We start from the raw sequence: 108,649 nt of genomic DNA, 5'->3' as shown, positions 1-108,649 counted from the left end.
AATAAATAAAGGCGTTTGACGTATTTGTAGGTAAAAATTATTTCCTATTTAGTGTAAATGGGTATTAAAATGACTAAAATGCAGCATTCTCTCCGAAGCAGTAACGTCTTATGTAAACAATGCACGCGCCATTCAGCCAATGATTGACGCCGCGTGCTGTGACAGCACGTGTTAAGGCAGTCATCTTTGACAGAGATATATCACTAGACTCGTAATTCTCTGTGAAACAGATTGTCACTGATGCAGTACCGTTGTGAAAATCGTACATCCTATTCTTTCGATCGTCCCACAGCACAGAAGTTCGTTAATCCGACGTTCTTTATTTCTAGTTTAAGAATGGCAGTTAATCATCAAGATAACTTGAAATTAAGATAGATTTAAAAATGCATTAAAGTAAAATCAGTTTAAAAAATCATTTGGGCATAATATGTCAGGAAAGCATACAAATTTTTCTTTATATCTGTCTTTTAATGACTTTGTCTTTTAAATGATTCCGGTTCCAAACTAGGCGCCTTTGAAAAATCTCCTCTTGTCAAAATGTCACAAATTCTTCGAATATTGTCAATATTGAACAAATTCTAATTATTCTCCGGTATATACCCACAGGTGACGTTGTCGCGGCGATTTAATTACCATCTAAATGAATACACACAGTCACCAGTTTCCTCCCTCTGTCAAAGACCTCTATATGCGCAATTAGCGAATTGTTGAAATATAGACCCGAAATGACCTAGTTTGTGTCGAGTGGATGTTAAACCCCATTTTTATTTCTCTCTCTCTGCCTCTCCCCCCTCTCTCTCTCACTCTTCTCCCTCTCTCTCTCTCTCACTCTTCTCCGTATCTCTCTCTCTCTCTCTCTCTCTTTCTCCCTCTCTCACTCACTCTCTCTCTCTCACTCTTCTCCCTCTCTCTCTCTCTCTCACTCTTCTCCCTCTCTCTCTCACTCTTCTCCCCCCCTCTCTCTCTCTTTCTCCCTCTCTCACTCACTCTCTCTCTCTCACTCTCTCTCTCTCACTCTTCCCTCTCTCTCTCTCTCTCTCCCTCTCTCACTCACTTCCTCTCTCTCTCTCTCTCACTCTTCTCCCTCTCTCTCTCTCCCTCTCTCACTCTTCCCTCTCTCTCTCTCTCTCTCCCATGTTAAGTATTAAGTTATTGCATATTTACTTAAAGATACATTATTGGAGATTCGATAACGAGCTGACAGTTATCACTATAATAGTTAAAAACTAGATAATGTAAAGGCAATTTGCTGAAAATTTCAGTCAAATTGATCCACTATGAACCGAAAGTTCCGCATAGCCTCGGTCATCATTACTAAAGTCGGTACGACAAAAATCATAGTCTCCATTATCCATTTAATCGTTAAATCGAGAAGGAAAGTTAAGCAGCAAATCGGATCATAATCCAACAATTATCGCAGGCTCGCGTTGACATCGAGAGTTGATTATGGTCTGGATACGTTAATTAATGTCTAATTAATACTTTAGATAACATTTCAGGCTTAAAGAAAGACCTGCAATAGGCAGATTTAGCTCTTGCATAATGTATGTTTAATGGAGGATGTTTTATGTTTATTACAATGCAAATGTGTAATGCTCTACTCGTATATACATTCCACCTGACTTAACACTTAATCAACGGGGTTAAGATTGTTGATTGGGTAATCAAGTTCTGGTTTATTTATATTATCAAAGAAACGGGTCCGACTAATCACCGAAAATCCCCGGAATTCATTTACAATCACCGAAATTCACATCGAAAATCCCCGATTCCTCCCACAAAACTAATTTATTTTAAATGCATAATACACTATAATATAACGAATAACTATTTTGATCTCTCCACGGGCCTGATGAAGGCGCTGTGGGTCTATTTATTTGAAAGACTACCGGAATTCATTTCAAATATACGCATCATGATTATGATAGCGTAGGGCGCGTCGAATTATCCAATAACTCCAAAACAACACCCAGTAACTCCAAAAATGTTGACTGTGGAAACACAAAATAACAATTCAGTTGAGTTAAAAAGCCTCAGTGCCCAAATCGGAGGTTCATGGGAGATAACTCGTGTATGTGATTTTTGTTGACAAGAAAATTATGTATACTTTCGTTGCAATTCGTTGTAATTTGTTGTAACGTATTGTAATGAGTGATTGATTAATTGTTTATTAAATCAGTAATTATATGCATGAAACATTATGGTATAGATAGCGCAATAAACCGACAGTGCTGTAACAGGCCGCAAATGATAGTTTTGATGAACTAAGAAGTGTCGTATGTTAATTTAAAATAAAATATCGTGCAGTAAGTAAATACGCAATAACTTAATAGTTGACATGAAAAAAAATGAATATAAACATAATGCAGTTTGTTTTGTTAAAGCATTAATTTTAAAATACATACAAACATTCGACACTAGGTAATTTCGGGACTAACATATAGTTCAATATTATTTCATTAACTCGCTTGTTTGACAGACGAACCCACGCCTTGTCACTTACAAGCGTTAAGAGAGAGGTGGGTCATTTTGGGAATAAAATATGGTATATGGTTAATTGTTTTTCTTATTTTAAGTTTGTCGCCTTCGAAACCAACTGCAAAGCCAAAGAAGGTGATTAATCGGAGTAGCAATCTAAAATCTATTTACCGGTTGTAAAGGGAGATAACTGTATAAACATTTCAATTTTCTGCAAAATATCGAATATTCGTTGCAGTAATTATACTAATGTGCTGTTATTTGAAATATTAGGTTGTTATTAGATCATACTGGGTAGTATTTGATGAATATTTTGTTATTATTGCCTTGTTTTGGGTGGCATATAGCAAATGGAACAACCAGACATCGGTATCGCATTTGAAGCACATATCCCGCATTATAACTCTCTATTTTTGAAAAAAAAATCAAATGATGTCTCTATTTTGCATCATTATGTTGTAGTATTGGGTAGTATGTGGTGATATTGAGGTGGTATTGGGTAAATCGTCCCACCCCATTCAAACTACTGTCATGGTTTGCTTCAGGCCACCGGTTTGTCACCACAGAGAGAACCCGCACTAAGCCAAAACCGCGAAATGAACTCAAGAGCCTCCTGGCTGTTGAGCTGCTGCCTTATCCACAGTAACTCTTGATTTATTAAAGAGAGGAATGGGGTCAAACATCCACTGACACAAACTAGGTTATTTCGGGACTAACATATGGTTCAATTTCATTTCAATTCGCTTGCACGAGGGGTCTTTAGCAGTGGGAGGAAACCGGAGAAAACCCATGAGGTTGGACAGGTGACCCTACTCCCTTGTCATGAACAAGCGGGGAATCGAAACATGCCAGTTGATTCCATGACAAACCTTATCATACAGCACACATGCGTGCTAACCATTCGACCATCCAACCGATTCATTCAAGAAATGAAATGGGGTTTAACGTCCTACTGTTCTGCTCCTATACTGGGGGAACCACGCCAGAAAATCCGGATGAACTTCGTCCAATGCATAAACAATAATACTTGTCAAACCGTTTCGCTATATGTGTATAAACCACAATCTGATTCAAACACAGATCCCATTTCGTTTCGTTTTTATAGTTCAAAATTTCGTTTTACTTGTCTTTACTACACTTGGATCTGGAAGAGTTGTTATTTAACTTGTGTTCTGAATGGTGTCGGGGATAAACCAATGAAACGGTCTGTTACGGCGAGCTTTAGGCGTGTTTTGCACGGAACTGTGGGTAATCCACTAGTAACATCAATGCTGATTGGTTAATCAAATGTCTGACATCATAGGGTCAAGAGTCGGTATTTTGACCCCCCTGACGTGACCTATCGCTATAACTTGTCAGATCTTCATGTAGTGTAGGCCATCGAAAGTATAAAAAAACGAAACGAAATATAGATCTGTATTATAATCAGATTGTATAAACCAGTGATTGTTTTCCACAGAACCTGTGTTGGTTTTTGTTTCTTTTGTGCTCAATCACTAAATGGCACTCAAAGATTATAAACATAATATAACAATTCATAACAAAATTTTATAATTTTTTATTATTATTTCTTGATCCCAAGAAGGCAAGTTTAAAAATTACCTCTTTTTTATACAATATGAAAACAATGATTTAATGATATCGCCATGAATCTCGTTTACAAATGAGCATCATGTTAAGAAATTTGTACAATTCATAATTTTTTTTTTTACAATATTTTAAAATTTCTTTACAGAATTTATCATTTGCACACATTTTTCTTTTTATTATTTTAAATGTTCAATGAGAGGAATATTTTCTCACGATTGATTGATCGATAATTTATGAGAGACAGACACACACTCACTCTTTCACACAAATAATTAGCTTATCTCCCTTGTATCATTTTTTGCGTAAATTTTTTAATCTGATGTACAACTTCATTGTTATTTAAATAAATCAACGGACAGAGAATATAGTAAATACCCTATCAATTGAGTTCTAACACACCTTTAGTCTTCAAAATCCGACTAAAAAAATATTTGTATTGTAATATACAAGACACAAAATCGTGACCAACGAGAACACGCATACGTGTAAAAAAAAAAAAAGAAAAAAAATGTTAACCATGGTCGCAGTCGATTCATGGCGAAGGTAACCCGAGAGGTTTAGAGAGAGTGCTCTTTTCCTTGAAATTTCTATAAACCCAAGACAAAGGTGCATGTGTTTTTACATGCACATGCAGATTTGCAGTAGCACCAAGATCAGACCAAGGTAGACAACTCCGAATAAACAATTAAATCAAATGGGCGAATCACTGTCAGTCAATGTGATCAATCTCAGAGCACCAGGTTCATCACATGACTAACACAATCAACGATAACATGGATTTATACGATTCTATCTATATATATATATATATTGGGGACAAATCAGAAGTTTATCAAACACTGCGCTACGATAATAACACTAACGAAAGTCCTGTCATCAGAAAAATTCCTTACAAAGTACGCATAAAGGAACGATAATTAACATATCATCCCTCATACAAAATATCCGCAATTCAGAAAAATTTACATGAAAGAGAGATAATCCATACCATCTCTCCCCCAATACAAAGTTACGAATATCCTCAATGTAGAACATTTTCTGACAACAGGAGGTCAGAATGCTATCATTTAATAACGCACAAATTTGAAAAACAATAAATTAATCGAGTAATTTTTTTTTTTTTTTGAAAAATTTTTGGTTAATGTCTACGTCAACCTATCCTTGTTTCTACTGTGGCACCTTTAAATACCATGAATCGACCGCAAGCGATCTATACACAATACGAGTAATAACAATATTAATATATAATTAAAAAATTTATAATAAACAAAGTTAATTAATTATAGGGGGTATATAACAACTAATATTTCAATTTCTTGGGCGTTTCCCATGAGAAACCTGGTCGTCCAAAATGTCCGTAGCAAGCCGTCTGTTGGTAGATTGGTGAGCGTAAATTTAATTCCCTGGAGAAAAAGAAAATAATAATGAAGTCTTAAAATTTTTTTTAAAAGCAGTGGCATTTAGAAAATAATAAATTTCTGTGATAGTTTTAAACTAGCTGATCACCATTTGCATTCTTCAGACATTCGTTTTTATTTAACGGCTTAATCCATTCCCAAATGTTCTCGTATGAATTAAACAAATGCATTCCATGGACAAACAAGAGCATCGCTAACGCAGCAATATACGTCCACATTCCTGTTTTGTTTGATATGGTCCAGTTTGCATTGAGGGTCTGTGAAATAAAACTGGGTTGTAGGACTGCTATCAGTTTAACACTTCGTTCACATTAACAGAACACAATTTTTATTTTAAAACAATCGATGTCTTTATTCTAAAAGCATGACGTTTCGAATAGGTATGCAAAGTTTCAAAAGGATCTGTTAAGAATTGCGGTCTGTAGGCAAAACACAGGACACACAAACGTTAGGCGTGGCTCTGTCCCAAGGGGTCGAGCATGCACCAAAAATAATAATAGAGGTCGGCCTTAGGATTAAGGAATAAGTATAAAAAGTAGCCTTAGGCTATAAGGAATAAGTATAAAAAAGTTTTCAAGATGATCGATTAAGAAATGCGGTCTGCAAGTGACACACAGACATAAAAAAAGAAAATGGGCGTAGCTCTGCCCCTGGGTGTTGGGTATTCACCACTAATAATAGGGATGTTCCTTAGGATAGAAGGAATATGTATGCTAGGTTTCAAGGTGATACGATAAGAAATGCGATCTGTAGATGACAAACAAATAAATAAATATAAGGGATGGGCGTGGCTCTGCCCCTGGCGGTCGGGCATGCACCAAAAACAATAGGGATCATCGTTAGGGTATAAGCAATTCATATGAAATTTTTTCAAGACGATTGATTAAGAATTGTGGCCTGTAGGTGACACACAGACATAAAAAGAAAAGAAAATGGGCGTGGCTCTGCCCCTGGGGGTAAAAAAACAATAGGGATGATCGTTAGGGTATAAGCAATTCATATGAAAAAATTTCAAGACGATTGATTAAGAATTGTGGCCTGTAGGCGACACACAGACATAAAAAAGAAAATGGGCGTGGCTTTGCCCCTGGGGGTTGGGCATGCACCCAAAACGATAGGGATGTTCCTTAGGGTACAAAGAATAAGTATGCAAAGTTTCAAGATGATACGTTAAGAAATGTGGCCTGTAGACGACAAACAAACAAATACAAAAAATGGGCGTGGCTCTGCCCCGGGGAGGCTTGCATGCACCAAAAACAATAGGGATCATCCTTAGGGTATAAGGAATAAGTATGTAAAGTTGATACGTTAAGAAATGCGGTCTGTAGATGACAAACAAATAAATAAATATAAGGAATGGGCGTGGTTCTGCCTCTGGGGGTCGGGCATGCACCAAAAACAATAGGGATCATACTTAGGGTATAAGCAATTCATATGAAAATTTTTCAAGACGATTGATTAAGAATTGTGGCCTATAGGCGACACACAGACATAAAAAGAAAAGAAAATGGACGTGGGTCTGCCCCTGGGGTCGGGCATGCACCCCAAACGATAGGGATGTTCCTTGGGGTACAAAGAATAAGTATACATAGTTTCAAGATGATACGTTAAGAAATGCGGTCTGTAGATGACAAACAAATAAATAAATATAAGGAATTGGCGTGGCTCTGCCCCTGGGGGTCGGGCATGCACCAAAAACAATAGGGATCATACTTAGGGTATAAGCAATTCATATGAAAAATTTTCAAGACGATTGATTAAGAATTGTGGCCTATAGGCGACACACAGACATACAAAGAAAAGAAAGTGGGCGTGGCTCTGCCCCTTGGGGTCGGGCATGCACCCCAAACGATAGGGATGTTCCTTAGGGTACAAAGAATGTGTATGCAAAGTTTCAAGATTATTAGTTAAGAAATGTGGCCTGTAGACGACAAACAAACAAATACTAGAAATGGGCGTGGCTCTGCCCCGGGGGGTCGGGCATGCACCAAAAACAATAGGGATCTTCCTTGGGGTATAAGGAATAAGTATACCAAGTTTGAAGAAAATCCATGAAGAATTGCGCCCTGTAGGCGACACAAAGACACACGAAAAGAAAATGGGCGTGGCTCTGCCCCTGGGGGTTGGGCATGCACCCCAAACGATAGGGATGTTCCTTAGGGTACAAAGAATGTGTATGCAAAGTTTCAAGATTATTAGTTAAGAAATGTGGCCTGTAGACGACAAACAAACAAATACTAGAAATGGGCGTGGCTCTGCCCCGGGGGGTCGGGCATGCACCAAAAACAATAGGGATCTTCCTTGGGGTATAAGGAATAAGTATACCAAGTTTGAAGAAAATCCATGAAGAATTGCGCCCTGTAGGCGAACCACAGACACACACACATACATACATACACACACACACACACACACACACACACACAGACAGGGGCGACGGCATAATACGTTCACATTATGAATGTGGACGTATAAAAATGAAATAAAGTTGGGTTTAACATCCTTCTCCTATACTGGGCTAATGAAGACGGGCATTCGCCATACAGTGTGCAAGGAGGGAAATTTTGCCAGGGCAGCAGCACTATGGCCTACTCTTCTATCAAATACCAACCTGCATGCCAATGTATAGACAGGACCTTGAATTTTCATCCCATCCCAATGACTAGACAGCTGTCTTTTTCAGGCCCTCCGACAGAAAATCACGAACTTTCTCGGGCAATGCAGGGATCGAACACGCAACCTCCAACCTAGCTATCCAGCGTCTTCATGGACAATACCGAACATGGATAATAATCCAAGGCCGAAATGTACACGCTTTGATAATTTAACATTTAGTTAAAAAAATAATATACTCACTGGACGATTTTTCCTGGTCTGAGATCAAAATTGTTCTTGACTATTTCCAGTAATTCTTTCTCGGATTTGTGCGATGTTCCGTAGCTGAAGACGGTGATGGATAATGGTTCGGCGATACCAATAGCATAGGATAACTAGAAAATATCATTGATTACAAATATATAATAAGTGATCAAATGAATCTCATGGAAACAAATTCTACGTAATATTTGATAAAGAGGGGTTCGGACCGTGTATGACCCAGTCTTGTTTATCTTGCTAACGATCCGATGTGTATATAAATGGTATTTGGATCAGATCTGCCGATATGATTGCTAGTAGAGAACCTCTTATTGGATCATAAGGAGGCGGTTTTATTTCTGCTGATCAAGCTTGTTATCCTATCCTAATTTGTGACTCAATTTTTTTGTCTGTTCAGGCTGATATTTGGTGCATCAGGGTAGCTAGACTTGGGGAGTAACATAGGCCTAGTGTCGGTGGCCTACCACTTCCAGAGTTATGCTATTTCCTGTTTATGGCTACCCGAGCTACGCCAGGCTTAACTGCTAGTTTATTATATTCATTCTGTAAAACATGTGGCCTTATATTATTTTAGGAAACTGATAAATTAAAGAATATGGGTTTTAAGGCCCACTGAAGTCCCTTTCAGACTAAGATACAATATAAATATACTGATGTCCAAAACAAAGTATACACACTAAAAGTATGACTAAGTTTTGTTTAGATTAAAAACATTTGATAAATCATTACTGAGTTTTTCTCTTGCGTCCAAACTGGACATTTCTAAGCAAAATAAAAATGTGAAACAAATTGTCATTCTAACCAAATACCATGGAAAAACGACTTTGGTTGATGCAGCACAAAATGCACAGTGTATACTTTCTTTTGGACATTAGTATATTATAATCTACACAACTTACCTGTACAAGAACCCGTTTACACAGTCCAGATTTAACAAGAGATTTAGCCACCCATCTTGATGCATAGGCTGCAGATCTATCTACCTTCGAGAAGTCTTTTCCGGAGAAAGCTCCTCCACCGTGAGCCCCCCAACCACCGTATGTATCAACAATAATCTTCCTGCCTGTTAACCCACTGTCACCCTAAAATAAACAAATTATCATTTAACTCTTAGTCTACACCTGTAAGATTACCGTTAAGTATCCACGGCGACTTTTGTGGACTAGCATAATGAGAGTTACTTCCCTTATAAACAGACACCTTTTACTCATTTGTTTACTTCAAGTTTGACATTTTGACAGATAAAATTTGTACTGTTTCTTCTTGAAAAATTATAATAAAACAGTGATATTGTCTAGACCGCTACAAAAATGTTCTCCTAATCACAGATTACCATTATGGCGTGGTTTTTACGATGTTATGACATCAAAACCTCTGGGTCACTTAAGAGTTAATAAATAATTATAGACTACTGTTAAACCATGTTCCCCAAAATAAACAATCGAAATCTAGTGTAATAAATGATCATAGATAAACGTCACCCTAAAATAAACAATCAGATTTATAATAATTACCTGAGGACCTCCGATAATAAATCGACCAGAAGGCTGAATGTGATAGACTGTTTTATTGTCTAAATATTTGGCAGGAATTACAGATTTTACAACTTTATCCATTAATTCTTGTCGTAGTGTTTCTGTCGATACAGTTTCGTCGTGTTGAAGGGAGATAACTACGGTGTGGACGCGAAGAGGTATGGCAGCACCCTTTACATATTTATATTCAACTGTAACCTGGAAGAGAAAAATAATATATTTAAAAATATTTCCCCACAAGTCTTATGAATGTTAACAAGTAGCTATTCCTATGATATAAATAATTCTCAATTTGTTTTTGAATCATTTAAGATTACATCTTGCTTCATACTCAAAAATCAAAGGGGTTTTACATTTTACATCAACTGGGCTAATGAAGACACTAAAATATAGCCATTTATAAATCTTTTGTTGTTTTAATGTATCAAATACATCAATAAGAAACTATGTGCAACGTTTTGTATTTCTTGATCAAAGATATTTTTCATCAACAGCGATTGAAAGTTGAGTAAATTCTTTACTTCAGTCTGAGAATGTTTTGTGAACTTTGTTGGTGTCAGGGGAGGTGGAGATCCTAATAAGCTTCCAATGGCTACTGTATTGGAGCATGGCAGTCAAGATGTTTCTTTGATATAGAAAATTTAGATTTATAACATTAAATTCAACCGGTAATAATATTTCAAATTTAACGTGTGAAAGCCTACCTGTGTTTTTGAGTCTGGTCTTGCCCATGGTAAACCCCCATCACGACGTAATTGAGCTATTTTAGCATTAAGTTGATGTGATAGTACAACTGTTAAGGGCATACATTCTTCTGTTTCATCTGTAGCATAACCAAACATTAAACCCTGAAATAATTTAAAATTTATTGTCAACATTACCAGAATTACATTAAACCCTGAAATATTATTGTAAACATAAAACTCTGAAATATTATAAAAATTACCGTCAACATTAAATTTTGAAATATACCAATTAGATGGAACTTCTGTTTTAATGGCAGCATAACCAAACAATAGTTAAAAATAGATTATAACGTAAATAGAATATGCTGAAAATTTCAGTCAAATTGCTCCACTCTGAACTGAGATATTAGACAAGATTAGATCAAGAGTTGACAGTTCTCGCTATAATAGTTAAAGAATAGATAATGAAAACAAAATATGCTGAAAATTTCAGTCAAATTGCTTCACTCTGAACCGATATATTAGCATATCTGTTTAGTTTTTGATTGTTTAATTTTTGTTAATGAAGTTGATTCTTTTAAACTTCGTTTTTATTTTTGAACTCTACTTGGTGTAGGTGTTCATCAGGTAATACCTCGACTGAGTTCAATATTGAGATTAGCCGGTTGATTTGTTGGATATAAACCTTTGAATAATAGCGCCTAACAGGCAGCTGTGTTTAATTATGTTCTCCTGATTTTGATTGTTTCTGTGTGTTTGAAGTATATGTTTGTGATATGCGCTTAGAAACACTTCACGTGTAATGAAGCGCTATATAAATCAAACAATAATAATAATAATAATAATATATCCCGTTTTATAAAATTAATAGACAAGTATCTATACCTGATCACCAGCACCAATATCTTCTTCATTTCTGTCAACATGGACACCAGCAGCAATATCTACACTTTGTTCTTCAAGGGCTATTAATACATTACATGTCTTGTAGTCAAATCCTGAAAATAAAAAAAAATAAAATACATTAATTACTAAAAGTCAGAGGCATTGGGAACTTTTCTTGTTTAATTATTCCTCTATTTTTGTTGTATTTTGGAGAGTACAGGAGGACCTGTAGAAAACCCACAAAGTAGGGTAGATGGATGACCCTACTCTTCAACACACGTTAGCATGGGATCGAAATGAAGCCATTTGACTAAATGACTGTTCCCAACTCATGATGTTAGGCAAGCGTCCCGACTCATGATCATGTACAACCAAGGGATCGAAACCAAGCTACTTGACTCAATGGCAGATCTTATGACATAAGCACCCTCGATAGACCACTCTTTAATATTATCATATAATGATATACTACTCATTTGCATAATCAGTGACCTAGTACTGACCCAAGGATGCTTGAACTAGTAAACTAGTACCAGTTATTTAAGACAACTGAGTGTTCATGTGCTTGACATATCCTACAGAGTTTATCTCCATATCTTTAACCTTATACTTATTATCTCATAATGTTTGTACACAAAGACCAACCCAAATTTAATCATGTCAGACCAACCGAGTTTTAATCGGGATTCATATCGAAAACCATATCTACTACGAATATGTGATAGATATGCAAACTTATTTGTTTTAGATAATATTTATATTGTAATATGAATCAAATAAACAAAAGATAACCAACCAAGGTATTTTACTTTAAGAGATAGGCCTACAAATTATTGCACACCTCTGTCAAACCTTCAAAGGCTAATATCTTCACTTGCAATAGATTAATTTGAATGAAATTTTCAAATTATTCATTTTACATCATCTTCTTTCGAACAATTATAGCAAGAATGGCTAGTTCTTTATCTAAATTTTACATAATGTATCTTTAAGTTAAACTGATTTACACTGAAAATGCCCTTTTTTGTGGACAGTAGGGGTCGGTTTATTTACTAACCAACGGATAGGAAATGTGGTTTAAAGCCCAGACAGCAGCACTACGGCCTACTCTTACATCGAATTCAAACTGTCAAGGGTTCTTTTACGTGCATGCCAACCTGTATACAGGATCTCGGTTTCCAGTCCTATCTTAACGACCAGACAGGTGTCCGTGTCGGGCCCTCAGCCAATGCAGGCATCGAACACAAGACTTCCAGGTTAGCAAGCCAATGTCCTACCCACTGAGCCACCGTAGCTCCCAAACAGGCATACACCATGCCGATGGCAACGAGGGCAATTTTGATCGGGCCACGGTACGATGTCGTCTCTTATTTTGAATACCGAATTTTAAGCATTCTTTTACGTACTCTCCAACTTGTACCCAGGACCTTGGTTTCTCGTTCGATCCGAAGGACTATTAAGATAATTTGTAGGATAAAGCTTCTATTTACCTTTAGAGGAATCATCATACCCGATCTGTTTAATTGTATTACGAATAACTTTCTGGTAATCTACCATAGCTCTTGATGTAATCTCTCCACATACTAAGATCATGCCGGTCTTGGCAACCGTCTCGCAGGCAACCTTGGCATTTGGATCCTGTTTTAAATGAGCATCTAGAATGGCGTCGCTGACCTGATCGCAGATTTTATCTGAAAATTAATAAAATACATTAATATAAAACAAAAATTACCCAAATAGTTTCCTAGGCTACTGGTTCTAAATTGATCATAAAGTTCCTTTGGTAGTACTTATATTATCCATACTTTTCGTGAATATAAAATCGTAGCTCACACCAAGTACTAAAATTTTAGTAGCGTTAGTTTTATTTTTTTTTTACCATCAAGATCTGATTTGTACAATTGCCAGGCCAACCTACCTTAACAGCAATCGGTTGCTATGGAAAAAAATGTCTCTTTTCACTTTAAGACAAGTGATTTAGGCATAATGGGAGGAGTTTCACTTAACTGACAAGCTGTTCACGCGGAAAATTCAATTTCTACTGCTTTGAACAAGTCCAAGACAAAGAACCAAGAACTGATCAACCAATTAACTGAAAGACAGTCAAAGTTCTAATAAACATAATCTTGACTATTTCAGTCGACCCCTTGAAGAATAAAACTTTGGTCCATCCAAATATCTGACAGTGTCAAGGCATGTCAATCAAAACATTGCATCACTCTTGCATTTTGAACGCAGCCAGTAAACATCAAGTATTGCATCAGCACTCGACATTCACGCGTCAATAATAAAAACAAATCTCAGCTATTCTAGTGGAAGAGGGCTTTTAATATCAGTTTGCACTGCTGACAAAATTTTTAAAGAATTCATTTGAAAAATGTGCAGAGCATAAATGTTGGATAGTTGGCAATCATAAGTAACAATCAAGCAAAATTCAAATGGAATTCCTATTCAGTCAGTGGGAATTAATTAAAATATTTACAAATTATTCCGAGCGTTGTCAAAATCTATAATGTCAACAAAAGAAAATATAATAAAGAGAGGAACATCCTTCAAAAACGAACAGGCATAAAACAATGATTGAAAAATACCCTGAAATGGCTGAGATGTGAAAGTATCAAAAAGAAAGCCTTTTCTTTACATAAAATCGACGAAATTTTAAAACAATTAGCCATGACAGTCATGTTGGCATAATATACGAAAGATGACATCTCGATTGAATAACACGTCTTATGAATGAAAAGCGCTGTGTCACAAAATTTACTATTACTATTATGTAAACAAAGCCCACGTGCTCTGCAGAATGACAACAACAGACGAACTTAGCTACGCTTCCCGCCATTCTAATGACAGTAAAGCGATGCTCGGCACTGTCCATTTCTACGATTAATTTCGATGAATTACCTGGGTGGCCTTCGCCTACTGATTCTGATGTGAAAAGGAATGTTCCAATGTCATCTTGACTGCATTCTTCAGCATAATGCCGATTTATTTCGCTGTAATGGTCTCCATTACCCCCGCCGTTAATAACAGACATTTTTCCTGTATTTGCTTGTGCTAATCTTAATGGAAAAGAGGCAGAATGTATCGCAGAAGCCAAATATATAGAAATTATTCTGTCACGTGACTTTTATTATCAAGATTTATTGGCCAATCGCCGTCGAATGGCTGATTGTGGACTGATCCGGTTAGAGGCAAGATAGTAGGAAATATTAAAATAAGTCGTAAAAATTTCCATTCAGGACATAGCCTTATGGGCTTGTGTTGTGGTCAAAACGTGATCACACAATCGTTAAAGACATTACGCAACGGCACAATTAAAATCGAGTTAATTTACTAATTAAATTAATCACTACGTAGCCATGCGTGTCGAAAATCTCACTGCTCTGGGATTAGTTCATTGACAAGAAAATAAGCTGCAAGCAAAAGTAGAGAAATTAAGGATGTTTACGTGTAAGTGGATTATCGCTTGTCTTAATGGGTTAATTCGTTATTGTTGTCGGTTAGATTTAAATATATAATTTTCAATACATCTTAAGACACGTCTAGGATAAGGAAAATAGATTAGTAAATATTGTTGTAGATACGTGTTTTGCAGATAGTATGTGGTTTGTGTACATACTACATACATACATGGCGACGTACGGCGAGTCGGGACTAACACAGCTCTTTCGAACACTTAAATTAGCAATTCCCATAGAGACTTGAAATTAACCAAATATGTTAAAGATAACTTATGAACATCCCACCTTTTATTTTTCTCCAATTATTAGCCCCAACAGGAGACCTGCTAATTATAAGTGCAACAAATGAAGTGGGGTTATTAACGTCCTAGAGTAGGGTTTGGCTTGCATCATCAAGGGGCCTAATATGGGTAGGAGTTCAGGACTAAATATTAAGGCCAACTGCAGATTTTGTCAAGGTCACGAGATGTATAAAGGGTTAGGGCATGTAGATTGTTGATGAGATTGTGGGTTAGGGTTAGTGCTAGCCCTGTTTACCTCCTTGTGACATTTGACGAAATCTGCAGTTGGCCTTGTCAAATAGACCTTACCATGGGGAGGCTATGAGGGAAATTTTGCTGGGACAGGGGCCTTTCAACCTAGTATTCATCAAATTTGAACTGTCATGAGTTCTTTACTTGCATGTACACAGGACCTTAGTTTTTTGTCCAATTTGAAGGACTAGATGTCATTCACCACTGACAAGCAGGGCCGGTTTTTGGCACATTTGACCAATTTTCCGAAATTGGGCCACACACTAGAAAGGGCCCACGCAGCACACCAACTTAAAAAATGTTCCAGACAGTAGTAAAACTCCCATTAATACTTTTAACTGTATACATGTATTAATCAATTACTAATTGTGATGTAAAGAATATTTGGCCTTAAACATTAATAAGGGCCTAGTTAGCTTCGGGCCTGCCAAATTGGGCCCCACATTTTCTACAGCCGGCCCTGCTCACAAGGGGGGTTGGATGGCTGAATGGTTAGCACATGCGCGCTGTATCATAAAGTCTGCCATTGAGTCAACTCGCGTGGTTTCGATTCCCCGGTTGTACGTGACAAGGAGTAGGGTCGCCTGTCCAACCTCATGGGTTTTCTCCAGGTCCTCCGGTTTCCTCCCACTGCTAAAGACCCCTACGCACAAGCGAATTATGGAAATAAAATTGAACCATATGTTAGTCCCGAAATGACCTGGTTTGTGTCGATTGGACGTTAAACCCCATTTCTCTCTCTCTCTCTCCCTGCTGACAAGGGAGACCACACTGAAAAATCGTGGGGAAGTTTCTTGGGAAAACAATAGGATCAAACCTGGGAATGCCTGTCATTGAACCAAGATTTAATAATCTTATTATTATTTCATTCAAAAGGTTTTAAAATATAGAAGGAGCCACAGTGGCTAAGTGGGTAAGATGCTGGCTCGCTAGCCTGCAGGTTGCTTGCATTAGCCGAGAAAGTTCATCGTGATTTTCCAACATGACTTCCACTTGTTAGTGGTACAGGAAGAAGGGCCTGACAAGGACAGGTGTTAGACATTGGGATGGGGCAAACAAAAAAGGTCCTGTGTATACATTGGAGTAAGCGTAAAAGATCCCTTGACAGTTGGAATTCAATATAAGAGTAGGCCATAATGCTCCTGCCCGGGCAAAATTTTCCTTATAGCATACTGTATGGCGTATATGCCTGTCTTCATTAGCCCAGTTCGGAGCAGAACAGTAGGACGTTAAACCCCATTTCATTTCATTTAAAATATAGAAGACTTAAGATTTTAATATTGAGACATTTAGCTGGTTTATAAAATATTTTTTCAACTGCAGAAGTCTTGAAAGCTTATAAGAACAAAAATATAGAAGGCTTAAGATTTTAATATTGAGACATTTAGCTGGTTTATAAAATATCTTTTCGACTGCAGAAGTCTTGAGAGCTTATAAGAACAAAATGTAGAAGGCTTAAGATTTTATTATTAAGATATTCACTTCAGCAGGTTTATAAAATATCTTTTTGACTGCAGAAGTCTTGACACCGTCAGAAGAAAATAGTGTATGACCTATAGCTTATCTAGACGTCATATTTTACTAATCAGATATCGTGGATGTCAGGGGGTCAGAGGTCAGAGGTCAACACACTATCCATTGATAGACGTACTTTGTTATCATATGACTTGTTGCTGTCCTCCTAGCTACTGTACTATTATCAGGGTTATTGCCCTCTTCCATCCATCGTGATATCGCTGACAAATGTATTCTGTCCTGCTAGCTATTGTACTATCATCGGAGTTATTGCCCTCTCCGATCCATCGTGATATTGCTGACAAATGTATTCTGTCCAGAATTGTTTTGTTTTATGTACACGTTCTCAGGAGCCGCGGCTGCTAAGTGGGTAAGACGCTGGCTCGCTAGCCTGGAGGTCGCAGGTTCCCTCTCGATGTTGGCCAAGAAAGTTTATCAGAATTTTCCAGCGTGGTTTTCCCAGTGTCGTGCAGAGATCGGGACAGGGGAGACGATGGCCCCAGGTGAACATCCTGTCAAATAATAAGTGCACTGGGATCGCACTACACAGACGGAGCAAGAAATAAACAACGAATATCCAATCAAGTGAATGGATTCAGGGGCCAATGTCGAATATATCGTGTGGTTGAGGTTTCAGACTATATAGCACAAGGGGGAGGGTTGGATGGCCGAATGGTTAGTGTGTGCTTGTTGTATCATAAGGTCTGTCATTGAGTCAACTCACATGGTTTTGATTCCCCGGTTGTATGTGACAAGGAGTAGAGTCGCCTGTCCAAACTCGTGGGTTCTCTCCGGGTCCTCCGGTTTCCTCCCACTGCTAAAGACCCCTACACGCAAGCGAATTATTGAAATAAAATTAAACCATATGTTTGTCCAGAAATGACCTGGTTTGTGTCGAGTGGACTTTAAACTCTCTCTCTCTCTCTCTCTCTCTCTCTCTCTCCATATAGTACAAAGAACACAACAATCTTACAATTTATTTTATGATCAGTAGTGGAATACCGCGTTTTATCAGTGAAATAAAAGTGTTATTCCACTGGCTAGCAGTAGTCCATGTTGTTTTTCCCTAAAATGATTGTAAAATCATAAAATAAATAGAACATTTGTCGGTTTGTCGTGAATAACAAATTTTATTTCATCTCTAAGCAAGAAAACGTTTATATTTTCACTCATGATACGCATTCGTGAAAATGTAAGTTTTCTTGCTTCTCGATGAAATAAGATATGTTATTCACGACAAAACGACAAATATCCTCTATTTATTGTGGATTTTTATAATAATATTTTAAATATCCTATTCATTCTCCAATAAAGAAAGAAATAGCTGAGTCATGGTGTATTTGAAATGTTTACATAATATTTCAGTCCATTCAGAAAGTTCTGGATCAAGCTCACCAAATGTGTAGGTGGGATGGTCCTAAGAGGGAGAAATGGGATTTAATCTTCACTTGATACAAACTAGTTCAAAATAGCAATTATAATAAAAATGAGAATTATTGAAATAAGATTAAACCATATGTTAGTCCCGTGTCGAGTGGACGTTAAACACCATTTCTCTCTCTCTCTATTTCAATAATTCGCTTACACGTAGGGGTCTTAGCAGTGGAAGGAAACCAGAGGTCCCAGAGAAAAACCCACGAGGTTGGACAGGCGCCAGTTGACTCAATTACAGACCTTATGAATCATATAACACTACGTGCTAACCATTCGGCCATCCTACCCCCCAATAAAAATGTAAAGATAATTACTGTTTGATATAGCTCCGCCTGTGAATAGAAATTATTAATTTAGTAGTGAAATCGTTAGTATGAAATGTTGGTTGCTAAGGAAATTTTATTTTTCAATAATTCATTTTTAACATTGATTTTCTCAAAATCTGGTTTTGAAATTCTCTCCAATTGACCAGGACATACTTGACGATATCTCGGCCATCGAACATGATATGGAGCCGTGAATGAAGCATGGAGCCCAAGGAATGTGATTATGAGCACGAGTCAATATGACCAAATTGCTACTTACCACTGTACCCATTTCAAGGTAATGGGTCACATATGATACAATTTCATTTCAATAATTTGCTTGCGCGTAGTGGTCTTTAGTCGTGGAAAATTGAACCATATTCAAATGTTAGGCGTGAAATGATCTAGTTTGTGTTGAGGGGATGTCCAATCCCATTTATTTCTTTCTTTCTCTCTCTCTCTCTATCCTTAGTCTAGTTTCGTTCTCTCTCTCTATTAACCAAGTTGTTACCTCAAGGGGGATCACGGTGGCTAAGTGGGTAAGACGTTGGCTCGCTAGCCTTGAGGTCAGGTGTTCGATCCCTGCATTGGCCGAGATAATTTATCCAGATTTTCTGGTGTGGTTCCCCCTTGTCAGTGATGCAGGACGGTGGCCCTGTCAAGGACATCTGTCTAGTCGTGTACACATTGGCGTGCACGTAAAAGATCCCTTGACAGTTGGAATTCGATATAAGAGTAGACCGTAGTGCTGCTGTCCAGGCAAAATTTCCTTCATAGCACACTGTAATGGCGTATGCTTGTCTTCATTAGCCCATTTCATTTTGTTACCTCAAAACTAGGATGTGCCTTTTCGTTTTAAATACAGGATTTCCCCATGATGTGTTTGTTTACATGTACACACTGATATATATATGTATATATCATATTTGGGAGTGTAGAATATGTTTATATTTATTTAATGTTCTTGGGGAATTGGGTGGCCAAATGGTTATAACGTGTGCACTTGGATCAGAAGGCCTGTCATTGAGTCAAGTGGCGTGGTTTTGACTCCCCACTTGTACGCGACAAGGAGTAGGGTCGTCTGTCCAACTGTGTGGGTTTTCTCATGGTCCTCGGGTTTCCTCCCACTTCTATGTAAAGACCCCTACGCGCAAGCAATTATTGAAATAAAATTGAACCATGTGTTAGTCCCGAAATGACTTAGTTTGTATGGAGTTGATCTTGAAACCCATTTCTCTCTCTCTCTCTCTCTCTTTCTTTCTCTTCTAAAATTTATTAGTTCAAATGGCGAACCCACAAGCAAACTGTTTTATAAAATTTATCTGAGGGTAAACTGGTAAAGCCACTTTAAATAAAGAAATATAATAAAGTAACAGTGGTTGTTTGATGTGGCACAGTTAGAAGTTAAGTTTATTGTCAAGGTAACAGGTGCATGTATATTGTACGTTTATAATGGGGAGATCTATTGAATGTTGTTAGTATTAAAAAATAGATAATGTGCATAATATATATCTGTAGTCTCTATCATGAAGGGGGTTGGATGGCTGAATGGTTAGCGTGCGCGCGCTGTATCATAAAGTCTGTCATTGAGTCGACTGGCGTGGTTTCGAATCCCTGGTTGTACGTGGCAAGGAGTAGGGTCGCCTGTCCAACTTCGTGGGTTTTCTCCGGGGCCTCCGGTTTCCTCCCACTGCTAAAGACCCCTACGCGCAAGCGAATTATGTAAATAAAATTAAACCATATGTTAGTCCCGAAATGACCTAGTTTGTGTCGAGTGGACGTTAAACCCCATTTCTCTCTCTCTCTCTCTATCATGAAGACCTCTGTTCTGTACGTAAATTAAAATTTGGCATGACAATCAAGTCTATTAAATTTAAGGTTATAATACCGGTACACATTAAAGTCTTTTGCTTGTAATGTTTAAAGATGCCTTCCCATGTATAAACTGTGTGATTTGATGATATATTTAAAGATACCTTCCCGCGTGCTAACTGTGTAATTTGATGATATATTTAAAGATACCTTCCCGCATACAAACTGGGTGATTTGATGATATAATTAAAGATGCCTTCCCATGTGATTTGGTGATATATTTAAAGATACCTTCCCACATGTGCTGTGTAATTTGATGATATATTTAAAGATACCTTCCCCATGTACAAACTGTGTCCTTTGATGATATATTTGGACTAAAAACATATTTGACTAATTTGTTTATGAAAAGTTTGCTTTAAATCCCTCTATAAACATTTTGATTGCAAGAATCCAATATTTTTCTGGTAAGATTGAGTGTGTCTTAGCTACTCTCCATATACATGTATATATCAAATATGCAATACTTTTATTGGAAATAACTACCGGATAAATACTTTCATGGAAATATTTCTTTAACATAACATCGTTAAAAAAAACCTATTGTTCATGTTCAAGAGTTGCACTTTTGCACTTTTCATTCAAATTTAGAATTTGTGGGATTGTTGCAATAATCCCTTGCAAACTACAATATTGTGAAGGTTGAATTGCTAAAAGGAATACAAGTTAAAAATGATTTCATTCTGTTTAGTATTTACAAAGATATTATGCATATAATATGCACTAATACCATGTGTATATAAGTGTTGGTCAGTGTTGAGTAAAATATTTTGATGAGTAAAATATTTCCATTCAATTGAAGCCAATTAAGTCGAGAGATTATCTATCTTTGACATTTTTAGTTTGTTTTATTAAAGATACATTATGGGAGATTAGATAACGAGCTGACAGTTCTCACTATAATAGTTAAAAACTAGATAATGTATAGGCAATTTGCTGAAAATTTCAGTCAAATTGATCCACTATGAACAAAGAATTGAGCAATTGAAATTTCGGCCTAGCCTCGATCATCATTACTAAAGTCTGTACGATAAAAAACATAGTCTCGATCATCCATTTCATGATTAAATTATGAATGGAAGTCAAGCAGCAAATGAGATCATAATCCAGTAAATATCACAGGCTAGCGATGCTGTCGAGAGTTGATTATGGTCTGGATAAGTTAATTAATGTCTAATTAATAATTTAGATAACATTTCAGACCTAAAGAAAGACCTGCAATTGGCAGATTTAGCTCTTGCATAATGTATGTTTAAAGATACATTATGTAAGATTTAGGTTAAGAGCAGGTTGTTCTTGCTATAATAGTTCAAAAATAGATAATGGAAAATGAATATCTTGAAAATTTCATTGAAATTACTTTATTTTGAGCGAAGTTATCACTGTTTGTAGTTTTGACAAGATGTGTGCATTGATCATAACCACAGTACTGGTCAGCCGAGTCTTGGCCTTGCTTCTCCATTTATAAATTGATGTTGTCATAAAACGGTAAATGACAGAGACTCTAAGGCCTCGATAACAGAGGGAATTTTATGTTAGTCCCAAAATGAACCAGTTTGTTTCAAACTTGGTCTTTAAACCTGCTTTTTCTCCCTGTGTAAATATTTTCCCCGGTAAATAATGATGAAACTTTGAATCAAGTGGACGTTAAACCCAATTTTTTCTCTCTCTGTAAATATTTTGCCAGTAAATGATGATGAAACTTTGTATTTATATGATGCAGCTGTTAGTGGGTCAATCAATGACCATTGTTTACAGTTTTACTGTGACATTTCTCTCACATATGGCACCATTATCGAAATATTTCATATACAAAACATCATTACGCGTATGATGAAATATTTCATAATTCTTACAGTGACTTGCAACTTTTAACATTTTTTGTTCAGGTGCATTAAGTAGGCCTATATTTTGTTTAGATACATAAGGTATTCCTATATTTTGTTTTCAGTGGGATATTCAGACGTGGATTCCCTTTGTCAGTGGTGCAGGACGGAGGGCCTGACAAGGACAGCTGTCTAGTTGTTTTGATGGGACAAAAAACCGAGGTCCCCTGTACACATTGGCATGCACGTAAAAGATCCCCTGACAGTTGGAATTCGATATAAGAGTATGCAGTAGCGCCGCTGTCTTGGCAAAATCTGGATGAACTTTCTCAGCCAATGCAGGGATCGAACACCCAACCTCCAGGCTAGCGAGCCAGCGTCTTACCCACTTATAGCTACCGTGATCCCCCAGTTGACCTTGGTGCCACTGTCCAGGCAAAATGTCCCTCATAGGACTGGACTGTATATACATGTCTTCAATATCCTGCTTTAAACCTTGTTGTTTCAATTCAAGGCATGTCTTTTTTTTATTATATTTCAGCATTGGATACTCCGTCATTGTTACGATTGGTTGGACAAACATTTTTATTGCTCGGACTACTTTCTTTCATCATTCAATGGCTTAAACCACGTATAGAGAAACTACTGTGTAGGAATACCAAATCGTCAGAATCACAAGATATTCAAGGTAACTCAATCAGTTTCACAGAGGTATTGCAAAAGTCTTCTAATAACTCTGTATAAGATGACTGCTTTCAACATGTGACATCACATCACAAGGCTTTAAAGGAACAATAACACTCTTGCTGGCTTGACAGCTTCAGAAAATAAAAAATAGCCTTATTCTAAGTACTAGATGTGTTAGTGTCCTACCTGTTGTGTAAATTATCCATTAAATCCTATTTTACTTGTCCAGTGGGTTCAAAACTATTTTTAAATCCAAGTCACATTTGAAAAGCTTGACGTCAGGCTTTTCAAATCATTTAGTTGAATTTTTCCAATTTTTTAAATTAGGTGTGTTAAGATGAAATTTGTATCATCAATTAATTGGAATATTGTAAAATAGTACAATTTGTTGACCAGAATAAGAGAGAGAGAGAAAGAGAAATGGGGTTTAACGTCCACGTGACACAAACTAGGTCATTTCGGGACTAACATATTTTTTTAGCAGTGGGAGGAAACCGGAGGCCCCGGAGAAAACCCACGAGGTTGGACAGGCAACCCTACTCCTTGCCACGTACAACCGGGGATTCGAAACCACGCCAGTCGACTCAATGACAGACTTTATGATACAGCGCGCGCACGCTAACCATTCAGCCATCCAACCCCCCTGACCAGAATAAAGATTGGGACATATTATTCAGTTACAACAAGAGTGGTATTGAGCCTTTAAGTTGCACAGGTGATGTCACATCACACAGCGGCGATCATTGGCTAAATGGTGTGTGCATTTATATTGTTTAAATAAAACATTACTGGTTTGGGCAGAATGGAGTCTTTTACTCAATTTAATACCCATTTACACTAAATAGGAAATAATTTTTACCTACAAATACTTCAAACGTCTTTATTTATTTTTCTAATTCTTAAAAAAAAAATGAATTAAATTTGGTCTTGGAAGGAATTATTAGTGAGCAGAAATTCAACCGTGTATTTGTTATCACTTGTCACATCAGTCAGTTATATAGATGTATGACTCATGTTTTCCTTTGACGTTCGTCACTTCCGATTCAGGAAACCTGTATTACTCAGCTATCGTAGCAATGATCTCTGTGTTAAAATTATATTTGGAATGTGTTTAACCAGCTGTATCACATATGTGATAATGACTGGCACCAATATTGTCCTTTAATATTGTGGGTTCATTAAGCCCAACCGATGTCATCCCTATCAGTGATTGTAGAGGCCTAGCGAATATTCAATGCTGATCAGTATGGGTCAAACTGTTTCAGGTGTTCCATTGCATTATGCATCTGCCTCGTCCTTGGTATGGATACTATCCCATGATTGCAAGCCATGAATACTTTCTGAGCAAATATTTTCCTCATTTTATTTTGTTTCATTTTCTTCCAGACAGTAATTAGCATACCTGACTGATTATCAGTTACTAATTGGTTTTTAATTAATGGCAATATCAGTTAATGGATTTAGAATCTTTTGACGGTTAATTAGGCCAAAGTAATTCAATATTTAGTTAGTCCAAGTCTTGAAAAATAAATAAGTCTACTGTTTGGTGGTTGGATGGCCGAATAGTTAGCGCGTGCGCGTTGTATAATAAGGTCTGTCATTGAGTAGACTGGCGGGGTTTCGATTCCCCGGTTGTACGTGACAAGGAGTAGGGTCACCTGTCCAACTTCGTGGGATTTCTCCAGGTCCTCCGATTTTCTCCCACTGCTAAAGACCCCTATGCAAGCGAATTATTGAAATAAAAATTGAACCATGTGTTAGTCCGGAAATGACCTAGTTTGTGTCGAGCGGATGTTAAACCCCATTTCTCTCTCTCTCACTTTAAATAAAAGGGCCATCAAAAGATTTTAGTGGAAATTATAGGCATTTAAATTTTGCTTGTTTGGACCACTTCCTATTATATCGTCTCTGCAGTTGATCCTCTGAATTTTGAATTTGTCGTATCTTTGTAAGTACAAATGGCACTGAAAAATATTGAACAGACCATTTTTGAATTGGTATTCAATTTAGGGATTTATTTATTTTTTTGGATATAGAATTACAAGCCTCAGAAAAGCATAAATTAAACCAGGACAAAATCCGATCCACTCAACAAGAAGAACATTTAGAAAAGGTTGGTACTTTTACTGTCAAGATATGTTGGTTAATGGAGGCTGTGTCCCTGTTTAGGATCCAGAGATGCTATTAAATTCCAGGGCCAGGGTGGCTAAGTGGGTAAGACGCTGGCTCGCTCGTCTGGAGGTCGCGTGTACCATTCCTGCATTGGGACTTTCCGGTGTGGTTTCCACTCATCAGTGGTGCAGAACAGAGGGCCTGGCAAGGACAGCTGTCTAGTCGTTCGGATGGAACAGAAAAACCGAGGACCCGTGTATACATTGGTGTGCATGTAAAAAATCCCTTGGCAGTGGAAATCCGATATAAGAGTAGGCCGTAGTGCCACTGTCTGGGCAAAATTTCCCTCATAGCACACTGTATGGCGTATGCCCATCTTAATTATCCCAGTAGGGGCAGAACAGTAGGATGTTAAATCCCATTTCATTTCTATTAAATTCCAACTGTAAGTAGTTCTTTTATGCACACGCTATTGACATTATGGTAAGTGAGCCAGCGGCTTAAATTCACAGAGCCATATTAAACTGGGCACAATGTTGCCATTTTTATTGAGGGGTTGGATGGCCGAAGGATTAGCGTGTGCATTTTGTATCATAAGGTCTATAATTGAGTCAACTGGTGTGGTTTCGATTCTCCGGTTTTACATGACTAGGAGTAGGGTTGCCTGTCCAACCTTGTCGGTTTTCTCTGTGTCCTCCGGTTTCCTCCCACTGCTAAAGACCTCTCTCTCTCTCTCTCTCTCCCTCTCTCTCTCCCTCCCTCTCTCTCTCTCTCCCCATCTCTCTCTCTCTCTCTCTCTCTCTCTCCACTTTTTTTTATTATCCCACATGTTGTCAAGTCTGTTGAATCAATAAATCCAGTGTTTGATCTTGTTTTTTATATATATATTTAACGTTATAATGATATAATTCATGTCTGATGTACTACAGTTTATTACTTTATTTCAATATAGAGAGTTTTTATGTACATCACGAGGCACAGAAATTATAATTTTAATTTCACCATTCTGCACACAGAGAGCTATATACTTCAAGAATAAATCTCTGCCCTGAATGGCCGCCATATCTAAAAATTAATATATTGTTTTGTAAAGACTATGGAGGGTTGGATGGCTTAGTGGTTAGCATGTGCGCGCTGTATCATTAAGTCTGTCATTGAGTCAACTGGCGTGGTTTTGAATCCCCAGTTGTACGTGACAAGGACAAGGGTCGCCTGTCCAGCCTCGTGGGTTTTCTCAGGGTCCTCCGGTTTCCTCCCACTGCTAAAGACCCCTACGCGCAAGCTAATTATGGAAATAAAATTGAACCATATATATATATGTTAGATTCGAAATGACCTAGTTTGTGTCAAGTGAATGCTTCTATTACCCAAGAAAGAATAAATATACAACATCCATTGTGGACTGCTTGGACAACTTGCTGTGGACGTATGTTTCATTGCCGGGCAACCTATCTTTGTTTTTTTTAAAAATTGCTTTTTTCCTTGAAGAACATAAACCAAATTTTAACAAGCATTCCAATTGTTCAATATATATATATTTATATAGGCTACCTTCCATGATACATTTATAGATTTTAATTTTAGATCAGTGCACATAATAATTATGTGTACAATAAAGTCATTTGTATAATGTTGTGTTATTTGAGATAGTGATTGCACTAAAGACTGTAGTTTACGTAGACTCACGTTTTTTACCTATTATTTTATTTTCTATGGTGTAAAGTTATTCAAAATATATTAGACACATAGTTTGTTATCAGTTGTATATATTTTCTTGAAGGGGGTCTGTTGTATACTTAATGTAAAGTTGGGGGTCGGATGGTCGCGTTGTATAATAAGGTCTATCATTGAGTCAACTGGCGTGGTTTCGATTCCCCGGTTTTACTTGACAAGAAAAAGGGTTGCCTGTCCAACCTCATGGGTTTTCTCCGGGTCCTCTGATTTCCTTCCACCGCTAAAAGACCTCTACGTGCAAGCGAATTATTGAAATAAAATAAAACCATATGTTAGTCCAGAAATTACCTAATTTGTGTTGAGTGGACGTTAAACTAACTCTCTCTTTCTCTCTCTCTCTCTTTCTCTCTCTCTCTAAAGTAGATAAAGTACAAGTACTTGTATGTTTACAGGTAGATAAATAAAAGATACGTCCAGGTAAAATATCTTCATTATGATTTGGTGTATATTATAATAGAAACATATTTCACACTACAGTGCACTTATAATATCTGTGATATAAAACCACAGAATTCGTTCAAGGATATATGTCCTGTTATAAACTAGTAACCTGTATTATAATATATGTAAACATTATTGTGGTTAGTAGTTTTAATGCTGACACATGTAACTGACTATATACTATCTTCTGTTTACTGATCTCACTAATAATCTACCCAGTGAATCATAGGCTATGATCTAACATCATCTTAAACTATACAGTGTAAATTGTTTCAATGGCATTTAGTAATTGAACTAGAGTATACAGGTAACAATTCTATGGTATACAATTACTGCTTTTTACTGAGCAACGTATCGACTAGGCTTCTCTAGTCATTATCAAGCTATCGAAACGTCGCTCAGTAAAAAGCAGTAACTGTATTCCATAGAATTGTGACCTGTATATTAAAGTATACAGGTGACAATTCTATGGAATACAGTTACTGCTTATCTTCTGTTTCCACTAGGCTTCTCTAGTCGTTATCATGCAATGATAAAATATGAAACTTTAACAAGACAATATATACATGAAAACAAGAATGCTGTTGATTGGTTAATGCGGATCAACCAGAGAAGCCTAGTTGAAACGTCACTCAGTAATAAGCAGTAATTGTATTCCATAGAAATGTCACCTGTATATTCCAGTTCAATTACTAAATGCCATTGAAAAGTAACAATGTTTTTATTATTTTATAAAAACCCAAGTCCAGTAGCAATATTGTTAATCATTCATTTATAAAAAACGGTCCAGTCTTAAAAAGATGAAATGAAATAGGGTTTAACATCCTACTACTCCGAACTGGGCTAATGAAGATGGGCATACATGTGTGCTGTAAGGGAAGTTTTGCCCAGACAGCGGTGCTACAACCTACTCTTATAGATTGAATTGTAACTGCCAAGGGATCTTTTACATGGATGCCAATGAGTACACTGGACATTGGTTTTTCATCCCATCCGCAGAACAAGACAGCTGTCCTTGCCAGGCCCTCTTTTCTGCACCACTGATGAGGGGAAACCACACCGGAAAGTCCCAATGCAGGGATGGTACACGCGACCTCCAGACGAGCGAGCCAGCGTCTTACACAGGACCTTGGTTTTTCATCCCATCCGAAGGACAAGACAGCTGTGCTTGTCAGTCCCTCTGTCCTGCATGTCTTTGTAAAAGTAACAAATAACAATATTTCTATAAAAACAAAAAAACTTAATTTATAAAACTGTTATTTAGGAGATAAACACCTCCTGTTCCGCATTTAGAGGGGTGTTATTGTCCAATAGACATGTCCTGAGATCATTAGGACCCAAGACACGTTAGTAATTTAAAAGAAAATTACTAAAACAGAGGGGTGTTATTGTCCAATCGACAGTGTCTAATTAACCAATCAAAACGCAAGATTTACCCTTGAGCATGTTACAATAATGTATAAAACTGTTATAAGAAGCCTCCGGTTTTTGATGAAATAGTAATATATACTATTCAAAAAAAGTAGGGGATATTTGATTTTGGGGGCATAATACTAAAATATGCAAATGACTACGAAAAAAGTCACTATAGAACCTAACAGAAGAAACATTTCCAGTTACATGTGACGCCCAAACACACCAATAGCTACCGCATGGAATGCAGGTGATGCTTGGGATCATCATGGGGGTCCAACCCAAGATTTGCACGACTCTGACTTTGAATGTTACAGTCATTGTGGCATTGAATTCCAGGGTGGAAACATCAGTTTAATTGTTTTAGTGACCAGAAAACAAATTTTGATATGCGTCGGCTTACCCAAAATGAAAGGTTACGTGCCCTTGGCATGCTACAGATCGGCACAACACAGGCGGTTGTGGCGCGGACGATGAATGTTTCTCAGTCTGTCATAAGCAGGCTATGGTCCAGATACCGTGATACACAATCTGTACAGGACAGACCACGCTCAGGTCGACCAAGGGCGACAACTCAAGCCCAGGATCGATTTATCCGTACCTTGGCCTTGAGAAATCGTGTCATCACAGCAAATCAGATCAGCGCTCGTCTTCAAACAGACACTGGTGTGAGAGTGAGTGGCCAGACGATTCGGAATCAACTGCATAGGGGTCACCTTCGCGCCCGATGTCCTCGCGTGATCCCTTGTTTGAGAGATCATCACATTCAGGCAAGACGTCTTTGGTGTAGGGATCTTCAACACTGGGATAATCGACGCTGGAGCAATGTGATGTTTTCAGATGAGTCAAGGTTCACTGTTGATTTTTTGGACAGACCTAGGAGGGTGTGGCGTCGTCGAAACGAGCGCTTCCAAGACGTTAACGTCATCAGACATGATCGATTTGGGGGTGGTTCTGTTATGGTGCGGGGAGGCATCACTGTTGCTGGAAGAACGGCTTTACATGTTGTTGCAGGGCGTGTTACAGGCAAGTACTACCGGGACAACATCTTGGCAGTCCATGTTGTGCCGTTCGCACGACGTCATGGCCGCCGTTTCATCTTCCAGGATGACAACGCAAGATGTCACAGGGCCAGGATCGTTACAGGTTACCTCCAACAACAGAACCTCACCACATTACCTTGGCCAGCACTGAGTCCCGACCTCTCCCCCATCGAGCATGTCTGGGACATGCTTGGACAGAGGTTATGTCAACGTCAACAATGTCCTGCCAATGTCCAAGAACTTGCTGCTGCGTTGCAACAGGAATGGGACAATCTGGACCAAAATGACCTTAGACGTCTCATTAGGAGTAAGCCACGTCGGATCAATGCTTGTTTGGCAAACAGAGGAGGATTTACCCGTTACTGACTTGGTTGTGATGCTGTGGTAACTTTGCTGTTTGACCCCGGCTATCATTTTACCCTTATAATGGTCAGTCTGTGCCTTACTTAGTCTAACGATCATTTGGAATAAATCGATGAACGTGAACTTCATTTCATTTTGTCATTTGTTTCTTCGTCAGTTTCATTAGGTGACTTTAATAACACTTAAAAATCAAATATCCCCTACTTTTTTTGAATAGTATAGTTATTATTTCATAGAACATTATTACATCCAGTCTTTCTATGGTGTTCCTGATAGAACATACTGTATTATGGTTATCTACAAACTTAAAAATATTAGTTTAAACAATATTTTATTATATCCTTAAATGACATTTAGAAATAGAGGTATAATATTCATAATAACACAACTTTATGGATTTACTACTACTTGGTTTATTACATGCAATGTTTCAATACTCTTACAGGTATCTTTATCAAGCAAGATAAAGATACCTGTAAGAGTATTGAAACGTTGCATGTAATAAACCAAGAAGTAGTAAATCCATAAAGTTGTGTTATTATGAATATTTTATTAATTTGAAAAGGATTGAACAACAGGCAAAGCCTATATAAGTTCTTTCCCAGGGATACAGAAAATAATAAACGATAAATATAAACATATACATTAAAATAAGATTAAATATAATAAATTGTAAAACCGAACATATATACAGTTTCATGTGGAAATGATATATACGATGCAATTATTTAATATTATACAACAATATGTAATAGCGAATCAAAACCTTTTGGTATATTTTATAAAATTATGGACTGCTTCAAAAATCAAAATATTAGAGGTGTTCGAAAGATCTGTATAGCCATTTAAAATTAGATCTAGATTAATACAGAGTTCCCGAGGTCCTTGAAAATCCTTGAATATCCTTAAATTTAAAATTTCATTTTCAAGGTCTTGAATATCCTTGAATTTCGCAGAAATAGGAAAATATCCTTGAATTTCAGCTGAAATCCTTAATTTTGTTTCAAATGTCTTCAATTCCTTTTAAATATGAGATTATAACGATAGTTGGTAATGTTTTGTTTATTTTTAAGATGAAAAATTGTAACTTTAGGCTAAAAAATGTCCTTGAAAATCCTTGAATTTGACGTATATTTATCCTTGAATATCCTTGAAATAATGATTGACGAAGCCACGGGAACCCTGTAACAGTTTCTGTGAATACCTTTAATGAATTTAATAGTTTGATTCTGATAGCTGAATAAGATGGGCAAGAAAAGAAGAAGTGGATAACAATATTGAACCTTATAAACCTCCAAATATCTCAAATACAAAGTTTTAACGGAAGCAGCCATTTAAATATAATATTTAAAACAATTTCCCCCAGTTCCCAACGTATTTAATCAATTTGAGTACCATTCAGTATGGATTAAATATGTGAAATATGTTTCTATTATGATAAACACAAAATTATAATGAAGATATTTTACCTGGATGTATCTTTTATTTATCTACTGTAAACATAGAAGTACTTGTACTTTATCTAATGGATATGTGTGTGAGTGAGAGAGAGAGAGAAAGTGAGCAAGAGAGAGAGAGAGAGAGAGAAAGAGTTTATAACGTCCACGCGACACAAATTAGGTAATTTTGGGACTAACATATGGTTCAATTTTTATTTTTTTCAATAATTTGCTTGCGCGTAGGGGTCTTTTTCAATAATTCCCCAGAGGTTTTCTCCAATATTCAAGCAAAATATTGGAATGAAGTTAAGCATAAAATGCATCGAAAACACTTCAAATTTTCGAGCAGCTTTCGATTAAATATGGAATATGGAAACTAGAGTCGGACTTAGTGCCACTGTCCGGGCAAATTTTCCCCATAGCGAGAGAGACAGAGAAATGGAGTTTAACGTCCACTCGACACAAACTAGGTCATTTCGGACTAACATATGGTTTTAATTTTATTTCAATAATTTGCTTGCACGTAGGGTTTTTTAGCAGTGGGAGGAAACCGGAGGACCTGGAGAAAACCCATAAGGTTGGATTTTGCCCATAGCACATCATTTCATTTGTGTATTACAGGCAGCAAGTTACAGTGAAAGAATACTCATACCCCGAGAGAAAGAAAAATTAAGACGTAAAGAGGAGGAATATCAAAAATTCTTGTCACCTTCATGGAAAGGTGAAGGAACAATATTAGGGGTAAGCGTGAATTGTAATTAACTTTTATCAAGTCTGGTACAAATGAAAAGAAGAAGTAACTTCGAGTCTGGCCTAAATGGAAAGGAGAATTAACCTTGTCAGTGATGCAGGACGGAGGGGCTGACAAGGAAAGCTGTCTAGTCGTTCGGATGGGATGAAAAACTGAGGTCCGGTGTACGCAGAAAAGATCCCTTGACAGTTGGAATTCGATATAAGAGTAGGCCGTAGTGCCGCTGTCGGGGCAAAATTTCCCTCATAGCACACTGTATTGTGCCCGTCTTCATTAGCCCAGTTCGGAGCAAAACAGTAGGACGTTAAACCCCATTTCATTTCATTTCATTTCATTTCATTTACCCACTTAGCCATCGTGACCCCCGTAGAAATTATGGCATTTAGAGATCCTTCAATACAAAACCGAACGACAAGATAGCTATCATTGTCAGACTCTCCGTCCTACATCACTGACAAAGGAAAACAACACTGGAAAATATTAATAAACTCTCTTGGCCAATGCAGGGATCGAACACACAGCCCCCAGGCTAGCGAGGCAGCGTCTTACCCACTTAGCCACCGTGGCTCCCATGCAGACAAGGACGAAGTTAAACATATTTACTTCTATTTCATCCAAATTCACTCAGAATGGTCACAGATGGACTAAAAATACAATTATTCAGTTCATTAACCATGAAAACTCAAAATATTGATTTATAATATTTCTTGTTTACATAGAAACACAAAATATACATAAAACTGTCAGTCAAAAAGAAATATATGGGGTTTAACATCCTACTGTTCTGATCTGAACTGGGCTAATCAAGACAGGCCTTTTGCTATGAGGGAAATTTTGCCAGGGCAGTGGCACTTTGGCCTACTCTTGTATCGAATTCCAACTGCGAAGGGATCTTTTACGTGCATGCCAATGTGTACACAGAACCTCATTTTTTTTTTGTCCCATCCAAAGGACTACGAAAAATCCTGATTAACTTTCTCGGCCAATGCAGGGATCGAACACGGGACCTCCAGGCTAGCGAGCCTGCGTCTTACTAACTTTGCCACCATGGCTCCCCATCAAAATTAACTAGTGAGTTAAATTGCAAGATTACATAAGTCTCAATACAGGACAAGAGCAGCAATCTTTCTTGTCAGCAGGGCCAGTTGTAGAAAATGTGGGGCCCAATTTGGGAGGCCAGAAGTTAAAATATATGAATATATTACAGCAGCAGGATGTGAAAATTGCCTTGAAAATTTTTAAGTGAGCTGAGTTATATAACAACTCTTCCAGATCCTAGTGTAGTAAAGACAAATAAAACAAAATTTTGAACTATAAAAACGAAACATGTGAATTTGATATTATTATAAATAGACACAGTGATAATATGATAGATTACTAATTCCAATATTTGATATTTTAGGGTGTGAAACCTAGTGATAATGAAACAGATGAAGATCCGTCACCATCGTTAACGGCGGCACAAAACCGTCAGGCAGCACAACCGATACAACAAGATGCTGTAAAATCACCACCAACTCAAACAAAGCAAAAACGAGTTAGTTTACCCAAAATATTTATTGATTGTTTTTATTTTGTTTGTTCATTGAATGTCGATATGAAATTATTATTTAATTAAATCGGCGCTTATAATTTAATCACCACATGACTGTTTAGTTGTAATGACCAGAGTAGAGACCCTCTATTTTGGTCCGTGAAGAGACACCTCTGGGCTATTCCACATATAAGGTACTGTAACCTAGTGGGTTACTTCCATAAACAAGGAACAACTGTATAATCTGGATATGATTTTATTCAAGCAGCAACAACATTAAAATCGAATAACAACTAAAAAGGAATGAACAATATGATGTGCATTCTTTAAATAATTAAAATATGTCTTTATAATGAACTTGAGTGTAATTTATATGACTTTGTTGTCAAGATACTAATCCAGTGGTTCTCAACCTTTTTTTGCCAACGGCACACTTTGGAACACATGAAAAAATAGCGTCACACCTGGCTAAATTTATATGAAAAATGTTTGAATTTTGCAACATAAAAACATGGTAAGTCAGATGGCATACAACCGTAGACAGAGACTAGTCATAGACACATAGAATGACTCAAACTAAATACAGAAAAACACAGCTATGAACTTATCAGTAGACACAAATGAAGACTCAATTGGGACCACATGTTTTTCCAATTTTTTTAGTGTTCCGTTCAAAATTTTGCGGCACACTGGTTGAGAATCACCGTACTAATCTCTAATAGTTTTAAGTTCAATTTGTTGTACAATAAACATTTATAAAATGTTGCCACTAGTGACAATGAGCCTACTACTTAATGCTATTCAACAACAATACAATAATACTTATGTTGATAAAAGATCAAGATTAAAACAATGAATACATTTAATTATATTGTAGGAGATTATAGTGTCCCAGTCTTGACTATAGCTGTTACAAACTATAATATTGGGTTCTTAGAATTATTTCTGAATGAACGCTATAATAAAAATATGTCTGCTAAGCATCATATTGAAATGCTTGGTTAAAGCCCACCCCAATGCCCTCACCCCCCTCCCTCCCATAGTCGGACTAGAGGAACATGAAAGTGTGTTTAAACACAGTTAAACAACTCCAAGGAATATGTTGGATGTTTAAGACTACAGTACATGTAAGAAAGGCTGATAACAGTGTCAAAAATATTATAGACCTTAGCCGAAAGCATCCTAGATCTCGAGGCCCTTGATTGCTGATTTGAATGGATGTTACTAGTCGGCAATTCCTCCGCCAATTTTACCAGAAGCTTGTTCGAATTATTCCCATGCCTTGTGACTTGAACTTATTAGTTTTCGACCAAGGCAGCACATGTTGAATTAGCTGCCTTGAGTGGAAATTTTGTTAAATAATAATTTTGACATTCTAACCGTTCAAGCTATGATTCCTACGATGATCTTGAATAACGTCCAATGTTTATATCTCAATAAAGCCACTTACAGTACAGAAATTTTATTTTTGCTGCCATCTAATTTAAAAGTTCTATTTTTCAATTAAGATAAATAGCTTCTTTAATAAGAATAAAAACCGAGGTCCCGTGTACACATTGGCTTGCACATTCGATATAAGAGTAGGCTGTAGTGTCGTTGTCAGGGTAAAACTTCCTTCATGGCACACCGCATGGCATATGCGCATCTTCATTAGCCCAGTAGGAGCAAAATGGTAGAATGTTAAACCCAATTTCGCTACATTTCAATTCAATTCATTTCATTCATTAGCCTAGTCAGTACAGAACAGTGTGGCGCTAAACCCCTATTTCCCCCTATTTCAATTCAATCCAGTAGGATCTTCTTTTTTTCAAGGTTATTGTTTTACCCCCTGAACCCGAAGACAAGGGAGATAATATTGTTTTAGTCAAGTTACGCACACCAATTAGATCTGTTTGTCAACGTAGATTTCTAACCACCAATACTGTACAGGTAAGGAACTAACATCAAATTTTTAGGTATTAAGATAAGTATACATCTTAAAGAATGAGCCACGGTGGCTAAGTGAGTAAGATGCTGGCTCGCGAGCCTGGAGGTCACAGGTTTGATACCTACATTGGCCGAGATAGTTTATCGTGATTTTCGAACGTGGTTTCCCCTTGTCAGTGGTGCAGGAGAGAGAGTAGAAACCACGCCAGTTGACTCAATGACAGACCTTATGATACAACAAACACACGCTAACCATTCGGCCATCCAACCCCCAGGGGAACATCAGCCTCACTGCTGGCTTGTTGTATTCTTTTAAACGTAATAACTTATAGAACACGAGTGATATTAAATGGGGGGAAACTTAAGTAGGACTTGTTATATAAATGAATACGCTGGCATAGTTAATTATCAACATATTTGGAGATTTTATCAGTGGGCACTAATGATAAAACTGATTATTAACAACTTTTGAACTAATGATAAAACTCCTTATTTGAACTAATGATCAGCTGATTATTTGAACTAATGATAAGCTGATAAATTAAAACTAAATTAGTCCCAACCCAAGATATCAAATTAAAGTGCTATCAACTTTGCACCTAATCTTGATTTGGTTGGATAAGTACAATTGGGAATTCGAAATAAGAGTAGACCGTAAACCACTGCCCAGGCAAAATTGGCAGCATATTAAAGTAGCTAAGTCTCTAACTCAATATCATCCAAAGTCTTGGACATTGAAAACTTGAATTATTTGTCAATTTGAATCAACAATTGATGTTGTGATCTTACCGGGAAAAGATGGCCTTCTGATATCCAATATTTAAACCAAAATAAACATTTTACAATTGGTACACGAATCGTGTAACATGGGACTCGCAGAACTAGGCTAGACATATTCCACAAGTCATGTCAAACAGTGACATCATATTCTTACCTGGAGAGCATGCACAATAAATACTATCAGTGTAGACTGGAATAACCAGATGCTAGAACAGCTATGAACTTACTTTATTGCAGTGTTGCGAATTTCACCAGTCAAATAGCTGGCTTCTTTAGTGAGAAATTTTCTTAGTGTGCTGTTCAAAATTTCGCGGCACACTTAGGAAGATCTCGCTGCACACCTGGGCAAACTGGCTGAGAACCACTGCACTAGAGGTTGCCATTCGATTGAGACTTCTGTCGTATTTCATTGAACATAACTGAATAGAAATTATAGTAAAGATAGAAATGATTGAATGTAAATCAGTTTATATAAATTCATATTACATTATTGTATGCGTTGCGAGTCGGGGATCTTAATCGGATGTTTTTTGTTTGGCTTTAGCCGATTGATCTTTAATCTAGCCGATTGGTAAAACAATGAACCGGCCACTAAATTATCACAAATCAATCTACCTTCGGCCGATTTACAAAGAATTAATTATCAGGCCGATTGGTAAAACAAAGGTCTTGTTTATTCAGAGTTTCAGCTATTATTATCCCGAATACGTTATGCAATTAGTGAATTATGCAATTACTGTCGTGAATAGAGTATGCATAAACCAACATGTTTGTTGTTGAAAAGACGACTATTCGTTAGGCCTACCCCTGGCCGATTCATTTCCATTTCTGGGTCTAGTCATTCAGATGGGAAGAAAAATTTCCCTCATAGCACACTGTATGGCGTATGCCCGTCTTCATTATCCCAGTCGGAGCAGAACAGTAGGACATTAAACCACATTTCATTTCATTTCATTCTGCACTCAGAGATTCATCTACTTCATACTTCAACAAAAGATCTCTGTCCTGAAAGGCCGCCATATCCACCAATTTGTAATGCAGTTTAAATGAAAGTGAGGGGGGGTTGGATGGCTGAATGGTTAGCGTGCGCGCACTGTATCATAAAGTGTGTCATTGAGTCGACTGGCGGGGTTTCGAATCCCCGGTTGTACGTGGCAAAGAGTAAGGTTGCCTGACCAACCTCGTGGGTTTTTTCCGGGTCCTCGATTTCCTCTCACTGCTAAAGACCCCTACGCGCAAGCGAATTATGTAAATAAAATTAAACCATATGTTAGTCCTGAAATGACCTAGTTTGTGTCGAGTGGACGTTAAACCCCATTTCTCTCTCTCTCTCTCTTAATGAAAGTGAAATAAATACTTCTCAAATTCATTGATATATGACTTAAAATGTCTTTCAACTAACTTAGTGTCTGTTCTCTAGCGGAGCTGACTGTAGACAGACAGCCTAAGTTTAGTATGATACTGGTACCTGATATTTTGAACTTGGTTCCAGACATGTTCATAATGGGGGGTTGGTTGGCCACATTGTATGATAAGGTCTGTCATTGAGTCAACTGGCGTGGTTTCAATTCCAGGCTTGTACGGGACAAGGAGTATAGGGTCGCATGTCCAACCTGGTGGGTTTTCTCAGGGTATTCCGGTTTCCTCCCACTGCTAAAGACCCCTACGCACAAGTGAATTATTGAAATAAAATTGAACCATAAGTTAGTCCTGAAATGTTTCCAGTGGACGTTTAACTCTCTTTAATTTTGAGCACTGTAACGTGAGGTGCTTTTCTTCTTTACACCCCAGCTTGCATTCAGAGTGGAAATCTACTTAAAACACATCAGGGTTAGGTTTTACTGCCTTTATTAATACATTGGCACATGTAGTACTTGTACGTAAAAACTCAATGCTCCGTCAGTGAGGTAGGGTACATTAACATGGCCACAGTAATAAACATAGTGCTTTTACAGAAGGGAAGTAACTCTAAAAATGGATTCAGACAACTAATTAATTACCCTGCATATAGTGTATGTAAATGAGAGGTTTTTTTTCATTCATCAACACTATAATAGTGATATAATAGTGATGACTTTCAATATTTTATTTGTTCTTTCATTCAATTAGACATTTATATCAGTCTTGATTAGCCCAGTTGGTGTAGAACAGTAGGACATTAATACTTATAATTAATCTAATGACAGATGGCTGACAGATTAATGATTTTAATTACTATTGTTTAATGCCTTGTATATATTAAATATATTAATCCTTTGTTTGTTTGTTACACTGGTATATTGTTAATTCCTATGTTTACATCTTATAATAAATACCGATTTATAATACAGTCACTGTGTTATACGGACATGATGTTACTTGTATATTTAAGGCGCTAGACCACTAACTCCATATTGGTCCATTCCAATCAATATTGATGTTGTTAACCTACCATGAAACTATGGGATTCTAATATATTCGATATTTAAGCAACAATGCACATTTTAAAATTAGTACAGAATGTCATGAACTCTGTGGACGTAATGGATTTGAGCACCATTTGTAATGAACAAAGAAAGACGTCCCAGAAGACAATGCGGAAGTAATTAAGAATAGCTGATTCATAAACGACAAAATAACAATAAAAAAACCTGTGTAGAATGGACTAAGCACGTGCAAACAAGTGCCGTTCAATTTGGGCAATTCGCATATTTCACTGAACATAATTAATTAGAAATTACAATAAAGATTTTTTTAAATGTAATGTAAATCAGTTTATATACACATACATCATTAATATGTGACCCTCTGATGATGTCACGGGGGATCACGATGGCTAAGTGGGTAAGACGCTGGCTCGCTAGCCTGTAGGTGGGGTGTTCGTTCCCTGCATTGGCCGAGAAAGTTCATCCATATTTTCCGGCGTGGTTCCCCCTTGTCAGTGATGCAGGACGGAGGGCCTGACAAGGGCAGCTGTCTAGTCGTTCGGATGGGACGGAAAACTGAGGTCCCGTGTACACATTGGTGTGCACGTAAAAGATCCCTTGGCAGTTGGAATTCGATATAAGAGTAGGCCATAGTGCCGCTGTCTGGGCAAAATTTCCCTCATAGCACACTGTATGGCATATGCCCATCTTCATTATCCCAGTTTAGGAGCAGAACAGTAGGATGTTAAACCCCATTTCATTTCATTTCATTTATTCTGATGACGTCACAACAGGTTGATAGGAGATCAAAGGAAATAACGTCCCAAGGTGTGTAAATTCACATACAACATTTATATGTGCGTTTAGTTAGACCCATTTCCGTCTATTTTAGGAAGCTACTGTGGTTCAGTGAGTAAGACACTGGCTCGCTAGCCAAGCCTGGAAATAAGGCACCTGTCAATGACAATGTCAGACACAGATTCAGACTTTTTCAAGCACAAAACCTCTGGTGCCTGTCATTTTGTCCGGCACTGATTTGTCTTTTTTATTGATATTATTAATACATGTCCGACACTAAGTTGAAAATGTCCGGTACTATTTCAGATACATCTAAAACCGTTATTTCCAGGCCTGTTGCTAGCCTAAAGGTTCTAGTTTTTTCTCTCGGTGTTGGCCGAGAAAATTTCGTGGGGTTTTCACCTGTGGTTCAGTGGTGCAGGATGGAGGGCCTGACATGGACAGCTGTCTAGTCATTCAGATGGGACCAAAAAAAACGAGGTCCTGTGTACACATTGTTGACAGTTAGAATAGAGTAGACCATAGTGACGCTGTCCGGGCAAAATTTCCCTCATAGCACACTGTATGGCGTATGCCCATCTTCATTAGTCCGGTCGGAGCAGAACAATAGGACATTAAAATCCATTTCATTTCTTTTCTGTTTTTATTTTAAGGTACCAAGGAATAAAGTTATACAAACTTTAAATTCATGTTTTCCAGAATTGAATAGTTTGAAGAATATTTCTAATCTGTACTTATTATTGAGTCTAAATGTGGTTCCGCTTCATTTAGTATCTACGAAGAAATAATCAATTATAAATCAGTCAACATTGACATTCACTGCGGATGATATTTAGAAGATAGTCAAATCTTTTGATATTCACTGCGGATGATATTTAGAAGATAGTCAAATCTTTTGATAGGCCGTTTTCCCCCCACACACACACACACACACCCACCCCACCCACACACCCCACTGCTAAAGACCCCTACGCACACACAAATTATTGAAATAAAATTGAACCATATGTTAGTCCCGAAATGACCTAGATTGTGTCGAGTGGAAGTTAAACCCCCTCTCCCTCTCTCTCTCTCTCTCTCTCTCTCTCTCCACTGCTTTAGAACCCCAAACCATATGTTAGTCCCGAAATAACCTAGTTTGTGTCGAGTGAACTTTAAACACTCTCTCTCTCTTTCTCTCTCTCTCTCTCTTGATAGCCCTCTTTTTAATCCTGTTGAATGCAAGCTAGGGGATTATCTGCCATCAGTATTTTTGTGTTGATTAAGCAGCCATGAAAGATTTAAGGAAGTGTTTTGTAAGATTAGATAAATAGCTGACAGTTCTCACTATAATAGTTAAAAAAATAGATAGTGAAAAGCAATCTCATTAAAACACAGATCCTATTTCGTTCGATTTTTATAGTTCAAAATTACGTTTTACTTGTCTTTATAACCTGGATGGCGTGAGGGATTAGCGAATGAAACCATCTGTTACAGCAACTTCTTGCCATGCGATGCACGGAACTGTGGGTAAACCACTAGAAACGTCTATGCTGATTGATTAAGCAATATCTGCACGACCTTTTACTACAACTGGTCAGATCTTCATGTAGTAGAGACCATCAAAAGTATAAAAAAATAAAATGAAATATTGATCTGTATTTTAAACAGATTGGATGAAAAGGGAATATTTTGAAAATTTCAGTCAAATTGCACCACTCTGAACCGAGATATTAGCTTTTGAATTTTAGGCTAGCGTTGATCATTACTAAAGTCGTTATGATAAAAAAAACATAGTCTCCATTTTATCCATCTTTACGTTTAATTAATTTTCACAAAATGTATTCAAAATATCAAATGTATTCAAAATCCTCTAAATATCGCAGGCTAGCGATGGCATCGAGAGTTTATTATGGGCTTGGTAAGTTAATTAATGTCTAATTAATAATTTAGATAACATTTTAGGACTAAAGAAAGACCTGCAATAGGCAGATTTAGCTATAGAATAATGTATGTTTAAATATTGTCCAAAATGTGCATTGGCGTCATTAAACCCGGTAGGAGCGGCGGACATGCCATAAAACTCCACTCCATTCAATTTCATTTGTTTTTTCTAAAAAGTGGAAAGGACGACCATTAAAGTCCACCTAAGCCTATACCTGAATTGAAATATTTTTGTCATGTGTCCAGTGCCGCATCGGTTGACTGCCAAGATCCCCAGCTTCCATAGAAATGAAAAGCATCCAGTCGCTACATATTTTTTCCTTGTTGCATATTAAAAACTTGTAACAAACCCATCCCTTTAATGATAGAAAGGGTTCCAGTGCCGCATCGGTCGACTGTCGAGATCCCATGCTCCTATAGAAATGAAAAGCTTCCAGCCGCTACATATTTTTCCTTGTTGCATATTTAAAACTTTTAACAAACCCCTCCCTTTAATGACAGAAAGAAAGAGGACATTTTTCACCCACCACAGCCGTGTTAAGACTGGTATAAACTGAATTTTTCTGGTTCAAACTTCATTCTACAAGATTGGTATCATTATTTAAAAAAACAAAACAAACCGATTTATAAATAATTAGGTGAATAAATCAGTTCATATTGATATCACGGGATCACAAGACTTTGTTTACTTGGTAAAAATGGGGTTTTGGGCTGTTTTTACTCCAAAATTTTTAAAGGTCGTAAAGTTGTATTCTTTGGAACCTTAAAATAAACGAAAATGGATCTAAAAGCCCATATTAGTGTAATATTAATGTATATAAAGTGATTTATAATCAATTCTTGAAAAACTTACGCCCATGAAATTTATTAAAGATTGGCCATTTCAGAAAGTCCAATTGCATTGCCAGTTGAATATCCACCACTCTTAATTTTTTTTTTGTAAAATTTCTCTCGTCATGGACCGTATCTATGGGGTTTTTTTATTAATCTTAGTTGGCATCAACCACATAAAAAAACACAAATTCACGGTTACGCATGGCCAATGGAACTTTTTAGCTAATGTTGACAACTGACCCAGCCACTCCGTTAGTCGAAGATTAGGAGGTTCTGGGTGACTAAGACTAACTTATCATTAGTTGAAAGCAATTGCGCACGACTTTAAATCATGTTAACTCTTTTGAGGGTAAGTTTCCAATGTGTAGTCATTCGGATGGGATGAAAAGAAACGATGTCCCGTGTACACTTGGCGTGTATGGAAAAGAACCGTTGGCAGTTGGACTTTGATGCAAGAGTTAGACATAGCGCTGCTGTCCTGGAAAAATTTTCCTCGTAGAACACAGTATTGTGTATTCCCATCTTCATTAACCCTGTCAGAGCAGAACAGTAGGACCTTAAACCACATTTCATTTATTTCATTGTCCAAGCTAAATTTACCCCACAGCAAACTACATAGTGTATGCCTGCATTCATTAACCTGATAGAGGGGTTGGATGGCCGAATGGTTAGTGCATATCGTAAGGTCTGTCATTGAGTCAACTGGCGTGGTTTCAATTCCCTGGTTGTATAGCACAAGCGATAGGGTCGCATGTCTAAACTCGTTGGTTTTTCTCCAGCCCCTCTGTATCCGGTTTCCATTAATAGAAATTGTTTATGTTATTATTAAAATAAAAAGTGGAAATAAAGATATTATTTTTTTTTAGTATTATCATCTAGTCATTTGATTTATTACGTTTTCTATAGTTACCATTGCTTGTGTGTATTTTGTATCTGTTACCCATTTAAACTTATTATTTATAAGTTTGATACAATTTTTCTATTGTGGGGCTTGTAGTTCAATATATCATTTCTAAATTAATTACCCTTGGTAGTGCAAATGTATGCACTTTTGGAAATCTACTGCCAAATCATTGTTTCTACTGCATTTTTTGCATTGCAGCTCTAAGGTGTTGACAGGTCTGGCTGTACCTGACAAAATGTCATACGCTCGTCGTCAACCTGGTATTTTTTAAAGATGCATTATGTAAGATTTAGATACACAGTTGCTTTAATATTTCAAAAAAAGATCATGTAAAATGAATATATTAAAAACTTCATTCAAATTACTTCAATCTGAGCCAAGTTATCAGTGTTTGTAGTTTTGACAAGATGTGTGCATTGTGGTAACCAGGACACTGGTATATTCGAGACTTAGCCCCACTTTTACATTTTTAGATTAAATTTTTAAATGGTGAACCATTCTACATCTGACAAGGGGAAACCACTCCGGAAAATCCTGATGAACTTTCTCGGGTTAACGCAGGGAACGAACACGGGACCTCCAAGTTAGCAAGCAAACGTCCTACTCACTGAGGCAAAGAGGCTTCCATATATTCACAATCTGATTAAAACATAGATCCTATTTCGTTTCGATTGTTTATAGTTTAAAATTTCCTTTTACTTGTCTTTACTACACTAGGATCTGGAAGAGTTGTTATCATTGATGTGTTCTAGTTGATGTGAGGAATTAGCCAATGAAACGATCTGTCACAGCGAGCTTTTGGCATGAGGTGCACGGAACTGTGGGTAATCCACTAGAAATATCAATGCTGGTTGGTTAATCAAATGTCTGACGTCATAGAGTCAAAAGCCACTCGTATGACTCCTGACGTGACCTTCCAGCACAACTGTTCAGTTCTTCATGTGGTGTAGGCCATCGAAAGTATAAAAAATGAAACGAAATATAGATCTGTATTATAATCACACTGATATATTGACAGAAGTATTATCACGGTATTATAAGCCTCGTATGAAATTTGTATAAGGCATGTTTCAGATTTTGAGACGATTTACGAGAGTTATTGCCCTTTTTTATTTTGAAAATGTTTGTCGTCGCTAAATTTATCATCTTATTAAGTTAAAATTTATATGTTAGCAATAAACAGATCAAATTGTAACAATTTACGATAATTATTTACGAGAGTTATGTCCTTGTTTACTTTGAAATTTTTTAACGTGGATAAATCTATCATCTATTAAAAAGACCTGTTACTGCTCTAGTTCCCGAGATATAAAAATTATTTCCTATTTGGTGTAAATGGGTATTAAAATGACTAAAAGGCAGCATTCTGCCCGAAGCAGTACGTCTTACGTAAACAATGCACGCACCATTCAGCCAATGATTGGCGCCGCGTGCTGTGACGGCACGTGTTAAAAGGTAGTCATCTTTTACATAGATATTACTAGACTCGTAATTCTCTGTGAAACGATTTCCGATAATTACTGGTACTTCATGACTGGTTGCCCTGTAACACTATTTTAGTGATAACAGAGATCAGTTTCGTAAATATATGGTTTATTTACATTGAAACAGAATATAACACATCTACATAATTACAACGGCAATACAGGTACTTAAACTATATACAGGAACTCATCAGGATGGTACATAACTATATTAACTCTACCATTCCTCCCCTCTGCCAAGGCAGCGTCTGAACACGGGCAAGTGCTCTATCTAGTCCTCTGTAAACTCCTGATTATATAGCGCCGGAGAATATATAGATAAGCTCATGGTCATACATGCAATTTTATCTCGTCATGGCATGCTTACTGACGAGTGCATATTACTTTGAAGTAAAGCGGAACGTGTGCACAGATCATATGTAGTTTGTAAATGACATATGGGATTAATTACATGTTTAATTAGATCATAGCCAGTCCGTGCTTTAACAGAAGTTTATACAGAGTTGAAAAGTCAATATCATATATTATCAAAAACCAGCTGAGTTCATACAGTTCTTAGTACCTAAATGACCGTTCAATTTGATGAAAGTTATAGAGTACTTTGTTACAGCCCTTGATATGTTGTTTATGTAAGCAATCAACAGAAGAAATTAATCAAATTGTAACGATTACTGGTACTTCATGGCTGGTTGCCCTTGATTAATTATTAAAGTCCTGTTACTGCTCTAGCTACGAGACTGCTCTAGTTACCGAGATATGAAAGTGTCAAAGTGTAACAATATAATTAGGTGCCCGTTTCGTTGCCTAGTAACTTAATTTTTCAGTAAGTTATATCTTTTTGATGAACCAAGGAAATATATACTCTTCAAAAAAAGTAGGGGATATTGAAATGCACATGCCTATGCAGGTTGTGACATGATAAATAGTCATGCACACTTGACATGCTTTGAGAGTATGTTCACAGATGAAGAACTTATCACCCCAACAGAACCACTGAGCTGCTCAAGCGACATGCAATTGCGACATACATGTGGGAGGGGTTCATTGCCAAATTTGACACTTCAAGGAAGGGTTGATGAAAACTGCCGCGTGCTGGTTTATCTATCCATGTTTGCTTTCTTATTGATTCTTGCATACGATTTACTGTTTAGCGTATCTTTGCTTTAGTGTGTTACATTTAATTTGATTGGGAGACGTGTTTGTCGATGTCAGCGTCAACCGACAACACTGCAAGAATTGGCAGTGTCACTGCAAGAGGAGTGGGTCAGATTGCCCCAAATTGTGATTGGACGGTTGATTAGAAGCATGCCGCGACGAATTGCTGAATGTCTGAGGATTAGTGGAGCAATTACTCATTATTAAGACAATAATCAAAAACGTCCATTTTCACTTTTGATGGTGTATCTCTACGAGTGAAATCGGGCTGTCAGATAAGCCGCCAATATGAACTGTTTATGTTCATGTGTAAACAATTAGCCTGTTATTAACATACACTGGATACCTCTAATAAAAACAACAGTGCATTTCCACAGTTTTGTATTGTTTCTGAATATATATCCCCTACTTTTTTTGAAGAGTAAAATGAACAAGGATGCTTATCAAATTTTCCACATAAAAAAATGTACTCAGATTTGAAAATTTAACATTTAATTAAGAGAGAGAGAGAAATGCGGTTTTACATCCACTCGACACAGACTAGGTCATTTCGGGATTAACATATGGTTTAATTTTATTTCAATAATTCGCTTGTGCGTAGGGGTCTTTAGCAGTGGGAGGAAACCAGAGGACCAGAGAAAACCCTCTGTTTACATCTCGTGACCGTGACAAAATCTGCAGTTGGCCTTAATATTTAGATCTGACCAGAGACCAATATCTATCAATATTGTAGTATGCCATAACAGTTCCTCAAATGACTACATGTACATTAGAATAATACAGACTGCATACACAGACCAAGTTCTTCGTTCGTTCGTTGCTTAAGGCTTAACGTTTGCTTCCACCTAGGCATGGTTTCGATTCCCCGATTGTACGTGACAAGAAGTAGGGTCGCCTGTCCAAACTCATTGGTTTTCTCCAGGTGCTCCAGTTTCCTCCCACTGCTAAAGACCCCTGAAATAAAATTGAACCATAAGTTAGTCCTGAAATGACCTAGTTTGTGTCTCACTCTGCCTAGGGTGATATCCCATGCAAGCGAGACCAAGCTATACAGTATAGACCTATATATCTATACAGAGACCAAGTTATCTATAAATTCATTCATCTATAAATAGGTATAGAAACCGAGATAACATTTTTAAGATATGATGTGAAGCATAGAGATAAGAAAATCCGATAAGATATTTATACTTTAAAGATACATTCCCATGAAAGTATTTAAAGGCAATTTAGATACAGAAAATAGAGACAACCAGTCCTGCTAGAAAAATCCAGGATTCCCTTAAAATGTAAGGGAATCACTAACTAGCCGCCTGTCTTTTTGAATGAGGTAGGGAGAGCTTTGGTTTGTTGAGAACTGTGAAAGACTTAAATGTACTGCTTAAACATCAGAAAAATCAATCTGTTTCACAGAGTATTACGAAAGTCTTCTAATATCTCTGTAAAAGATGACTGCCTTCAACACATGAAGTCATATCACGCGGCGTCAATCATTGGCTCAATGGCGCGTGCATTGTTTACATAAGACATTACTGATTCGAGCAGAATGGCCCCTTTTACTCATTTTTATACGCCCACATGGAAATGTGGTCGTATATTGCCGTCGGCCCCGTCCGTCTGTCGGTCGGTCCGTCCGTCCGTTGTCCACAATTTCTTGTGAACACTCTACAGACTACATTTATCATCTGATTGTTTTGAAATTGATATATGTTGTTTGCATTAGTGAGATGAAGAAGCCTATTTAATTTCAATAACTTCCGTTAATTTCTCCTGGATTATGGCCCTTGTTTCACTTTGTTGCACTTTGTGAACGCTCTAACAACAAAAGTTATTATCCGATCTGTGTGAACTTTATATGCATCATTCAAATTAGTAAAACAAAGAAGCCTATTGAATTTCAGCAATTTCCGTTAATTACACCTAGAGTGATGGCCTTTGTTTCACTTTGTTGAATCTTGTGAACGCTCTAATGACAACAGTTATCATCGGATCTGTTTGAAATTGATATGCATCATTTAAATTAGTGAAACGAAGAATCCTATTGAATTTCAGCAATTTCCCTTAATTACGCCGCGAGTTATGGCTCTTGTTTCACTTTGTTGTTCCTTGTGAACGTTCGAACAACAAAAGTTATCATCCGATCTGTATGAAATTTATATGCATTATTTGAATTAGTAAAACAAAAAAGCCTGTTGAATTTCAACAATTTCAATAGATTACTCCCACAGTTACAGTCCTTGTTTTAGTTTTTAGAACCTTGTGAACCCTCAAAAGACAAAAATTATAATGTCATCCGTATGAAATTGTCTTTTAAATGCCCCTAATTACCTACAAAAGAATAAATATGCGACAACCCTTGTTGACTGCTCGGACGATTTAGCTGCTGTGGGCGGATGTATCAACCTATCTTAATACACATTTACACTAAAATAGGAAATAATTTTTACCTACAAATACTTCAAACGTCTTTATTTATTTTTCTAATACATAAAAAAAAAATGTTTTAGAATTTAATTTGACGGAAGAAAAAAGTTAATATTTGTAGCTCATTAAGTCTCTTCGATGTCATCCTTATCAGTGATTGTAGCGACCTAGCGAATATTTACTGCTGATCAGTGTGAAGAAAAATAAGTTGGCAGAGGACAATCAAAGTATTTACTTGAATTTCAATATTGATGGTAAATTGACAGCGATAGATACAAACTGAAAATGGACTCTCCTAGGGGCGGATGCAGGAATTTTTGTAGGAGGGGGTTCGCCGGGCTCCAGTTGACAATGCATGATGCCATAACTGTCTCTAAAATTACGTAAGCATACAGACACATTGAGCTTTTTAAAGAGAGAAATCCAACACCCTGTTTAATGTCAATTTTTATAATGAATTATTACGATCATATTGTGATTTAATTTCATTGATACAAAGCATTAATTGTGATATCACATATGTCTATATCATTATCTCGCACTTTGAGAGAGAGAGAGAGAGAGAGAGAGAGAGAGAAATGGGGTTTAACATCCACTCAGCACAAACTAGGTCATTTCGGGACTAACATATGGTTTAATTTTATTTCAATAATTCGCTTGCGCATAGGGGTCTTTAGCAGTGGGAGGAAACCGGAGGACCCGGAGAAAACCCACGAGGTTGGACAGGTGACCCTAATCCTTGTCACGTACAACAGGGGATTCGAAACCACGCCAGTCAACTCAATGACAGACTTTATGATACAGCGCCCGCACGTTAACTAATCAGCCATCCAACCCCCCTTCTCACTTTGAATACCCACTCCATCCCATCATATCATCGGATAATAAAGGATAAAGCACACAACCATTACACTTTTCTCATAAAGTGTTATGTAGCTGAGCAGGGTGGGGTTTGAACACCCCAATCCCCCGCACCCCCTGGATCTGCCCCTGCCTCCTGTCAATAGTCATGTGACAAACAAGGATGTCTATTTTTACAGCTTGAGGTGGTTTTCTTGAGATTTAAAGTTTTTGAGAGGGATTTGAAACAAAATTTTAATAGATAAATTTGTTTAAATATGTTTTTAGTCCAACCAAATATATGATCATATCACACAGTTTTTACGCGGGAAGGCATCTTTAAAGTTATGGTTTGTTGGTTAATGAGAATAATAAAAATTATTTATGATTTAAAGTTCTGGTTGGTTAGTGAAGTGATGTATGAATACACCTAGGATGGCCAGCCTTTTTACGTCTCGTATACCTTGAATAAAGGAAATTAAATGGTGTTTAACGACCTACATTTCTTCACTTATCAGGCAAATGAAGGCAGGCCTACACTATGCAGTTTGTTGTGGGGTAAATTTAGCTAAGACAGCATGAAATAAAATGAAAGGGGGTTTAACGTCTTACTGTTGCCGCTGTCCGGGCAAAATTTCCCTCATAGCACATTGTATGGGTGTATGCCCGTCTTCATTAGCCCAGTTTGGAGCAGAACAGTAGGACGTTAAAAACCCAATTTCATTTCTTTCATTTCATTTCCATTTGGATTGCTGCAATGTGCCATCTCTGCAATTGTCAAATTAAGTGTCGCACCCCATATACAGCATGACCACATCCTTAACCAATAAATCTATTAATGTGTAAATATTTTTGTCTTTTCTAGGATGTTTTGGATTACATGACAACTGTTGGTTACAGTCAGACATTTTACACCTTAGCGATGACGTATCCGCGCGCCATTCTCACCGACCAATCAAATCAAACACTGGGTGACATGGATTTCTCTCCACAGATAACCCTGAATATAGAGGAAAAAGACTGACATTGAGCCGGAGCGGGGAGGAAGCTTCAATTTCTACCAAGAAAATAACGAGAATTCAATTTAATATGCCTGTATTAACCTTTTAGAACTTCGTGCATGTAAATATTGACCCTGAGAAATGTGCCTTTTTTACATTCAGTTTTGTACCTGATTATCGAAACCTCTCAAAACCACTGTTAGTTAATCAAATGTCTGGCGTTATAGGGTCAAAAGCAGCTTGTATGACCCCTGACGCGACCTCCCACTACAACTGGTCAGATCTTCATGTAGTCGAGGTAATCAAAAGTTTAAAAAAACGAAACAAAATGTAGATCTGTATTTTAATCAGATTGGTTTAGTTAAGGCCCTTATTGGGCTTCTTTTGTAATTGTGATGGGTTTTTTTATATATCTGTATATAAATCCTTCATAGAAAAGATATGTTTGATATTTTTCATGTTTTTTTTATTATTAAATATATAGAACACAATATATACTAAACATACATTATGCAAGAGCTAAATCTGTCTACTGCAGGTCTTTCTTTAGGCCTAAAATGTTATCTAAATTATTAATTAGACATTAATTAACTTGCCAAGACCATAATCAACTCTCGATGGCATCAGATACTTGAGATTTTAACTAGATTAGAACGGTTCACCATTTAAATTTTTTTATAAAAATGGGAAAGCGAGGCTAAGTCAATATACCAGTGCCCTGGTTACCACAATGCACACATCAATATGTTCATTTTACATTATCTGTTTTCGAACTATTATAGTAAGAATGGTCAGCTCTTTATCTAAATCTTACATAATGTATCTTTAATTGACAATGTTTTTCTAAGGTTCTATTCAGGGTTATTAATCCATTTTGAAATGGGGGGGTTGGGGCAGAATGGTTAACGTGTGCGCGTTGTATCATAAGGTCTGTTATTGAGTCAACTGGCTTGGTTTCGATTCCCCAGTTGTATGTGACAAAGAGTAGGGTCCAAAGAGTAGGGTCGCCTTCAAACCTCGTTGATTTTCACCAGGTCCTCCGGTTTCCTCCCACTGCTAAAGATCCCTACGCGCAAGCAAATTATTGAAATAAAATTGAACCATGTGTTAGTCCTGAAATGACCTAGTTTCTCTCTCTCTCTCTCTCTCTCTCTCTCTCTCTCTCTCCCCCATTTTGAAATGAACTGGGTCAAACAGGATGTTTGTTTTTGTAAGGTGCTAATGATATACAACAACATCTTGAAATAGATTTCTTTGTGATAATTTTGTTAAAATAATAAAAGGTTTTTTTTGTTATTGATATTTTTATTTTTTATCTTTTTATATATAGGCTATGTATGTTAGTCCCATATTTAAAGGTTCTCAATCACTAATAGATCTATATTTGGTACCTGGAGAGAGAGAGAGAAATGGGGTTTAACGTCCACTTGACACAAACTAGGTCATTTCGGGACTAACATATGGTTTTTAATTTTATTTACATAATTCGCTTGCGCGTAGGGGTCTTTTAGCAGTGGGAGGAAACCAGAGGACCCGGAGAAAACCCACGAGGTTGCACAGGCGACCCTACTACTTGTCACGTACAACCGGGGATTCGAAACCACGCCAGTTGACTTGGTACCTAGAAATTGACAAAAATGGGTCACAGCACAGATAATAATGTAGGGGGGTTGGATGGCCGAATGGTTAGCACGTGCGTGCGCTGTATCATAAGTTCTGTTATTGAGTCAACTGGCGTGGTTTCGAATCCCAGCTTGTACATGACAAGGAGTAGCGTGGCCTGTCAATGTGGCATCCTACTTTTGCAATCAAAAAGTAATATATCTCATGGGACAATCAACCACATATATCGGCATGGCTAAATCTATTTGTAAAGGTCAGCTTAATTTTAGCTGAGATGTAAATTAGTTAGGGCACGTGATTGTTAGTGAGATTGTAGGTTAGGGCAAGCATTAGGGCTTGGTCCAGGGATAGGGTTAGGGTTGGGATTAGCGCTAGCCCTGTTTTCATCTCATGATCTATGACGAAAACTGAGCTGGCCTTATTATTTAGTTGGCCTTATCATTTAGCTGGTCTTATCATTTAGCACTAACCAATATGTACTTGGCAGGGCTTCGACTTCAAAATTTTCACTGTCGATCATTTTTGATAACGCACAAAACTTTTGCAAAATAAATTCCTATTTCATGTTTTTTTTACTTTTGGTAGGGTATCGTGATTTCACATGTCTGTATACCACTTTGTGTCCGTACGCAAGAATTATATATTGGACTTACATAGTGTAGGGTTAACAATAATTATTAATGAAATTTTCCCATATGACGACATGCATTTAAATAGCTTTCATTATCGAAATTTCTTACTTGGTTAAAGAGCTGAATTGGCCGTAGAAAAATCATTCCCGTAGCTAGCACGTATTACCACGTGCTCTATAGAAATCACGCAGGCTTTGATAATTTTCAGTTGTAACGTAGTTACGTACGAGAATTAATTAAATGATAACTAGCTTTTTCACCGCAGGTAGCGTTTCTCTATAATATTCAGTGGGGATACACTTCATATAATGGGGAATGCTCACTAGTCCGCGGGTTCACTATTTAATCCATCGCTATCTATTATTAGGTTAGGGTTAGGACTAGGGTTCATTAGTCCATCGCTATATATTATTAGGGTTAGGTTAGGGTTCATTAGTCCATCGCTATATATTATTAGGGTTGGGTTAGGGTTCATTAGTCCATCGATACCTATTATTAGGTTTTAGGGTTCAATAGTCCACCGATATCTATGATTAGGGTTAGGGTCGGGTTAGAGCTAGGGTTCATTAGTTCACCGATATCTATTATTAGGGTTAAGGTTGGGTTAGGACTAGGGTTCATTAGTTCACCGATATCTATGATTAGGGTTAGGGTTGGGCTAGGGTTCATTAGTTCACCAATATCTATTATTAGGGTTAGGGTTTGGTTAGGACTAGGGTTCATTAGTTCACCGATATCTATTATTAGGGCAAGGTTTATTGATACCCATATTTATAGTATTTCTTATAGCGGCGGACTAAGTGCACCGGCTGACTAGTGAACCCCTCTCACTCTATATAATAACCTTATTTATGAGAGCGTCACGTGTAACGTTGTTTACTATTAGTATATTTATGTTATCCTCGTCAGTTTGTCAATCCATGATGCGTCTTGCAATATATCCGCCTTTTATATTTTCCCCATAATTCCGGTATTGCAGCTTTCAAAAACTTAGTCTTATAAACAGTGGATTTGTTAATTAATTTGGGGGCGGGGCGGCATTGTAAAAAAAATTCTTTATCTGGGGCCTGTTTCACGAAATTTTTAACTTAGATAAAATCCAAATTTTAGTAATTTGATTGGATAGTATTAGATTTTTAGCGCTTAGCCAATCAAAATTGAAGTATCTACTAAAATTTGGAATTAAGATTTCGAGAAACAGGGCACTACTCATTTATTATAATGAATCATAGAAGACTCTTAGAAACAAAATGATGGGGGGGTTGGATGGCTGAATGGTTAGCGTGCGCGCGCGCGCTGTATCATAAAGTCTGTCATTGAGTCGACTGGCGTGGTTTCGAATCCCCGGTTGTACGTGGCAAGGAGTAGGGTCGCCTGTCCAACCTCGTGGGTTTTCTCCGGGTCCTCCGGTTTCCTCCCACTGCTAAAGACCCCTACGCGCAAGCGAATTATGTAAATAAAATTAAAAACCATATGTTAGTCCCGAAATGACCTAGTTTGTGTCGAGTGGACGTTAAACCCCATTTCTCTCTCTCTCTCTCTCATCTGCACTGACTGCGCTAATGAAGACGGGGATTCGCCGTAAATTGTGCTATGAGGGAAATTTTGCCGGGACAGCGGCACTACGGCCTACTCTTATATCGAATTCCAACTGTCAAGGGATCTTTTACGTGCACGCCAATGTGTACATGGGGCCTCGTTTTTTTGTCCCATCCGAACGACTAGACAGCTGTCCTTGTCAGGCCCTCCGTCCTGCATCAATGACAAGGGGGAACCACGCCGGAAAATCTGGATGAACTTTCTCGGCCAATGCATTGATCGAACAACCGACCTCCAGGCTAGCGAGCCAGCGTCTTACCCACTTAGCCACGTCATCCCTGTAGATCGATAGATAGATGTTTTTGGCACAAACATAATAAATGACATGGAACAAATTGTTGTTTTTTTAGAACTAATTGGGACCCCTTGACCCTTTATTGGGGTCCCAAGGTGCAGCCAAGTCAGCCCCACCCCTTTAATCCGGCCTGCATTTAGGCCCATGCTAACCTGATCATATACATCTGTCCCCGTGGTAAAACAGAAACTGTTCTGTTGATTTATATGTTGACGATGTGTGCGCGGGGAAAATAGGTTTAGTTCACTTTGTGCGTGAACCCTATTTTGTAAGGGTGTAGTCTAAAGCTGGGTGGGAAAACTACATGTATATTATTCCTGTTCTATTTTGTATTCGACCTAGTTTTACAAAAAGCGGTCTATATATTTATAGATTTATACGGGCTGTTGTTATCTTTATGCGTTGTTCCGTGTTTTTATTTGTTTCTACGACACGGAACGTTTTTATACTGCGAAGTTACATAAATAAAATAAAGATAGCTGCGCAAAGCGTGGAATAAACCCACACAACACCTTTGTCTCACTGCAGCTTATCCGAAAGGAAACTTGGGTAAATTCTTCAGTTGGCTGAACAGTACTGGTAGAGGAGCGCCTGAAACAAAGATTTTGAACATTTGAAATGCATCCAAATGATAAACATAATTATGGACTTATACCGTGTACTAATTAACCCAGTAAACCTTCCCCCGATAAATATTTTTTTTCTTGAACTTTTACAATGTAAAGACCCAGCAATTATTCTGGTAGATGTTGGGTCTATCTATCAATCTACATTGCATTTGGTTCGAATGCTCTACAAAGGTCTCGCTCTTGTTGTGTTCGTTTGTGCATGGGCCTTTAGCTCTACTCAAACGAAACACTGCGAGGAGTATGTATAAGTGTAGAAATATAGACAACGTGTCAGACAGTCTATCATGCTGTCAATATACATATATGTATAGATATAATACAATATTGATTTATATCGATAATCGATCTGTATATGCTTGTGTATACATGTATGGCAATTGATTTTTGAAATTACACATATTATTTTTTTCTCTCCGAAATGTAACGGTTGGTAAAATAGGACAATTATTCATAGCAACACTAGAACTCAGGGGCGCAGATCGCCAAAAATTAGTGGTGGTGACAGTCCATGCGCGAACGATTATTGGTAAAGAGGGGGGTTCGGGGGTCCTCCTCCAAAATTTTTTGAAAACTAGACGCTCTAAAACGCACTCTGTGGGTATTTTCAGCATCATTTTCTGGCAAACAATTCTAATCCCCGAGGCAGCAAATCTAATCTAGAGACAAGTCTTCAAGCCACCGTTCACGATTTATTCTCTCATGTACACTACAAGAACTGGAAATATTTACACTACTGAGATTCCAGCTCCGCCTCCATTCCCAGTAGTGTTCGAAGACTACGTAAAGTCTTTGAGCAAAATGTGTATTCAATTGGATACACAAATGTACAGGCCTACAAATCTTTTAATTTATATAAAGCCACACACACACAGCTAAACATATCAATATTCAATCCCAATTGAAATAAATGTAACATTTAACTGTATTATTCATTGGTGATTAAAAATCCGATGGCAAAGGCGAATTTTCCCACGTTAAAATTCACAAATGGCGACCACATTGAAATAATAACTTTTCTCTTATTTTTAAAAGTTAAATCTAGCTGTTTATATTGTTCCCATAGCTATTTTAATGATTCACATAGTGCCAGTTGTGTTATATTATCTATTTTAAATGTGACAGTGCCTGGGACCAACTCTACACTTTCTGGAATGTCAATAAAAGCTCTGGAATGATTTCAATTTCAAAAAATAAACAGTAAGCAAAACATCGGAAATAAGTGGTGGGGACACGGTATATCATGTCCCCACCACTAAAAATATTGGTGGGGACGCGTCCCGGTGTCCCCACCGGAATCTGCGCCCATGCTAGAACTAGTGTTGACTGTATGACGTTTGTATAAAGTATGTTTATTCCTGAAGCAATGACCCGAGAATGACACTGCGAGGAGTATGGTTTAAAGTATGTGTAACCCTAACCCTAACCTTGACTCGCCCCAGGAAACTTTCATAGCTTGTATGACTTATTGGCATACAGAGCCCTACAGCTTGTAATGACTTATTGACATCTAGAGCCTTATAACTTGTAATGACTAATTGGCATCCAGAGCCCTACAGCTTGTAACGACTTATTGGCATCCAGAGCCCTACAGCCTGTGATGACTTATTGGCATCCAGAGCCCTACAGCTTGTAATGACTTATTGGCATCCAGAGCCCTACAGCTTGTAATGACTTATTGGCATCCAGAGCCTTACAGCTTGTAATGACTTATTGGCATCCAGAGCCTTATAACTTGTAATGACTTATTGGCATTCAGACAGAGCCTTATAACGTGTAATGACTTATTGGCATCCAGAGCCTTATAACTTGTAATGACTTATTGACATCCAGCTACTTATAACTTGTAATGACTTATTGGCATCCAGGGCCTTATAGCTTGATAGCTTGTAATGACTTATTGGCATCCAGAGCCTTATAACTTGTAATGAGTTATCTGGCATCCAGTTCTCTCTATCAAGTTGATAATGTACAGGGAATATGCTGAGAATTTCAGTCAAATTACTGCACTCTATAATAGTTAAAAAGTAGATAATGTACAGGGAATATGCTGAGAATTTCAGTCAAATTACTGCACTCTATAATAGTTAAAAAGTAGATAATGTACAGGGAATATGCTGAGAATTTCAGTCAAATTACTGCCCTCTATAATAGTTAAAAAGTAGATAATGTACAGGGAATACGTTGAGAATTTCAGTCAAATGACTGCACTTTATAAGCCGGGAAATCTTCATTTTAATAACACTGTAGCCTCGATTGACATTGTTACAGTTGTTAAGATAATAAACAAAGCCTCGATTATCCATTTGTACGGTTAATTATTAACAGCCGTTGAACCGCAGATCGGATTCAAATCTGTGGAAAATCATACCCATGTCATGTCCAATTATATAACATTTTAGGCCTAAAAAAATACCTACAATAGGCAGATAGCTCTTCAATAATGTATGCTTAATGCACTCTAGACCTCCGAATGCATCGATCGCATATATCATGAGTATGTATCGATCGTGCTCACCAAATCGAGGTAGTTAGCATGTTACCCATTTACTGAACAGTCCAATTTTTGTCTGCAAATGGTTACTGTCGAGTGGGCGTTAAACCCATCTCTCTCTCTCGTCTCTCTCTCTCTCTCTCTTCAAATGGTAACAAACAGGTTAAACAAATCTAGCGATCACTAGCTGAATATTTAAGCCGGAACTTGAGACAATCCATTTCTTCACATTTTGGAATTTGATTTCCAATTCAAACTAACTCAACATTGTTCCGCTTGGCTGGCCATTTATACATAATACAGACATAAATATGCACGTCAAGCTTCAAAGAACTAATCCGTCTTTAAAATTCCGGACAAAAGATGCACCGAGCTGTTAATCTATTTAATAAACTGATATTATTAACTGTTATTCAAGTTTTAAACAAGTGCAGTATATACTTTATAGGCGCATTTACCATCTTCCAGACACTAAGAAAATAAATATATTTAGCTGTCTCGACTGAAAAAATTAACACGCGTCCGTTTGGGCCTCACACCACTCTAAGTATGTATGTGTTGAGCGCAGATTACCCTCCTCGGACAGATTACTCCCGCGCATGCGCGAATCTCCGTCTAATATCCGATGAGTAATCTGCGCGCGCGAAGTGAACTTTGTCCGGACTAAAATGGATTACCGCGATGATAATCCGCCTAATCTTACTCGGTATTCACTATCATTGCGTTAGTATTAATCATTTTAATGAATTTTGTGACCGTCAGTTTACTGGTAGAGCAAATCGGAGCAAATCGATACGGAAAGAAAAGTATCACCGCATTTGACTACCAGAAAAGAGGAAGGAGTAGAAGGGCTTTTGAGTTATAAAGCAGTTTCCGTCGAGAGGTCTACATGACATACTTTGTGAACCTACATACGGGTCTCTATAAGACTTTGTTACTAAAGTAACTACGATCGGTCAAACTATTATTACACTACACATAGGCGTAGGAGCCAGGGGGCAATGAAAAATTCGACGACCTTTTTTTTCTATTAACGTTTAGAGAAAAAATATAACTAACTCATTTCTACGAGATCCACACTGCCCGAAAAGTATTTTCTCGTCTTTTTCTTGTCCACTGCATGCCCGAAAATATGCCCGAAGCTCTCTTATGATATGTATGCCCGAAAAAACGGTATTGATTTCGGGCAATTTTCTCTTATGCCCCCCTGAATTACTTTGAGCTCCTACGCCTAGACACTACAGCAAATATTTTTGACATTCAGTCACGTGGTCAGCACCGATTATGAGATACTGCTGACTAGAATTAAAAATCTTATTTTCTAAGCACACACGCTAATTATGCATTTATTTTGAAAATTATTTCACTACAAAGACCACAGGAGGCAGGTCATATATAATATAATATATAGTTGCGTCTGACACACTACAGTATCTCTAAAAACATCGTGGGGTAATCAGCGCAAAGTTGGCAATCTGCGCGCCAGCTAGAAAAGCGCAGATTGCAATCTGCGCGCGCGGGGTCCAATCTGCGCGCGCGGAGTGCAATCTGCGCGAGGGGTGAAGATTGCGCCTAACATATGCACCTATAAATGAGCAGAAATATTGTCTCCACACCTTGTCATACATACCCTCCCCCTCCCAGGACACGGCCATGTGTCCTACTTTTCTGCACCTCCCCGTGGACTGCTAAAGACCCTTACGCGCAAGCGAATTATTGAAATAAAATTGAACCATGTGTTAGTCCTGAAATGACCTAGTTTGTGTCGAGTGGACGTTAAACCCCATTTTTCTCTCTATCTCTTTCTGCACCAACCGGGTAGATGAAGATCACAGTGTGCTACGTACGATGAAAATTTTGAACGGATTCCAACTCATCCAGAAATGATTTATAAACTTATTATTATCATAATTATTTAGATATGTTTGTACTCCATTTAAGTTGTCTCCCGTCTTCTTTCTATATCGGTGCAGAACAGTAGGACGTTTATAAACCCCCATTATATTAATTCCGTTTCGGTCGTTTTCGGTAGATGTCGGTTATTCTTTTGCAGAGAAGTTACCGGTTATTTTATCCGTCTGGTTAATACCGTCTACCTTTAATGGCAGCGTCCATGCACTGTTTGTAAAATTTGCCCGGCGGAAGAAAATCCTCAAAGATAATGGAAAACAATCACCCGGATACCTTCCTTTTCACTTCAGAATCCGTTGGTGAAGGCCATCCAGGTAATTTTACTGTATTTGAAATGAATCGTACGGTAATGATTTATTTTAAAACCGGATGATTTCTCGAATTCGTAATTGTTTCGCATTCCTGTTCTCGATCATCTTTTCTGCATGTAGGCCTAGTGTGTATTTATTTTGTATTGTAGGCGAATCGGAATATAAACTAATCGCTATATTTAAAATTTTAAACTTGGTTTATCGATATTGACTCTCTTGAAAGAAAAACGGCATTTTTATTAGCTTTAAATTTTTAAGATTGTCAGTGAGGAAAATATATTCAGTGACACTCACAGCTGAACCTAGTTACTTTTTTAGTAACGAAGTCTTGGAGCTCTGGATCTGAACCATTACTGGCAATATAATTCTTAAGTCATTTCTGACTCTCTCCCAAGCCTGATAGCTATGTGGTGAAATTATTATGTTGTTACCATTCATCGATGTACTGCCAAATGATGTAATTAACAGCCAATGTGACATAGGCCATCCATCAATGGCATCTCCACCGTGAATTTAATGAATTCAAAATTAAGGCCAATGTAACATTAAGAATTCAAAATTAAGGCCAATATAACATTAAGAATTCAAAATTAACAGTGATGTGATATTAAGAATTCAAAATCAAGGTCAATGTGATATTAAGAATTCAAAATTAAGGTCATTGTGATATTAAGAATTCAAAATAAGGCCAATGTGATATATGAATGGTCTATAATGTGACATTAAGAATTCAAAATTAAGGCCAATGTCCACCATGTTTTTAAAACAAGCCTAAGGCCGAAATGTGGCATGTTGTTTATTTATTTCAGATAAATTATGTGATCAAGTGAGTGATGCAGTGTTAGATGCCTGTTTACAACAAGATCCTTACACTCAACTCAACTGTGAATGTTTAACGAAGACTGGTATGGTGTTTGTGATGGGAGAATTATTGTCGAATGCTAACATTGATTATCAGAGAGTTGTTAGGTCGACGGTAGAACATATTGGTTATAGTAGTTCTGATAGTGGTAAGTAGGTTTATACTTTATCCACCATTATAAACCTATAACGGTAAATCTCTTTGATCTTTGGGGTATATACTATGCCCGGAATAACTTGCGGTCTGAAAGTCCGGGGCGGCTTTGGATATATACAGGAAAACTTGGGGTTATTTTTCTGAAAGATTTTCTTTAAACCTGTACCGAATTATTCTTCCAGGGTAGGTTTTTTTTCCATAAGAAAACATGAAATAAGGTTTTTCTTACGGGAATTCTGGGATATTCTCATCTTGCGTACATGTGAACATACACGGTTTATAAGCAAGATAAAGTCCTCGACTTCGGTTATGCTGGGGAAGAAAGACTTCAGAATAAACCCTCAGTTTTTCTTTTTCTCTGGTTATTTTCTTCAGTCTTTCTTTCCCCAGCATAACCTCAGTCTCGTGCTTTATCCTACACATAAATTTCAGTTGGGACCACACTGAAAACTCCGGATAAACTTTCCCAACACCCCCGGGATCAAACCCAGGACCTCCCAATTTATAATTTGTATTGAAAAGTTACAAGACCTGAGATTTTTGTACCATCCAAACAACTAGACATATTACCTCCTGCACCTCTTACAAGGGAAAACAGGCTGAACAAAAAAATCCTGGCCAACCCTAGGATCGAACCCAGAACCTCTTAACTGATCGGAGGGTTGGATGGCCGAATGGTTAGCACGTGCGCATGCTGTATCATAAAGTCTGTCATTGAGTCGACTGGCATGGTTTCGATTCCCTGGTTGTATGTGACAAGAAGCAGGGTCGCCTGTCCAACCTTGTGGGTTTTCTCCGGGTCCTCCGGTTTCCTCCCACTGCTAAAGACCCCTACGTGCAAGCGAATTACTGAAATAAAATTAAACCATATGTTAGTCTCGAAATGACCTGGTTTGTGTCAAGTGGACGTTAAACCCCATTTCTCTCTCTCTCTCTTAACTGATCATTTGATTTTGAAAAGTTACACACAGAATTTGTCCTTGTTTGTGGCAAGACCTCAGATTTTCATATCCACGCAACTAGACACATTAACTTGGCACCGCTTACAGGCTTGATAATTCTGAAGAACTTGTTTCGCCCAACACCGAGATCGTACATGGGACATCTTAGTTATTTGTTGTCCCCGCCTCTCCCAAAAAAACAGGAAACTGTTTCACTCTGTCTGTCAATCTGTTCATCACACTTGTTGAGTTGCACCTTTATATTTTTATATTTTTCAGGTTTTGATCATAAAACGTGTAACGTTCTTCTGTCAATGAATGAAAATAAACGTGGAGAATCTTGTAAAAGTCTAGATGAAAATACTCCTGCCAGTGATCAGGTAAAATTTAACCACATATTTATATGAAATGATTTATAACCTGTGAACCATGGCAACACCTCAAATATAATTTATAACAACTACGAGAGTATTCATGACTACACCTCAAATATCTTGGAATTATGTTAATCGATAGTGAATTGTCTAAAGCCGAACACGCTTGATGAGTAAATGGGACATTTTAGCCGAACATTCATGAAAACATTGTTCTGATCAATTTGTTCCCCGTCTGCATGTTCAAACATCACCAACAAAAATGTTCTGAAAATTTTTTTCATAAAATCGAATGTGTTAGGTATTTGGAACTCTGGGCCCTTATTCACGAAAACTTAAACTAAGATACAATCGAAATTTTAAGAAATACTGCAATTCGATTGGCTGACCAGTAAAATCAATTTGCATATATCCAATTTGCATATTGGTCAGCCAATCGAATTGCAGTATTCTTAAAATTTCGATTGTATCTTAGTTTAAGTTTTCGTGAATAAGGGCCCGGTTTGTTGTCTGTGTTTTATGTAATTTTTACAATTTTTCCAAATTAATGTTTACAGTAATTGTTGTAATATTTCAGAGTTTAATGTAATTGTTGTAATATTTCAGAGTTTACAGTAATTGTTGTAATATTTCAGAGTGTTTACAATAAATATTGTAATATTTCAGGGTTTAATGTTTGGTTATGCTACAGATGAAACAGAAGAATGTATGCCATTAACAGTTGTACTATCACATCAACTTAATGCTAAAATAGCTCAATTACGTCGTGATGGGGGTTTACCATGGGCAAGACCAGACTCAAAAACACAGGTAGGCCAGACAGAATTGTTCCAGTACAAATAATTAAATTGCTAAGCATATTTCTTCAATCTGGTTAAAACACAGATCCTATTTCGTTTCGTTTTTATAGTTCAAAATTTCGTTTTACTTGTCTTTACTACACTTGGATCTGGAAGAGTTGTTATTTAACTCGTGTTCTGAACGGTGTCCGAGATAAGCCAATGAAACGGTCTGTTACGGCGAGCTTTAGGCATATTTTTCACGGAACTGTGGGTAATCCACTAGTAACATCAATGCTGATTGGTTAATCAAATATCTGACATCATAGTGTGATAAGTCGATCTTTTGACCCATGACGTGACCTATCGCTATAACTTGTCAGATCTTCATGTAGTGTAGGTCATCGAAAGTATAAAAAAACAAAACGAAATATAGATCTGTATTCTAATCCGATTGCATATTTCTTACGACTGTAAACTGGTTATATGTTTAAAAGCGGGGTTGTTGAATGGTCGAATGTTTAGCGTGTGCACCAGGGCTGTCGGTAATTTTTCACAGTTGATTAGCAGCACTGCTAATCAAAAAGTCCAATTTCGCCAAATTTGATTAGCAAATTTAAAAATTGATTAGCAGTTTTTCAGTTTCAATGTAAAACACCTAAATAACAAGATATTACTTTAGCTCATAACAAATATGATTAGATTCCATTCTGACTATTCTTAGATTTTTTAGCACTGCCACAAGTACTTGTGACAGTTTGTGAATGTGATGTAGAAATTTAGTTAGGTCTTATGTCTGAAGCCAATTCTTGACAGTGACTTCCGAAGCCCCACTCATTTTAATTGTTATTTTTTTGTTACGTTAGAAATCTTCGTTAGAAAACAATTTCGTCTGCTTTTTATTGTGTATTACTATTTTTCTTCAATCGGACACACCTCGATTAACTAGACACACACGATATAAACAATAATGTTTTACGGGAATTTTTACTTTGATTTATCATTTTACAATACGTTAACATGTATTTATTTTTTTATATTTTATTTACAATACGTGGGGGATACATTGGATTTATTTCTTTCAAAATGAATATGATATAATTACTTGATGTCTCGCAACGTGAGTGGTACTACTTGATTCCCTATTTCCGGTTTAATAGTCCCTATTCATAGAGTTATGTGTTATATAGTATTGTGTCTGGTAGTTCGAGAAGAAAATGTCACACGGAGAATTCAGTTTTGTTTATAAAATTTTATTCAACATTTTATACACGTTGAAAGTGTTGAGTAAGCCTTCTAGTCTTCAAAATGTGGATTATTCTTGTGTCAATATCCAAAATGACAGGCATATTGATGATTCGCAGTAACTGCGAATCAAAAACGTTAGATTTTAATTTTTGGTTAGCAACGGACAAAATATGTATCGCAAATTGCGCTGCGATACTGGTTGTCGGCAGCCCTGGTGTGCACGCTGTATAATAAGGTCTGTCATTGAGTCAACTGGTGTGGTTTCGATTCCCCTGTTGTATGTGACAAGGAGTAGGGTCGTCTGTCCAACTTCATGGGTTTTCTCTGGGTCCTCCGCTTTCTTGCCACTGCAAAAGTGACGAAATGACCTAGTTTGTGCCAAGTGGACATTAAACCCATCTCTCTCTCTCTCTCTCTCTCTCTCTCTAACGGTTTTAGATGTGCCTGACAAAATGTCAAGCACTAATGAAATAGTACCTGACATTTTCAACTTAGTGCCGAACATGCATTAATAATATCAATAAAAAAGACAAATTGGTGCCGGACAATGGTTTAGTGCCTGATGAAGCCTGAATCTCTGCTTGACATTGTCTGTGACAGGTGCCTTATTTCCAGGCTTGTGGGTTAGTGGTCGTTGAGCGATCTAGGCACTAGAATGTCTACTGGATTTTTCATATAATTGTTTTCTAATTATTTAGAAAATGTATGAAGAAGTTTGAACTGAGTGAAACCAGTTTAATATGGCCACTGGTGAACTGGTTGATTTAGATCAGCGATCAATACAAGCTGGTTCGGTAGTAAATATATTCTCTATTCATACATGTATTGACTATCTGTCTTATTTAAAATACTCAATATCATCCAAAGTCTTCCAAATTATTTGTCCGGCGTGGTTTCCCCTTGTCAGTGATAGCTGTCTAGTCCTTCGGATGAGACGGAAAACCGAGGTCCTGTGTATATACTGGAATGCACGTAAAAGATCCCCTGGCAGTTGGAATTCGATATGAGAGTAGGCGATAGTGCCGCTGCCAGGGTAAAATTTCCCTCATAGCACACTGTATTGTGTATGCCCGTCTTCATTAGCCCAGTCGGAGCAGTAGTAGGACGTTAAACCCCATTTCATTTCATTTTAATTCCAAATTATTTGTCAATTCAAATCAATATTGATGTTGCTATCTTACTTTGAAAAGATGGGCTTCTGATATCCAATATTTAAAACAAAATAAACATTTTACCATTGGTACATGAATAATGTGTTTCAGTGCCATTTGTAACAAGGGACAAGTAAGAACGAGGCTTGACATATTCCACAAATCTTGTCAAATGGTGACGCCATATTCTTATCTGGAGAGCATGCGCAATAGACTGGAATAACCAGAGGATAGAGATTGCCATTCGATTGAGACTTCTGGCTTATTTAGCAGAACAGAACGGATTTGTAAAAACAGAAACGATTGGATTTAAATCAGTTTATATAATATACATTCATATTACATTATTATATACGTTACGACCCATTTGTGTTAATTTCTAAATATTAGCGATGCAGCGTCTTTAAAGATACATTATGTTAGATTAGATAAAGAGCTGGCAATGTAAAGGGAATTTGATGAAAATTTCAGTCAAATTGATCCACTCTGAACCGAGAATTTAGCGATTGAATTTACGGTCTTGCCTTGATCATCATTACTAAAGTCGATACAATAAAAAAAAACATAGTCTCGATTATCCATTTCATGATTTAATCATAAATGAAAGTTGAGCAGCAAATTGGATCCTAATCCAGTAAATATTGCAGGCTAGCGATGACATCGAGAGTTGATTATGGTCTGGATATGTTATTTAATGTTTAATTAATAATTTAGATAACATTTCAGGCCTAAAGAAAGACCTGCAATAGGCAGATTTAGCCCTTGCATAATGTATGTTTAATAAATGTCTCATTAATAGTTTATATAACATTTCAGGCCTATATAGAAAGAATTGCAATAGGCAGATTTAGCTCTTGCATAATGTATGTTTAATTAATATCTAATTAATAATTTAGATAACATTTCAGGCCTAAAGAAAGACCTGCAATAGGCATAATATGTTTAATATGATTAATACAATGACGTCATTATTAATGTGACGTCATAATGTATGTTTAATATACATGTTTTTGTTTCTCAGTTGAGGTTGGGTAGCAGAATGGTCTAACACTTCAAACCCATACTTGTACGTGACGCGTAAGGTTGACCTGCCAAACCTCGTAGGTTTTCTCTGGGTCCTCCCTTTCGTTCCACACCTAAGGATCCCTATGCGCAAGCGAATTGTTGAAATAAAATTGCATCATGTGTTAATCCTGAAATAGTTTGTGTTAAATTAAGATTAACAATAATTATATATTCTTTATCCAGTTATCAGATGTCGTCTACCTTTCATGTTTACATACATAAAAATGATAATCTACATAAACATGGGGAACTAGACGCCCTCTCACTGCACGAGCGTTATACAGGCCTAATGAATATTCATGTGTCTGACAGTTTGTGTTGTGTACATTAAACCAGACCCCAGGGCCTAACAAACGTTCCTTGGAGCACGAACGTGCTTCGAAATGAATAATCAGTGCTTCGAAAATAAGAAACCTTGCTCTGAAAAAGTGTAAGGTGGCGATGCCTCCTGACCCCTAATGAGTGTTGCGTCTTGTGGTGGTCAGTTGCATAGATCTGATCAGATCAGATGGCGCTCGATCAACACTCTTGGATAAGTCGAGTGAACGCCTTCTGCATCTGCTCATTAGTCAGGTTTTTCAGTAGGCTTGATATTCGATCCGCTGCATCCTTAACCGTCATCATTTTCACTTTAAAAAGGGTGGGTTTTTTTACATAATTTTCACCAATATTTGATATTATCTGCGATTTTAAGTATTGAAATATGGATGGGGAACCATAGCTTGATATGAACAAAACTCCCCTCGATGGTCGAGCAAAGGTAACGGACCACAAAGTGAAAAAGAAACAGAATCTGTGCTGCGAGAATTTAACCTTATTTAAGACCCTGCCACCCCCCCCCCCTCTCTTTCTTTTATTTCTCATATTGGTAACCCACAACAAACAATATTAGAGAGGAGTGTCTATATCCGTCCATCCTTTCCTATTTTGTTTCCGAAGCATATCTCATAATTCATTCAAGATATCTTTATGAAATTTTGTACACTGGGATTGAACATGGACCGTCTTGTTAACAAGCTAGCTGACGCCATGCACTCTGAGCCACCGCATGGCTTTGCTCTCCCTCGTTTATTTTATCAATCTATATTTTTATTACAGGTAACAGTTGAATATAAGAAAGTACACAACGCTATGGTACCTGTACATGTACATACGGTAGTTATCTCCCTTCAGCATGATGAACATGTAACCATGGAAACACTACGTCAAGAATTACGTAATAAAGTTATAAATACTGTGATACCTAGTAGATATCTAACAGATGAAACAATCTACCATATTCAACCCTCCGGAAGATTTATTATAGGTGGACCTCAGGTTGGTATTTTATTTGTGTCTAGTCATTTGAATGGGTTGAAAAATGAGGTCTTGTGTTCATATTGACAGGCATGTTATAGAACCCTTGACATACGAAAATGTGCTATGAGAGAAATTTTGCCCGGGCTAATGAAGACGGGCAAACACCATACAGTATGCTATGAGGGAAAATTCGCCCGGGCAGTGGCACTATGGCCTACTCTTATATCGAACTCCAACTACCAAAGGATCTTTTAACGTGCAAGCCAATGATGAACTTACTAGGCCAATGCAGGGATCAAACACGCGACCTCCAGCGTCTTACCCACTTAGCAACCATATGGAATTCAAAAAAAAAAATGAGTAGGCTGTAGCGCCACATTTTCTCCAGGGCCTCTGGTTCCTCCCACTACAAGCACATTATTGAAATCGAATTAAATGTTAGTCTTGAAATGAACAGGTTTGTTTTGAGTGAATTTTAAACCCCATCTCTCTATAACACCCTTTCTATTATAAACACTTTTATTACCTGTCATACTTTAATTTAATTATTTATTTAAAGGTCTGAACTCATAACTGACAGAGATCTCGGGAATTTAGGTAATAATGGCGACCCTAACCCTTTTTATATTGTGCCATTACCATCGTCCACTGGCTTATGAACCTATGACATCAGACATTTGATCAACCAATCAGCGTTGATGTCTCTAGTGGGCTACCCACAGTTCCGTGCACCTCACGCCAAATATTCGCTGTAACAGGCCGTTTCATTGGCTAATCCCTCGCATCATCTAGAATGCGCGTTATAAAAATCTGTAAAAAAGAAACGAAATGAGATCTGTGTTTTAATCAGATTGGTGTTTGTACGTGACAAGGAGTGCGATTACGATTGCCTGCCTAACCTCGTGGGTTTTCTATGTGTCCTCCAGTTTCCCCCAAGAGCTAAATACCCACCTCTCTCTCTCTCTCTCTCTTATTATCATTGAATATTTAGAACAGGGGTGTCAAACTCATTTTGATTCAGGGGCCACATTAACTAAACTTTTACCTCAAGTGAGCCGGAGATATACAAAAACTCTAAAAACAAAGCCAAACGTCCTTGATTGGTTTCCAAATTACCATCTCTTGTATTACATACAACTTAGATATCTATGACATATAGTACAGACGTCATAGTTATACTGATAAATGATTACCACTGCTAGTTTCTAAGAATAATCAACACGTCAGTTGTTGAAATTTGTTCCATTGGCCACATTTGAACCTTTGGCCGCATGTTTAACACCTCTGATCAAGAGGTTACTATATGTTAGTCCTGAAACATCTCACTCAAGTGGAGTGATTCCGATCCCGACAAGGTATGTGGTTGCTTGCCCAATCTTGTGGGTTTTCTCCTGGTCCTCCTACTGCTACATTGTAAATACCCATACATGCAACTAAATTATTGAAATACAGTAAACCTCACATGAGTCGGGATTCGTATAAGCCGGATCTTCGCTCAACTCAGATAAAATCGTGTGGACCCTTTGATCCTGCGATCCTGCTTGTCTTTCTGCGGGTAAGTCAGATTTCCTAAGTCGGATCTTTGCTCAACTTGGATCAAAATGTTCGGTCTATTTGATCTAATTCCGGGTTTTTTCCTTCACTTAAGTCGGATCGGCAGTATGTTCCGAATTTGGTTAGGTATTCCATGCACAGAGCACCCAAATACTTTCCCCTTTCATTTTAACTCAAATCAGCCTATTTGACGTGAAGCAATAATAGAATTTTCCAGGAAAATTTGAAATTCGCTGTCTGCTGTACGAGACACTTTCCAGGAAAAATGAGGACATTTTTCAAAGATGGCGACAAAACGGAAGTTATCTACTCGCACACATGAACAAATGTTTGAAATGTGCCTTTGAATCAATTATTATCCGGCTCTTGCAGTTTATTTTTAATCGGACTAAGATTGAATTTCAGTCTTCGGCAAACTCAGATCTTTGCTTAACTTAGATAAAAAATTGGCCAGTCCACTTACATCAGACTTATGTGAAGTTTACTGTAAAATTGATCCATATACAATGTGAGTATGGTTAATCTCTCTCTCTCTCTCTCTCTCTCTCTCTCTCTCTCTCTCTCTCTCATTATTTTTGTATTTCTAGAGTGATGCTGGTTTAACTGGTAGGAAAGTTATAGTTGATTCGTATGGAGGATGGGGCGCAAATGGTGGAGGTGCCTTGTCGGGTAAAGATGGTACCAAGATAGATAGATGTGCCTCGTATGGTGCCAGATGGATGGCCAAATCTCTCGTCAAAGCTGGTCTTTGTAAACAAGTTTTAGTTCAGGTAGGTGGCTAGTATTATTGACACGGGAATAAAAAATCTGTTTGTGAAATTGCATTAAAGAGCTAAATTATCATTTCTGGAGCCACGGTGTCTCTGAGAAACACGCTGGTTTACTATCCAGGATGTCACAGGGTCGCTTCCCATGTTGGCCGAGAAAGTTCTTCATGATTTTCTGGCATGGTTCCCTCTTGTTAAGAGTTAGGCGTAGCATCGCTGCCTGGGCTAAATTTCTGTCATTCCACACTGTATAGTGTTTATATGTATCACTGTTCACTTCATTATCATGTTACGTTATAAATCCTCTGACTGTTGGATATCAAAATAAAGAGTTATTTCATAGTGTCACTGTCCGGCGGAACGTTCCCTCAAAGCATACTGCACAACAAACACCCAGTTGGTAAAGAAAAGTTGGACGTTAACACCTGTTTTATTTCTACTGTTTTATTACAGTTAGCATATTCTATTGTATATTGTTTTATTACAGTAAGCGTATTCTGTTGTCTGTTACAGTTAGCGTATTCTATTGTCTATTATTACAGTTAGCGTATTCTATTGTATATTATTACAGTTAGCTTATTCTATTGTATATTATTACAGTTAGCGTATTCTATTGTCTATTTTTACATTTAGCGTATTCTATTGTCTATTACAGTTAGCTTATTCTATTGTATATCATTACAGTTAGCGTATTCTATTGTCTATTATTACAGTTAGTGTATTCTATTGTCTATTACAGTTAGCGTATTCTATTGTCTATTACAGTTAGCGTATTCTATTGTATATTACAGTTAGCGTATTCTATTGGTGTAGCCGAACCTGTTAGTGTAACTGTTTTTAGTTATGGAACTGGTGTTAGACCCGATGCTGAGTTGTTGAATATTTTATACAAGAATTTTGATATGAGACCAGCTCAATTTGTCAAGTAAGATTATTATATTGGTAGACATTTAAACTTTTAATATGGGAAGTGACATAAGTTGTCACCGTAACCCGGGTATCATTTAATCTTGTGTATCTAGCACTAATTTCTTTCACATTCATTCAATATCAAATCTTTGTTTAAAAAATCATTGAAAATCACCCTAAATCTTCTAATCTGTACTTGATTCTCCGATTAGGATCAGATAATTTGGATTTGTGAAAACTCTGTGAATGAACCCAAGGTATCGTGGAGTGGAACAGAGCGATACCGCTGGAGATACCGAAGATCACTGACCCAGGATCACTGGTGATACCCAGGATTACTGGGGATTCCGAGGATCACTGGGAATACGGCGGATAAAGGGGGATACTGAGGATGGGATACAGAATGTCTAAAATGACTCTTTTTAAAACAGGATTGTCGGTGTTATAACTGACTTTTAAATCAAATTTCTTTTTTTTTTTTTTAGAGATTTAGATCTACGCAGACCAATATATTTTAAAACATCGTGTTACGGACATTTTGGAAGAGAAGAATTTCCGTGGGAGAAACCCAAGACCCTTACATTATAGAATCATCACAATCCAAGATCTGTTTTAAATCTCACGGAAAAATTCACAAATTCATCGTTTTTGGAAACATAATCATATATATTTTTTACTCGGCATTAGAATTACTCAGATTTGAAACTTTTATGTTTTTCCTATTGAATAGTTAAAATCTAGGTTTAAGCATGGACCTAAAAATACATTATAAAAAAGATCCATAGTATAAGTGAAAAGAAAAAAACTATTTTCAAATTCATATTTTCAGCTGAGCCCCAGCAACATGGCGTTCGGTTTCCCATTACTGTTCCTATTCCTTCTTTCAATATGCTATAGATCTAATGTCTTAAATCCTGTTGATCGGTGTTCGAAATTGTTACGTTTGAACTGTTGTAAGAAGATGTTTAGGCACCGAGCGCAAGCAGTTCTAGAAATCGGCTGATACATTCCTAATCTCGAATTCATTGGGCCTTGATAAATGGTATGTTAAAAGATTTCAAAAATTAAAATATTTTGCTAAAAGTTTTTGAGAAGAGCATCCTAGTATCTTTGGGTTTTTTAAATTATTATCTTTCCCGCCAAGACATAAGAAGCAATATTTTAAAAGGTCTTTCTGAAGAAAAAAATCTCAATTTGGGGTAGCCTAAAGTTTAGGCCGTAAACTGAGGGTTAGATATATTTTATTTTATAATGTTGAGATTAGTAAACATATCATATGAATTATTGTGTATTGTTTATGTCTTCTGCTTATTTTCTTGGCACGTTCTGCATATTATTTTGGCGCCTTTTGCATCTTATCTTGGCCTTCATCTCGGGAAGCCCTGTCGGCTCAGTGTATAATGCATTGACTTGCTAACCAGAAGGTCATGGGTTCATTCCATGTTGGTTGAGAACGGTGCAGACCAAAGTGTCTAGTTGTTCGAACAATATGATAAACCAAGGTCCCGTGTAAACATTGGCTTGCGCATAAAAGAACCCTTGACAGTTGAAATAATGGACTATACATTGTCTCTTGCCAGGCCCTCCGTGCCACACCACTGACAAGGAGGAACCATGCCGGAATACCCCTAGAACTGTTTCTACCAACACAGTGAACAAACAGGCTAGCAAGCCAACATCCTACTCACTGAGCCAACATGTCTCCCATCCCCGAACAGGGTTAGTATACCTACAAGAAAGGTCAAGATATGTGCTGTGCATATCTGGAGGAGATGAAATCTACAAGTAAAAATATATTATTTTAAGATATAATAATCCTTTATTTATCGTTGAATTTAATTCAAGTTTTACAACTTTAAACGTTTGGTGCATGTTTAATTATTATCGTATAATTTTACCTGTTTATTTATTATGTTATTAATGAAAGCTGTTTAATTATAACAGGTGTTAAGTTATAATGCTATGTTATTTATAGTGTTACTAATAAATGTTTAATTATAAGGATAATCTGTCTATAACTGTTTAATTATAATGCTATACACGTGTAATCTGATCTGATACCGTTGACTAATGAAGCTAGGCCTTTTAGTAATGACAAGTTTTGTCATTAAATCATATAAGTGGTCAATATTCTAAACTAATGTTTAGTATGTATAGAAAGTGGTTAGAATTTCTAACTAGCTGTAAAGGATGTCACTACTTGTGCAAAAGCGTGAGGAATTATAGCACTCATCACTATTGAATACACAAACCTGGACAATAGTGGTGTATATCATTCAATAGTCACAGTTTTAACACCTTAGTGGCAAAACACCTACTTAATGACTACTGCTTGATTACTAACAATTTTAACTAACTAATACACATCATGTATATAAACTAATGACTTTGATCTATTAGTGTCGTATATTTTCATTTATAACAGTTATTTGTTGCTTGATATCAATGTTACAGTGATATTAAACAGCCAACTTCTTATAAGGCTATATTATCCATAGTATTAATGCCAACTGTTTATATCTATAGCTGTTTAATTATAATGCTATATTATCTAAAGTATTAATAACAGCTGTTTGATTATGTATTGTTTAATGGTTGAGAGCGAGACATTAAAATATATTGATACTGCATGAGGCGTTAGCCGAGTGTTGTTTCAATATATTACGCAATGTCTTTAGCTCGAGACCATTAAACAGCTTAAAATACAGACACTATCCCAAAAACGTCACGCGAGTCCAATATTTCATCTAGTATAGATAATGTACGATTGACAAGTTGCCCATACATTATTGGAAATAATGGTACACCAACATTAAAGGATATTGTCACAGCATTTTCAGACTTAAGTTAAGAATTTACACAAAATTGTTTGTCTTATTTTAACTAAAATATAGCCCTTTATAAGACTTTTGTTGTTTTAATGTATCAAATACATCAATAAGAAACTATGTGCAAAGTTTTGTGTTTCTGGATCAAAGATATTTCTCATAAACAGTGATTGAAAGTTGAGTAATTTCTTAACTTAAACATACATTATGCAAGAGCCTTTCTTTAGGCCTAAAATGTTATATAAATTATTAATTAGACATTTATGAACATGAAAAGACCATAATCAACTCTCGATGTCATCACTAGCCTGCGATGTTTACTGGATTGAGAATGCGTTGTTTACTCGGGGCCTGGTTACTATGATATTTATTTAACGATATATTATTTCAGAGCTTGGAACAAAGAACTTATTTTATTTTAGGAGCCATATATCTCTGATCTCGTGTGTATTAATCTCCTCTACAAATTCTGATATTTTACCGTGTATATCTTTATTGTTGTTTTTCATTTATTTGTTATTATGGGGGTGTTTTGGGTCTTTTATTTTAGCTTTGCGTTACACTGTGTGAAGCACATATTGTTATATTATACTAATATTTGTCACTGTTGTTTGTCTGCTTGTTCAGGGTTGGCGGCTACTCTAGGGCTGTCCTGGGGCTGAAATTTGGTGTATAAGTGTAGCTCAGACCAGGGAGGAACTTGGGCCAGGTTTGCGCTGGACTGCTGCTTCCAGTTTTCGTCTGCTAGTATTCTACCCAGTGTCTGATTTACCAGGTAGGGTCGCCTGTCCAACCTCGTGGGGGTTTTTTCCGGGTCCTCCGGTTTCCTCCCGCTGCTAAAGACCCCTACATGCAAGCTAATTATTGAAATAAAATTGAACCATATGTTAGTCCCGAAATGACCTAGTTTGTGTCAAGTAGAGTTAAACCCCATCTCTCTCTCTCTCTCTCTCTGCTTAAGCAAAAGGTCCTGAAGATCAGAGGAGCCTCATCTTCCCTCATAATTCCAAAATTTGCAATAAAATTGTTGAAAATAATGATGGGATTAGTTGAGACTAGATGAGATTAGTTGATACTAGATGAGATTAGTTGATATTAGATGAGATTAGTTGAGACTAGATGAGATTAGTTGATACTAGATGAGATTAGTTGATACTAGATGGGATTAGTTGATACTAGATGGGATTAGTTAAGACTAGATGGAATTGGTTGAGATTCGATGGAATTGGTTGGCATTATGTGGAAATTTTTTGTTTCATTTTACAATACTCCTTTAAAGTGTTTGGATTCCCAGTTTGTTTTTACATGATTATTTATGTTTAGAAATACTCTGTTGTTATTAACAGATAGATTAAAATTTAAGAGAAGTTTGTAAGAAATAGAAATGTCTGTAGATCAGACATGTTGACATAGTTTAATGTTAAAATTCTTTAAGCTTATATCACTCCTGTCAAGACATGACCACAACATGGCAGTCTTGGGTTCAATTGGATTAAAACACAGATCCTATTTCATTTTTACAAGGACAGCTGTCTAGTCGTTTGGATGGGACGAAAACCGAGGTCTCGATTACACATTGGCTTGTAAGTAAAAGATCCCTTGACAGTTGGAATTCGATATAAGAGTAGGCTGTAGTGCCGCTGTCCGGGCAAAATTTCCCTCATAGCAGAATGTATGGCGTATGCCCAGTTCAGAGTAGAACAGTAGGACGTTAAACCCCATTTCATTTCCTATAGTTAAAAATTTTGTTTTACTTGCCTTTACTACACTAGGATCTGGAAGAGTTGTTATATAACCTGCGTTCTGGATATGTGAGGGTTTAGCCAATGAAACGATTTGTTATGGTGAGTTTTTGCCATGAGTTGCACAGAACTATGGGTAACCCACTAGAAACATCAACGCTAATTGGTAAATCAAATTTTTGACGTCATAGGATCAAAAGCCGCTCGTATGATCTCTGATGCGACCTATTGCTAGAACCGGTAAGAGCTTCATGTAGTGTAGGCTATTGAAAGTATAAAAAAACGAAACAAAATATAGATCTGTATTTTAATCAGATTGTCAACATGGCAGTCTCGGGGTCAAAGCCCTCAACATGGCAGTCTCAGGTTCAAACCCCTCAACATGGCAGTCACGGGTTCAAACCCCTCAACATGGCAGTCTCGGGTTCAACCCCCTCAACATGGCAGTCTCGGGTTCAAACCCCTCAACATGGCAGTCACGGGTTCAACCCCCTCAATATGGCAGTCTTGGGTTCAACCCCCTCAACATGGCAGTCACGGGTTCAAACCCCTCAACATGGCAGTCTCGGGTTCAAACCCCTCAACATGGCAGTCACGGGTTCAAACCCCTCAACATGGCAGTCTCGGGTTCAAACCCCTCAACATGGCAGTCTCGGGTTCAACCCCCTCAATATGGCAGTCTTGGGTTCAACCCCATTGTTAGTCGAGAAAGTTCCTCAGGACTTGCCAGTATGGTCATGTGACTTGCCAGTATGGTCATGTGACTTGCCAGTATGGTCATGTGTGACGGAATGTCTAGTGGTTGGAATGACACGAATAACCCGAGGTCGACCGGAAATCATTGGCATCACATTATGGAATCTCTGACAATTGAATCTCAAAGCAAGATTTGATAGTAGTGCTGCTGTTGGGGCAAAATTCCCCTCATAGCACACTACATGGGATAAGCCCATGTCCATTGGTTCCGAAAACTAGGGTTGTTAAAATCCATTTCATTTCTTTTATTAAGTGATTGAGCAGCGTGTTTTTTGCTTCTTTTTTTTTTAGCTCTTGGGTGAAATCCATTAACACTGCCTTTACTAAATATTTTGTTTGCTTTTGTTTATTATTTACTTGTTTAAGAATACATTTATGGTTGATCAAATATTTTACAATACATTCAGATGTTGTCTGTCTGTTTTATTATTATATGAACATTGAAATAAATAGAGGTTTTATTTTGAAAGCAAACTGTGTTGTTAATTTGGATTATCTCCCTTGAATCTGTTTCTTGCCATCCACCTGGAGTCTTAACAGTCATGAACGACAGATATCGGTCACAAACGAAATGACCACGAGAAGAACAAAGGAGAGAATGCGAGCACGTGGTTTTTAGCGGGCTTTCATGAACGATACGGTCACAAGCGAAATGTCCTCGAAAAGCAAAAAGATGGATCTATGTGTACAGAATGGGTGGATAGAGCCCGTGCGCAAGCACTCTGGATAAACCTCCGGAAAATATCATTTACAGTCGTTAGTTCTTCAAAACGTTTCTCACGCCTATAGTGGGGCCACTCGCGGGACCAGGGACCCCTGCCCCCTACCCTATCTGTAATTTTATTTAGTTTAAGCCTACGCCACAATAATTTTTAGTACGTCCATTTACTAAAACCACTGCACTGGCCAACTACATTTTTTCAATGACTTTAAATTAAATATACATTATGCAAGAGCTAAATCTGCCAATTGCAGGTTTTTCTTTAGGCCTGAAATGCTATATAAATTAACTTATCCAGACTATAATCAACTCTCAATGCCATGTCAGTGATGCAAGACGGGGGACCTGACCAGGAACAGTGTCTAGTCGTTGGGGTTGGACGAGAAACCGCGGTCCCGCGTACACGTCTCCAAGTAGTAAAACAACCTTTGGCAGTTGGAATTCGAAATAAGAGTAGGCTGTAGTGTCGCTGTCTGGGCAAAATTCCCCTGATAGCATACTGCATGGCATATACCCGTCTTCATTCCCCTTTCTCCCCGGGCCATTTAAATCGTTAGTTACAACTCAATGCCGGGCCCTTTAACAAATGGGGTATTAATTTCTTCAGTTAAAACACCTCTCTCCCTTTCGACGCCGGACATTCAACTTTTAGAAGGTATGACACATTGACTCCTCTCCCCCCCCCCCTCATTTTCTATCCGGATGATTTTCAGCATTTGTTACAAATCAATGTCGGACCATTTAATAAATTGGGTATTAATTTCTTCTGTCTTGTCCCCAGTTAAAACTCCTCTCTCCCTTACAACGCCGGACATTCAACTTGTTAACTCCTCCCCCTTTTTCTATCCAGATCATTTACAGCGTTATTTACAACTCAATGCCGGACCATTTAATACATGAAGTATTAATTTCAACTGTCCCGTCCCCAGTCAAAACATACTTAACATTCTTCATTACAGAATCCCCCTGAAGCCTATATAGATATACCGGTGACAGGGGACTGATGGATGGTTTAAGGGGTTTTATTAGAGTCTGTCTGTAGTTACCTGGCCTCCTACAGAGATAAAAGAAGGGACCTGGTCAGGTGTTTTATTGTAGTCTTGGTGTAGTTTTAACTATCTATTGTATATTTATTATATATTTAACATCTTATTATAACTCAGTCGTCTCAATCATATCTCACTGTCAGAGGGAGAGAGAGAGGGGAGGGGAGAAAGAGAGGGGAGGGGAGAGGGAGAGAGAGAGAGAGGAGGAGCGAGACGGAGAGAGAAGGAAGGAGGGAGAGGAAGAGAGTCATCTCAATCATATCTCACTGCCGCAGGGAGAGAGAAGAGGTGAGACTGTCAGAGGGAGAGAGAGACGGAGAGCGAGAGAGAGAAGGAAGGAGGGAGAGGAAGAGAGCGAGAGAGGGGGAGAGTCATCTCAATCATATCTCACTGTCAGAGGGAGAGAGAGGAGGGGCGAGAGAGAGAGAGAGAGAGCAAGGAGAAATAGAGGAGGGGGGATACGGCGAAGGAGTTAGAGGAGGGAAAGAGAGAGAGAGAGGAAGAGACAGGAGAGAGAGAGAGTTTAACGTCCACTCGACACAAACTAGGTCATTTTGGGACGAACAGTAGGAAGGAAACCGGAGGACCCGGAGAAAACCCACGACGTTGGACAAGCAACCGAAACCACGCCACTTGACTCCATGACAGATCTAATGATACACCGCACATCGTGTTAACCATTCGGCCATCCAACCCCCCTTAGTTTACAAGAGAGAGAATGAAATGGGGTTTAACGTCCACTCGACACAAACTAGGTCATTTCGGGACTAACATATGGTTTAATTTTATTTCAATCATTCGCTTGCGCGTAGGGGTCTTTAGCAGTGGGAGGAAATCGGAGGACCCGGAGAAAACCGACGAGGTTGATAGAGACAGGAAGAGAGTAAGGAAGAGGGGGAAAGAGAGAGAGAGAGTCATCTCGATCATTTCTCACACTGACGGTCACAGGTTCGGTGAGCAAGGCGCTGACGACTCACTAACTAGGAAGTCCCAGGCTCGATCCCGGGGGTGGTCGTAAAGTTTCCTGGGACTATTCGGTGTGGTTTCCCCTTGTCTGTTGCGCAGGACTGTGAGCCGGGCATTGAAAAGGGCCTCGTTGCTCGGATTGGACCAAAAATGTACTCATTGGCGTGCACGTAAAACAACAGGAATTCGATATAAGAGTAGGCCGCAGCGCTGCTTTCAGGGTAAAAATGTCCCCATAGCATACTGCATGGTGTATGTTCGTCTTCATTATCCCGGTTTGAGCAGAACAGTGGAACGTTCAAAATAATTTCAATTCATTTCATGCTGTTCGACGACTGCGATGAATAATTAAATTAAATATTTTCTTTCTGACTTGTCTTTCCAAATAATTGAAGGTGTTTTTCCAATAGGCCTAACCATACAGTCATTTTAATTTGAAAAGGGCGGTGATGCTGTTGTGCGAAATTACAATAGAAGACTATAATTTGTAAATTGACGGAGGGTTGAAAGTATGTATTTAACCGGGCAAACGCCATTGACTGTATTTATCTTTCTCATGGCGAGAAGTTTGTATTTTGTCTGTGAGAAGAAAATTATTTCTACTCGAAATATAAAATATACAGTTTTAACATGTAGGTGTAATTACCTGTATGTAAAATACAATACTTTACCTGTGTATTTACACGGACACGTCAGGTAGTCATAGTATACTGATAAATTGACCAGGGGTCAGACAGGGGTCAAGGGATATGTGTAAAATATAGACAATATTGCACGTTTATTTAAAGCTATATACATGGTGTTGTATAGTCACGATTTGTCTATATTCTATATATAAATATATATTGTTTACTTTTGATGGGATTAACGGGAACACAATATATCTTCTGTTGTTGGCTGAATAAACTAACTTTTCTCTAATCCCCAACAAATCTGAGATTACAGACTTAGATAATCCTGTATATACAAAGATACACGAAACGACATTTTGTGTCCCCTCTATGACTCGCTGAGTAACACGTTGACTCGCTAATCCCTACGTTGGTCAAGAAAGTTCATCGGGATTTTTCCGGCGTGCTTCCCCCTTGTCAATGGTGCAGGAAAGAGAGCCAGTCGTTTGGATGGGACGAAAACCCGAAGTCCCGTGTACACATTGACATACACGTAAATGATCCCTTGGCAGTTGGATTTGATATAAGAGTAGGTCGTAGCGCAGCTGTCCGGGCACAATTTCCCTCATAGCATACTGTATGGCGTATGCCCGTCTTTATTAGCCCAGTCGGAGCAGAACAGTTGGAGGTTAAACCCCATTTCATTTCATTTTGAATCGTCTCACCAGATTTCTTAGACGCTTACAGCTGGCCTTCAGATAAAATTCAATAGAATATCTTGTCGTATTTGTGCCATGAAATGCACTGGACTAGGGTTTAATGTCCTACTTGTTTGGGTCAACCGGACTGATAAAGAGAGGGTGGGGGAAAGATGGGGTTTAACTTGCACTCGACACAAACGAGGTCATTTTGGGACTAACATATGGTTCAATTTTATTTCAATAATTTGCTTGCACATAGGGGTCTTTAGAAGTGGTCGGAAACCGGAGGACCAGGAGTAAAACGCACGAGGTTGGACAGGCGACCATACTCCTTGTCACATACAATCGGAGAATCGAAACCACGCAAGTTGACTCAATGACAGACTTTATGATACAGCGCGCATGTGCTAACCATCAGCCACCCCCCCCCCCCCCCACCGGACTGATAAAGACGGACACACACCATGTAGCGGAGTTTCCACCAATTGTCAAGGGTTGTGCTTACGTGCACGCCAATGAGTACACGGGTGGAACTCCTTTTTGTCTCGTACGAAAGACTACATTCATCTCCTTGCCAGAACCGTCCTGCATCACAGACAACGGCGAACCGGGATAGAAAAATTCAAATAGCCAGCGCCATACCCATAGAGCCTCCGTGCCCCCCGCCCCCCATTGGTTGACTTGATTTTGTTTTTGTTCTTATGTAATAGCTTACAGTGTGTATAGTGTCCATGTGTTTGTTACTGTCGCGTTATTCTTCTTAATACTACGGCATTTTGCCCAGGCAGTACCCACTAACCCAAATCCTTTGTCTATCAAGTGGCTTCATCACTGCATACGAAACCAGGAGATTCTAGTACTTAACCGCTCGACCAGCACTCCCTCCCCCCTCCCTCAACCCCAACCCCAACCCCATGTCCTTAGACTAATAAAGTATAATCATTATACTGACCTCATTGACCTCTCCTCTTTTTAAGAACTAAACTGCTATCAATGTTTGTACTGATATGTTCTGTAAATGTGTGATATTATTGATTCGGTCATCCATCTTTATTTCAATGCACGTGCATGTTGATATATCAACACTAGTATTATGTTTACCTATACAGCTAGTATATAAAGAACGTGAACAGCACGTGTAAAATACATCTATATGATGGAATTCCAGGTAAAGGTACCATATATTAATCTTAATCTATTTTGAATCACCATTTTCAAGTTTTTTTTATCAAATGGTGCGGTTCAAAAAAACATTGAAACATCTTTACAAATATCTGTGGTTTTCTTTATCCGTTCTTGTTCTCCATGGGTTCATGTATTTTTTTACTATGATTTATAGCTGATTATATTTACAGATATGCACGTGAAGATGGATGTCTTTCAGGTATGGATACCAAGTTCATGAAATGATTTTATTCAAAATATCATGGGTTCACGGTGGCTAAGTGGGTAAGACGCTGGCTCGCTAGTCTGGAGTTCGGGTGTTCGATCCCTGCATTGGCCGAGAAAGTTCATCCAGATTTTCCGGCATGGTTCCCCCTTGTCAGTGATGCAGAACGGAGGGCCCGACAAGAAAAGCTGTCTAGTCGTTCGGATGGGACGAAAAACCGAGGTCCCGTGTACACATTGGCGTGCCACGTAAAAGATCCCTTGACAGTTGGAATTCGATATAAGAGAAGGTCGTAGTGCCGCTGTCTGGGCAAAATTTCCCTCATAGCACACTGTATGGCGTATGCCCATCTTCATTAGCCCAGTTCGGAGCAGAATAGTAGGACGTTAAACCCCATTTCATTTCATTTCAGTTCTCTGTGTTCAGAATGTGACAAAGCTGTGATAAATCGGATATAGCCCGAAATATGCCTGTAACGACCAGCAGCTCTAAACATCATAGCGATTCACAAAATGAAATGAAATGAAATGGAGTTTAACGTTCTACTGTTCTGCTCCTAACCTGGGCTAATGAAGACGGGCATACGCCATACAGTGTGCTATGAGGGAAATTTTGCCCAGACAGCGGCACTACGGCCTACTCTTATATCGAATTCCAACTGCCAAGGGATCTTTTACGTGCACGCCAATGTGTACACGGGACCTCGGTTTTTCGTCCCATCCGAACGACTAGACAGCTTTCCTTGTCAGCCCCTCCGTCCTGCATCACTGACAAGGGAGAACCAACGATTCACAAAATAAAGAGAGGGAGAAATGGAGTTTAACGTCCACTCGACACAAACTAGGTCATTTCGGGACTAACATATGGTTTAATTTTATTTACATAATTCGCTTGCGCGTACGGGTCTTTAGCGTTGGGAGGAAACCGGAGGACCCGAAGAAAACCCACGAGGTTGGACAGGCGACCCTACTCCTTGCCACGTACAACCGGGGATTCAAAAAAACCACGCCAGTCGACTCAATGACAGACTTTATGATACAGCGCGAGCACGCTAACCATTCGGCCATCCAACACCCCGCAAATCTTAGCATTATATAAGCTCTTACAAATTATGAACACCTTTTGATAACAAAGAAAAACCAGGAAACCACCCCAACTACAGAAAACCACTTGAAAGTCTAGACAAACAGACATACAAGGACACATGTTGACTACTGATCAAAGATGTCTAACATAGATTCCTTTCTACATTTCTTTTATTTCGAATAGTTCAAACTCTAACAAATGTCGAATGTTTCTTTTATAAAATCTTAGAAATCAAAGTGAAATCTCGCAATGCACAGAAAGAAGTCACGTTTCCGGTCACGTTTGAAACCAGAACACTTTTAATTCTTATAGGTACCGTCTATATCCTGTAGTTCCAACTAAGTGATCCATTGAAAGTTCATCTTTACTGCCAACTGTTTCAACGATTTGCGAGGTGTTGGATGGCCGAATGGTTAGCACGTGTGCGCTGTATCATAAGGCCTGTCATTGAGTCAACTGGCGGGGTTTCGAATCCCCGGTTGTACGTGACAAGGAGTAGGGTCGCCTGTCCAACCTCGTAGGTTTTCTCCGGGTACTCCGGTTTCCACCAACAGCTAAAGACCCCTACACGCAACAGAATTATTGAAATAAAATTAAACCATAATTATGTTAGTCCCGAAATGACCTAGTTTGTGTCGAGTGGACGTTAAACCCCACCTCTCTCTCTCTCTCAACGATTTGCATGTTCACAAAAAAGGTTTTGCTTTAGTTCTATAAAAATCAAACGAGATGGTGTTTAACGTCCCACTTTTCTGCATCAACCGGGTTAATGAGACGTGAAATGAAATGAAATGGGTTTTAACGTCCCACTAATCTTCTCCGGCTGGGCTAATGAACACAGGCATACATGTACGCCATACAGTATGCTATGAAGGAAATCTTGCCCGGGCAGCGGCACTATGGTCCACACTTATTTCGAATTTCAACTACCAATGGTTAGCGCGCCTCGGCGTCTTATTCACTGAGCCACCGTGGCTCCCGGTTAATGGGACGAGTATTCGTCTGCCAGGGGATCTTTAACGTACAGCCATTGGTATACATGAGACCTTGAGATGACAAAGAAAGTGTGATTAGTCGTTCGGATGGAACGTAAATCCTACCCACACGTGCACACATTAGAACCCGTGGGAGTTGCAGATCGAATAAGGGTAGGCGGAAACGCCACTGCGCGGGCGAAATCAACCATCGCATTAGATACGTAAGAATAGCAAAACATGACCGAGACGGTAAATCCCCTTTTGTCCACAATGACTGTTTTAATTTATAACGCACACAGACTGTTTTGGTGGTTTAATTCATAGCACACATAGATTGTTGGGGCTGTTTTAATTCATAGCGTACGTCATGTTCCTGAAGCAACGACTGCGAGTTTTACAACATCTGGATAAGATGTACGTAGTTAAAGCGAGATCAAGCCTTCTATTAAAGATGAACGTACGCCTACTGGTTTTACATTATCGCAAACACAAAATGTTTTGTTTTGGTGTTTTAATTTATCCCGCACACCGGCTGTTTTGTTTGGGACGTTTTAATTTATCGCGCACACCGACTGTTTTGTTTGGTTGTTTTAATTGATCGCACACACAGAATGTTTTGTGCATTTCAACTGCTTTCTGTGGTGTTATTTTTATGTGTAGAAATCAGCAGGTGCGTTGGTAATTTAACATGCTAATCACCGCCCTCTCAATATCTATCTATACATCATGAGTAAAAATAAACAGAAGTATTTTTATTAATAACGACTATATTTATTGTTGTATTTCAATATCTTGTTGACATCTATCACCTGAAACAGCACAGTTTATCTCTTAATAAAACATATATATCCATTTACTGGAAAAAAACTACAGATTGATCTAGACTACATTATAGTCTCTATCGTCATATTTACAGACTAACAGAAAGTGAAATGAAATGAAATGGGGTTCAACGTACTACTGTTTTGCTCCTAAACTGGGCTATGAGGGAAATTTTGCTACGGCCTACTCTTATATCGAATTCCAACTGCCAATTTGTACACGGGACCTCGGTTTTTCGTCCCATCCGATGACTAGACAACTGTTCTTGTCAGGCCCTCCGTCCTGCATCACTGACAATGGGAAACAACGCCGGAAAACAGACTAACAGACTGGGAAATGCAGTTTTACTTTACGTCTTATTGTCCTGTGCTAACCGGGGCTGGATATACGCCATGTGCAGTGTGCTATGAGGTTCATTTCCACCGGGCAGCGACGCTTCCGTCTACTCTTCGTCGAATTCTAATAGCCACGGATTCTTTGACGTGCACGCCAATGTGTACACGCGAACGGCTAAATACCGTTTCTTGCCAGGCCTTCCGTTCTGCACGACCGACAAGGGGTTACCACGTTGGGAAATCTCAAGGAGCGTTCTCGACCAATACCTCGATCGAACCAGGAAATTCTTAGTGAGCCAGCGTCTTATACACTGTGCCTCCGTGGGTCCAACATTACAATGCAGGGAATCTGCAAAGTGTTGAGATATTGATGTTTACGTGAACAAAGCCCCTGTTTTACCCCCCCCCCCTCCCCATCCCCCCCCTCTCTCTCTCTCTCTCTCCACCGGTATCGACTTTCTAGGAGAAAGGTTGAGACGACTAGGAAATAACCAATCTAACTCCCCTCTCTCTCTGTCTATCTCGGGGGGGGGGGGGGGGGGGTTGTATCATAAGGTCTGTCATTGAGTCAACTGGCGTGGTTTCGATTCCCTGCTTGTACGTGACAAGGCTTAGGGTCGCCTGTCCAACTTCGTCGGTTTTCTCTCGGTCCTCCGGTTTCCTTCCGCTGCTAAAGACCCCTACGCGCAAGCGAATTAGTGAAATAAAATTAAAGCATATGTTAGTCTCGAATTGACCTAGTTTGTGTCGAGTGGACGTTAAGCACCATTTCTCTCTCTCTCTCTCTCCCTATCCCCCTCTCTCTCTCCCTCTCTCTCTCTCTCTCTCTCTCCCCCTCTCTCTCTATCCCCTCTCTCTCTCTCTCCCTATCCCCTCTCTCTCGCCCTCTCTCTCTCTCTCGCCCTCTCTCTCTCTCCCTATCCCCCTCTCTCTCTCCCTCTCTCTCTCCCTATCCCCCTCTCTCTCTCCCTCTCTCTCTCTCGCCCTCTCTCTCTCTCCCTATCCCCCTCTCTCTCTCCCTCTCTCTCCCTATCCCCTCTCTCTCTCCCTCTCTCCCTCTCTCTCTCTGTCTCTCTCTTGATTTACATGGATGATATCCGTTTTCAAACATCGCAGTCATAAATTCCAAAGGGACATAATGAAGATTTAGCCTAAGATACATATAAAAAGAAACAATGGCCTAATCTCACGTCCAGGTAATATTTACAGCTTAAATCACTATATCAAATAGTTTATCTTTTCCCATTAAAACTGCAATAAATCTGAGTATTCTTTGTTTTAGATGACATTTATTTATCTGTGATCCCCCATTAGGTTTTCTCACCGTATTGAATTCTCTGACACAAGTCCATAGACGACATATTGTCTACCGTGACAGACGTCATTAGGCGCCATTTTAAATCCCATAATTCTATGTTTGGAGGCGGTCAGTATTAAGTGTGGTCAGTAAAATCTAACGAGTAAGAGGTCAGTATCTCGATGGACGATCTCAAGCTGCCCAATTCTATGTAATTTATCAACTGGCGTGGTTTCAATTCCCTGGTTGTACGGGACAAGGAGTAGGGTCACCTGTCTAACCTCGTGGGTTTTCTCCGGGTCCTCCAATTTCCTCCAACTGCCAAAGACCTCTACGCGCAAGCGACATATTGAAATAAAATTGAACCATGTGTTAGTCCCGAAAGGACCTAGTTTGTGTCGAGTGGACGTTACCCCCTCTCTCTCTCTCTCTCTCTCTGTGGAATTTATGTATTTGAAGACAAATTAACGTCTTACTGTTCTGCTCCGAGTGGGCTAATGAAGATGGGCCATACAGTGTCCTATGAGGGGGAATTTTGCTCGGACAGCGGCGTTACAACCTACTCGTATATCCAATCCCAACTGCCAAGGTATCTTTTACGTGCAAGCCAATGTGTACACGGGTCCTCGGTTTTTCGTCCCATCCGAATGACTAGACAGCTGTCCTTGTCAGGTCCTCCGTCCTGCAAAACCGGGGTATTTTGTGTGAGCTGGTAGCGGCCACGATGGTTCACTAACCGTTGGTACCACACCGGTGTTGACCGAGAACGTTCCTGGGCAATTTTCAGTCCGGATGACGCTGTTTCATTGGCTCGTCTGACGACAGTAAGATGGGGAGTGGCATGAAGGTGGAAGGAGGGTGGTCTTCAATTCTCCTCGACCTTCCACCAAATACGTCTATGCTGGAAAGGTGGATGGTGCTAATAAGGACGACCTGAAATGAAATGAAAGGAAATAGGGTTTAACGCCTGGGATAATTACATTAAGACGAGTATACGCTATGCAGTATGCTATAAGGGGAATTTCGCCCGAACAGCGGCGCTACGGCTTGTGTTATTTGAAATCACAACTGTGAAGCGAGCCAACGGCTTACTCACTGAGCCAGGATGATCGCTCACGTCCCCGAGCACACGGTTGTCCAGTCTCACTGCTGATAAAGAATCAGTGGTACTAAAGCCGACCTCACATTATGAGATTTTTGCTCAGATGCGGTGCTTTAGCGTATCGTAAAGTTTTGAACACGTCTCATGGCTGATCCTATAGACTATCGTAACATATCTTGATTTATCGCAGTGTGTGGGAAGCAATAGCAACCTATCGCAATAACATTTTAATCTGGATAGTTGCTCTATATTGGGACACGGGTAGGTTTTTACGCCTAAATTGAAGAGCGGTGGGTTGTTGTTATACAGTCAATCCAGTTATAATGTGCAGGGGCCGTTAACTTTTAACGACTCGTTAACATGGAGTTAACGTGTCGTTATCTTGAACGGAGAGAAAGGCTGTTGCTGGAAGCCGCGTTAAATTATACATGTCGTTACCTTTCCGTTATATTTAACGGGGGTGTTGGGCTCCGTTATCTGTTTAACAATGGAATATGTCGGCTGTCAGTCTTAGTATACCCTTAACAAAAAGTCATAGTAATTTTCTATAGAACATTCTAGAGGGTTGGGCGATGATGGGCTATTCCATTTTCTATTGGATGACATTCTATAGTATTCTACAGAATTTTGGGAAAATAATGGCCCCAAATATTCTACAAGAACAAACAGTATTCTCTCGGATTAAATTCAATCAGTCCGTTAGCTAACAGATAACGAAGTTGACTTTCCAGCAACAGAAATTTAACGGACCATTAACAAACGACATGTTAACAAGATAACGGATCGTTAAAATAACTTAGTTTTGAGCAACTGGCCCCATGTGTACAAGTTTACGATTGGCTGCCGTCTATAGAGCGATTAGCTAAGATATACAGAATGTCTGTCGTATCGCAGGGAAAATTGAAGGCTTAATAAGCGTAGTCATACCACTCTTCACCATCTTGTTTTATAAAGTCAATACAAAAGAATCGTAGATATCTGGTTTGCTGTCACAGCCAACCCGTCATAATCGCACGGAACATTGTAGTGTGTGGGGACGGCTTAAGACGTGTAGTCGTAACCCCTCATTACCATCATGTTTTTAAAAATGAATACAAAATCATTTCTCTATATAAATATATCATAATAAACAATTATTCTACATCAAATAAAAGAAAAACAATGAATAAATTTAACAAGTAGGACATAAAAAGTAAGATATTTTATCAAACCAATCTGTCAATCACTCATTACCTGTCAATCATTTCAACATACCTGGCGGCATTCTTTCATCTTTTTTTTAACAGGTGTAAAATAATTTGAATAACTATAACATATTATAGGTTAAAGGGAGGTCATTGACTTATTTTGTGATTTTTTTAAAACAAAGGGAAGGTTATTGACTAATGAGATGATTTTGTAAAACGGAAAGACCGATCGTGATGAAATGTAACTCGTGAGCCTTACATGATTAACGGGGGAGCCACGGTGGCTGGGTGAGTAGGACAGGACGGTGGCTCGCTTACCTGGCTCGGTGGCTCGCTTACCTGGCTCGGTGGCTCGCTTACCTGGGGGTCCACGGTGGCTGAATGAGTAGGACGCTGGCTCGCTAATCTGGAGGTAGGGTGTTCTATCCCTACGTTGGCCGAGAAAGTTCATCGGGATTTTCCGGTGTGCCCCCCCCCCACCCTTGTCAATGATGTAGGACGGAGGGCCTGGCAAGGGACAACGTATAGTCGTTCGGATGGGACTTAAAACCGAGGTGTGTATACATTGGTGTGCACGTAAAAGATCCCTTGGCAGTTGGAATTCGATATAAGAGTAGGCCGTAGCGCCGCTGTCCGGGCAAAATTTCCCTCATAGCACGCTGTATGACGTATGCCCATCTTCATTAGCCCAGCATAGGAGCAGAACAGTAGGACGTTAAACTCGGAATTATTGAAATAAAATTAAACTATATGTTAGTCCCGAAATGACCTAGTTTGTGTCGAGTGAACGTTAAATCCTCCCCCCCCCCCTCTCTCTTTCTCTCTCTCTCTCTTTCTCTAAGAGCTATAAATAGTATATGGAGAACAAAAAAAGATAAGAAAATTAAAAGGCGAAAACCAGAGATATTTGTAAAGATGTTTCAGTGTTTTTTTTAACCGCACCATTTGATAAAAACTTGAAAATGGTGATTTAAAATAGATTAAGATAAATATATTGTACCTTTACCTGGAATTCCATGATGTAGATGTATTTTACACGTGCTGTTTACGTTCTTTATATACTAGCTATACAGGTAAATATAATACTAGTGTTGATATATCAACATGCACGTGCATTGAAATAAAGATGGATGACCCAATCAATAATATCACACCTTTACAGAAAATATTAGTACAAAAATTGATAAAACGGAATTAGACGAGAGGTCACTAAGTTGTAAATTGATTACCTTTTAGGTCGTGATCTCAAAATGTCCCAGATGAGGAAGTTTCGGAATAATTTCATTAAACATGCAAGAGCTACATCTGCCTTTTGCTGGCCCTGAGTTCACAAAACATTCTCAGACTTAAAGGAGCTAAATCGCTAACATTTGGGACCTAGAAATTGACAAACGTGCGTCGCAACGCATATAATACTGTAATATGAATGTATATAAACTGATTTACATTCAATGGTTTTCGTTTTTACTCCAATTTCAAAGCATCTATGTTCGGCGAAATAAGCCAGCAGTCTCAAGCGAGTGCAAATTTCTAGCGTCTGGTTATTCCAGTCTACATACGCCGTTTGATTTGGTGCAATGTGTCTAGCCTCGTCCCTCGAGTCTCTTGATACAACTGGGGCTGAAGCGCATTATGGTACACGATTCGTGTACCAATGGTAAAATGTTTATTTTGTCTTAAATATTGGATATCAAAAGTCCATCTTTTTCAGGTAAGATCACAACATGAATGTTGATTTAATTTGACAAATAAATCGTGTTTTCAATGTTGAAGATTTTGGATGATATTGAGTTAGAGACTTAGCTACTTTAAGATAAGAATTTACTAAAAATTGTTTACCTTATTTTAACTAAAAGATAGCCGTTTATAAAAGTTTTGTTGTTTTAATGCATCAAATACATCAATAAGAAACTATCTGCAAAGTTTCGTGTTTCTGGAACAAGGATATTTCTTATAAACAGTGATTGAAAGTTGAGTAAATTCTTAACTTAAGTCTGAAAATGGTTTGTGAACTCAGGGCCAGGTGTTTACACGGATCAATTATCTCAGCCTGATAATGTTTTGTGCACTTGGGGCCTGGTCTTCTTTTAAGGTCTGAAATGTTATTTAAATTATTAATTAGACATTCATTAACGTAAAAAGACCACAATCAATTCTCGACACCATCGGATGGGTACGATATTTAGTAGATTTCAATACGTTTTGTGGTTAATGAAATAACCGTAAAATGGATAATCGAGACTTTGTTTATTATCGTAACAGAAATGAAATGAAATGGGGTTTAACGTCCTACTGTTCTGCTCCTAACCTGGGCTTATGAAGACGGGCATACGCCATACAGTGTGCTATGAGGGAAATTTTGCCCGGACAGCGGCACTACGGCCTACTCTTATATCGAATTCTAACTGTCAAGGGATCTTTTACGTGCACGCCAATGTGTACACGGGACCTCAGTTTTTCGTCTCATCCGAACGACTAGACAGCTATCCTTGTCGATCCCTCTGTCATGCCTCACTGACAAGGGGGGACCACGCCGGAAAATGTGGATGAACTTTTTCGGCCAATACAGGGATCGAACACTCGACCTCCAGACTAGCGAGCCAGCGTCTTACCCACTTAGCCACGTGATCCCCCTATTATCGTAACACGTTAGTAATGACAATCGGGGCTAGGCTACTAATATCTAGGCTCAAAGTGAAGTAATTTGACTGACATTTTCAGCATATTCTCTTTTCGATATCGATTTTTCAACTATTATAGCGAAACATGTCAACTCTTTATGTAATATTACCGCTTTAATTACTACTTGATTACGGGTTACTGTCCTGGGAGGTACGGTGGCTCAGTGAGCGAGGTGCTTGCTCATTACTTAATCAGGATTTCCCGGGTCCGGGTGTTGGATGAGAATGTTTCTAGGGATCTTCCAACTTGTCTTACCCATATCAGTGGTGCAGGAAGAAGGGCCCGGTTTGTCGTTCGGGATGGTCGTGCACGTTAAAGAACCCATGACAGTTAGAATTTGTCAAAAAGTAGGCGAAAATGACGATGTCCGGATAAAATATTCCTGATAACACATGGTGAAAGTTTTCAGTAACCTGATTGATGCAGAAAAGTAGGAGAGATAGAGAGAGAAATGGGGTTTAACGTCCACGCGACACAAACTAGGTCATTTCGGGACTAACACATGGTTTAATTTTATTTACATAATTCTCTTGTGCGTAGGGGTTTTTGGCAGTGGGAGGAAACCGTAGGACCCGGAGGTTGGACAGGCGACCCTTCTCCTTGTCACGTACAACCGGGGATTCGAAACCACGCCAGTTGACTCAATGACAGGCCTTATGATACAGCACGCACGTGCTAACCATTCGGCCATACAACATCGAGATCGAACTCGTTATATAGTGGTTAGTGAGCCATGGACTTACTTCTTCTACTTGTAAACTCGAGTGTCAACATAATTTCAGGGTTTGCAAGTAGACATTATTAACCACTTCCGACCACAAGACTTTTGGCATGAGATTTAAAGTGGGCGAGAACTAAGCACAGACATGTCGGCCATGTTGTATCGAATACCATTAGAGTTGTTGATTTGTGAATCTTGGCAGGATTTAAAACACGAAACGAATGAATAACAAAGCGAACAAAAGAAATAAACATTGCATTTTATCTGACATATTACAGCATAACCTAATACTCCTCTACTGGTTTCAACATCTATATATAGTAACATGTGCAGATTGCCGCCAGATGATGAACAGGGGCTTCTCATTGGCTATGTTTAGTCTATGCAATTGTAATTTAAATTCAAATATAAACGATCATGGATATGATTATAATTAAATTCAAGCGTATTGTATCTGACTCGCTGCAAAGATAAAAAATTCCGAGCTGAGGAATTCATTTATTTGTTCCGATCTGTTGTGTGTTTACCTTTTCAATTGCGGTTCCCACTTGCCACTGCCCGGGCAAAATTACCATGTTAGTTCCCGAAACAAACGACATTAGACCTCATTCATTTTAATATCTGCAGCTGTTCCCTCCTGCCATGGTACGGGCAACATCCCCCCTCGCATTAAGGTGTTAGGCACAAAATAAAAACCATTGGGCCATTCCATTTAAAAGAGTGTGATTTTAAACATAACGTGAACTGGTTCGGACAGAATGATGCCTTTTACCCATTTTATATAACCATTTACACTAAATAGGAAATATTTTTTTATCCAGATATACTTCAAACACCTGTATTCTTTTAATATTTCCAAAAAATGTTATAGAATTTAATTTGCAGAAGGAAGAAAGTTAATATTGTGAGCTAATTAACCCACACCGATGTGTGATCCTCCTGGTGTAGGCCTACCATTGAGAGCAAGTGAAAGATCTCCAGATGACTAAATCTATTTGTTAAAGGAGCTAAATCGCTAATATTTTGGACCTAAAAATTGACACAAATGGGTCGCAACACATATAATAATGTAATATGAATTTATATAAACTGTTTTACATTCAATCGTGTCCGTTTTACCGTGAATTGTCATCAGTTATGTTCGGCGAAATACGCCAGAAGTCTCAACCGCAAGTCAGTTTCTAGCGTTTGGTTATTCCAGTCAACACCGATATTATTTTTTGCGCGTGCCCTCGAAATAAGAACATGATATCACCGTTTGACATGACTTGTGGAATATGTCTAGTCTCATTCTTTGAGCACCTTGTTAGAAATGGCGCTGAAACGCTTTATGGTACACGATTCGTGTACCAATGGTAAAATGTTTATTTTGTCTTAAATATTGGATATCAGAAGCCCATCTTTTCCAGGTAAGATCACAACACCAATGCTGATTTAAATTGCAAAACAATTCGTGTTTTCAATGTCGAAGATTTTGGATGATATTGAATTACGGACTTGGCTACTTTAAGGCCAGCTCAATTTTTGTCAAGGTCCCTGAGATGTAAATAAGGTTAGGGCACGTGATTGTTGGCGAAATCGTAGGTTAGGGTTAGGGTAAGCATTTGGGCTAGGTCAATGGTTAGGGTTGGGATAAGCGCTAACCCTGTTTACATCTCGTGACCTATGACGAAAAATTGAGCTGGCCTTATCATTTAGTACTAACCTCTCCAGATAGTTGGAAATCCATATAAGAGTAGGCTAGGTCATAGCAAAATGTCGCTCACTGGACACGTCATTAGCCTGACTGGCGAAGAAAAATGAGATGTTAAACCTCCATTTCATTCCTATTCATTAAAATACAGTCAATGTTTATTGTGTCTCACTTTTCAATCGCCATTACTAATGACGTGTATGCTAATTATATATAATGACGTATCATTTACACTTTCTGTTCCTGGCGGTCTCTAGTCGTCAATCTCGAACAACAGGTGTTAAAACAAATCCGAACACCATATAACAATTTACTTGACATAAAAGCCTTTAAATTCGCCTTCCTTTCTTTTATTTTTAAACTTTATCTGAGAAATGGACATCTGTTTGATGTCTTGTTGATTTGTCAACGGAAACCTGTCATCATGTTTCCCGCCATTAGCAGGATGCGCCCATTATTAACAATCGGTAGTCCCTAACTTCAGGGAATCTCACTAATTGTTGAGTGCACGTGCTTGATTTCGAATTAATGATCACGTGCAATAGTTCTATCTGAGCCGATTCAGAATGATCGACCATTAAATGACGTAGGCCTACACCAGTTTTTGTTTATATTTGACAAACAAAACAAACAAACTGACTGGCTGGCCGCTTCTTCTGCCATGGACGCCATTGTCGCCAGCTTTAGTCTTTAATTAACAAGTTCCCGCCAAAAACACAGAATGCAGACGACAAATATTGGAGATTTATTGTGATTTAATGGAGAAGAAAAGAATCAAAATCTTACAACATGTCCGATCTAATTGATGTTGTCCCCTGAGTAAAGAAATTCATGTTGATTTTGTTGTTTATAAATTTACGTTCAATTGAGATGTAAACCTATTCACATATTGGCCTATTTCAATGGCGAGGAGTTTATTTTCAGAATTGTTAAGGGGATCATGAATTCCCCCACGTCGCGCTAGACGAAATGAAATGAAATTGGGTTTAACCTCCTACTTTTCTGCTCCGACTGGGCTAATGAAGACGGGCGTAGGCCAGTGTGCTATGAGGGATATTTTGCCTGGGCAGCGACCTAGCAACTTCCTTCATTTGCCTAGTATGCCACAGAAAAACCTAGTAACTCAATAGTCAATTAATAAGCTGGGGTTTACTATTCATTCATTACGTTTTCCTTTGTTTTCTCAAAATATGAAAAACGTGAGTTACTAGGTGTTGCCTTTTGACGGGAGAGATGATGTTTCCCGTGTGTTTGGTTGCAACGGAACCGAATTTAGATCGTAAATCCATTGTAATGTAGATGATTTTGGTTTCAGTGCATTTCTGGATTTGTTTTTTTGATAAAAGAATTCCAGTTGGGAAAGATATGCCTAAATTGTTTGTGGTTTGGACACTTGGGGGTGACGCGTTAGATCCGCGAGGAAGTGGTTTTCCCTAATAGGGAGAGAAAAAGAAAATATGGTTTAACGTCCACTCGACACAAACTAGGTCCTTTCGGGACTACGTATCGTTCAATTTTATTTCAATAATTCGTTTGCGCGTAGGGGTCTTTAGCAGTGGGACAAAAGACGGAGAAAACCCAGAAGGTTGGACACGCGACCCTACTACTTGTCACGTTTCAAGCGGGTAATAGAAACCACACCACTTGACTCAATGACAGACCTTATGTTTTCACGCGCACGCGTTAAACCACTAGACCACCGCTAGATTATCCAACCCCCTAACCTGCCCCTAATAGGGCGGAAAGCCCGGCAGAGAACAATGTCTAGTCATTCGGATTTGACAAAAAAATCGTGGTCTCGTGTACACGAATTGGACGACGAGCAAGCGGACATGCCGCTGTCCAGACACAATGTTCGACGTATTCATGTCTTCATGATTCCAAAGTGTGTAGAAAAGTAATAAAAAAAACCCAAGAACTTTCATTTCAAATTTCAAAGCAAACAATTTCTGTTAGACCTTTGTATGTGTGTGTGTATGTATCACATTCCAGACGGGATGTTTCATTTCCCCGCTAAAAGTGACCAACGGCGTTAGCATTAAAATAGCATAACGGTTATATTTATTTTCTATTTATCCAATACTTATATCGCTTACAACAATGACAAAAACAATCTCAAGAAAATAAAGGGAGTATCCGATTTCTATTGTTATTGTTCTTTAGAGGTTTTTATATTGTCCTACCTCTCGATACAAGTCCTCTCCATTTTCACACCAAACACACAAAAACCCGTCTCAAATAACCGAGAGAAAGGGCTATAAGGCCACGTTAAGTAAACGTTGGGAAACTTTAGGGGCTACGACACGTGGTTAGCGGGGTTTTAGATGACAGGGTGTGTCAATATACATCAACCCCTCGGGGCTCGACCACATGGCTTGTTAGAGAGAGTAGCACGGAATTACAGGGGCTAACATTAAGGGTTGGAGATTAAGGGATCGGTTATCGAGGGGATAAGTCAATAAATTAGTTATTTGTATCAAAATGTTCTTTGTGTAGGAAATCCGGAGATTTTAGGTTTTGTCACGAATTAGAAGGCTGGGTGCACGTGAAAGTTGAGTGAGTACATTCTATACAGGGGAGATATACAAGATAACATATTTTATTGATGGTGGTTTTATAGAAACCAGTCTAGAATATAATCAAGAATAATTTCTATAATAAAAGTTGATCCAGGATTATTATTGACAAAAGGGGACGAGGCATCTAACTGTATATAAATCAATGCTGTCGCACAATGCCTCAATTTGCTATAGGATGATGATTTTTGTTTGTAGACAAAGCGACCCAATCTCCCTTCTACAACAGATATATAAAATGATGACTTAAAGATACATTATGCAAGAGCTAAATCTGTTTATTGTAGTTATTTCTTTAGGCCTGAAATGTTATATAAACTATTAATTAGACATTAATTAACAAAATAAGACCATAATCAACTCTCGATGGCATCAGGATACTCGAAATTTTAACAAGATTAGAAAGCGAGGCTACTTCTTAAACATACCAGTGCCGTTGTTACAACTATACACACATCTTGTCAAAACTACAAACAGTGATAACTTGGCTCAGCATGAAGTAATTTGAATGAAATTTTCAATATTTTCATTTTACATTATCTATTTTTGAACTATTATTGCTCTTTATGTAAATTTAACAAAATATATCTTTAACTCAGTTTTACCTATTAGTGGAGCCATGGCGTGCAGAAGTTTTGGATACAGATCTTGGTGTTAAATATAACTCAATTTTCCTTTAAAGCAAAATGGAGGTAAAACAATCTGATTTTCAGACAGTGGTCCTACTTATTCCCGACAAGTTTACCATTTTATTATGAAATCCTTCAATTGTGCACGTGTAGAATAAGCATATCTATGAAATACCTTCTTGTTGGTAACGTTTTGTAATACTTAGGACACTATTGACAGAAGAACAAAAACTTCGGTATTGTCAGTGATTAGACCCCCCCCCCCCCACCCCGGAAGGGATATGTTCTTAATTTATCAGATCCTAAGCTTTTGTATCTGTGGTATTTAATGTTGATGATGACGACGATGTTTTTGACGATAATAATAATAACGATGGTGAAGATGATGTTGAAGATGATATCAATAAATAAGACGTACACTTGGTTGTTTGTTGTGTAAGATGGTATGATGTGAGGTTAATGAACCCTGTGTTTGTCACGGGGTTAAACATCTCGTGCTTCTTAGATCCAATAATCTGACTAATACCCTTTCTTGTAGTTTGCATAACAATACGTCACAGTTAAACATTCTACAGATCAGTTACTGTCTTTCATCAAAGTTATAACACGCATCATTTACAAGGTAATGTTATCTAACTATTGTTGTTTTGTAGAGAAAAAAACCAACAAAAAACAACACGGACAGCTGAATCATATACTATTTAAGTTAGTTCGTTTAGTTACAGTCCCTGATCGGAAGCTGTCCTCTGACCGTTCCTTTTCGTCCCTATTAAGCTGCAATGTGGAAATACCGTTCTACCCCCACCTCTATCCTAAGGCTTTTTTGGAATCCTCTCCTTTTTCTTCACCGTGAGGAACGAACAGGAACGACCAGAGGACAGCGTTCGATCAGAGACAGTTCCTAAAGGAACTACATTTAAGTTTGAGCTCAAAATGATGAACTACAATTTGAAAGACATTAGTAGTGCTAAAACTCCTGATATTTAACAAAATTCAAATATTACTTCGAATCTTTAAAACCGGTAAATAAATGAACATAATACGTTTGACGATGCTGGTTGATTAGATACTAGTAGGCCTAACCATCCGTTATTTACAACAACAGTGAAGACTGAGAAATAAATCAAGATATCAATTACAGTTAATGATATAACTTTATAAGAAATTAATAAAAATTAATAAAGTATGTCAAATAATGACAGATATGTAGGCCTACAATAAAATAAACAAATAACAGACTACTGTCATTTCAAGCTGCGATCATAGTCGGACAGTGGTAGAATTATTGGTTCTTGAGAAAAATACCCAATTTGGGGATAGCCCTTGAGCCAAGACCCTTATTGACTAATAAATTATTTAGAATACAAGCATCTAAGTGTCAGCTTTAGCAGTTTCTTCCAAACCTTGACAATTTTGTAGGTGCCCGCATCTGTGGTGAAAAAATTGTTAGTATCCAGACAGTGAATTTCAGTAGATGATATCAGAGTCACATTACCGGAAGAGAGAGAGAGAGGGAGAGAAATGGGGTTTAACGTCCACCCGACACAAACTATGTCATTTCGGGACTAGCATATGGTTTAATTTTATTTCAATAATTTGGTTGCGCGTAGGGGTCTTTAGCAGTAGGAGGAAACCGGAGGACCCGTAGAAAACCCACGAGGTTGGACAGTCAAGCGACCCTACTCCTTGTCACGTACAACCGGGGAAACGAAACCACGCCAGTTGACTCCATGACAGACCTTATGATACAGCGCGCACGTGCTAACCATTCGACCAACCAACAAGAATGTAGCCTATGATGTTATCAAAATACATATTTGTTTCGTTCGTTTGTTTAAGTGTAGGCCTATTTCGAATTTGGGCCACGTCTCGGCGAATTGTAACTTTTTTCAGCCAAACCTAGATCTAGACCAAACCCGGGTTCTCTGGAGGAAGGGGTCGAAAGGAAATAAAAGTGAGAGGCTTTATATGAATTCGACAAGTCTAGAGTACATAAGCCTCGGGCTAGGATTGTAATCAACCAAATTAAAATCATTGTTTGTGTCACGCGATGAGACAGGAAACAAGATGGCTGACATCGTTACGTCATGTGATGACGTAGTAAGCGTGTTATAGATAATACCAGAAGACTATTAATGTCTGCTGTGTGTCAGTTTTGAATAATGGACATCTTGATTTAAAAGGCCTTCATGCTACTGATTGATCGTAATAGTTAATTGAGTTGAAATCTGTTGTTTTTATTCGTATTTGATTACAACAACAAAAGCCGAGAACAACGCGTTCTTCTTCTGTTCAATATTTTTATTTCGTTGTTGAATACATCGGTGGTCATAATTCCATTCCTGTATTTCAACAATGTAACACCAATGGTGGAATGGGTTTAGAGTTTTGGTTGCGCCCCCCCCCCCCCCTGGGAAAATGGCAAGGTTCTAGAGTTTTGATTGGGCCCTCTCGAAAATGGCAAAAAATCACGTGGTTTAATAGTCTGAAGTTCATTACTCCATAGAACCATATTACTCAAACAATGTCAAATTTTAATGTGTAGATATGCTACAGATTGATTCTAGCATGTTCAACACAGTCCAAAATTCCTTAAACAACGCCCCCCCCCCAACCCACAACCATCCCCCTCCCGCTCCCAGCGATCTAGTTCTTCATCATGCAAAATCGGAAAATCGGCGGTAACTTGCACGCCCTTGAGCCATGACAAGAATTTGTATTTAGAGAAACGAAATGATGTTTAACCCTTCCCTTTTCTAATGAAGTCACGAATTAATGAATACGTATGAATAAAAAAAGGATGGCAGTGGTGCCAATTTGATGGCACAATATTCAGGATGTTCCGAAAAGCAACATGATGGACGTCATTTCGGCTAACGAGATCGTCATAAGTGCAGTTGGTACTCGGTTAACTCCGTTAATTTCGTACAATCTGTTCAATCACTATGGGGGTTTGTTTGGTATAAACGACGAGAATGCCAGTTAGTTAGTTACCTATGATTTATTAGCGGTAGTATATAATTATATACTTACCTGTAATTAATCTACCTGACACTAATCATACATCTACAGGTACAGGTGATATATATATAGCTTACCTGTCGCACACACTTAGACAGATATCATTTAATATTGGAGGAAATTCTTAAATCTTTTAATGTCCTTTATACCTTGGGGGGAAATACTGATTATATGTACCAAAAGGTAGAATACAAAAGCACAGTGTTTGCTAATGAATTGAGAAGCGTTTAACATCCCTTTAACCTGATCATCTGGATATGCCGGCATGACGTCCCCTTAATTATCAATCGTACAGGGCCCTTATTCACGAAAACTTAAACTAAGATACAATCGAAATTTTAAGAAATACTGCAATTCGATTGACTGACCAGTAAAATCAATTTGCATATATCCAATGAAGTTGCAGTATTTCTTAAAATTTCGGTTGTAACTTAGTTTAAGTTTTCGTGAATAAGGGTCCAGGACAGAGGGCGTGACACGGACGGTGTCTATATAGGCCTAAGTCGTTTGGATTGGACGAACAACCGCGAGGTCCCGTGTGTCCCCATGTCAGTTGTACAGTACGGACTGCCTAACACGGACAGTATCTATTCGTTCAGATTGGACGAAAAACTGAGGCCCGTGTAGACATTGGCGTGCACGTAAAAGAACCATTGCCAGTTAGAAGTCGATAGGCCGTAGGCCGTACCGCCTTTGTCCGAGCACAATTTTCCTCATAGCACACTACGTATGGCGTACCCAAGTCACTATCAGCCCAGTCGATGCAGACAAATGCGACGTTAAATCTCATTTCATTTCATTTCCATTTTTACTGTGCCGAGAAGATAATGAAAATGTACCGCGTGCTGTGAAGGAAAATCCTTCTTTCGATTCGAAACTGTCAGGACCTTTAACATGCTGCAATGCTAGGCTATCTGGACCTCAGATAACTAATGATTTCCCCATTGCCTTTAACATTACTTCTCGTCTATTAGACGGCTCTAACTTTTTTCCAAATTTTCGCTGGGCAGAACGCTTTCTACCACAGATGGAGCAACATGTGGCAACCTCTTGCTCAAAAGCACGTAGGTTGGAAAACTTGAGATACACAAACTGGAAGTAGAGACCTAAAACATACAATTTTCGGCCCTACATTTTAACCTAGCTAACCTCTCAACTCTCCTATTCTTTCGCCTCAAAACCAGGCAGAAAAGGTATTTTCAAACTATTTTCTTCGATTCTACACCAAAACGTCACTAGAAATTGTCATGCAAAAGGGGGAAACGGGAAAGTGTGACGGTCCATATCGAATACATAGGATGAAAACCGCGTGTACACATTGGCGTGTGGGTAACATAACTAACCATTGACACACCGCTACATACCGCACACCCGTCTTCATTAGCCCGGTTGGTGCAGACCAGCAGGACGTTAAACCCCATTTTACCTCATGTCAAACTTAGCTAGCTCTATATAGCTTGACAGAAAGAAAACCTCCATTTAGAAAAAGCTAACCCGACTAGTTCAAAAACCTGCCATTTAAAATCAAATAGATGATTAAATTAGTTGAATATATATATATATGTCAGTGTGCGTTAATTCAAGTTTGGTCAAAGGCCACGAGATGTAAACAGGGCTAGCGCTAATCACAACCCTAACTCTGGCCCTAGCCCTAATGCTTACCCTAACCCTAACCTACAATTTCGCCAACAATCATGTGCCCTAACCGTATTTACATCTCAGCGACCTTGACGAAAATTGAGCTGGCCTTAACAAATAGATCTAGCCGTGTTTTACAGGTTGATCGTCGTGTGTACAATGTGATGGTTTGTAAATGATAGAGAAACAGGGTTATTGGCCGAAGGCGATGGTCACTGGTCAGTTCAAATAGTGGACAGCAGATAAAACTACGTTTATGGTTTAAGACTACGCGTGTCTGAGAAATCATATTGGGTGGAAGCGGACGTAAGCCCGGCATCAAGTTAAAGACTACGTTCGTCTGGTGTACATATGAAAGAACAACACGGCACCTACCCCCACGAATTTAAAAAAAAAAAGTGGTTTCTATAAAGTTTGTATTATCAACTTCTCCCTTTCAAATGCGGGTTATCATTTATAATAGTTCACCCGTAAAACGACGTGTCAGCCCCCTACCCATCCCAAGGTCTATATCATTAGGTGTTCTAGTAAGTATACAACTCCTGCCTCGTACATGACACACGAGGGGGTTGGGTGGCTTGATGGTTAACGCGTGCACGTTTTGCATCATAAGGCCAGTCAATGAGTCAAGTGACGTGGTTTCGAATCCCCGCTTGTACGTGACCAGGAGTAGGGTCGCCTGTCCAATACCGTGTGTTTTTTCTCCGGAACCTCCGATTACGTCCTACTGCTAAAGACCCTTACGCGCAAGCGAATTATTGAAATAAAATTGAACCACATGTTAGTCCCGAAAATGACCTAGTTTGTGTCGAGTGGGCGTTAAACCACCTCTCTCTCTCTCTCCCTCTCTCTCCCCCTCTCTCTCTCTCTCTCTCTCAATGTTGATGTTAATCATCTTATAACAGCTGATGAGAAGGGTTTTCTAAAAAAAAGGTAGACAGGTCAAAGGTCAGAAGATATGAGAAAACGTTCTGATCTTGTGATCTGTGAAAGGATATAAAACACAACCAATTATTCTTCACATTTCTAGATAATTACCTTCTTATTATACATTTAAAACAGGTTGGTAGACTCCTCTTTTATTTTCTCTCCTTCTCATATTTCTCGATAAATTTCTTAATTTTGTGATGGGACGAAAAACAGATGCTGTAAGAACCAATTGGCAATATATATAAAAGATCTCGTCTTTAGATTTTGATATTCTCATATTCGCAAGTCAGTTTTTTTTTTGTGATGGGGCGAAAAACAGATGCTCTATGAACCCATTGGTAGTGTACGTAAAAGACCCCTCAAGATCTTAATAGAGGGCTTACTCTATCTGTGTTTTTTTACGAGGAGAGAGAGAATGAGGGAATGGGGTTTAACATCCACTCGACACAAACTAGGTCATTTCGGGACTAACAAATGACAGGCCTTATGATACAGCGCGCAAGTGCTTACCATTCGCTCCCCCCCCCCGCTCCCCTTTATGAGGAATTGTAGCGTTCAACACCGAGATAGAACCGTACTGATGATTGAGCCAGTACCTTACCCACCCAGTCATTAAACATAAACATATCGTATAAGGGGTATAGTAGTCAGGATATCAAACTGTACATTTAAACATACATTATACAAGAACTAAATCTGCCTATTGCAGGTCTCTTTTAGGCCTGAAATGTTATCTACATTATTAATTAGACATTAATTAACTTATCCAAACCATAATCAACTCTCGATGTCAAGGCTAGCCTTCGATATTTAGTGGATTTGAATAGATTTTGTGATGGATAATTTAACGTAAAAGTGGATAATCGAGACTTTGTTTATTTTCTTACCAACGCCAGTAATGACGATCGATGCTAGCCTAGAATTGAATCGCTGATATCTCGGTTCAGAGTGAAGGAATTTGACTGACATTTTCAGCATATTCTGTTTTCATTATCTATTTTTAAATTATAATACATTGTAGCTAGAAATGAAGTGAATTGAAATGGGGTTTAACGTCCTACTGTTCTGCTCCTAACCTGGGCTAATGAAGACGGGCATACGACATACAGTGTGCTATGAGGGAAATTTTGCCCGGGCAGCGGCTCTACGGCCTACTCTTATATCGAATTCCAACTGTCAAGGGATCTTTTACGTGCACGCCAATGTGTACACGGGACCTCGGTTTTTCGTATCATCCGAAGGGGAAACCACGCCGGAAAATCTGGAGAACTTTCTCGGCCAATGCAGGGATCGAATAACCGACCCCAGGCTAGCGAGCCAGCGTCTTACCCACTTAGCACCGTGATCCCCATATAATTATAGCGAGAACTATCAGCTCTTTATCTAACTTTACCTAATGCCCCTTTAAGGGCTTTTATGTATAGACAAAGTTCCTCTTGGAACTTGGCTGGTCTTCACAATTTAAAATGGTAAAGGTGTTAATCTCGGTGACCCGGAGTCCTATTTTAAGCTTTTAGTTATAGAAAATCTTTCTCGGTCTTCCAAAACATGAAGCAAAGAAAAAGAAACAACTTAATTGTTAACGTGTAAATTTAGTAACACGAGGTATCATTCTTCACACCGAGAACCTGCATTGGCCGAGAAAGTTCATCCAGATTTTCCGGCGTGGTTCTCCCTTGTCAGTGATGCAGGACGGAGGGGCTGACAAGGAAAGCTGTCTAGTCGTTCGGATGGGACGAAAAACCGAGGTCCCGTGTACACATTGGCGTGCACGTAAAAGATCCCTTGGCATTTGGAATTCGATATAAGAGTAGGCCGTAGTGCCGCTGTCCGGGCAAAATTTCCCTCATAGCACACTGTATGGCGTATGCTCGTCTTCATTAGCCCAGGTTAGGAGCAGAACAGCAGGACGTTAAACTCCATTTCATTTCATTTCACACCGAGAACTATATACTTACAGGATAGATCTCTGTCCTAAATGGCCGCCATATTCAAACATTAGTATACTGTTTTGTTATGCGGTTCTAATCCGTTTGACATCTTTCATACACACAAATGAAATGAACGTCCTACTTTCTGTTCCGACTGGGGTAATGAAGACGGACATAAGCCATACAGTATGCTATGAGGGAAATTATGTCCGGGCAGCGGCACTATGGCCACTTTTATATCGAATTTCAACTGTCAAGGGATCTTTTACGTGCACAACCATTGTATACACGGAACGACTAGACAGCATTCCTTGTCAGGCTATTCGTCCTGCACCACTGACAAGGGGAAACCACGCCGGAAAAACCCCGATGAACTTTCTCGGCCAATAGAGGGATCAAACACGCGACATCCAGACTAGCGAGCCAGCGTCTTACCCACTTAGCCACCGTGGTTCCTTTTCATACACACAGAAACTAAATAAACATTTCCATTTTATTAAATGGAAGCAGAATAAATACTGAACAAAATTATCGACTAAAATCGTCGATGTAGGCAATCTGGTTAAACCACAGATCCTATTTCGTTTCGTTTTTATTGTTCAAAATTTCGTTTTACTTGTCTTTACTACACTAGGATCTGGAAGAGTTGTTATCATTGGCGTGTTCTGAATAGTGTGGGGTATTAGCCAATGAAGCGGTCTGTTACGGCGAGTTTTAGGCGTGTTTTTCACGGAACTGTGGGTAATCCATTAGTAACATCAATGTTGATTGGTTAATCAAATGTCTGACGTCATGGGGTCAAAAATCGCTCGTATGACCTCTGACGTGACCTATCGCAACAACCAGTCAGATCTTTATGTAGTGTAGGTCATCAAATGTATAAAAAAACGGAACGAAATATAGATCTGTATTAAAATGTCGGTCAACTAGCTTCGTGACTGTTCTCAAGCGAAGCTAATCGTGAACAGACAGCGTAAGTTTTGTATGATGAGCTATATGTAACATGAGTAGAAGTTACAGTAACAACATGTCGACTGTAATAGATAATTAATGATAGGTTGATAGTAAAACATATCTTATATTACATCGTCAAATAAACAAACAATATCATCACTAGTTCTACTCTAAATACTTTCACTTACTCATCATCTTACCCACTCCACTAGTCAACCACTCGAATAAATAAATATACAATTACATTGGTTTCACAGAAATAGGGTCCTACTGTTCTGGGAGCCATGGTGGCTAAGTGGGTAAGACGCTTGCTCGCTAGCCTGGAGGTCGCGTGTTCGATCCCTACATTACCTGAGAAAGTTCGTCGGGATTTTCCGAAACGGTTTCCCCTTGTCAGTGGCGCAGGAAGTAGGGCCTGACAAGTGTAGCTGTTAGTCTTTCGGATGGGGGCGAAAAGCCGAGGTCCCGTGTATACATTGGTGTGCACGTAAAAGACCCCTTGGCAGTTGGAATTCGGTAAGAGTAGCCATAGTGCTGCTGCCCGGGCAAAATTTCCCTCACAGCACACTGTATGGCGTATGTCCGTCTTCATTAGCGGTTGGATGGCCGAATGGGTAGCGCGTGCGCGCTGTATCACAAGGTATGTCATTGAGTCAACTGGCCTGGTTTCGATTCCCCGGTTGTATGTAGTAGGGTCGCCTGTCCATCCTCGTGGGTTTCCTCCCTACGCGCAAGCCAATTATTGAAGTAAAATTGAACAATGTGTTGGTCCCCAAATGGCCTGGTTTGTGTCGAGTGGACGTTAAAACCCATTTCTCTCTGTCGTATAAAATTTCCTTCATCTTAATTGGTCCGGTTGGTGCAAAACAGTAGGAGGTTAAACCACATTTCATTTCAATATAATTGTGTAATTTACAGTGTGTAATAATGTAAATTATTTACTGTGCGTTTAAATGTACGTGCACGAGCATGTCAATTAAAAAAACAGCACATGTTAAAGCAATCAAATTACTGTAAATATCTCACTTGTAAGTTTAGACTGGTTCTCTTTTAATTCTCCAATTTTACTCTAGAATAACGAGGAAAGAAAAAAACTGGTCTATATTTAATTAGTAATTCCATCAGTTTGGTCACATTTATAGTTTTTATCAATAGTCTATTTATATCACATCGTTATCCGTCTTATATCCAATGTTATAACGAGTTTAGTGCCAGCTATGCATTATTTAAAGTAGCGAGGCAACTTTTACATTCTTTAGGAAAATATCAAATTTCTCACGGATTAATATTCACACTACTATGTACTTAGATTGATTTTTTACCATTTAATTAAGAAAACAATCAAAATATAGATAATATCCCGGCTTGGATTCGGTCGGATTCAAAATAAGCCCATCAAATAGGTTCCCGGCAAATAAAGATGGCGATCGTCCATGGAGCATGGAATTTTCCTTTCGTCATATTTTTGTAAATACTGAAAGGAATTCGACCATTTTTGGACTAATATTACTCTTAGAGATTCAATATTCGCGGACATAAGAGTTTTTAAAGTCCAAAGTGAAAATGAAATAAATGAAATGGGGGTTTAACGTCCTACTGTTCTGCTCTGACTGGGTTAATGAACGCAGGCATACGCCATACAGTGAGCTATGAGGGAAATTTTGCCCGGACAGCGGCACTACGGCCTACTCTTATATCGAATTCCAACTGCCAAGGGATCTTTTACGTGCACGTTAATGTGTACACGGGACCTCGGCTTTTCGTCCCATCCGAACGACTATACGTTGTCCATTGCCAGGCCCTCTGTCCTACATCATTTGAATGTCTTGAAGACTAAAAATAAATGAACTGAAATGTTCTGCATCAAGGGGCAATTAAAATGATATTTGTGAATGAAATGATAAAACTATGATGACATGACTGGTTATAGACCGGGAGCCCAGGGGGTCAACCTAGCTGAAAAGTTTACCAATTTTCTCCTATATGGTATCAATGTATGTATATCTGGTATCATCAGAATGTAAGTCTGCCGGGTTTCTGGTGGTGGGTGTGGTATTCCACGCCCTAAATGCCATGATCCCCAACTAGGCTAAATTAGCTCAAAAGTGTACCACATGAAAATCTTATTGCAGTGTACCGTACATCTTCAGGTATTATAAAAACACTCTGACAGACATTTCTAGTGGTGGGGTACCCCTGACAAAGCTATGTCATTGCCAGACATTTGTAGTGGTTGAGTATCCCTGACAAGAGTTATCTAATTTCCAGGCCAAAGCTAGGCTAGATTAGTTCAAATCTGTACCACCTAATTACATAGCTCTGTCAGGGGTACCCCACCACTAGAAATGTCTGTCAGAGTATTTTTGTAATACCTGAAGATATACGGTACATTGCTGTGCGATTTTCATGTGGTACACTTTTGAGCTAATCTAGACTAGTTGGGGGACATAGCATTTTGGACGTGGAATACCACACCCACCACCAGAAACCCGGCAGACTTACATTCTGATGATACCAGATATACATACATTGATACCATATAGGAGAAAATTGGTACACTTTTCAGTTAGGTTAACCCCCTGGGCTCCTGCTCTATTAGAGCCCTTGTATCCTGGTCAGGACCTGATACCGTTTTCCTTATGCAACAAAAACAAGGGCTGAAATGTCTTCTTTAGATAGAATCTAGACGATTAATTAACAAAACCTTAAATACTATCTTGATATCGATGTTCATAGATATAAACTAGTTAGTCATTTCTGAATCACACAAAAAGATGACGTTACGAAATTAATAAAAACAATGGGAACTTTAGATTGTCATAATTTCCGTTAGGATTGATGGATTTGAATAATGTATATTGTCCGAAAATATTTTTTTAACTTTTATTTTAGAATGCTGGCCCTTTAAATCAATATTTTGGTTTTCCGCCCACTCAGAATGTTGTCCCTTGTCATAGATTCGGTTTTATTTGGGGAGTATGGTAATGTTACAGACGGAACAGGTTATAAACATGTAGACAGGCGTGGCTTAACTCATGTCAGTCATGATGATTGACACATGCTCTTATAATTGCATGGATGAGTTGAATTCAACAAGTTAATGTTGTCATTCAAGCATAACGACAAAACTTTACACATTCTGCACTGACAGAGATAACCGTACTATTAGTTTATTCTTTAACCAAATGTTCCTCTTTTCATGGAATGTGGCGTTTTGAGAGCGTGTAAAATGAACGTGCATTATTAGTTAGCAGCGAATCCAGTGCAAAAATGTGTTTAGCGGTTCTGTGATATATTTTTGT

The 108,649-nt window shown here is 38.4% G+C and overlaps 3 protein-coding genes across 5 annotated transcripts; 2 read left to right on the top strand and 1 right to left on the bottom strand.

Annotated features, from left to right (window-relative positions):
* Positions 1-4,020: 4,020 nt before the first annotated feature.
* On the bottom strand, positions 4,021-14,555 carry LOC126810103 (S-adenosylmethionine synthase). Of its 2 annotated transcripts, XM_050535073.2 has the most exons (8): positions 14,374-14,555; positions 12,960-13,160; positions 11,470-11,582; positions 10,603-10,746; positions 9,878-10,096; positions 9,263-9,445; positions 8,343-8,476; positions 4,021-5,471 (listed from the first exon to the last, which is right to left on the bottom strand). In XM_050535073.2, the coding sequence occupies exons 1-8, from the start codon at positions 14,504-14,506 to the stop codon at positions 5,369-5,371; spliced, it is 1,230 nt and encodes a 409-aa protein (XP_050391030.1). In that variant the 5' UTR covers positions 14,507-14,555; the 3' UTR covers positions 4,021-5,368. The 2 variants fall into 2 exon arrangements, with proteins under 2 accessions (XP_050391030.1, XP_050391031.1); XM_050535074.2 differs by lacking the exon at positions 4,021-5,471 and having other exon boundaries at positions 8,339-8,476.
* Positions 14,556-14,706: 151 nt separating this feature from the next.
* On the top strand, positions 14,707-51,705 carry LOC126810136 (UBX domain-containing protein 8). The gene is made up of 7 exons (XM_050535126.2): positions 14,707-14,922; positions 22,960-23,106; positions 25,142-25,218; positions 32,272-32,391; positions 33,804-33,938; positions 35,748-35,864; positions 50,274-51,705. Exons 1-7 carry the CDS (start codon positions 14,913-14,915, stop codon positions 50,430-50,432), a joined length of 765 nt encoding a protein of 254 aa, XP_050391083.1. The 5' UTR covers positions 14,707-14,912; the 3' UTR covers positions 50,433-51,705.
* Positions 51,706-59,752: 8,047 nt separating this feature from the next.
* Positions 59,753-76,799, top strand: LOC126810110 (S-adenosylmethionine synthase). Of its 2 annotated transcripts, XM_050535089.2 has the most exons (8): positions 59,753-59,903; positions 60,710-60,910; positions 62,139-62,239; positions 62,900-63,043; positions 67,575-67,793; positions 69,917-70,099; positions 70,888-71,021; positions 71,491-76,799. In XM_050535089.2, the coding sequence occupies exons 1-8, from the start codon at positions 59,840-59,842 to the stop codon at positions 71,591-71,593; spliced, it is 1,149 nt and encodes a 382-aa protein (XP_050391046.1). In that variant the 5' UTR covers positions 59,753-59,839; the 3' UTR covers positions 71,594-76,799. The 2 variants fall into 2 exon arrangements, with proteins under 2 accessions (XP_050391046.1, XP_050391047.1); XM_050535090.2 differs by lacking the exon at positions 71,491-76,799 and having other exon boundaries at positions 70,888-71,025.
* Positions 76,800-108,649: the final 31,850 nt, after the last annotated feature.

Source organism: Patella vulgata, chromosome 2, assembly GCF_932274485.2.
Source record: "Patella vulgata chromosome 2, xgPatVulg1.2, whole genome shotgun sequence".
In the NCBI taxonomy this organism is placed as follows: Eukaryota; Metazoa; Mollusca; class Gastropoda; family Patellidae; genus Patella; species Patella vulgata.
This window is presented reverse-complemented; position numbering and strand designations above follow the sequence as displayed.

What these genes read in the sequence shown, in the direction of transcription:
- LOC126810103 (XM_050535073.2), bottom strand. Translation starts at nt 14,506, where the DNA reads ATGTCTGTTATTAACGGCGGGGGTAATGGAGACCATTACAGCGAAATA. An exon ending in GTATGATGATTCCTCTAAAG is followed by an intron (nt 11,583 to 12,959) that starts GTAAATAGAAGC and finishes TTTTATTTTCAG; the next exon opens with GATTTGACTACAAGACATGT. An exon ending in AGACCAGGAAAAATCGTCCA is followed by an intron (nt 5,472 to 8,342) that starts GTGAGTATATTA and finishes CTTTTTCTCCAG; the next exon opens with GGAATTAAATTTACGCTCAC.
- LOC126810136 (XM_050535126.2), top strand. An exon ending in GTGAAGGAACAATATTAGGG is followed by an intron (nt 32,392 to 33,803) that starts GTAAGCGTGAAT and finishes TTGATATTTTAG; the next exon opens with GGTGTGAAACCTAGTGATAA. An exon ending in CTCAAACAAAGCAAAAACGA is followed by an intron (nt 33,939 to 35,747) that starts GTTAGTTTACCC and finishes CTTTTTTTCAAG; the next exon opens with GTTATTGTTTTACCCCCTGA.
- LOC126810110 (XM_050535089.2), top strand. Translation starts at nt 59,840, where the DNA reads ATGGAAAACAATCACCCGGATACCTTCCTTTTCACTTCAGAATCCGTT. An exon ending in TTATAGTAGTTCTGATAGTG is followed by an intron (nt 60,911 to 62,138) that starts GTAAGTAGGTTT and finishes TATATTTTTCAG; the next exon opens with GTTTTGATCATAAAACGTGT. An exon ending in TTATTATAGGTGGACCTCAG is followed by an intron (nt 67,794 to 69,916) that starts GTTGGTATTTTA and finishes TTGTATTTCTAG; the next exon opens with AGTGATGCTGGTTTAACTGG.